The 139920-nt window shown below is 47.9% G+C and overlaps 7 protein-coding genes and 1 long non-coding RNA gene across 11 annotated transcripts in view; 4 read left to right on the forward strand and 4 right to left on the reverse strand.

Annotated features, from left to right (window-relative positions):
- The first annotated feature begins 9256 nt into the window (after positions 1 to 9256).
- On the forward strand, positions 9257 to 10688 carry LOC118239175. The gene is made up of 2 exons (XR_004770841.1): positions 9257 to 10130; positions 10236 to 10688. It is a non-coding gene; the product is annotated as an uncharacterized LOC118239175 (long non-coding RNA).
- A 3648-nt stretch (positions 10689 to 14336) lies between these two features.
- Positions 14337 to 20528, reverse strand: Rsad1 (radical S-adenosyl methionine domain containing 1). Its single transcript, XM_027424370.2, has 9 exons — positions 20394 to 20528; positions 19908 to 20041; positions 19595 to 19799; positions 17001 to 17366; positions 16747 to 16810; positions 16199 to 16346; positions 15945 to 15999; positions 15182 to 15285; positions 14337 to 14959 (listed from the first exon to the last, which is right to left on the reverse strand). Exons 1-9 carry the CDS (start codon positions 20526 to 20528, stop codon positions 14839 to 14841), a joined length of 1332 nt encoding a protein of 443 aa, XP_027280171.1. The 3' UTR covers positions 14337 to 14838.
- Positions 20529 to 27957: 7429 nt separating this feature from the next.
- Positions 27958 to 66519, reverse strand: Acsf2 (acyl-CoA synthetase family member 2). 4 transcript variants are annotated; one of them, XM_027424372.2, is made up of 17 exons: positions 66301 to 66518; positions 43176 to 43371; positions 42700 to 42828; positions 42409 to 42462; positions 41939 to 42057; positions 41647 to 41812; positions 40834 to 40929; positions 40533 to 40690; positions 40181 to 40272; positions 39604 to 39680; positions 33413 to 33520; positions 32187 to 32338; positions 30599 to 30740; positions 29994 to 30104; positions 29764 to 29832; positions 29433 to 29494; positions 27958 to 29393 (listed from the first exon to the last, which is right to left on the reverse strand). In XM_027424372.2, the coding sequence occupies exons 1-16, from the start codon at positions 66426 to 66428 to the stop codon at positions 29444 to 29446; spliced, it is 1848 nt and encodes a 615-aa protein (XP_027280173.1). In that variant the 5' UTR covers positions 66429 to 66518; the 3' UTR covers positions 27958 to 29393; positions 29433 to 29443. The 4 variants fall into 4 exon arrangements, with proteins under 4 accessions (XP_027280173.1, XP_027280172.1, XP_027280174.1 ...); XM_027424371.2 differs by having other exon boundaries at positions 27958 to 29494; XM_027424373.2 differs by lacking the exon at positions 29764 to 29832 and having other exon boundaries at positions 27958 to 29494; positions 66301 to 66519.
- Chad (chondroadherin) lies at positions 35644 to 38647 on the forward strand. Its single transcript, XM_027424374.2, has 3 exons — positions 35644 to 36414; positions 38122 to 38285; positions 38506 to 38647. Exons 1-3 carry the CDS (start codon positions 35644 to 35646, stop codon positions 38645 to 38647), a joined length of 1077 nt encoding a protein of 358 aa, XP_027280175.1.
- Positions 66520 to 94349: 27830 nt separating the features above from the next.
- Lrrc59 (leucine rich repeat containing 59) lies at positions 94350 to 110614 on the forward strand. Its single transcript, XM_027424378.2, has 7 exons — positions 94350 to 94674; positions 96446 to 96505; positions 98949 to 99107; positions 99331 to 99435; positions 104071 to 104143; positions 107224 to 107397; positions 108705 to 110614. The coding sequence occupies exons 1-7, from the start codon at positions 94570 to 94572 to the stop codon at positions 108950 to 108952; spliced, it is 924 nt and encodes a 307-aa protein (XP_027280179.1). The 5' UTR covers positions 94350 to 94569; the 3' UTR covers positions 108953 to 110614.
- On the reverse strand, positions 110400 to 118988 carry Eme1 (essential meiotic structure-specific endonuclease 1). The gene is made up of 9 exons (XM_027424377.2): positions 118845 to 118988; positions 115958 to 116746; positions 115746 to 115873; positions 113461 to 113547; positions 113247 to 113365; positions 112949 to 113069; positions 112622 to 112737; positions 111255 to 111444; positions 110400 to 111039 (listed from the first exon to the last, which is right to left on the reverse strand). Exons 2-9 carry the CDS (start codon positions 116724 to 116726, stop codon positions 110863 to 110865), a joined length of 1707 nt encoding a protein of 568 aa, XP_027280178.1. The 5' UTR covers positions 116727 to 116746; positions 118845 to 118988; the 3' UTR covers positions 110400 to 110862.
- On the forward strand, positions 118900 to 124415 carry Mrpl27 (mitochondrial ribosomal protein L27). Its single transcript, XM_027424379.2, has 4 exons — positions 118900 to 118988; positions 121930 to 122055; positions 122437 to 122504; positions 123983 to 124415. Exons 1-4 carry the CDS (start codon positions 118949 to 118951, stop codon positions 124187 to 124189), a joined length of 441 nt encoding a protein of 146 aa, XP_027280180.1. The 5' UTR covers positions 118900 to 118948; the 3' UTR covers positions 124190 to 124415.
- A 4563-nt stretch (positions 124416 to 128978) lies between these two features.
- Xylt2 (xylosyltransferase 2) overlaps positions 128979 to 139920 on the reverse strand; it is a 13808-nt gene continuing 2866 nt past the window's right edge. Inside the window, exons 2-11 of the mRNA XM_027424375.2 lie at positions 135736 to 136228; positions 135335 to 135507; positions 134857 to 135059; positions 134416 to 134496; positions 134019 to 134235; positions 133755 to 133931; positions 133270 to 133526; positions 132800 to 132995; positions 131897 to 132230; positions 128979 to 130096 (exon numbers count right to left, since the gene is read on the reverse strand). Coding sequence (XP_027280176.1) covers positions 129774 to 130096; positions 131897 to 132230; positions 132800 to 132995; positions 133270 to 133526; positions 133755 to 133931; positions 134019 to 134235; positions 134416 to 134496; positions 134857 to 135059; positions 135335 to 135507; positions 135736 to 136228 — 2454 coding nt within the window. The 3' untranslated portion in view covers positions 128979 to 129773. The remainder of the gene's footprint in view (positions 130097 to 131896; positions 132231 to 132799; positions 132996 to 133269; positions 133527 to 133754; positions 133932 to 134018; positions 134236 to 134415; positions 134497 to 134856; positions 135060 to 135334; positions 135508 to 135735; positions 136229 to 139920) is intronic.

Below are 139920 nucleotides of genomic sequence, written 5' to 3' on the forward strand. Positions count from 1 at the left end.
GGTGAAAGGAGAGAACTGACCACTGTAGGTCGCCCTCTGCTCTCCTGATGTGGAAGCACACATGCAATAAATAAATGAAATTTACAAAAATGTCTATCTTTTAGAAATAAAAAATTACCTGGGCATGGTGCCACAAACCTTTAATCCCCGTACTTGGAAAGTAGAGAGGCGGGAGTTCTGTGACCTACATAGTGAGACCCTGCTTCAAAATAAATAAGTAAATATTTAAAGAAAACAAAATGATGAAAGCTCTGAACCTGACTGAGTCTCTTTGTGTCTGTGTGACCCTGCCCAGTGTGTCCCTGAGTGCTATTCCCTCTCTTACTGTGTAGGCTCAGTACCTCGTTGATTCCTCGGGATCAATTCAAGGAGAAAAAAAGAGTGTCATACGGAAGGGTTCTTAACCCTGCACAGATGAAAAGGATTAGAGTTAAGGCCCAGAACACTCAAAGCCACTAGAACTGTTCTCATTTAAGCAGCTTGTAGACTTCCCAGAGATGTGCCTGTCTTAATTGCAGGAAGCTGTGAAATGTGTTGCCTTATATGGCAAAAGGGACTTGTCAGATGGGATTAAGAAGATTGAGATCTGAAGATTATCCCAGATTATTCACTGACCCTTTAATCCCAAAACTCATTAAAGAAGGAGGGAGAAGAGTCAGGGTCAGAGAGGGTGGTGTGGTGTTACCCGCACGCGGTGGTAGCCCAGGGCCAGGAAAAGGCACAGACTGAAGTTGTAACAGACCAGAATGGAGGATTTTTCCTAGAGCCCCTAGGAGGAACACAGCTCTGTTGACAACTTGAATTAACCACTACTGACCTTTGACCTCTGGTTGTTAGATAAGGCTGTTGTGTTACTTTAAGCCACAGTTTGTGGATATTCGTTGTGGCAGTAGCAAGAACTACTATAGGAAGCCAGGCAAGGTGCTGCCAGCCTGTAATCTTAGCACTTGGGTGGTGGCGGCAGGAGGATCAGGTTTTCAAAGTCATTCTCAACTACACAACCAGCTTGAGGCTGACTTGGACCATGTGAGCCCTTGTCCCAAAATAAATAAGATAAAATAACCTCAGGCCTGGGGAGATGGCTCATGAGTTAAGAGCACTTACTGCTACTGCAGAAGAGCTGCTTCCCAGTATCCTCTGGGCAGCTCACAACAGCGGGCAACTTCCCTTCCAGGGGCTCTGATTCTCGACTCTGGCATCCGCTGGCTGCTGCACACACAGTACACCAATTCAGGCAGGCTCACATGTATACACAAAAATAAAAAGTGAATTTAAAAAATAACAAATCTTTAAGAAATAAAAATCTTGGGCCTGGAGAGATGGCCCAGCAGTTGAGAACACTGTTCTTCCAGAGGACTCAGGTTCAATTCCCAGCACCCATATGGTAGCTCACAACCATCTGTAACTCCAATTCCAGGGGATCTGACACCCTCTTCTAGGCTCCAGGGATACTAGGCACACATGGCACATAGACATACATGCAGGCAAAGCACCCAAACACGTAAAACATAAATAAAAAAGTTTTTTAAATAATAAAATAATCTCTAAAGGCCACAGTCTGTTTGGGTGATGTTTCTTTGTCCAGCCCATAAATCTAGAGGAGTTTATACTGAATGACTAACATTTCCCAAGGCTGGCCATGAATTCAACAGCTTTATAAGCACTTTATATGTATGGATTTTTTAAATGGGTAATTTACAAACATTTTTAAAAAGATTTTATTTATTTATTATGTATACAACATTCTGCTTCCATGTATATCTACATACCATAAGAGGGCACCAGATCTCATGACGGATGGTTGTAAGCCACCATGTGGTTGCTGGGAATTGAACTCAGGACCTCTGGAAGAGCAGTCAGTGCTCTTAACCTCTGAGCCATCTCACCAGCCCAATTTACAAACATTTTATATGACAGAATTCACCATTTTATGTGTATAGTTCAGTGGGGTTTTTTTTTGGGTTTTTTTTTTTTTTTGGTTTTTTTTTTTTTAATTCATTCACGTGGCTGTCACTACTCTCCAATTCCAGAGCACTTCTGTCACCTCCAAAAGAAACCTCACACCCATTAGTCATCCCTTATCCTGTCCCATCCTGCTCTCCCCAAACTACTAGTCTTTCTGTCTCTGTGAGTGTGCCTATTCTAGACATTTGATACACATGAAATCATACAAATGTGACCTTTTATGTCTTTATAATGTGTCGAGGTCCATTCACAATGTATGTACTTCATCTTTTTTCAAATAGTGTGTGTGTGTGTGTGTGTGTGTGTGTGTGTGTGTGTGTGTGTGTGTGCGCGTGCGTGCTTTCCACAGCCACATGTGGAGGTCAAAGGACAACTTGCAGGGGTTCTCTCCTTCTACCGTGTGGGTCCCAGGACTTGAACTCAGGTCATCAGGCTTGGTGGCAAGTGTCTGTCCTGACTGAGCCATCTCAAAGGCCCTATTTTATCTCTTTTTATTGCTGAATGAGATTCCACTATATGAATGAGTGAATACACTACATTTTATTATTTGTCCACTTATCAGTTGATGGCTTGTGGCTATTACAGTAGTACTGCTGTGCACAAGTCTTTGTGTGATCATATGTTTCATTCTCTTGGGTGTACACCCAGAAATAAAATTGCTAGTTCGTATGTTAACTATAAGTTTAACTTTACTCATTCATTCATTCATTCATTCATGAACTCACTCATTCATTCATTTTGAGACAGGGTCTCAAATGTAGCATAGACTGGCCTTGAACACATTATGTGGCCAAGAATGACCAAGAGTGAACTTCTGCCCTGGTTCTGGAGCTCCCTCTGTAGACCAGGCTGGCTTCGAACTCAGAAAGTCCACCTGCCTCTGCCTCCAGAGTGCTTGCATTAAAGGCGGGCTCCACCACCACCTGGCATTTTTCTTGTTTTTGAATGAAATATATGATACCTGTTCTACTGGGTATGCAGTGATGTCTCGCTGTGGTTTTGATTTCCAGTTCCTCCCAGCGATATTGAACATATTTTCATGTGTTTTTTTTTAATTTGGAGAAAAGTCTACTCAAATCTTTTGTCCATTTTTTAAAAATCTGGTTGCCTTTATAGAGAGTTGTGGGAAATCTTTGTGTGTTTAGTAGATATCTTCCCCCTTCTTGTGGTTTCCTCTTCGACCACTGCTGCTGCTTCGTCTTCATCCTGACCTCAAGATCCTACTGCCTCAGCTTCTCAGGGGCCGAGATGGCAGGTAAGTGACACCTTGATCATTTTCCACCTCTGCCTCCCAAGTGCTGGGATTAAAGGTAGGGGATACCAAAGCCAGGCTTGTTTGAACTCTTTGGAGACAACATTTAACTGCTTAGTCCTGGCTGGCATGGTACTCTCCATATAGTCCAGACTGGCCTCAAAAACTCCTACCTGTCTTGGCTTCCTAGCTTTTTTAGAAAGTTATTTTATTTTTAATTATGTGTTGGGGGCAGGGTATGTACATGTGAGTGCAGATGCCTGTGGAGTCCAGAAGAGGGTGCCAGATTTCCCTGGACCTGGAGTTACAGGCAGTTGTGAGTCACCAGATGTGGGTACTGGGAATGAACTCAGGCCCTCTGGAAGAGCAGTATGCACTCTTAACATAGGAGCCATCTCTCCAGCCCCTACTGTTCATTACCATTAATCTGAAGGAGGCTGGAAGAAGGGGCATTTCCATGGCAACTTCCTTAATGACCAAAAGCTGAGATCCCCCTACCTTTAAGCTCTCCACAGTGCTGCCAGGGCTCAGGGTGCTGGCTTCTCCCTGGGGTCTTAATTACAAGAAAGCTCAGCAAAGCATCCAGGCCTGTGTGAGTTGGTCAGGTTCCAGGACTATTCCAGGGCTGTTCTTTCTTGACAGACTTTGGGGACCGCCAGCCCCCAAGTAATGACATAGAGACTTATTATTAATTATGAAAGCTTGACTTTAGCTTAGGCTTGTTCCCAACTAGCTCTTATAGCTTAAATTAACCAGTTTCTATTAATATACATTTTGCCTCATGGCTCTGGACCTCTCCTCCGCCTGTTCTTCCGACTTGCTTCTCCGTGTTGCTGGCCAACTCTGCCCTGAGCTAGATTCTAACCCAGAGTTCCTAGATCTGCCCAGAAGTCCTGCCTAACATCTCCTGCCTACCTATTGGCCATTCCAGCTCTTTATTACACCCATCAGAATAAAAGAGTGACATATTTTCCACATATCATGAGCAAACGTCCTGAAACAGAGGGCAGCCCCAGGCTGAGTCAGAATGACCTGAAGTTTCTAGAAGGGAACCAGAAGAGGCAAAATCCAGAAGTCGGGTAAAGGAAAAGTATGGCCAGGGGCACTTCAGGTATCAGGGCTGAGAGGCAGGGGCAGGATTGGTCCCTTTCTAGATTGATCTGCCACCAGAGAAATGAGGCTGTTCCTGTCAGACCTGTTGGGAGAAGGGAAGAACACAGCCTTCACGTGAGGAGTCTCACAGGCAGGTGCCCTGTGCCTGGAGGCTGCCAGTCACCTGGTGGCACACGCCCTCTCAGCTACCCAAGAGACAACAAGTTCTCCACTGGGCCAGGAAGAAAAATTTTCCAGGAGCCCTGGGTTCCTGGTGACAGGGAAATGACAGATCTGTGTGTCATCAGACGCCAGGAATTCCAGCTGTAGATCTGCATTCCCTAAGGCCGGCATGGCCAAGAACAGTGAGCCAATTATTGACATGCGGCCCCCAAATCTACTACTCTGGTAGTAGACTGGTTTCATTTAAAGGCCTTTGAAAAACAGCAGGCGAAGAAGATCAATTTGACCTTCCTTGTTATCTTTAATTTGGGGAGAGAGAGAGGAGTGGGGTGACACAGGGTTTCTCTGTGTAACCGTTTGGATGTCGTTTGGATGTCCTGGAACTCGCTTTGAGCTCACAGAGATCCTCCTGCCACTGCTTCCCAAATGCTGGGATTAAAGGTGTGCAACCTTCTTGCCCTTAAAAGTAGCAGGTGAGGGATTAGGGGAGATAGCTCAGGGGTAGACTGCTTGTCTAGCATGCAGGAGACCTGAGGCTCATCCTCAGACCTAGGAAGAAAAGAAAAAAACAGTAGATGAAATTCCTGTGTGAGCCAGGCATAGTGCCACACACCTGTAATCCCAGCACTCTAGAGACTGATGAAGGAGAATTGATCATTCAAGGCTACACAGTGAGACCTTCCTTTGAAGGATAATCTTATTTGAAAAATGCCCCCTCTGTCCCAGAAGAACAATGTCATTCTCATCCTCTAGGATGGGGGTGTGAGGCCCAAGGAAACCTGTACAAACCTCCCCCAGCTCACCAGCTCACCCTTACATTCCTGGTTACTTCCCCACCCAGTTCACTCTTCCAGCCCACGTCCTTTAGAAGGCCATATCACATTTTCCTAACGTACTGCTTTTGTTCCATTCAATTCTGCATCTTTAGGCCTTTGGGTTCTTTTTTTGTTTGTTTTTTTTTTTGTTGTTGTTTTTTCGATACAGGGTTTCTCTGTGGTTTTGGAGGCTGTCCCCAAACTAGCTCTTGTAGACTAGGCTAGTCTCGAACTCACAGAGATCTGCTTGCCTCTGCCTCCCGAGTGCTGGGATTAAAAGCGTGTGCCACCGCTGCCTGGCTGCCTTGGGGTTCTTATGCATTGTCCTGTTCTACACTGAGCTGCTGTTACTTTGTGTGCCTTCTCCTATTACTCTGCCTTGTGTCAGTTGAATTCTCAGACCCAGCCCCCAGACCCCAGGACAGTCTTTTTCTCCCCTACAGCTGTAAATGGCAATGAAAACACTTGGCAATGATGTCCTCCACACACGAGCCACTCCCATTTACACAAGGCACAGCTCTAGGCTCTTTCCACCCATGCATCCGTCATTGTCACCCCCTTGCAACAGCTCTGTAGGCAGGTCCCATCTCTGCTTCCATCAGTGAGTACTCACAGGATGAGTGGCTTCGCTAAGGGGACCCAGCTGCTAAATAACTGAACTCCAGTCCAGGAGTGTGGCTGTGGGAGTCCCCGGGATTGCCAAAGAGAGGCAGTGAGTGGATCAGGGGTGCTTCTCAGCCTGGATTCTAAGTAGGGGCTCCAACAAAGAGGAAGAGACAGGACTACCGGCTCCTAGAGCCCAGCAGTCAAGGTTGCTGGCTACTCTCACTCACTGACTACTCCCAGCCTGGGCAGGAAGCCATTGAAGATCTTGGCTTCCTGTGACTCTAAAGGAGGTCTAGCAGAAGCTTGGGGTGGGGGTGGGAGGGCATGGGACGCCGACTACACTATGTTCCTAGGTTGGGGGATCTGGATTCTTGGGATCTGATGGAGCAGGCAAGAAAGTGCATCTTTCCTGGAGCCCCTGATGCATAGACAAATTGGTCCAACTCCTTCACTAGCCAGGAACGCAGAACTCAGAGTGAAGAAACATTCCTAGTCACACAGGTGGGAAATGACAGAAGGAAAATCAGATCCAGTTGGACCTATCCATCAACAGTAGCCTTTCCTGGGAAGAGAGAGCCAACTTAACCTCTGGAGTTAGAATGGACATACGAGCTTGGGACTGGCAGAAAAAGTCACAAGGCAACAACAGATGGACTTAACTATATAAATATAGTTGAAATTTCTAGAAAACTCACTTCCAAAAGTGTAAGAATTTATGAGGGATAAAAACAGTAACATGGAGACAAGCAAGACTATAAATTCCAGCTCCTGGGAGGCAGAGGCGGGAGGATCTTGAGTTTAATGTCAGCCTAAGCAACACAGTGAGACTCTGTCTCCAAACAAACAAACAAAACAATATTGGCAGCATATTGGAAGCAATATTTGCAACAAGAAAGGCAGAGTCAATACATTCTTAATTATCTATCTGCCTGCCTTATCTATCTGCCTGCCATTGTCTACCTAGCTAGACATTCCATCTAGCATTGCTTAGGGCTGGGGGTGGAGTCCAGTTGATGGTGTGCTTTTCATCACACACTCACAAGCCTTGGTGTATATGCCATCAAGCATATACAAAGCTTGGGGTTCAGACGATCTCTAGCACCACATGAACCAGGCATGGTGGCCACTCTTACAATCCAAGCACTGGGGAGGTGGAGACAGAAGAATTAGAAATCCAGGGCCATCTCAGCTACACAGCTAGTTTGATGCTACACTGAGTTACATGAGACCTTGTCTCAAAACCAACCAACCAACTAACCAACAAACCCCCAAACCAAACAGCCCAACCCCAGCAGCAGCTGCAAAAGCTCAGTTCTTCTGCTGTTCTTTGTCTTTCTTTCACTTCCAGAAACACCGCCACTCAGGTGGCTGTCTCTGATGTGCCGCCACCAAAGTGTCCAGTGAAACAATTGCGCAAGCCATCTGCACCAGAGGAAAGAAACACGAGCAGTGTTCTTGGCCTGAGTCAGAACAAGAAGACCCTGGAGGATGGTGTGGAGAGCCTAGCAGGTGACATAGGGCAGACTGTGGATACCCTCCACACACAAACCCAATACCTTTGTCAGGATGCAGTCAGACCAGGACTGCCACCATACTCTCCATGGTGCAGTCTACAAGATAAAAGACAACAAGAGGACTTGGTGTTCACCTTTTGGCCCCCTATAATGTACCTCTTAAGACCAAAATGCTCAACGAAGCTCCAAGGATGCAAAAGAGAAACTGATGGAAGTCTGGAGAGGTGGTACAGTGGCTAAGAGCAGGCACTGTTCTTGCAGAGGACTCAAGCTGGTTCCCAGCCCTCACAGCAGGTGGCTCACAACTGCCTGTAACTCCAGGTCCAGGGGATCCGAAGCCTCTGGCCTCCAGGGGCATCTTCACTCATGTGCACATGTTCACACACCGACACACAGGTGCATATAATTAAAAATAAATAAGAGTGAAAAGGAGAAGGAGGTGATGGGGGAGGAGGAGGTGGGGGGGAGGAGGAGGTGATGAGGGAGGAGGAGGTGATGAGGGAGGAGGAGGTGATGGGGAGGAGGAGGTGATGGGGGAGGAGGAGGTGATGGGGAGGAGGAGGTGATGGGGGAGGAGGAGGTGATGGGGAGGAGGAGGAGGTGGCAGCAGTAGTGTCAGCCTGCAGCAACACACAGAGCTCAAACATGAATTACGAGTGAACTGCATCCAGCCCCTGCCTGGAGCATGTGGCAGCCCCAGACCTGCCCCTTCTGACCAGACTGGAGGCTGAGAGGGAGCCTACAGGGGGTGGAGGGGGCAATCCCTTGATCCTGGTTGACAATCAGTGCCTCCCACCCCTGTACTGTATTGTCCTGCTATTCTAAGTGGCTTTTGTCTTCTAATTCTTCTTGGTTTGGAGCTAAGCATGTCTCCCTCAAGGCGCCCAGCTGGGGGTGGCTGGATTTTTTAAGAATACCCTACTCCCTATCCTCTGTCCTTCCTTGTCCTCTGCTGTCATCTTCTAACCTCAATAGTGACTGTGTGCTTGTCTGATCAGTTCTGTGTCAATACTGTGGAGCCCACCCCTCTTCCCCAGTTCTCCTCTTGGAGGCACTCAGAGGCAGAACCAGCAATGGAGCATCACTTAAAAAAAAAAAAAAGACACAATAAAAGCTAATTAAAAACAAACAAAAACATTCTTAAAATATGCTCTTGTACTACTTTGTATAAGCATCTGTTTTAGAGATTCCAAGAATTTGGCTTGAGGGCCAGCCCACCACCACTCCCTGGCCATGTGACCTTGGGCAATTTCTTTGAGTGTGTTACTTTATGGAAGGGACACAGTGTCTCACTGGATCTTGTTGGGCCTCAACAAACTAAACTCAGGTAAAATCCTTGTCACAGTGTCTGGTTTATAGCAATTCCCCTACTACATCATTCCAGCACCCAGGCACAGCTACTGAAAGAACCAATTAGAAAAATCGAGAACATGTTGAGTTGAAAAAAAAAGAAAAGAAAAGAAAAACACCAGTCTGCAAAACTGGAATAGGAATATGATCCCTTTTGTGAAAAAATTATTTTTATCTCTCCATCTACATCTAAGCATCATGAGCTCTCTGGAATGATCGTCATCCAAATGTTGTAGAAATTTCTGTAGTATAATTTTTTTTTGCTTTTCTTTTAGGTGTGTATTTTTTTTCCTTAGCAGAATCTTTTTTTTTTTTAAGGAAAACCCTTTGGAAAACAATATAGTAATTCATGGCAAGGATCATTAAAGTACACATACCCTTTAACCCTGCTATCTCCTTCTGAGGAAATAATCCAAATGAAGGAAGCAATGATATCCATGAAAACATCCTGTAGCGTTATTCATCACGGGAAAAACTGAGCAAGCATGTAAGTGACTTACATTAGGGTAATGATTACTAAATGATTCACTCACTGGAACACTATTCAACAATTAAGAAGAAAAAGATGACCACTATGGCCCACAATGGAGAATTGCTTGTGAAAATTGAGAAGCCAAAGGGGCACGGTACAAAAATTAGACCCGTGCCCGGATACTCAGCAAACATATGACTTGCCCTGGAAGCACGGGAAGGAAAGATGGGCAAATAAAAACAGTGTGAGTATTACCGTGGTTTTTATTTTCATTTACAATTCTGCCTAATGTTTCCATTGTATTGCTTGTCTATAATAGTTGAAAAGTCAGCCTTAAAGTTCCCCTCAGGGAAAAGGAAGACAGCAGAACTAGAGATCTGGGATCTTCTACTGGGTTCTAGGTAACTAACTATGCATGCCGGTACATATAGTATTTATATGAGGTACAGTGTAAATTCTGTTTAAAGAAATCAAAGAGTTCACTCAATGGAGCAATTGACGCCCAGAGTTTAGGAAGACTCAATATTGTCACCAAGTCAGTTCTGTTTTAGTTAGGGGTTTTGGTCCCATATAGCCCATGCCATCATCCAAAATGCTATGTTGCTGAAGCTGAGCTTGAACTCATGAGGTCCCTGGCTTCATTTCCTTTGAGTGCAAGGACTTCGGGTGTTGGATACCTGCCAGGCTTATTCCACACTGGGGATTACATCAGTGTATTCGAGTCAAGCCTCTAATACCTGAGCTCCATCCTCAGCATATCCACAGAATTGTAACAGTGGTAAATCGTCATTCTCTCAGTGTTGGATATAGAACTCACGGCTGCCACATGCTAGGCAAGCACTCTACCATTGAGCCGCAAGACCACACCCAGCCTAGCAACGGTTAGTATTTGAATTCTGGGACCACAGCCTGAATCTGACAGCTTAGTCTTAATTGTGCTGTACTATCTGCAAATATACTAACTACACAGCAAATTTCTCTTTCAGTTCATCTCCCATGCCTAGCTGCTCCTCTGTCCACCATCAGCTCCACTCTGGGACCAGACTACCATGGCAGTCTTTCTGTGTGCACAGGGCAGGTCCCTGTGCCAGAGGGACACACAGACAATGATCTACCCATTACTTCTTACAACTGGGGCTAGGCTCATCTCATGCTCCTTCTTGGGTTTCTAGGATCTCACCGACTCCAAGCAGTAGTAGCCAACACTGAGCAGTTATACAACTCAGTCCTTTCACTCTGCGGCTTTCTTTGCTGAATCAAGCAAAAGAGAATGCATTTCTGTTCCAGGAAATGGATGGCGCCACAGAAAAGGGCCAGAGTAAAATGGATCTTTATCATTAGAGCTGCTCAAAGATGGGGTGCTTGAGTGTTGTATCTGCAAGTACACTATCTGCAGATTCAATAAATTCCCCATGGAGAATTTCCAGGGGAAAACCGTTTCTGTGCTGAACACCTACATATATTCTTCCTTGTCATTATGCCCTAAACAATGCAGTCTACTATTTAGACATATTTACTTTTAATTAGAAATTACCTTTGAGGGGGAAAAAGGTTTATGAGTGTTTGCTTGCTAGTATGTGCACCACACGCATGCCTGGTGCCTGCAGAGGCCAGGAGAGGGCACCAGATCCCCCTAGAACTTGTCGAGTCAGCCATGACCTGAGTGCTAGGAACCCAACCCAAGTCCTGTGCAAAAGCACCAACTACTCTTACCTGATGAGCTATCACCCCGGCAACACCCACACACCTTTTAAAAAATTACATTTATTTATTTGGGGTGTCTGTGCATACCATGGCTCTTGTGGGGGTTAGAGGACAACTTGCAGAAGACAGCTCTTTCCTACCTTGTAGGTTCTGGGGCTCAAACTAGGATTGTTGGGCTTGATGACAAGTACCTTTACCCACTGAGACATCTCAACAGCCTATTTACAGATTTATACTGCATTAGGTATTACATGCAACCTAGAGATGATTTAAATATAGGAGAAGAGGCCAGGCATGGTGGGACATGCCTGTAAATACTAGCATTTCAAAGGTGGAGGCAACAGAATCCCAAGTTAAAGCTTACTTTCAGCTACAGAGAGCTCAAGGCCAGATTACATGAGACCCTGCCGAGTAACACAAAACAATATTGAGAAGAACAGCCGAAGCCCCAGATGGAAGATTACCCATTCGATGGGCAAGCCATGGAAGGCTCCCACTCCCACATTGCCATGTGGGGACGAAACCAACCTCTTGTCCCCACCCCAGGATGGAAGGTGGGTGAAGACAGTCTTCAGGGTTTTCCCAACTGGACCCATGTTTGGAGCCTTGAGGAAGCATTCACCAGCTAATTCCTGGGCCCCACCTCTAGGAGGTTCTGATTCATGTGGAAAGGGTGGGACCAGGCTGAGTCATGGAAGGTGACTGGGGCCACTCTGATCTGGCCCTGGCTCCCATCCAGTCCCTACACATGCTCCCTGAGGTGCCTCAGTAGGGAGGACCCAGACATCTCAAGTGGCACAAGCCCTGGCAGTTAGGAGAAACCCGAGTGGCCGCAGTTTATCTGATGGAACACCTCCCCTAGTGCTGTGCTAGCTTCTTGAATATCAAGATCAGGGGAAGGCCCGGGCAGGGACCCTTGAGCAGCACAGGCCACCCACCAGCTGCTCTGAGCCTAGGCTGTCCAGGGCCCTAGGGGTACAAGAATTGGTACAAAAAACAAAATGTCCTTCCTTCTTTCCCTCCTTCCTCCCTCCTTCCCTCCTTTCCTCCCTCCCTCCCTTCCTTCTTTCCTTTTCTTCCTTCCTTCCTTTCAGACCCACAAAACCAAGTGCCCCTAGGTTCCCACAGCTGTCTGTAACACCTTAAGCAGCAACCCCAAGGTTTATCTCTCTGAACATCTGTCAACATGGCACCAAGCTCCCTGAGAGCACGGACAGGTCTTATTGCTCTGTTCATGCCCAGTACAGTACTTGGCACACCACTGGTGTCAGACCAATAGTTCATGAATAAAGGAGAGGGAGTAACAGTTACCATGGGGTCAAAGCAGGACTGGCATTCACACCTACCAGCACATGGGAAAAACACGTGCTTACTCCTATGAGGTGGGGGACCCCATTCTTCATCATCCACTAGAGTCCAGCATGCTTCCATCTGCAGGGTTTCTACATCACTTCTGGCATGGGGGTACCCCTTGCCACGATAAGGAATCAGTTAGAGAGAGCCCTGGGCTGAGGAGGACGGAGCTCAGTGAAGGAGGATTGCTTTAAATCTAGAGGGCCTGTCTTACAGCCCCAGCACAGTGAAACAAACCATGACCACACACACACACACACACACACACACACACACACACACACACACACACACACAGACACACACAGACAGACACAGACACACACACATACACACACGCGCACACGCACGCGCACATGCACGAGCACGAGCACGAGCATGGCATACAATTTCCAGGTGTAGAGTTAAAGGCTGGGAGTGGCTCAAGGAGAGACACTTTGGTTTGTCTTTGGGGTAAGAGATTTATTAAGAAAGGAATTAATGCCATGGACACACTATGGGCAGCAGCACAGTGTGGGCTCTCCGAAGCATTCAGGCCCCAGTGCTATGGGCACACAGACGACATGACGGGGACTCTGAAGAGAATTCAAGTTCCCCAAGGAAGAGTTGTGGGGGGTCCCTTCCTATAGGTCTCAGAAGAAGGGGGAGGTTTCATGTAACCAGGCTATCTCTGACTCCCCTGCTGCCTGCAGGGGAAGAGAAGTGTGTGTGGGGGTCTTGCATTGCCAGGAAGGAACATGCCACTTTGAAGAGAAGGTCACGTCTAGTTGAAGCACACCCATTATGACAGTCCTCCCATGTCCAGGGAGTATGACAACCCAAAGTCTACAGGGTGGGGTTGGGGTTCACAGGCTTGTCATTTCTATCATATAACGAGGTTGCTGCAGGGAAGCATGGCCTGAGTAGCAATCTGATCTGGATTCTATCAGCCCACAAAGAAAGAAAGAAAGAAAGGAAGGAAGAAAGAAAGAAAGAAACCGAGGCTTAGTTCAGCAAGTGACCAATTGTCCGGCTTGAGCAAGGCCATACATCTGATTCCCAGCTTTACAACAATAACAAAGGAAAGCTCCTTTTTAAAAAGATTTTTTTTATTATGTATACAACATTTCTGCTTCCATATATATCTGCACACCAGAAGAGGGCACCAGATCTCATAACAGATGGTTGTGAGCCACCATGTGGTTGCTGGGAATTGAACTCAGGACCTCTGGAAGAGCAGCCGGTGCTCTAAACCTCTGAGCCATCTCTCCAGCCCGGAAAGCTCTTTTTTTTTTTTTTTATTGGGGAAATGGCAATCATTGAATTTGGAAGGAATAATAGAATCAGAAACCAATACTTTTCAATCTTCAATTTAAGAAATGATTTGGTAGCTCGACAGTAGTGACACATGCCTTTAATCCCAGCATTCAGGAGGCAGAGACAGGTGGATCTCTGTGAGTTCAAGGCCAGCCTGCTCTATAGAGCAGCCAGGGCCATACAGAGAAACTCTGTCATGAAAATCTAATAAATAAATAAATGAATTAATTAAAGTATTTTTTAAAAAGTTGAACTCGATGCATGACTTTATTTATGGACTAAATAAATGAATGGAAAAAAAAAGAAAGCAGGCTAAGCAAGCCATGGGAAACATGTTAGTAAGCAACACTCTTCCATGGCCTCTGCTGCTTCAGTTCCTTCTTCCAGGTGCCTGCCTTGCTTGAGATTCTGTCTCGGTCTCCCTTGAGGATGACTGTGATCGGAACCTGTAAGCCAAATAAACCCTTTTCTCTCCAAAAAAAAAAAAAAGTTGAACTCGAATTCAACCCTTAGGAAACAATCAGCCATACCCAGAATATAGGATATATTCTGTACAACAAATGGCCTTGACTAAAAATCTCAAATATGATTTTAAAAAAAAGATTTATTTTTTATGAATATGAGTGTTTTGTCTGCTTGAATGTCCATGTACCACATATGTGCCTGGTACCTGCAGAGGTCAGAAGAGGGTTCCAGATCTCCTGGAATGGGAGTTACAGACAGTAGTGAGCTACCACACGGCTACTGGGAATGGAACCTTGGTCCTCTGGAAGAGCAAACACTGCTCTTACCACTGAGCCATCTCTCCAGCATCTTAAATAATTTTGTAAATATCCCATTCCTATGTTTTTTCTTGTTTAAGACAGCTGGAGGGGATTCAGTTCTACTGAATCATACAAACTAACTCCGGGGCTTTACTCCAGAATGAGGGAGGTTTCTCCAACAGACACAATGCCCTACAGAATGATTTCCAAATATTGCCAACAAAAGCCAGAGTGTGATGAGTACATCCCAGTCACATGCTGATCTGTGGTTCCTGGGATGCTGAGTGGGATACCAGTTCCCAGATCAGGGATGTCCTTTCTTCCAATTCACCGTAGCCATCCCCATGGGGTCAGAGTCAAGCAATAAGGACTTAAAGCAGAGAGGCACTTGTAGGCAGAAGAGGGATGCCCACCATGCTGGCCCAGCCTTCCAAGTCCAACTGGTGTTGCCCTACGTTGCAGGAACAGCTGGTCATCCTCCTGACACAGGTGAGGGAGTCCTGTGCTGCTGCCAGGCCTCCTGGAGTTGAGGCAGGAGGATCAGTAACAGTGAGTCCAGCACAGCTAGACCCTCCCAGGAGCACCGGAGACCCCTAGAAAACCAAGAGGCCTGGGTGTGATGCTTCTTTTACTTCTCTAAGGCCCATTCCTGCCCATGCACCCCTGGGACCACACACAGCCTTCTCTACCCGTCTTTCTTGTTTCTGCCACTTTGTAGAGGGGCACATCCAGTTGAGGCACACACATCACGGCAGCCTTCCCATGCCTAAATCTGTAGTCAGGACTCCTGGGTTCCCACAACACCCCCAACACACCTGTGGTCCAGCAGCAACAAACTCCGTGCCAACAACTCCTTCACCTCCCTGCTTGCTCCGAACACGTCCCACAGGGTCAGCTGGGGCTCAAACTGCTGCCAGTGCTAGGAAACCAGAAGACCCAGGGCAATGGGCTGGCTGAGCCAGGTGGCTGGATACAGAGAGGGGTCAGGGGAAGTCCAGTATGGTGTCAGCAATGAACACCAGGTAGGACAGGTCAATGGGCCAGAGGGAAGATGGGAACTTTCATTCTTACTGCGTGTGGAGGATCAAACCCAGCTTCTGGTGGGGACAAGTCTCTTCTACTCTCTCTGGTTGTCCCCTCAAATGGGCAGTGGCAGTGCCAGGGCTTCACAGCCCAAACTTCATCCACAGTAACTCTGAATCTGATTGTCATTATCTATTACACTTCCCATCCGAAGTTTCAGTGTATTCAAGAGTATTCAGGGGACAGGTGTGGTGGCTCATGCTTTTAATGCCAACATTTGAGAGGCAGAGGCAGGTGGATCTCTCTGAGTTCAAGGTCAGCCTGGTCGACAAATCAAGCTCCAGGACAGCCAGGACTACAGAAACCCTGCCTCAAAAAATCAAAACTAAAACAGAACCACGACTCTGCTGTCCTAGCCTATGGTTCTAACCATTATACAACACTGCCTACTGCTTCCGCTATCAACCCAGAGGATGGAGGGAGTGGGGTTTGGGAAGTGACTGGGTCTCTGACTCTTAGGAGGAGCTGATGAATCTAAGAACCCCCATCCCTTACCTGATGAGTGACCCCCACATCAGTGCGCAGCCCCATAGCCAAAACCTCCTCCAGCCTGCAAGAAAAACCATGGGATCTCAGAGATCTCACGTTGTTTAAACCCAATGCTGAGATGTGATGTTACGTTGAGAACTCCCGCGGTTTGGTCAGAGTGGGCGAGGCAAAGCAGGCAATAAAGATGTAAATGCATGGAGGGGCTTCTGGGGTGTAGGAGGAGACCCTGGGTGAGGAGCCCTGTGTACTCAGGCACTCACAGCTCCAGCTTGCTCAGGGCGACACACTTCCGCGTGCCGTGGCCAAACAGCATCACCTCTTTCATCCAGTTGTCTGGCTCCAGTGTCTGTATCCGTGCTTCCCGGGTGTGGCCTCCAGCTCCCCGGGGCACAAATTGTCCATGGGCTCCTAACAATATCAATAAACAACCATCCCCCACACACATTAATAGACATTAACACGGGGAATTAGCAGGTTTAAATCAGGGTCTTGTCAAAGGGTGGTCCCGGAAGCAACCACTATAAATGTAAACCCTCAGGCGCTGCTCCAGCCCTGCCCATGAGAAGTCCTGGAGGGAGGGCACGGATAGCATTCTGGGTTACAACAAGCTCCCAGGGGCTTCTGATCTACACCACACTCAGAACCACAGCACCAGGCTGCAAAGGCCCGAAGACTGCCATTCAGAGAGGTCCTGTATGCTTTGCATGAGGAAATACAGGCTCCGAGTGGTTAAATGAGGAGTTCAAGTTCACACAACCAGAATGTTCCTCTCCTGAATCATGCTTTCGGTTGTTCACAATCGACTCACCAGGCCCAATGCCAAGGTACTGACCGCACTGCCAGTAAGTCCGGTTGTGGGTACTGAGCGCCCCCTGTGGGAAGGGAGGGAATTGTCAGCACAGAAGAAGGCTACTCTGGCTTCTGTTGAGGGCGTTTGATGAGAATATCCCATCTCAGATCTGAGAGCATCCAACCGGAACCCCTCTCTTCGGAAGACCTCTGTCCCCAGGTCACATATCAGCCCCCTAATTCTGTACCTCCAGTCATCGGCCCAGCACTCACGTTCCGGGCAAAGTTGGAGACCTCATACTGGCGAAAGCCAGCATCTCGAAGGATGGTCCTGCCCTGCTGGTACATCTCAGCAGCCAGGTCCGGGTCAGGGGCTGGGAGGGTGCCCTGCTGCACCTGGGCAAAGAGTGAGGTGCCCCGTTCCAGGGTCAGCTGGTAGAGGGAGAGGTGGTCATCACAGTGGTCCAGCAGTTTCTGAAGTTGTTGAAGCCATGGCTCCACCTTTTGTGCCGGCAGCCCTAGCATCAAATCCACGGATACCCTGCCAGGGAAAAGGCGCCTGGCTTCAGCCAGAGTCCGCAAAGCGTCTCGGGCTGAGTGAGTCCGTCCCAGCATCTGCAGCTCCGTGTCATCCAGGGACTGGGGAGAGAGGGTCGGGTGTAAAAAGGGAGGCAGCAACACTCAGCTTTATTTGGGGCACAGATGTGAGGGACACACAGCACACAGAAGAGGGTGAGAACGTAGGGTGGTCAAGACAGAGGTACCCAGCTGCTCCTCAATGAAGGGTGCCTTTAATCCCTGTAACTCTCTCTTGTTTTGTTTCCTTTTGAGGTAGGGTCTCACTAAAGAGCTCAAGCTGGTTTTGAACTCATGGTAATCCTCCTGCCTCAGCCTCTCGCCTAGCGAGATAACAATTGTGTATCACCACACCCAGACCATGAGTCTCTTAATTTGGATTTACCTGATGTTTCTTCATAATTAGAAGCCAGATGTGGTGGTGCATGTCTGTAAACCCAGGACCTGGGAGGGGGAGGCAGGAGGATCAAGAGTTCAAAGCTGGCCTCAGTAGGATCTAAAACCTTGTCTTTATAAAAAAAAAAAAAAGAAGAAGAAGAAGAAGGAGGATGATGATGATGAGGAGGAGGAGGAGGAGGAGGGAGAGGAGGAGGAGGAGGAGGAGGAGGAAGCATTTTGAACAAGAACATCCAGACATGATGAATCTATCCCCCAAACTCCAGGTGAAGTGGTCTAGCCTGTGGTAAGTGGGGATAGTAGGTATGGCAATACTGGACACTGAAACATCAGAGCCCAACCTGACTCATAAACACATCTTCAGAGGCTCCCCGGTGAGAGAAACCCTAAACTCCCACAAGATCTGAAGGCTTTCAGTCCTGTTTGGCAGCCTTGTCTCCGGTCTCTCCAGTTACAGGGAATGACACAGCTTCCCCCCAAACATGCAAAGTTCTTTCGGATCCTGTGCCCTTTCCTCCCACACCCTCTTACCAGGTGCACACCTTATCTGTCTCACTCACACACCAATCACTTCCTCCAGGAAGGCTTCCAGGATTTCATCTGGCTGGGTGCCCCTCAGGCAGTATTTACCACGCCATGATCCGGCTGCTGGCCTGCCTTCATCTCCAATCATATAACAAGCCCATCCCTGTTTTCTTCCTTCCTTTCTTTGATGTCTGTATGTGTGTAGTGTGCCTTTGTGTTCACACGTGTGTGTGTGTGTGTGTGTGTGTGTGTGAGAGAGAGAGAGAGAGAGAGAGAGAGAGAGAGAGAGAGAGAGAGAGAGTGCCTAAGGTTGATATTGGGAGTCTTCCTTAATTTTTTGCTACCTTATTCACTGAATCAAAGCCATAATTAGCTGATACAGTTAAGTCTGGCTAGCCAGCATTAAGCAAGGGGAGAGGAGGACTCCTTTTTTTTTTTTTAAAGATTGTATTTATTTATTATGTATACAACATTCTGCTTCCATGTATATCTGCACACCAGAAGAGGGCACCAGATCTCATAACAGATGGTTGTGAGCCACCATGTGGTTGCTGGGAATTGAACTCAGGACCTCTGGAAGAGCAGCCGGTGCTCTTAACCTCTGAGCCATCTCTCCAGACCGAGGACTCCCTTTATCTGTGTCTCCAAGTGCTGGGACTACAGGCAGGTAGCCACACCCACCCAACACGGGTGTTGGGGATGCAAACTTTGGTCCACATTTGCACAGTAAGCACTCTAACCACTGATCCATGACCCTGTCTAGCACCCACACTCTGCAGCGCCTGCTATGTGGCAGGTACTATATTAAGTGCCCAGAATATAAAAGGGTAAACTAGCTGGGCCCTGTGCCTGTAACCCTAATAGCTGGAAGGGTGGGGCAAAGGGATTGTATGAGTATGAGGCCAACCTGAGCTGCAGTGTGAGTTCTGGTCTCAAAGTAATAATGATATTAATAAGAGCTGGTGGTATAGCTCAGTTTGTAGAATGCTTGCCTAGCATACCCAGGGTTGGATCCCCAGCACCACATAAAGTGGGCATGGTTGCACATGCCTGAAATCCCAATACTAAGAAAATGGAGGAAGAAGAATCAGGAGCTCAAGATCATCCTTGGCTACATATCAAATTTGAGGCTAGCCCGAGCTACAAATGATGGTGTCTCAAAACAACAACAACGACGATGATGATGCCAAAGCCTGCCTCAGGAAGTGCATAGGCCAGTATAGCAACAGACAAAACAGAAGAAAAAAAAAAAAAAGTGTTACTCCATAGTCTACTGTGTACTAGACCTGGTACCCAGAAATGTTTTCCCAATGACTGGATACCACCTAAGGGTCTGGGTGCACCAAGATAGGGTGGGTGAAATAGGTTACCTGCAGACCGATGGACAACCTGTTGATTCCTGCTGCTCCAAAAGCTGCCAGCCTGGAACCTGGGGCTGAAGTGGGGTTAGCCTCCAATGTGACTTCTGAATCTGCAGGCAAATGGGCTTCCTGCGCCACGGCCTCCAAGACAGCAGCCAGAGTGTGAGGACTGGCCAGACTCGGGGTTCCCCCACCAAAGAACACAGAGTCCACCCTGGAGGAAGAGGATGGAGCGGTAAAAACTGGTGAAGCCCCAGAGGACATCCACCTGTCATGTCCTCTCCCCCAACCAAGACCTTTGTCTACTGTCCCGAACACCGACCTTTGCACCCCACTGAGCCGCAGCAGCGTCTGCGCCTCAGTCACCAGGCAGTTCCGCAAGGCGCCCTCCTCCACGCCACGGGGGATGTACTTATTGAAGTTGCAGTAGCTGCAGCGCTTCTCGCAATAGGGCCACTGGGGACAGGGAGAGCGTGTGCGAGCTTAGGGGGGACTCCGGGCTGTCCAAGCCACTTTCAAGATTTATCTCATCCAGTTCCTTTCTGTGCGCCCCTAGGCAGGTGGCGCTGAGATTACTATGCCCACTCCAGTATGACAAAACAGATTCCAAAGGGCCACCCGGCTGGTGAGCACCAGACTCGAGGACTTTGGCCCAAGATTCTTTGCGGTGGATAGGACTTGGGGGACAGACGCTATGCTAGATATGATGTTGGGGCACGCAAAGAGTGCAGTTGGACTAACAACAGTGGGACAAGCGCCTGTCACCGCCACCGCCACCGCCTCCTTCTGCTCGCCCCCGCCCACTCACGTGCACGTAGAGCGCCGCGCGCGTGCTCGCGGACTCAGAACGCCGAGGCTGTCCCAAGCCGTCCACACGAGGGCGCTTCTGGGCCGCCCTGGCCGCGGCCACCCATCTACCGATCCGGACCCGGGAGGGAACCATGGCGAGCAAGGAGTCAGAAGGCAAGGATCCGAGACCTCGACAGCGCGCCAGGGCGCAAGGGTGTGCCCTGGGCTGGGCCGCGTGGGTCGCCCCGGCGGAAGTCAGAGGGGCTGCGTGACCTCGTATTGCCTCTCCCGGAGCGGCTAGAGAGCCCTGGGCCTCTGGTCTGCGGCGCCACCTGCCGGACACTGCCGTACTCACAGCCTATTTTTTCCCAAGGACGCAACCTGTCTGCCCTTTGCCAAGGACAAGGAGAGGGCTGCGGACCTTTTGGCAACCTGTGCTGGGACGACTTTCATGATCTATGCAAGGACTCCCAGTTCTTTCAGTCAGTTACTTATAATGTTGTGTAGCTGGCTCCGATCTGAACGCCGGGAGACATAGGTCTCTGAATTGACTCTTGACTTGGTTTGTCACTCTCATCACACTGTGACCTGATTTTAGGCACCTATGTGTCTGTCATACCTACCCACCCGCCAAGCCACAATCTGTGCTCAGAGCCTGTCTCAAAGAAACAAAAAGAGAGGGGATAGACATCACGGCTCGGCAAGGAACAGACACCTGCCCTGCTGACCTGAATGGTCCCTGGAACACACAAATATGTGTCAGGAGAGAACCTTGCCCACAGAGTGGTCCTTTGACCTCCACAGGTGTGTTGTGTGCACACCGAACTCAGGTGTGCACGCAACACACACACACACACTAAAATAATTATAGCTCGCACAAAGTACACAGACATGCATGCAGGCAAAATACTCAACACATTCTTTTTTTAATTAAGTAAAAACTTTGTTTAAAAAAAAATAAAAAGAAGGGCTGGAGAGATGGCTGAGAGGTTAAGAGCACTGGCTGTTCTTCCAGAGGTCCTGAGTTCAATTCCCAGCAACCACATGGAGGCTCACAACCGTCTATAGTGGGATCTGATGCCCTCTTCTAAAGGCATAAAGGCATACATGCAGATAGAACACTCATACATAAAAATGAATAAATAAATGTTTTTAAAAAAAGAAAGAAAGAAAGAAAGAAAGAAAGCCATGCGTGGTAGGCAGCACAGGCTTATAATCCTAAAACTTAGGAGGTAAAGTCAGGAGAATCAGGAATTCAAGGCCATCTTTGGCTACATAGGGAGCTTGAGCCCAGGCCAGGCCACATGAGATGATGTTTCAAGAAAAGGAAGAGGGCTGGAGAGATGGTGCAGCTGTTAGCTGCTCTTCCTGAGAACCCAGCACCCATATTTCGGCTAACAACCATCTGTAACTCGTCAGATCCAGACTGCCTCGGCGCTTCATACATGTGATGTACAGACATGCAGGCAAAATGCCCATACACATGAAATTTAAAAAAAAATTAAAGGAAGAGAGGGAGAGAAAGACAGAAAAGAGAAAGAGGTAAGGATTCCACAGAGTGGGCTGTGGTCTCTGAGTCAGGCAGATCCCTGTCATCTGATGGAAGAGATGGCAGAGATGCTGTGTGCAGGGGGGGGCAGGACCCATGGCAGAGGCTTGGAGGAACTGTCTGCCACAATGGAAGGACCATGGGCTTTGGAGACACTGATTGCAAAGCAGTTCTTACCCCCCTTTCTAGATCCTCAGGAAGGTAACATTCTGGATGTACAGCATCCAGGAGGGACAGGACAGAACAGGCCAAGCTCTCTGTCCTTTTCCCCTCTAGAACAGGGTATCTTCAGTGCATTAGGCCAACAGTATGTGGTCCTAGCGCATACAACTCAGGGCGGGCCACTTCCCCCTCCTTCAGCTGCAGTGCGAGCGGGGCACACACAAACGAGACTCCATCCACACCAGGCAGCTCTCCTGAGCCTGGGGTACCAGCTTCAGTGAGTCCAGCCCTCTTTTCTCTTTTGCTGTCTCTAAGTGATGCACATACCTCATGTAACATGACTGAATGTTCTGTCTGTAGGATTCAGGCAAGGTGATGGCCAGTGCAAAATGAACCTGCTCAGACAGCTGGGTCTAGAAAATTCACATTTTCTGTCAATGAAACTAATGGCTCAGGAGACACAGTGTTGGGAGAAGAAAGCTGGCTTGAGAAATGGCGGTTCAAAATCTCTTAGCTGTCATCTTTCTATTAACCCTACTTGTGGACATTTATGCATTTTCACTTATTGTGTGTGTGTGTGTGTGTGTGTGTGTGTGTGTGTGTGTGTGTGTGTGTGTGTGTATGTGTATACCCATACTACAGGGCTTATGTGAAGAGTAGAAGGCAACCCAAAGGATTTGTCTCCCTGTCAAAGAAGTCAGATCCATGTCTCTATTTAGTGGGTCCCAGAGATCAAACTCAGCGCATTAGGTTTGGTAACAGGTATCTGGCCCACAGAGCCCTCTCTCACTGGTCCCCTTTTATGCATTTTTGAAAGCAGAAAGGGATGCAAACCACAGATGGGTAGACACTTTGTTTAGCCAATGTTAGTGATCACATCAACTATGTGCATCTAAAACAAAACATACATGTTCATAAATTCTGCTTTTCCATATCCAGATTTCATTTTTGTTGTTGTTTTGGGGTGTTTGTTGTTGCTGTTGTTTTTCTAAAATGGTCTCACTATGTAGCCCTGGCTGGCCTGGAACTCACTATGTAGACCAGGCTGGCCTCAAACTCACAGAGATCTCTAGATAACCTTGGTGTCTTGCTCAACAATATAAAGAACACAACATCTGCCAGGAATAGGGACACACAACTGTAATCTCAGCATTTGGGAGGTTGAGACGGGGGATTACCAAGAATTAAAGGTCAGCCTGGGATTCTGTCTCACAAAAAGGAAGAGAGAGAGAGGAGGAATGGAAAGAAAGGAACCACAAGTCAGGGAGAACTGAAGTTGTGCTGGGGAGATTTTCTTAACCCACCAGGTGGCTTCATGTCCTTGGGCAAGAAAGTGAACCTCCCTGTTTGGGGATCACCTCTGTGAAGTGGATTGATGCTTACTTAGAGGGGCTGCCGGGAAGCTTTCAAGAGAGGATGGATGTGAAAGCATCTGGAAGGGCGGCTAGTCCTTAAGAGGAACTTAAACACAACACTCAGCTCTGCAGCAGTAAGGAGGTGCTGGTGCTAAGGCAGCATGCACGCATCGCAGAGCTGCAGACAGGGCAGTCACTGCAGGCATCTCAGAGCTGCAGACAGGGCAGTCACTGCAGGCATCTCAGAGCTGCAGATGGGGCAGTCCCTGCAGGGAGCTGAGCTGCAGATGGGGCAGTTCCTGCAGAGAGCTGAGCTGCAGATGGGGGCATTTCTGTCTCTTCCAAGTGGGAACTGGAGTTGAGGGAAAAACTGAGTAAAGCTTCACTTGATTTTAGTTGCCCGAATTTGTTCAACTTTAAAATGAATAACCATGGACCAGCAAGATGGTTCAGAGAGTAAAACTGCTTGCTGCCCAATGATGCAAGCCTAGTTTGATCCCCAGATCCACATAAAGAAGGAGAGAATGGATTCCAGAAGGTGCAGCTCGGACCTCTCCATGTGTGCTGTGCTATCTTCACCTACACGCCATTCCATTAAACAATTATTTAAAAGCCAATAAAAATAATAAGTAGATCGTTGGGAGCCCTGTATTGTGGCACACACCTATCCTTGTAGCACTTGGGAAGTGGAGGCAGGAGGATCCAGTGTTTAAGAAGCTATCTTGAGCTCCACAAGGAGACTGAGACAAGCTTACTACATGAGACCCTGCCTCAAACAATCAATGAGACTGAAGATGTAGCCTAAGCATGCTTGAGGTTCTGGGTCCCATCCCACTACAAAAGGAAAAAAATCCCACTAACTTTTGGGTCACACAACCAAGTAATATTTGTCATTTGTTTCCCAATAACTTTGCTATAGATGGCACTCTGAATAGCAGTCACTGTTGTCTACATTACTTTTCTGGGGCTGGAAGTTTGCCTTCACTGAAACCCTTGACTCTTTATTTTGGCCTATTCAAGTATCTAGTGGCTGACCTTTGGGCATCAGAGCATACAACACTACCTTAAGACTATGCTGGTGCCACCATCCTTTTTGGATAAGTGACCTGCCAAGAACCATGAAGATTAGCTATTCACAGGCAGGCCACTGGGCTTCACCCCGAGTCTTGTTCCATGTTCTAAACCATTCTGCTTTTCTATTGCTGTTTTGGTTTATTTGAGGCAGAATCCGTGCATTAGAAAAATCCTGGGGGGAGGGCTAGAGAGATGGCTCAGGGGTTAAGAGCACCGACTGTCCTTCCAGAAGTCCTGAGTTCAATTCCCAGCAACCACATGGTGGCTCACAACCATCCGTTATAAGATCTGGTGCCCTCTTCTGGTGTGCAGATGTACATGGAAGCAGAATGTTGTATACATAATAAATAAATAAAGTCTTTAAAAAAAAAAAAGAAAAATCCTAGGTTCATTAATCACAAATTATAGAATAAAATGTGGGTTAGTTGAAAAGGATAAAGAATGTTTCTCTTCCTTTCTTTCTGTTTTTGAACTTGTTTTGGTTGTTGTTTTGCTTTTTCAGAGGTCACTGTGTATGTAGCCCAGGCTAGCCTTGAACTTGCAGCAACCACCTTGCTTCTGTCTTTCTTTTCTTCTTCTTCTTCTTCTTCTTCTTCTTCTTCTTCTTCTTCTTCTTCTTCTTCTTCTTCTCCTCCTCCTCCTCCTCCTCCTCCTCCTCCTCCTCCTCTCTTTCTCCTCCTCCTTCTCCTCTTCCTCCTCCTCCTCCTCCTCCTTCTCCTTCTTCTTGTATTTGGTACAGGAGAGATGTTCAGTGGTTAAGACCACTTGTTCTTGCAGAGGACCTAAATTCAGTTTCCAGAACCCACATGGAGTTTCATAATCATTTGTAACCCCTGTTCCAGGAGAGCCAACACTTTCTGACCTCCAAGGGCACCAGGAATGTATGAGGTATGCTAACATATGTGCAGGCAAAACACTCATACACATAAAATAAAAGTAAATCAACCAATTTAATGTATACAAGTGTTTTTGCTCCTATGTGTCCGTACATTGTGTGCACACCCTGTAGCCCAGAGTTCAGAAGAGGAACTGGAATTATGGATGGTTGTGAGCCGTCATGTGGGTGCTGGAAAACAAGCCCAGGTCCTCTGCAAGAGCAGCCAGTGCTCTTAATACTGATTCCTCTCTCCAGCCCCTGCAGAATCTCCTTGTGAGGTGATGGCAGTGTTGAAAGTTGGTTTTGGTGATGGTTATACTTATATTCAGATATAAAAATGCTGCAGAAGGGGCCAGAGAGATGGCTCAGCGGTTAAGAGCACTGACTGTTCTTCCAGAGGTCCTGAGTTCAATTTCTGGCAACCACATGGTGGCTCACAACCACCTTGAATGAGATCTGGTGCCCTCTGCTGGCATGCAGACTGAAGACTGTACACATAATAAAATCTTTTTAAAAAATGCTGGAGAAAACCTGCTTTAAAATGGGTGAGCTGAATAGGATGTGAGTTATAGCTCAATAGAGCTGTTAGTTGACAGATTGGTTTTTATTAATTTCCATGTGTCTGTGTAAGTATATATACCATGTGTTGGGGTGTGGGGGTGCCCTCAGAGGCCAAAAGAGGGCATGCAGTCCTGTGGAGCTGGAGGTGAAGGTGGCTGTGAGCTGCCAAGTGTGGGTGATGAGAGTCAAACTCAAATCCCCTGGAAGAGGAGCAAGTCCTCTTAAGCACTGAGCCGTCTCTCCAGCCCTCAAATCTGTTATAAAAAAAAAAAAAAAAACTGAGTCCTTACTGGGCTGGGAGTGTAGGTCTTCAAATAGGGGCTTTAAGATTCCAAGCAAAATGGAAAATACCAATGACAGTTTATGCTGGAGAGAATGCGGAGAAAGAGGAACACTCCTCCACTGCTGGTGGGAGTGCCAACTTGTACAGTCACTGTGGAAATTAGTATGGCGACTCCTCAAGAAAATGGGAATGAGTCTACCACAAGGTACAGCAATTCCACTCCTAGGCATATACCCAAAAGAAGCACATTCATATAACAAGGACATATGTTCAACCATGTTCATAGCAGCATTATTTGTAATAGCCAGAAACTGGAAGCAGCCTAGATGCCCCTCAACCGAAGAATGGATAGAGAAATTGTGGTACATTTACACAATGGAGTACTACTCAGCAGAAAAAAAAAACCAATGGAATCTTCAAATTTGCAGGAAAATGGATGAAACCATTCTGAGCGTGGTAACCCAATCACAAAAAGACAAACATGATATGTACTCACTCATATGTGGACCTGCTTTATGATACACAGTGGTGACCATGCTTTATCAGAGCTGTTTTTAATGATGTTGCTCAGAATGATTTCCTCCCAGATAATGACTGAGAAACTAATTTAAAAAAAAAGAAAAAAATGGTGCCAAGTACCACAAGAGTAACAGAACTGTGCTGTCTTCTGGGATTTTTTTTACTTTTTTGTTGTTGTTTATTTGTTTGTTTGTTTGTTTTTGTTTTCTGTTTTTTAAAAAATGGAGTGTGCTGGATGTCTCTAAAAAAATTTTTTTAAATGACTTACTGAAAAGCTAAATGGTTAATTTATTATAATTTACAAGTTCAAATTTTACTATAAAATACTATAAATCTTTCATATCATAAGATAACATGAGAAAATTTAAAAGATTGTAATAAGCAAAGGAAACAGAAATATTTAATATGCACCACACATCCAATAGCTGATGTTTTTGGTGGCTTTCTAGTGTGCAATTTTGAGTACTTATGAGACATAAAGAATGACATAATGCAATTTTCAGGGATACTAAGAGTCCACAACTAGCCTAAGAGTGTTTGGTTTTTGTTTGTTTTTAGATTTTAAATTTAATTATAAGTTTTCTCCCTTCCATCTCTTCCCTCAAAACCCTCCCATATACCCTTTCCAACTCTCCTTAAAATCTGTGGCTTCTTTTTTCACTAATGATTATTGCATGCATATATGTATTTGTATAGACATTCATATTGCTAAATATAAACTGTTGAGTCAAAAAAAAAAAAAAAAGATTCCAAGCACTGGGGGTGGGAACACAACAACACTTAATCTGTGGACCAGTCTGTGGCAACGATTTGAAAAATGATTAAATGAGTAAAGCTTACCAAAAACAAAAATGGAGGCAGGCACAATGGCACAGGACTTTGATCCCAGCACTCCAAGGGACAGAATGAGATCTCTATGAGTTCAAAACCAGCCTGATTTATGTAGTGAATAACAGTACAACCAGGGCTACGCAGTGAGATCCTGTCTCAAAGAAACACACGTACGTGTGTGCGCGTGCACACAGAGAAAGGAAGAAAAGATAAAGAAAGGTCTTGGGATTTCAAGGGAACAAGGTGAGGCTTAGATTATGTAGATAATGGACAGCAAAGGGCCTGGAGGACAAGAGGTCTGAAGGAGCTGGCTCTCTCCCTGTCTATTCCCTTTTTCACCCCACAGGAACTTCAGAGAGCACACCAATCAGACACTGGCCAAACTGGGAACTCTTTATGCCAAGTCACAAAGATGACAAGGGGCATGAGGAGGGCTCAAGAGAGCCTGAGAGAGCTGGGAGGACCCTCCTTTGTGTGGGAAGGTTGAGGAGGGCCTGGACAGGCTGACAAAAGCCAAGAGGGCTCTCCTTTGTGTGGGCAGGCAGAGGGGCTCTTGAAGGACCCTCCTTTGTGTGGGAGGGCTGGGGGGCTCTGGAAGGACCGTCCTTTGTGCGGGAGGGCTGAGGGGCTCTTGGAGGATCCTCCTTTGTGTGGGAGGGCTGGGGGGCTCTTGGAGGACCCTCCTTTTGTGGGAGGGCTGGGGGGCTCTGGAAGGACCCTCCTTTGTGTGGGAGGGCTGGGGGGCTCTTGGAGGACCTCCTTTGTGTGGGAGGGCTGAGGGGCTCTGGAAGGACCCTCCTTTGTGTGGGAGGGCTGGGGGCTCTTGGAGGATCCTCCTTTGTGTGGGAGGGCTGAGGGGCTCTGGAAGGACCCTCCTTTGTGTGGGAGGGCTGAGGGGCTCTGGAAGGACCCTCCTTTGTGTGAAAGAGCTGGGGGGCTCTGGAAGGACCCTCCTTTGTGTGGGAGGGCTGGGGGGCTCTGGAAGGACCGTCCTTTGTGTGGGAGGGCTGAGGGGCTCTTGGAGGACCCTCCTTTGTGTGGGAGGGCTGGGGGGCTCTGGAAGGACCGTCCTTTGTGTGGGAGGGCTGAGGGGCTCTTGGAGGACCCTCCTTTGTGTGGGAGGGCTGGGGGGCTCTGGAAGGACCCTCCTTTGTGTGGGAGGGCTGGGGGGCTCTGGAAGGACCGTCCTTTGTGTGGGAGGGCTGAGGGGCTCTTGGAGGACCCTCCTTTGTGTGGGAGGGCTGGGGGGCTCTGGAAGGACCGTCCTTTGTGTGGGAGGGCTGAGGGGCTCTTGGAGGACCCTCCTTTGTGTGGGAGGGCTGGGGGGCTCTTGAAGGACCCTCCTTTGTGTGGGAGGGCTGGGGGGCTCTGGAAGGACCATCCTTTGTGTGGGAGGGCTGGGGGGGCTCTTGGAGGACCCTCCTTTGTGTGGTAAGGCTGAGGGGCTCTGGAAGGACCCTACTTTGTGTGAAAGAGCTGAGGGGCTCTTGAAGGACCCTCCTTTGTGTGGGAGGGCTGGGGGGCTCTGGAAGGACCGTCCTTTGTGTGGGAGGGCTGGGGGGCTCCGGAAGGACCCTCCTTTGTGTGGGAGGGCTGAGGGGCTCTAGAAGGACCGTCCTTTGTGTGGTAAGGCTGAGGGGCTCTGGAAGGACCCTACTTTGTGTGAAAGAGCTGAGGGGCTCTGGAAGGACCCTCCTTTGTGTGGGAGGGCTGAGGGGCTCTGGAAGGACCCTCCTTTGTGTGGGAGGGCTGAGGGGCTCTGGAAGGACCCTCCTTTGTGTGGGAGGGCTGAGGGGCTCTGGAAGGACCCTCCTTTGTGTGGGAGGGCTGAGGGGCTCTGGAAGGACCCTCCTTTGCTTCACAGTTTTAGATGTTGTTCCATCTGCTCTCGGAGTCTGAATTTCTGGATCTAGAAGAAAGACAAGAGTGAGAGTCAGCTGCTCCGGTGCCATGGCAACCAACCATACTTGGTTTGCCTGGGAATGACAGTGGGGGAAGGGGACAAGAACTAAACCCAAGAAAGCCCAGGGCAAACCAGGATGAAGTGACTTTTTCACTCTCCTACTGACAGCCTCACCAGCCCACTGTTGAGGGAGGAACAGGTGGGAACACTTGACCTTCTGAAGTGAGGCCCACCAGACCCCACACTGCCCTGCCAGTCTCCTCTACCTTACACACCTTTCCTGAGATGGTGAGAGGATAGTTGTCAACAAACACGATGTATCGGGGAATCTTAAAGTGGGAGATCTGCAGACCAGAGGGGAAATGTGTGAGGCTGGACTAAATCAGAGCACTCCCTTGGCTGGGGAATTGTGTCCATCAGGCAACACCCTCCCCCTCCACCCCTACCAGGGATGATTGACAAGGAGAAGTAGGTGAGTAAGTGAGGGGGGTTGAGGGGGTCCCACCTTCCCTTTGCAGAAAGCTTTGATCTCTTCCTCTGTGGTGGTCTCCCCACTCTTCAGCCGGATGCAAGCACAGATTTCCTCCCCCATCCGCTGGTCCTTCACCCCCACCACCTATCCAAGGTCAAAGACAAGTACCACACTGCAAACCTGGGCTGGCTAATTTTTAATGTCTACTTGACACAGGCTAGTGTCACTTGGAAAGAGAGAATCCTCAAGTAGGAAAATGTCCCCACCAGGTTGACCTTTGGGCAAGCCTATGTTGCGTTTTCTTGGTTGATGATTGACATGGGAGGAGACAGCCTACTGTGGGAGGGGCTAGTGGTTCTGGGGGTTATAAAAAAAGCAGACTGAGCAAGCCATGCAGAGCAAGCCAGTAAGCAGCAGTCCTTCAGTTCCTGCTTCCAGGTTCCTGCCTTGATTGAATTCCAACCCCAACTTCCCTTTGATGATGGACTGTGATACGGAAGTGTAAGATGAAATAAACCCTGTTCCTCCCCAAGTTGCTTTTGGTCATGGGTGTTTCATCACAGCAATAGAAGCCTAAGGCAAACCCCTTCCTATTCATCAGCTAATCCTGGGGTACCACGGGATTCACAGTGCCTCACCTGCACTTCCTGCACCTGAGGGTGTTTGTGGAAGAAGTCCTCCAGCTCTGCAGGGTAGATGTTCTCACCACCCCTGATGATCATGTCCTTAGAACGGCCTACGATCTTGCAGAAGCCCTGCTCATCCATAGTGGCAATGTCTCTGGAAGGAGACACCAGGAGTGACATCTCACCTCTGCTTTAGTGGGCTAGTCCACTCGGTCACAAAACATTTATTGAGCATCTACTGTGTGTCCCCTGCTGCTCTAGACTCTAGGAGTCCCAGCAGGAACAACAACAACAACAACCACACTGTTGAAGCCCATAGCCTAGGCTGAAAGGGGAAAAAAAACAGTACAGCGCCTATCCCACTCTGTCTTCCCGTTTCTAAATTGGCTTGTCCTTATGAATGACTTCTTTTTTAATCAGTTCAAATGTTTCCAGAGGCCTTCTCTGACCCTGGTCTAAGAAAATCCTCTTTCTCTGCCACTGCCACTTCCTCTCCTGTGACCCCATTTGATTTTTTTTGATATCTGAAATTATCTATCTTCTTCCACCAGACATGTGGAAAGAAGCAGGCCCCTTCTCATCTTGCTTCCCACTGTTCCATCAGGTTGAGAATAGCCAGCACTGGCACATAGCAGGTGTGGACCGTGCATGTGCGGATCTGATAAATGACACACCCATGGCTGTGGGATTTAGCTCAGTGGTAGAGCATTTGCCTTGAAAGGGCCTGGGTTCAGGCCTCAGATCCAGGAAGGAAGGAAGGAAGGAAAGAATCAGTCTAGGGGCTGGCGAGATGGCTCAACAGTTACGAGCTCTAGCTGCTGCTCATGTAGAGGTCCCTGTGTTTGATTAGTAAACAACTCACCGAAAACTGGCTCAGATTCTGGGGGTGCAAATGTAGTGTGATGATGTCCTGGTGGTCCCATCACTGTGAGAAGTGGGTTCACCCTGACACGCATTTTGACTTAGGGAAATTTTTTTGGTTGCTTGTTTTGAGACAGGGTCTCATGAGAGTGACCGTGAACTTCTAATGACTCTTGCTTTTACCACCCAAGCACTAAGGTTACAAACATGCACTATCATGCCCAGAGTTAGGTGACACCAGGGGTAGAGCCCAGGGCTCTGTGCATATAAGACAAGCACTCTCCCCCCTGAACTGCATCCACAATCCATTCTTTTTTCCATTATTGGACACAAGGTCTCATGGAACTCAGGTTGGCTCTCAACTCACTGTGCAGCTAAAGATGGCCCTGCTCTCTGCCAAGTGCTGGGATTACAGGCTTGTGCACACTGCCAGTTCAGCCCGGTTCTTTACATGTATTAGGCAAGGACACTAGCAACTAAGATACATCTCCAGCAAGCCCTGGAGGTGTTTCTTGTTCTCCCCCTGCCCTAACATCCCCACACTACTGGGGCTTGTATCTGTGGCCTCACACATGGCATCCAAGAACTCCACCACCAAGACACACCCTCAGACAAATTTTGGAAACCAAGTCTCTAGGACAAGCACATGTCCTCTGTGTGCTAGCTTAGTTTTCCCAGCTCAGCCTCGGAACCCTAGCCCCAATCAGTAGCCGGTGTCCACATCATCTCGCCATCTCACCCTGTCCGATACCACTTGTCTTGTCCAACTGTTTCGAAGGTCTTCTGTGGCTCGCCCCAGTAGCCCTGCATGACGCAGTACCCTCGGATGTACAGCTCCCCTGGCGTGTTCAGCTTGGTCAGCTCCCCTGTCTCCATGTTCACGATCTGGGCCTGAGACAGCAGGTCAGTTTCCGGCTTGAGCCTCCCACTTTCTTGCTTCCCTGAGGATGGGGGGAGCTTTGCTTTCTTTCCCCCCACCCTCCAAGAAATGAAGCTGCTGGCTCTACTCATCCTAGCCCAGAGAAAGGGAAAAGAGGCTAGAATAGACCCTTCGCCATGCAGAGATCCACACAGGGCCTGAACTACGGAGAGGGTATGTGTGTGTGGAGGGGGTGCCACATGCCTTTGAAGTTCCTGCTCTGGCTGTATTTTTACACAGGGTGCTGAGGACGGGGCTGGATAGTGAGCAGCCTCTAAGGAGGCCTGAAGAGTGCCAGGCCAGATGCTGAGCCACTTAGAAGGGAAGGCCATTGTCTCCCCTCACTTCCCACAACGCAGAAAAGAAACTGAAGAGGACAGCATGGCTGTGCCATGTGATCTGGAGTGGGAGAATCCAAAATCCTAGCACACAAAGAGTCACAGCCAATGTGCCAAGGAAAACTGAGTCTGGGTGCTTCCATGTCTGCACTTGGGGATGGGGAGAAAGATGTCTCCCTGTCAAGCCACCGCCGAGTGCATCCCAAAGAGGCCCAGAAACTCGGTGATATCTGAAAAAAGCTACATGGTTGGAGCTAGATAGGAGTCTGAGACTGGGGAGTGTCCTGAGGTCTTTGAAGTGTAAGAAACCTCCAAGGGACAGACAGCTTGGGGAAAAAAGAGTTTATGCTCAGACAAAAGAAAAGCAGGGGTCTGACGGAAGAAAGAGCTGCTTAAGAAAAAAAAATCTCTGTGTTCTGGCTCATTTTTGAGACGGGTCTAGCTGCCCCAAGACAGACAGTGGGCTTGGCAAAAACACACCTCAGACAGGAAGGGTGGCTGAGGAGAGGCTCAGCTGGCGGCTGCTCAGGGCTGCTGTGCCAGTTCTTCCCCTTCCTTGCTTCAACCCACAAAGCCGGGCCAGGTCCAGCAAGCCCCCATTGCTGGGGCCCTCTGTATGCGAGTGAGCTGTTTGGATGTCTGATGGAAAGCCCCAACTGTCCTCAAGTGGTGTGAGGTGGGCTCTGAGGGCATCTGTCAGGGGCTCACCTCTGTGTGAGGCATAATTCTGCCCACACTTTCTGCCTTCTGCTCCAGGGTGTCCTCCGGGTAGTTCATGAAGGTCACGGGACTGTTCTCTGTGGTTCCATAAACAACCTAGAGGGGCCAAAAAGACTGCTTGGAGGGAACTGGGTGACAGCAGAGGGCTGAGATGACCTACCCTGGGTAGCTGAATGGTGAGAACTGGGGTGAGGGGACAAGAGCCAGAGGTCAGGAGCCAGGAGTGCAGATCTCGGCAGGGCCCCTGGTCTGAAACAAACTTGAGAAAAGAAGCCAGTCTCTGGTGGCCAGGGTTCTGTCACTCCCCTGTGGCGCCTGTGGCTCCTGGCATCACCAGTACCCATCCTTCTTTCCTCCCTTCTCCAGGTTGATTCAGCCCTACCTTCTTGATCTCTGGCCACAGCATCCTCTGTCCCTCTCTTCTTAGCCAAAGGCCCCATAAACTTGATGAGAAAGCCAGCCTGCCTTGCTTGATCTAGCTGGGAGTGGTACAGACACACAGATGCGGTTCCCCCCACCCCCAAACCTGGGACAGTGCCTGTTTGTAGGGTGGGTGCCCCGCAAGCTCCGGAGACTTTCCTATGCGTTTCTTTTCATCAAAACAAAAATATAGCCAGAGCAAGAATTTAAAAGGCCTGTGGCACTTCCAGTGGTTAGGACATCCTGTGCAACAGAGAAACTAGCAGCCAGCCTAAATACCATCAGAGAATATTCTAGGCCAAGAATGACTCCCGCCCATTCTAGAAGTAAGGGGTTAGAGGGGCTTGGGGAAGAGCAGGCCTGGAGGCCAAACCTCACAACTATGTGTTGGGTGTAATGAGGTCTAGATACCTTGGACTCTATCAGGTCTCTGTTGGTGGCCTCCACTCCTGTGTATCAGGTAAGTGTGGTTCTGGCATAGTTGGAGTATGGTTTCTCTACCACCTCCCAAAACAGACAGCATCTCTTGCCAGGCATCCCAGAGCTCACCCTGGGCCAAAGCTGTAACCTGCCTGCTCACCCTCCCTTCTCCACAGGCCTCCAGACACTGTGGCGGGCAAGTGAACAGAAGCCTGGTCCACTAGGGCGGGGCTGCCCACAACCTACCATCTGGCCCGGGTTAGTCCCCTGTAGTCAGCACCCCACCTCCCACCGGCTCACACAGTCCTGGGGTCATTGCCCAGGTCTGGCCTCTGCCAAGTACATATTGGCGCCACCAGGCCGCCACTCTGAGACCCCTTTAGGGGTGGGTCCTAACCACGGGGTGGGGGGAGGGGAGGGGAGGATCCCAAGATGGGGATATTTGGGGGAGATTGAGGAGGGGAATGTGGTTGTTTGGTGGCCTGTGGTCTCCAGGTGTGCTGCCAGTCCTGTGGTTCACTCCCCCCACACACACCAGTTCCCACTTTTCTGTTTAGCTTTCAGCCTCAGAAAAGGGGAATGAGGGTGCAAAGGACAGAGTAAGAAGCCCAGAACTAAGAGAGAGGGGTCATGGGAAAGCCCACAACCTGGGCTCCTACAGGCCTGGCGCCACCGCTCAGAGAAGGGGCAGAGGCAAGAGCACCATTGTCAACCAGCATCACCAAACAGCTCTCCCATCTCCTTGGGGTGAACTGAGGAGGGTCTACCCAGAAGTGGGGGCCCCGACCCACAGCGGCTCTCACGCTTCGCCTGCAGGGCACAACAGCCTCATTAAAGCGCCGCAGGCTGGCTGACCGCGGCGAGACGCATCCGGCTGTCGGGCCCCACTTCCTCCCTCCCTGAGTCGAAGGTGACCTGTCTGCCAAGGGTGTATGGGGGAGGGGAATGTGGAGACTCAAACTTGAGCAAATAAATAAGTTCTGGGAACGCCTCCCTCTGCCCAGTGGAAATTCAGAGGTCCTCGACACACCTATTTCCCCACCACCAGGGTGGGGGTCCAGGTAGAGGAGGCTAGAGACAGGTGAAGCATAGAGTTTACGAGCAGAAAGCAACGAGTTGGAGTTCAGGGGAAGGGCCCCCAACACTTTGCATGGTCGCCTGCTGTAGAAAGAGCCCCCAGTCATCAAGGACAGGGGGCGCATTTCTGGGCGGGAGGGGGTTAAATCAGTGGCTTCGATGCTCCACGTAGTAGCTGGCTACGCTGCCAACTGCGGTCAGGGCTGCCCTATAAATGGGCCAGGAGACCCAAGAATCGAGGACTTGCTGCTGCCAGCGCCACGCCGCCGCAGCCCCCTGCCCTGGCTCCAGGCGTCCCAGCCATGGCCCGCGTGCTCTTACTTAGTCTGGGCCTCTTTGCCATCCTCCTGCCGGCGCTGGCCGCCTGCCCCCAGAACTGCCACTGCCATGGAGACCTGCAGCATGTTATCTGTGACAAGGTGGGGCTGCAGAAGATCCCCAAGGTGTCAGAGTCAACCAAATTGCTCAACCTCCAGCGCAACAACTTCCCAGTGCTGGCTGCCAACTCGTTTCGGACCATGCCGAATCTGGTCTCGTTACACTTGCAGCATTGCAACATCCGCGAGGTAGCCACTGGTGCCTTCCGAGGCCTGAAGCAGCTCATCTATCTGTACCTGTCCCACAATGACATTCGGGTGCTGCGAGCTGGAGCCTTTGATGACCTAACTGAACTGACTTACCTCTATCTAGACCACAACAAGGTGTCCGAGCTGCCCCGGGGGCTGCTCTCCCCTCTGGTCAACCTCTTCATCTTGCAGCTCAACAACAACAAAATCCGAGAACTGCGTGCAGGAGCCTTCCAGGGTGCCAAGGACCTGCGTTGGCTCTACCTGTCTGAAAATGCCCTCAGTTCCCTGCAGCCTGGTGCCTTAGATGATGTGGAGAACCTCGCCAAGTTTCACCTGGACAAGAACCAGCTGTCTAGCTACCCCTCTGCTGCCCTGAGCAAACTTCGGGTGGTGGAGGAGCTGAAGCTGTCCCACAACCCTTTGAAGAGTATCCCAGACAACGCCTTCCAGTCCTTTGGCAGATACCTGGAGACCCTGTGGCTAGATAACACCAACCTGGAAAAGGTGAGTGCCCTGACTGCAGTGTTCTTGCTCCTTCTCGGCTGGGATGCCAGCCTAGTCCCTCCTCCTGGACACTTAGCCCACCAATTATTACCAAAGCAAGGTGTCCTGCCACCTTCTCTCAACTTTGACATATCACGACCCCATCCTTCACCTGGTCCCTATGCTTCTCAGCAATGCCCTCTTGGGCCGACTCCTTATAAGAGATGGGCTGTTCTGGTCTCACAAACCGCCTCTGGGGAGGCATCTGCCCCAAACCCCACTGTGAGCAGCAGGCACCTCTTCCTGTTGAGCTTTCCACCCCTCCTCTGGCGTTTTCCCAGTCTCCAGTAAGTCCACCATCCCATAAAGGAAGGTTTGTACACCGAGACACCTTACAGAGAGGCAGATTCAGACTCAGACTCACAAAGGGACCCTGTTCCTGGCAGGGGCCAGCCAGTACGCTAAGGTAAAACAAGGGGCTGGAGGGTGGGGGGGCACATGCCTTTAGGAGACTTCTTCCATACCCTCAGAGCCCCTGATGGATGCCCATCCCCTCTGTGAGTCCAAACACCCAATTTTTCTGCAACCTTAGCTCATTTCAACTGAGTAGGGAAACCGAGGCTTGTAGACCAAAGGTTCTACCAACGTGCAGGTTTGGTGCTCCTGGGGTCGGTGAAGGCATACATGCGATCCTTGACACAAGCCCCAAAGTGTCCCCTCACAGAACAGACTGACTGTCTCACTGTCCCCCAGACAGCTTGTTGAATCTTGTCTTCCCCAGTCACTAGACCCCTGTCCCCTTCCCAGTCCTTCCTGGTGGGGCTATGTAGGAGCAGAATCCCTTTCTTGGAACTAGGAAATCACCCTGGCACAGTTTCAGTCAGGAGGCTTGAGCAGGGACCAGAACAAGATAGAGGACAGTTTTGTTACTAAAAAATGTCACATCCCAACCTAGACTGTGAGAGTGGTCACAGACAGGGAGCTGAGGGCAGAAGCTAACCTGGGCAGAGGCCAACCTTGTCTGGGTAGACAGAGCCTTGTAGGTAGGTTTTCTTCAGCCTGGCCTCACTCCAGCTGAAGGCAGACCACCCTAGTGCCAGATTGGTGGTCACTAGAATAGCATATGGGGGCTGATTTGGAATGGGGAGCCCAGACAGGAACTGTGGCTTCAGGGCTCAGACGAGGGCACCAATACACTTCCTCTCAAGCAGTCCATCCTGGCCAAACTCCCCACCAAGGTAGCTCCACAAATAGCATCTGGCAGAGGGCTGAGGAGCAATGAGGACAGTCCTGGGGGAAATCCTGGGACCCTGGGGATGTGGGGAACCTGGGCTCACTGCCCATCCCACCAAACACTGGCCAGGTTCTCTGTGTGCCAGCCTGGGCTCTCTGAACCAAGCTCTGGCTGCTCCCCAGACCCAGTGTTTGTGCAGGGAGGGTGCTCCCTTGGAGGTGGGGCAGGGCGTGGTCCTGCAGCTACTGTTTACTGGCTAGGTGACCCTGGCCAAAGGCCTGAACATTTTCCATCTGCATATTGAAAGGACACCTTCCATCTCAAAAAGGGTGTTGTGGATTACATCATCTAGACAACTTGGTCGTTCTGCTTGAAAAATTGAAGCTCCTCAACAGACTAATGCTTGTGTCCAGGCTGCTGACCTCTGAGGAGAGTTAGGAGAGCTTGGACACTGGAATTGAGGTTCTCTCACTTCTGCCTTCCTGGCCTCCCAGTTCTCAGATGGTGCCTTCCTGGGTGTAACCACACTGAAACATGTCCATCTGGAGAACAATCGCCTGAACCAATTGCCCTCCACCTTCCCCTTTGACAACCTGGAGACCCTCACTCTCACCAACAACCCGTGGAAATGCACCTGCCAGCTCCGTGGCCTTCGGCGGTGAGCATATTCCTCCATATAACCCCCAGTCTCTCCTTCACATGATGGGTCCCTGCAGCAGGGCAGCCTGAACACACATCCTGGTCGGGGTACCTGGGAGGTCTGGGACTGAGCGGCCGTTTTCTCACTTGTCAAATGAGGATGACAGCTCCAGATTTTTCTAGGACCAAGTCCTGGTCACCAGCCCCTCCCCAAGCATTCCCACTCTTGGTCTCTGCAGGTGGTTGGAAGCCAAGACTTCTCGGCCAGATGCTACCTGCTCCTCACCAGCCAAGGTCAAGGGTCAGCGTATTCGTGACACAGATGCCCTCCGAAGCTGCAAATCCCCCACCAAGAGGTCCAAGAAAGCCGGCCGCCATTAAACAGGTAGGAGTCGGGCAGGGAGGCCACCACTGTCTGCCTTTGGAGATTCCAGCCAGGGTGCTGCTATCTCCGGTGATGCCATTTCTGGAGGGGTGATCAGACCCTCTGTCTTACAGGAAAAGGAGGGGAGAACTGAGTCTCCCTCTCCAAGGGCTTGGCCTAGGATTTCCACCATTCTCTGATGCCATCCGGGTGATTGAAGACCTAACAACCATCCTTCCCTCACTGCAGGTCCTGTCCCAGCTAGTCCTGGTGCCTGCCTTCTGCTGGAGAGACTACTGACATCCCCCCCCCCACCATCCACACTTCTCCCACAGCCCCTGCCAATGCACAGAGCTGCCCACATCTAGACACATCCTGGCAGGGGGCACTGGACTCTGTTACCACCCCAGCTCCACCTAATGGAGGTCCAAGAGAGGACACAGAGCCTCTCCTCAGTCACTATGCCTGGGCCCTGCCATGGCTCCTCTCAGAGAAGCTACTGCAGAACTCCCTACCCTAAGTCCATCAGAGCCAAACTTCAGTGGTCACTGGGATGACCACAGTCCTATAACCACACTCCTCAGTTCCCTCCTTCTCTGCCATTTGGAAGCAAACATCAGGCCTTGGTCCCGCCCTTATTGCCAGAAAGGATTTCAAGCCCATATCCCCAGTCCCTTCCTGCTAGGATGTGTGCTAACAGGGCACCAGTGCTTGGCTGCATATCTTCCATGCTGCATTTCCGCCCCAGGTTTCTATAAACATAAATTTATGTGTGTATAACATTCACTCCCCTCTCACCTTACCAGACGTTAGCTAATAAGCTCACAGTTTTGTCCCACCTCTGCTTCAGGAAGCAGAGAATAACCTGGAGCTTTACCTTTGGGCTTCTAGTCTGGCTTGTCAGTCCCTACTCACTGCAGGTCCAACCTTTCCCGGATGGTACTCTGTCTGGTACTGACAGCCACTCACTCACCACCAGCTCCTTCATGTTCATCTTGTTGATGATGGCTCGGATCAACTCTGGGGGTGCTGGGGACCCGGCAATCACACCTGCATCAGGAAGAGAGGATGATGGGATTAGTGGTCCAGGCCTGTAGTGCCAGCTGCTCGGGAGGCTGAGACAGGAGAATTGCAAGTTCAAAGTCTGACTGGGATACAGAGTGAGTTCAAGACCAGCTTGGGTAGCTTAGTGAGCTCCTGTCTCAAAAACAGTCAGCAAAGGGCTGGGGAGACCGTTCTATCATGGAACATTTGCCTGGCATTCAGGAGGTCCTGGGTTCAATCCTCAGTATCACAGAAAAATAAGAGAGAAAGCCACACATTTTCCTGCTCTTTTAGCCCACTAGACCCCTTTCACCTACTCACATAAGGGGACAGCCCCTGAGGTTGGCCCAGCATCCCGGGACACTTGGGAATTGCACTCCCCCACAACTCACATTCCTACAGCACCTCTTTCTGCACCTTACATAAAAAAGAAAACCTGGCTTCACCAGGGTCCGGGGAAGCAACCTGCCCCAAGCCTTGGTACCTTTGAGCGCACTGCACCTCACCTCCACGTATGGATGAGAAGTCATAACTGGAGAAGTCTGGCTGATTCAGAACATCCACAAACATCGTGGGGGTGCCATACAGGAGGGTGCCTCTGCACAAAGGAAGGCCTCAAGATTAGGCTTAGAAGTGAGAGGGAACCCCTTCCCTCCCCACCGTCAACTCTCAGCGAAGGCCAAAGTTGTGTGGAACAGGAAGAAGCTCAAGGTGGGACCTGGTCCTCTGGTCATAACCCCTCCCATCCCAGGTCTCCTGTCTGGAGGAAGGAAGCATCTCAGAAAAGGGGAGTGGGTCCAGGAGTGAGGATTTGGAGGGTCTCATTAGCCCACAGGTGGCTTGTCCACCAATGCCCACTTCTCTCTGCTGATGGCTTCCAGTGCCTTCTTGCCATTGAAGCTTGGTGAAGACAGGAGGAGGGTAACACCATACATCATAGACACCATTGTGCCCCCCACGGAGCCCAGGCAGTGGTACAGGGGACTGGGCAGGACCAACCGCAACTCTTCTGCAGTCTGGAGATGGAGACAGGAGGCTGGTCTATCATGGAGTCAGTTCTTCCAGCCAGCAGGGGGAGCCCAGCAAGCTGTTCCACTCCTTGCCCCGCTGCTGCTCCCTGCAGCCTGTGTAAACCTCACCAGGCCCATCCCAACCTCACCTTTGTGTGCAACTTCAGCCGCTGGCCTATCAGTTTGGAGTTGTTTACAATGTTGTAGTGGGATAGAGTGGCCCCCTTGGGGCTGCCAGTAGTTCCCTGAGAAGATACGCAAATGACGACAGCTTGACCTTTCCCTCCTTTTCCTTCCCACCTTTGGCCACTGCTCAGTGGAGCTGGGGGGCTAAGAGTCATAAAAGTAGCATCTGGCTGGGCGGTGGTGGTGAATGAGGCAGTGGCAGGCGGATCTCTGTGAGTTCGAGACCAGCCTGGTCTACAAAGAGAGTTCCAGGGCAGGTTGTAAAGCTACACAGAGAAACCCTGACTCGTAAAACCGGGGGGAAAAAAGAAAAAGAAAAAAAGAGTAGGATATGGTTGTCCTGGATCCATCTCGTCCCTCTGTGAGCTGTGCAGGACCAGATGTTAGGGTACAGAAATGCAAAAAAGAACATAACACTGCTGTCTTTGTCCTGTTCACATGTCATATAAGGTAGCTTGGAGGACTCTACCACTAACTAGCTGCACAGGCTCAGAGAAGCTCCCTCTCGGAGCCCGATTCCCTTGAGAGGCTCCATGAGCCCTGCCTCTCTGAGCCCTGGGGACTCTTCTCTATGTTGGAAGCAACAGGACCCAGAAGGGACAAGTAGCAAAAGCACCAGCTGATGATTTTCTGAGGCAGAGAGGAGAGAGAGCAGGAGGCCAGAATCAAGACAGAGTGAGGTTCTCCTGACTTTCTCCACCACCTCCCCATCCCAGGGACCACATGGACAGGGCACAGGTTTCATCTAGGATTGGGACTGGAGACCGCTGTCCTACCGAGGTAAACTGGATATTGATGGAGTCGTGACAGGACAGGAATTGCTGGTGGTACCGCAGCTGGGCCAGATTCTGTTCTTTGCTACCAGCTGCCACCACATCATCCAGAAGCAGGGTCCCGGGCAAAGGGGCATCTACTGAGATGACTGTGGTCAGATCTGGGAGCCTGGGAGATAGAGAGGATGGTGACAAGTGACTAGAAGACAGCCCAGGAAGACATCAGTTCTACTTTGGGTAGGAGTGGGGAGTCTGAGATGTCACTTGATATCCAGCAAACCCAGGACATACCCACCTCTTACTCTTCAAGGCTCCAGGCTGAGCCTTTTCCAGCTCAGGACAGATCTGCTTCAGAATGTTGTAGTACTGCTGGGTTTTGAATTGCTTAGGGAATGCAATGGCTTTGCAGCCTACCTGCGGGAGGAGAAGTCCCCCTACCTATGATCAGCAGGAAGCCTCAGACTTAGGAGCCCTCACTAATCTCTTGCTCTCTTTCTCATATACCTGAATAGCCATCCTGACACATCCATGTAGCAACACACACACACACACACACACACACACACCCCTGATACACTCTACCCCCAACACCCAAATCAGCCCTATGGCTGACCCATACCCTCACTGTGGAGCCAAGACCTCCTCCCAACCATATGCAGCCTGAGGAGAGACACTCTGTAATGTTAGCCACTCTCATCCTCCCATCAGCCTCTCTCTATAAAAACATCATGAGAAATGCCCCTCCCCACCAGGAGCAAGTGGTACCTTTTTGAGGACATATTCCAGTTCTGCGGCCTGGTAGGCTGGGTTCACAGACACCTGGAAGAATAGAGAAGGTATGCCAGTGTCCTGGGCAGATGCTCCGCTCTTTCTCTACTCCCCTCAGAAAGGGCAAGGCAGGATCATACACTCTGCCAGGGCTCTGTGGTGAACCTTGGGTGAAAGCACTTCCAAGCCCAAAGCCAGACAGGTGCAGGATTGGTTCTGTATCTAAGAGGCGTCCCTCAAATGACATTCCTCCACATACCCTGTTGTGCCAGGTAAACCCCTTCTCACCAGTATGATGCCTGCCTGGGCAGTGGCCAACTGTATAAGCACCCATGCATAGGAGTTGGGTCCCCACATGCCCAGCCGGTCGCCCCTGCGGAGGCCAATGCTCAGGAGACCAGAAGCAGCTTTGTCCACCTGGAACAAACAGATGGGGAACAACAGATGAGGTGGGGACAAGCAGGAGGAACCCCTGACTCCTACTCTCTATCTTAGCCCAACGGTCACTAGGAACAAACGGATTGCCAGGCCTCGGTGGACTCAATGCAGTGAAGGTAGGGAGTCGACATAGTAAACAAATATTCCAGAAACCTCTGGAACAGGACACTAGGTCACTTCGGCCTCTGTCTCCTAAGGCTAACAGTGGGGCCCTCAGGAGTTCCCAGTACACTGCCCCACGGGCATGCACCCACTCTCCAGCTCCATTCTACTATAACAGCTAGGGACCAGCAGCTGCTCTTGAAAGGTTCAAGGTCAGTACTTACCTCCTCCTTGAGCTGTGCAAAGTTCAGCCTGATGTTTTCATGGAGGATAACCAAGGCCTCTCTGTTGGGGAACTTCTGTGCTGTGGCATCCAGGCACTCACCCACAGTTGTGTTGACAAGATGGGAGCTGGTGTGGCCCTGGATGTAACTGAGGCCTCCGATGGGCACGGGGTTGGTGCAATTTACTGTTCCAGAACTGTGGAGAGAGAAGCCACCGGTTGGAGTGGTGCCAGGCTGGGCCTCCGTGGCACTAACACTCTGGCACACCTAGCTAATTAGCAGTCCAGCTGTTTACAATAGGTGGGTATATGAGGACCAATAGGTTTTCTCTAGGTTTTTTTTTTTCAGTAGTAAGGTCTAACATGTCCCAGGCTGGCCTCAAATTCACTATGATTTAGCAGAGGATGGCCTGGAGCTTCTGCCTCCACCTCCCGAGTGCTGGGGTTACAGGAATGCACTGGGTCACCCATATTCATTCTCGGCTGGGGTCTGGACTACATCCTTAGGCCCTCTGCAGGTCTTGTACACTTACTATACTCATTTGCTCTCTTTTCTTAACCTCAAGCCTAACCCCAAGCAGCAGGATGGGGACAAGGCCATCTAAGCTGTAGGCAAGGGGCCTCTTGAACCTTCCTGGGAATGATGAAGTGCCCAGGGATGCCTGGGGAACCTGATGCAGAGACAGACAGTTCTCACAAAAAGCTAGCGCACCTGCACCCCAACTCCTTTCTCCTGGAGGGTGATGGTCACTTTGGTTCTTCCTGGGGAACCAATGAAGCCCATGGTGGGACCCAGAGCTGGGAACCAATGCCTTGGGTTTCTTGGCTCCTTAAGGGGCCAGTTTATTTCTTCTGGGTCAGAAGTTCAAAGACAGAATAGGTAAGAGGCTAAGGAACCAGATGGTGGTACTAGGAAAGACGACTGAGAAGCCCGAGTAAGAGGCTGTGTGCTGCTGGTTCTGGTAATGCACACCTGTATGATTTGCCAAAGGAGGAGGAGGCAGGTGGATCATGAGTTCAAGGCCCGCCTGAGCTAGGAGGAAAAAAAAAAAAATGAGGCTGTGTGCCTTGAAATGAAGAGTCCCACACCCCACAGGCAGTGCCCCGAGGCTCCCACTTTCAGATGCTGTGGCAAAACAGAGGCGATTGCATCTAGAAAAGGATGGCAGTGCTTAGACCATATGGTGGCCTCAAGCACCACAGGGCAACAGGCGAAGAGGAGCTGTTGCCCCAATAAGGATGTTCTATGTCAGCCAGGACAGACTGTCCCTAGAAAAGAAACTCCTTCTCCTCCCATCAACCTCAGAAAACAGGTTTCTTTGGCACACACCTGTAATCCTAACACCTGGAAGGATGCTGAGAGGAGGCCAGCCTGAGCTACACATGAGTACCAGGCTAGCCCTGATCATGAAGTATGAGTGAGAATTATGATCATCTGTCCTCAAGGTAAGGCATCTGATAGACAAAGATGTCAAGGGTCACAAAGGATTGGAACAGCTAAGCTGGAAATGGAAGCCAGTGCAACTGCTGAATGTTACTGTCAGGCCTGCTCCGCCTGCCCTTTCTTCTTTGCATTTATCCCAAGTCCAGTTATCAGACAGAATCTAACTTCCGTGTTACTTTTTTCCATACTTCTACCAAGCGACACAGGAGGGTAGGGCAGTATTAAGGGGGAGCTGGCCATTTCTCCAAAGAGTTAAGAGTTCTAGGAACGCAGGGCTGGAGAGATGGCTCAGCAGTTAAAAGCACCTGGCTGCCCTTTCAGAAGTCCTGATTCAATTCCCAGTGCCCACAATTGTCTGGAATCCCAGTTCCAGGGTGTGGTAAGCTGAAAGAAAATCCCCCAAAGAGAGTAACACCATTAGGAGGTGTGACCTTGTTGAATGAAGTGTGTCACTATAGCAGTGGGCCTTGAGGTCCCCTATGCTTAAACTACACCTAGTGTTCGGGTCATTTCCTGTTGCCTTTGGATCAAGATGGAGAACTCTCAGCTCCTTCTCCAGCACCATTTCTGCCTGCACGCTACCATGTCCCACCATGAAGATAATATACAGAACCTCTGGGCTGTAAGAGAGCCACCCCAATTGAATGTTTTCCTAAGAGTTGCTCTGGTCATGGTGTCTCTTCAGAGTAGCAGAAACCCTAAAACACAGGGGATCATTCGCCCTCTTCTGGCCACCACAGACATTGCATGCATGTGGTTTGTAGATAACACAAGCAGGCAAAAACACGCAAAACATAAAAAAACAAAAACATAAAATAATAAATAAATAAAATGTTTTAAAAAAAAAGAGTTCTAGAAACTCATACCAGTATAATTTGCTCATAAACATGGGAACCACCCCAGTCATTTAGCCACTTCAAAGGCCTGAGCATTTTACTTCTCTGCACACACCCTGAACACCTGGCCACAAAGGCAAGCTGCTAAATTTGTGTTTGTTATTGCGGATGGGAAAGGGCCAACAGAGCTGATCAGCCTGTCTCCAATAACTAAAGAAAAGTAACTATGCAGCTTCGCCTGGGATTACAAAACCCCAAGGCCCTCTGTGGCCAGGACCAAAGCCAAGTAGGTGCTGCTGCGACGGGACGAGAGACAAAGCACAACCTAGCCTAAAGGTGCCCTTAGAGAGTTAGCGTGTGGGAACTCAAGTCCAGATCTGTTTTCCTAAGAGAAGCTGCAAAGAAGGAAGTTATAGAAAGAACAACATTCTCTTTACATCTCAATGTTGGCAACTCGTGTGTTCACCCTGCATGCGCAGCCTAAGTGTCTGGAACATATAAAACACCCTAGCAAACAACCAGCTGATCATGGACAGCAGAAGACCCTGCTCCTGAATTCTCAGCACTGAAAAGGAGGAGGAGGACAAAGGGAGGGGGAGGGTGGAGGAGGAGGAAGAGAAGAAGAAGAAGAAGAAGAAGAAGAAGAAGAAGAAGAAGAAGAAGAAGAAGAAGAAGGATTTGCACACGCATCTTTCCAACAAGTATACAACATACAAATTAAAACTGCTACTCTCTCTGAGAGGTTTTGGAGATAATTCAGTCAGGAAATTGCTTACTGTACAAGCATGAAAACCCCAGTTTGATCCTTAGAAACTATGTAAAAAATAAATAAATAAACTGGGTGCACTGGCGGTGGCGCAAGACTTTAATCCCAGCACTTGGGAAGCAGAGGAAGGAGGAGTTCTCTGAGTTCTAGGCCAGCCTGGTCTACAGAGTGAGTTCCAGGACAGCCAGAGCTGTTACACAGAGAAACTTTCTTGGGGGGGGGGGGGGGGGGAGAAAGAAACAAAAACAAACAAAAGGCAGGGTTCCATGGTATATACTTGCAATCCCAACCCTGGAGAGGTAGAGACAAGATGACTCGGGTTCACTGGCCAGCCAGAGAGCAGCAGGCCAATGAAAGGCTGTCTCAAAAAACCAAAGTCGACAGAGCTGAGACAGAGTGATATTTGAGGTCATCTAGCCTCCACACACATGTTCCTGCACACACCCGCCACACAAACATGTGCATCCTTGCACACACAATTATGATGAGGAATGACTCATTTTTACTGAGAAGGTAGAAAGAAAGAAAAAAAAAAAAACCGACCTGGGTAAGTGCTTGGAAGTGGGAGGGGATTGGGCAGAAACTGGGATCCTCGTCCATTGCTGGGGTGTAAATAGGTTCCACTGTGGGAAATAGGGCGCAGTTCTTCCAAAAGTGAAACATAGAATCACCACCTGACCTAACAATTCTACTTGTGGGAATATACCGCACCCCCCCCCCCAAAAAAACTCAAAACAAGTGTCCAAACTGCTCAGTAAAAACAGCAGAAGACTGGAACTGGGGAGCCAACTCTGCCGAGGAAGTTTTTGTTGTGAAAGAATGAGGCCCTGGATCTGATTTCTCAGCACCCACATAAAAAGCTGGCACTGGGGGCTGGAGAGATGGCTCAGAGGTTAAGAGCACTGACTGCTCTTCCAGAGAGCCCGAGTTCAATTCCCAGCAACCAAATGGTGGCTCACAACCATCTGTAATGAGATAATGAGATCTGGTGTGCAAGCATGCATGCAGATAACTGTATACATAATAAATAAATGAAGTAAAAAAAAAAAAACTGGCACTGTGGCTGATGCCTGTAAACCTGGCACTGGGAGAGAGGAGTCAGCCAGGCCACCCAAATCTATGAGCTCCAGATCCAGTGGGAGAGCCAGCCTCAGAAAGATGAGGTGGCTCCGCAGGTAGTCTCTTGCTGCCAAGCCCAATGATCTGAGTTGGATTCCTCGAATCCACATGGTGGAAAGAGAGATCTGACTCCCACAAGCGGTGTTCTGATACATACACACACACACACACACACACACACACACACACACACACACACACTGGGTGACCTTTGGGACAGGCATGGAGCTCCGCAGTAAAGAGCTTTCATGCACAAGGCTTTGAGTTTGATTCCTAAGGGTGGGGGTGGGGTAACCTCAAGTAACCCTTTGTTAACTTATCAGTCATTTTTCCATAGTGCCGTATCTGTCCAGCTTTACGAGGAAAGCGGGTTTGAAACAACGCTCACTGTGCTTTTGTTCTTTGTTTTTGCTTTCCTTAGTGCCCTCCCTCTGTTTACACAGCCAGCCTCCTGCCACTCTTCTCAGCTTTACGGAATGTGGTGTCCTAGAAGGGAAAACAGGCTGTGGAGATGGTTAAGTGACAGGCCTAAGCCTGAGGCCGGCTCTGTGGGTAGAGTACTTCCCTAACATGCATGAAGCCCTGGGTTTTATCACACAAACAAAACCTGGTGGCTCAGACCTGTAGTCCCAACACTGGGGAGATAAAAGTAGAGAATCATGCTAGTCCATCCAGGTCATCCTAGGCTGAACTTGGAGTTCGAGGCCAGGCTGGACTTCATGAGATCCTGTCTCATTTATTTAAAAAAAAGAGTAAAACAACATTGCTATAACTTTGTTATGTTTTTTAGTTTTTTCTTTTTCTTTTTTTCTTTACTTAAGTATATGAGTGTTTTACCTACATGTATGTATGTGCATGCATTCTCAATGTCCAAGGAGGTTAGAAGACGGTGACAGTTCCACTGGAACTGGGTTACAAATGGTTGTTAACCTGCCACGTGGGTGCTGGGAATAGAACCCAAGTTTTCTGCCAGAGCAGCAAGTGCTCTTAACTACTGAGCCATATTCAGTCCCTAATCTGGTTCTTTGATAGAACAAAAACTTGGACATGAATATTTATAGCAGCATTACTCACAATCACTAAAAGGTTTCTCCCAAGTACCCAGCAACAGAGGAACAGACCCCCAAAACGTGGCACTCCATCTATATATACACAATGGAATGTTAGTTGGCCACAAAAGGAAAAGACTCTGGGGCTGAGAAGGGGCTCAGTTGATGGAGAACTTGCTCAGCACACGTAAAACCTCAAGTTCAAGCTCCGGTACTAAATAATCCAGGCATAGTGTGTGAATCCTGGAGGTAGAAGCACGAGGATCCTCAGATACAAAGAGAGTTTGAAGCCAGCCTGAGCTACATGAGATCCTATTAAAAAGAGGGCGTGGGGAGGAGGAAGAAAAGGATGGTTCAGCAGTTAAGAGCACTGGCTGCTCTTCCAGAGTCCCCAGGTTCAATTCCCAGCCATGATATAGTGGCTGACAACTGTCTGTCTTTAACTCCAGTCTCAAGGCATCTAATACCCTCTTCTGGCTTCTGATGATGCAGACATGCAGGCAAAATACCCAAACACATAAAATACAATTAAAATTTTAAAAATCTCAAAAAAAGAAGAGGAAAAATACTAATACAGTAAGTATTCCAACAATTACATAAAGGCTGGGGTGTGGCTTGTTGTAGAGCACTTGCCTGACCTTCATGAAATCTACAGTTAGCTCCTCAGCACCAGAGGGAGGAGAGAGCACTTGCTAAGGAATTAATTTGCAGTTATTTGCTATGTGGGTGACAGGCTTTGGTTAAGAACATAGGCTGTACTTCCTTCTCCTCTGGGTGTTATGCTTCCTTAAAGCCCTCTTTAGTGACTCGTTGGACTTCACAACTGGCCGCAATCTGAGTTTGATAAACACCTTGAGACAGTAAGTGACAGCAGAGTTACTAGACTTGCCAACCCCTTCTCTGAAGATTGACAGCCCAAGTTGAGACAGGACCACACGCATCCATGAGCTAACTTCCAAAGTTGGGATATTTGTGTCACCTCCAACAGAGAAACCATCAGCAGTTAAAAAAATGGTAAACAGTGACTTACTGCTGCTAAGTTCATAGAGGAAGGACAGAAAAGGACCTAATGACGGAACCAGAGAAGTTGCATGAGTCATAAAAATAATAATAAATAAAAGATATCAGAATCAGGTGTGGTGGCATTCCTTAGTCCCAGCACACAGGAGGTAGAAGGAACTGAGGCAGGCTAGGAAGACATGGAAAACAAATGGCCATGGGAAGAAAGGGAACCCTGACATCCAGGAGTGTGGCTGAAATCTCTCCCTTACCGAAGACTGAGGTTTTTTTCAGCACAATTAACAAAATGTATAGTGTTGCCGGGCACTGGTGGGGCACACCTTCAATCCCAGCACTTGGGAGACAGAGGCAGGCAGATCTCTATGAGCTCCAGAGTAGCCTGATCTACTGAGTGAGTTCCAGGATAGCCTCGAAAGCTACAGAGAAACCCTGTCTTGAAAAAATAAAGAATGTATAGTGTAGATGGCCCACATAGAGAAAATATTTTTGGTACAGATATTTGTAATAAGATTGCTAATGCAACAAAATCCATGCATGAAACTGCTGTAGATTGCTCTCAAAGATTCTCATGAACAAAGCTATCAAACTTGTTAGCAGTAAAAAAAAAAAAGTGTCTAATTCTCTTATAATGCAGTATAGTAAGGATGTCATAGGCTTTTGTAACCTACAGAACCACCCTCTGACCTCATTTGACAAAAAGGCTTAAGGAAACACAGTTCTTTGGAAACTGTTGAATTCAGAAGTCACCAAAATCTAGCCAGTGTGGTGGTGCCTGCCTGCACCCCAGAACTGAGGAAGTGGAAGCCAATAGGTCAAGTTCATTCTCAGCCACATAGCAAATCTGAGGCCAGCCTGGGCTACAAGAGACTCGGTCACCAAAACTCTTTAATAAACACCTCTCACTGCCAAGAAAGAGTTCGAGGCCAGACTGGGTTACAAAGAGAGTTCAGGGACAGCCTGGGGTTCATAGTCCAATCCAACCTGGACTCAAGAAACAAACAAACAAAAAGGACTGGGGGTTTAACTTTGCGATAAAGCACTGGCCTATGTGTACAAAGCCCTGGGTTCATCCTCAGGGCCACAAAAATGAACAAACAAATAAATTAATAAATGTTTACCCAGGCATGGTGAAGTTGTAATTCCAGTACTGGAAGGCTGAGGCAGGATTAAGAGTTAGAAGCCACCCTGAAGTATACAGCAAGACTCCCATCTCAAAACACAAAAAAGCAAAATAAAGGCAAATGAAAATAAAATAAAAAGGGTGCTGGAGAGATGTCTCAGGGGTTAAGAGTGTTTAATGTTCTTGAAGAGAGGATGGGTTTGATTCCCCTGAAAGAAAGAGAAGGGAGGGAAAGGAAGGAGGGAGGGAGGCAGGAGCCAGCAGAGTGCAGGGTGTCGTGGCACACATCCTATAATCCTATAAAGTATTTAGACATTGCATTTGCTAAAGACCATTGACTCCAGGCTACAGGAAAGCCTGGCATCTCTGCCTCCATTTTACACCAGTCCCCTTTACTTTGAAGTACCAGCTCACTTCTGCTCTACAGAGACAGCAGTGATAACTATCTTATTTCCCTTTAAGGTTGAAGGCACAAAGGTACTTATCCTTCTAAATTTGCAGTCACCTAGAAATCCAAAAATAACATGGCCTGGAGCAGGACAAACCACGGACAAGACAGTTTCCAAGCTTAAAGGAACAGGGTGTGTGTGTGCCAGGGTGTACATGTGACTTGTGAGAATCAGAGGACAACCTCTGGGTGTTGGCCCTTGTCTTTCCAACTTGTCTTTTTTTTTTTTTTAAGGGCGGTGGTTGGTTTTTTTTTTTCAAGACAGGGTTTCTCTGTGTAGCTTGGGAGCCTATCCTGGCACTCGCTCTGGAGACCAGGCTGGCCTCGAACTCACAGAGACCCGCCTGCCTCTGCCTCCCCAGTGCTGAGATTAAAGGCGTGCGCCACCAACGCCTGGCTTCCACCTTGTCTTAAGGCAAGGCATGCAGTCTGTTCAGTTCTTTGTGTGAACTATCTTAGCTGATTATCTTGTAGGAACAAGATCAGTTCTTTCTTGCTATCAACAATCTATACCTGGGCTGGAGAGATGGCTCAGCAGTTAGGAGCACTGACGGCTCTTCCAGAGGTCTTGAGTTCAATTCCCAGCAACCACATTAGTGGCTCACAACCGTCTATAATGAAATCTGATGCCCTCTTTTGTCATGCAGGCACACATGCAAAGAATGCATTCATATACATAAGTAAATAAATCTTAAAACAAACAAAAAAACAAAACAAAAAACCAGCAACCCAAAGAACAATCTATGCCACTTCCTCCCAGGGCTGGAGATGAAGAGCAGAGCCGCTCTGAAGCCAGGCATGTTTAATTACCAATACCACCTGCCCACTGTCCCAACTCTTTCTTTAAGTGTAACCCTCATATCAGTACCCCAAAGATGGCCACATTGACTAAATCTCCTCTAAATTTAGAGTATTGCGGTGGGTGGGTGAACATAGCCTTTTGGAATGGCTAGTGCTTTTGTCCTCAAGTCCCACTTACTTGGGAGCCCAAGGCATTGCCCCTCCCTCCTTCCTTCCTCCCATCTCTCCCTCTGTCCCTTGCTTGGTCTTTCTTCAAAATTCAGGATGGCTTGAAGCTCCTGTGTATTCCAGGCTGGTCACAGACTCATGCTCTTCCTGTTCCCCCTTCCCCAGTTGCAGGTGTAATACCACCCTCAGCACAACCTGTGTAATTCTGAGACATCCTATCTCAAGACAAAATTAAAAAGGGTTGGGGAAACTGGGCATGATGGTGCAGTCCAGTATTGGGGAGGCAGAGTCAGGGGATTATTACAAGTTCAAGGACAGCCTGGTCAACACAGTAAGTTCTAAGACAGCTGTGGCTACAGACTCTGTCTCAACTCCATCATCCACCAATTAAAAATAAATAACAGGGCTGGGGATATAACTCATTTGGTAGAATACTTTCAAAGCATGCACAAAGCTCTGGAATCCATATGTACTAAGTAAGCATGGCTGTGCTCGCCTGTGATCCTAGCTCTTCAGAGGTTGAGAGAGGAGGGTCAGGAGTTAAAGGCTATCCTGGGCTGCACAGTGAGTTTGGGGCCAGCCAAGACTCCTGTCTCAGGACAATAACAACAAAATAAAATGGAACACAAATTCAAAGGGCCGAGGAAGGAGCGACAGTATAGCACTTGCTTAGATGTGTAAGGCCTTGGGTGGCCCATATTGGTCACCAATAATCACTTAAAATAAGCATAATCTGGGGCTGGAGAGATGGCTCAGCGGTTAAGAGCACTGACTGCTCTTCCAGAGGTCCAGAGTTCAATTCCCAGCAACCACATGGTGGTTCACAACCACCTTGAATGAGATCTGGTGCCCTCTGTTGGCATGCAGGCAGAAGACATAATAAATAGATAAAATCTTTAAAAAATAAATAAATAAGCGTACTCCAGGGCTTTAGAGATGGCATAATGGGCAAGAGCACTTGCCCAGGAGCCTGACAATCTTGAGTTCAATCCCCCAAACCCACTTAAAAGTAGAAGAGGACCAGTTCCACTTCCACAAAGTTGTCCTCTGACGGCCACAAGTGTGACCTGACACTCAGGTGACCCCTCCTCCATACAGAAAGGATAATAAATAAATAAAAATTTAAAAGCATACTTTTCTGGGTCTTTAGTATACTTCAATGTAAAGTTAAAAAAAAACATTGTAGGGATTAATCTAGGATCATAACCAATAAACTAAACAGTGGATTGTTGGATCTGCTTGCCATTCCTTTTTTTTTTAAGCAACACAAGTTAACTTCTGTGCAAAATATGTACATACATCAGTAAATAATGCCAGGCAAGCTAGAAAATGCATCTGTTGGTGGTTTCTAGCTTAGAAATTCCTCTGAAGAAGTCCTTTCCTAAACATATTAGGCTTTTGCTTCTGGGGATTCCAATAAACAAGACAGAAGTTTATGTGCTCTCTGCAGAGTTCACCGTGTACTGTGACTGCACACTGCAACCCGCCTCTGGCATGGATATGCATTCTGCAGGAACAGGGCTGACAGCTTATCACTCATTGCTTATTGACAGGATAAGGTTTCCTGGAGACCAAGCCTTGGTCCAGGGAGAAACAAGAATCCACCCCGAAGACCAGCTTCGAGATGCAATTTCTAAGAAAGCCAATAGAGAGACTTTGATGGCAACCCAAGGAATTAATGATTCTGCTTCATGAAAAATGATAAACAGGAGACTGGGGGAGTAGCTCTGCTGATAGAGTGTTTGCTGCTCTTGCAAATGATGGGAGTTTGGTTCCCAGCATCCCCATCAGGCAGCTCACGACTCAGCTCCAGGGAATCTGACCCCTCTTCTGTCTCTGCAGGCGATCATACGCATGCATGGACTCACACACATAGACATAAATCAAAAAAAAAAAAAACGCAGCAAAATCTTTTTGTGAAAGCATTCTTGTGACAGTGTTCTGCAGCAGTGCCGGCAGCAGCTCATCCTGAACCCTAAGACAGGTGTTCTTGCCGACTGAGTGCAATCAGTATAACGACGGCTCATACTAAAAAAGCCCAGAGATGGGACTGCAGGGCAGAATTCAAAATTGCCTTGGAGAGGCTGGGGGTAGAGCTCAGCTGGTGGAGTGCTTGCCCAGCATGCATGAAACCCTGGGTTTGATTTCCTAGGGCTGCATAAACTGGTTGTGGTGTACACATCTCTAGCCCCAACACTTGGAAAGCAGAGGCAGGAAGAGCAGAAGTTCAAGGTTATCTTTGACCACCTATTGGCTCAAAGCCTACCATAAGTATTCTGTCTCAAAAAAAAAAAAAAAATCCCGCTGGGTGGCTGGGTTGCTGGGTGGTGGTAGCACACATCTTTAATCCCAGCACCGGGGAGGGATGGGCAGATCTCTGTGAATTTGAGGCCAGCCTGGTCTACAAAGGGAGTTCTAGGACAGCCAGAGAGGCTGCAACAAAGAGAAACTCTGTCTTGAGAGAGAGAGAGAGAGAGAGAGAGAGAGAGAGAGAGAGAGAGAGAGAGAACTGAGTTTCGTGTGGTGGTACAGGAAGGCCAGTAATTCTAGCAACCCGAAGGCAGAGGCAAGAGAATGAGGAAGTTTGAGGCCATGCCTGTGCTACATAAAGAAACATGGTTTGGAAATAAAATAAGTGAAGACACCAAGATTAGGAGTTCAAGACTATCCTCAACTACATGAGTCTGAGGTCAGTCTATGCTATCTAAGACACTGTCTCAAACCACAACAAAGTAACTCTTGTTTGAGAAGCCCACCCCACAACTCTGGGGTGTGTTGTTTTCCTTCTGAGCACCTCTGTTTCTCTTAACTCTTGTGCTTAAGTTGGTATTAAAATATCTTGGGGTTTGGAGAGCTGGCTCTGCAATGAAGAACACTGGCTGCTCTTCCAGATGACCCACATGGTGGCTCACAACCATATTTGTAACTCCAGTCCCGGGAGACCTGATGCTCTTCTCTTCTGGCCTCCTGGACACCAGGCAAGCACATGATACATAGACATGCATGCAAGAAAACACCCATGTACATGAAATTTTAAATACATATATAATATTGCAATATAATTATATCAAACTATAATATATATGTATATATAATATGTAATATATTATATATACAGTGAGGTGGTTCAGCAGGTGCTTGTGATGACCTGAGCTTGATTCCCCAGAACCCACATGGTGGGAGGAGAGCAGTGACTTTCACAAAGTGTCCTCTGACCTTCATACAGGTGCTGTGGAATCCATGTGTGAATTGGTAGATGGATAAATGTAATGACAAAATAATACTAAAAACGTCTTTAATGGAACTCTAACTCCATAAACAAGAACAAGAACAACAACAATAAAAAACATAGCAAGAGGTTTGCTTCCTGAAGGTCCAGCACTGGCAGGTAGCAAGCCTAGATTAGGTCCTTTCTGAATACATTGCTCTTTCTGCAGCAGCTCATTCACAGCGTCCCCTAGCGGCCTTGCTAAGGAATCCACTGAAGGGGTACGTCTATGGAAACCTCTCCCAGAAGAATTCTCAGCAGGAGTCCCCCCCCCCCCGTAGTACTCCCCTATAGGGATCCTGCCTACCCTCAAATACAAACACATGGCTCTTTCTATAACTTATTTGTGGCACTTGATTCTTTACCTCAGCTCACTCTCCAGTCCTCAGGGCTCCAGCTCACTTTTCTCCTCCCAGCACCAACCATAAATACCTTTGGAATCTGTCTCCATAGCTCCCAGGTAAGGCAAACCCAGAGGGTCTCATGCTCCCTGCCTGGCCCAGACTCACAAAACGTGGATAGAAAACACAAGTGGCTGTCTCTAGGAACCCCAGGTGGAGTCTGTGGCATTCTGTCTGTGGCATTCCAGGGTATGGCAGGGCTAGGATCATCACCCCCAACACAGAGGATTACTCTATTCTGGGTCAGACACAGCCACAGCAGACCTGGGCTCCAAGGAGCCACCGAGGCAAGGACACGAATAATGCCTGAGCAAACAGGCCCATGAGGAGAGACTGTTTGTTTTGCTTCCTGAAACCATACCTAGTGGCTATGGTTCTTGGAAGTTGAAGCAGAAGTCAGCAGATGCACCCTGCTGGAAGCTTGAAACGCCCTAGGCCCTGGGCAAGGCCTCCTGATCTTTTTCAGACACCACTAGACAAGAAAGATGGGCAGAGCTGATGCCAGGTGCCCAGAACCTCGGAAGCATCTCCAAGCTAGGGCCAGCTAATGAAAGTATTATGCCAGCCACCAGCAAAGCATTTGAAATGAAATTGAAAGCAATTGCCAATTAGACCCAATTCGAGAACTAACAGTGACCTTTGTCCCTTTCCTTCACTGGTATCTGATGCAAGGCCAGCAGACCAGATAGTTCAGCAGGCAGAGGTATTGGCTGCCAGACTTGAAGTCGATCCCTGAACACAGGTAAAACCAACTCCTACAAGTTGTCCTCTGACCTCCACATTCATGACATGGCACTTACATCATAAACATAATTTATTTATTTTTAGTTATTTGTTTTTTTCAAGACAAGGTTTCTTTGTCTAGCTCTGGCTGCCCTGTAACTAGCTCTGTAGACCAGGCTGGCCTCCAATTCACAAACATCCACCTGCCTCTGCCTCTCGAGTGCTGGGACTAAAAGCATGCACCACCACCCAGCAATTTTTAGTTATTAGTTTAATTAATTTACTTATTTTTTGTTTGTTTTTGTTTGTTTTTCTAGACAGGGTTTCTCTGTGCAGCTTTGGAGCCTATCCTGGCACTGGCTCTGGAGACCAGGCTGCCCTCGAACTCACAGAGATCTGCCTGCCTCTGCCTCCCGAGTGCTGGAACTAAAATGAGCCACCAACGCCCAGCCCTTATCTTTTTTTTTTTGTTTGTTTTGAGGTCTTGTTATGTAACTGGCTATCCTGGAATTCTATGTAGACCAGGTTGGCCTTGAACTCAGAGATCCACCTGTCTCTGCTTCCCAAATGCTACGATTAAAGCTACGTGCCACCACACCTAACAGACACATGATTTTTTGGAGGTGGTTGTTAGTTTTCAACAGGGTTTCTCTATGTAGCCTTGACTGTCTTGGAATTCACTCTGTAGACCAGGCTGGCCTTGAACTTAGAGAGCCACATACTCAGAGATCCACCTGTCTCTGTCTCCCAAGTTCTGAGATTGATTTTTTTTTTTAATAAGAAAAACATAGGGTTGGGGAAATGACTCACTGGTTAAGAGCAAGTACTGCTATAACAGGATTTGGTTCCCAACACTTACATCAGGCAGCTCATAACTGCCTGCATTCCTGGCTCCATCAAATCCAGCATCCTCTTGAGGCTGTAAAGAGAACCTGCACTCACATGTCCAGACCTTCCCCTTATGCATAATTAAAAGAAAATGTAAATGATCGATAAGATTAAGACAAGCAAGTGGGTGGGTCATGCCTAGAAATTCAGGACTTAGGAGGTGAAGGCAGGAGGATCTGGAGTTCAAGGTCACCCTTGACTACATAGTGCATTTGAGGTTGGCTTGAGCTGCATGAGAGCCGGTCTCAATGATACAAAATCCAGGACATTATAAGCCCCTAAATAGGCTTCTCAGTAACCATAGACTTGTCCTTTGTGTCACAACTTAGGTCACAACTCTGGTCAATAGTGAGTGCAGAGATTTATGACTGGTCAAAGTACACAGAATAAGTGACTGTTGACTGCCTATCCATAAATGCAACATCTATGGACATCTATACCATCCATTCCAAGGTCCAGGGAACGTCTCAGATGAAGACTCATAAAGAATTAAGAGCTGAGGAAAGATAGAGGAGATGTACCAAATGCTAAGTTCCTGAGCTCACAGATGCTGTGATTACCAGAACACAATTTAGGCGAGATTGGGTTTGTCAACATCCTGTCACACGGCAGGAGAAAGGGCTCATGAGCACCACTCCCCAGGAGATGTACACAAAATAACAGTTGATGTGGGGAGGGACATTCTCTTCAGTGGTGTAGCCACTGGTAAGGTGTCCATGGTTCTGTAAAAGTCACACCTCTGCTCCTGTAAACAAGCCTAATGTAGCACACACACACACACACACACACACACACACACACACACACACACACACACACTGAAATGAGAAAGGGGATTCACTGGGGACAGGAAGAGGTTATGAAAAAGTATGGCATATATATGATTTCTTTTTTAAATAATTTATTTAACTTTACTTTATGTGCATGGTGTAAAGGTGTCAGATCCCCATAACTGCAGTTACAGATAGTTATGAGCTGCCATGTGGGTGCTGGGAATTGAACCCCGGTCCTCTGGAAGAGCAACCAGTGCTCTTAACCACTGAGCCATCTCTCAGTCCCAGGGTGTATATGATTTCATACATTATACATATGTATGAAAACACCACAAAGAAACCCATTATTATGTATAATTAATATGTGCTCAGAAAAATGACCATTTGATGTTCTACATTTTAACATAATAAAAAATATTACAGGAGAAAACAAAAAAGAGGCAAAGCGAAATAAATACACAAACAAGCAGAGCCAGGGATGTGGCTCAACAGAAGAGCACTTTCCTAGCACACTCAAGGCTCCAGGTTCAACCCATAGCACTAGCAATAAACGGCAAACACCTCCTGGGTTTATGAATTTTATTTAATATGGAAGAGACAAAGCATTGATTTCTAGTTTGTTTTTTTTAAAGATTGAATTATTATTATTTTATTATGCCCATGAGTGTTTTGCCTGAATATGTAGGGAGCCGTCCTGCATTCTCCATTACAATGATGGCGCCTGCAGGCACTGAATGTAAACAAGATTATTGCGCAGGCGCTGGGTAATTTTCCATTCCTTGATCTCTGCCTATTCCGTGGCGTCATATGGCCTGATGATCTGCAGCCAATCATAGGGTGACACGTCCCAGGCGGCGGCTGCCAGCCTTTATTAGGGGACGGGATTCTTGGCTCGGGGTCTCCGCTCTGGTAAGCTCATGCTCTCCTCTCAAGATGCATTAAAGCTTTACTGCAGAAGGATCCGAATGTCCTGTGTGGTTCTTGCCGGCGAGACTATCACGCGGGACATGAATATATATGTACTATGTGAGTACCTGGTGCCCATAGGGGCCAAAGGAAGACACTGGACCCTCCTACGACTGGAGTTACATATGGTTGAGAGCTGCCATGTAAGTGTTGTAAAAATAGCAAGTGCTTTTAACCACTGAGCATTTCTCCAGACCTTAACCTGCTTTTTTTTTGGGGGGGGGGGGGTGGCAGGGTTTCTCTGTGTAACAGCCCTGGCTATCCTGAAACTCTCTTTGTAGATCAGGCTGGCCTCTAACTCACAGAGATCTGCCTGCCTCTGCCTCCCGAGTGCTGGGATTAAAGGCATGTGCCACCACTGTCCAGCCCTAGCCTACTTTTAAAAAGAAGTATTTAATTTTAATTATGTGTGTGTCTGCATGTGGGTATGTGCACATGAGTGTAGGTGCCAGGGCTGGAGAGATGGCTCAGCGGCTAAGAGCACTGCCTGCTCTTCCAAAGATCCCAAGTTCAATACCCAGCAACCACATAGTGGCTCACAACCATCTGTAATGAGTGCAGGTGCCATCAGAGACCAAAGGCATCAGATCCCTCCAAAGTTGGTATTACAGGCAATCCCAAACCACCTGAAGTGAGTGTTGGAAACCAAACTGGGGTCCTCTACAAGAGCAATATGGACTCTTAACCACTGAGCCATCTTTTCAATCCCTAGCCTACTTTCAACACTCCCCACAAATTAACAAGGACAAATAATCTACCACAATAAATAAGCAAATAATATGAATGGAAAAGTGTCAGGAGCCGTGGACAGTAAACATTTCAAAAGACAAACACCCTGACAGCCATGGGCATGTAGAGTGGCCCCGGACGTGCTTCAAAGTCTCATCAGTCTACGTATCGGCAGCAATATAGGAAAACAGCAAGATTTGGATGCTATTGGGAGTCACAACAACACAGATCTCCCAGGGCAGTTCCCAGAAAAGCTGCAGCGTCACCTCCCCTGCTCAGCAACCCTACTGTTTGCATGTGACACTCATGCCATGGACTGCTGTGTACCAGGGAAAGCCAAGAGTCATCCCCATGAGCAGACGCCTGTTGTGGAGAGAACTAAACGGTGAGTTTTGTTCACAGCAGTATAATATATAGCCTGTAGGAATACAAAGTGTTCACGTGGTACGGCTGCAAGTGCTTCACCGGTCTAACAAATGGAACCGGTATACACCACATGATACAATGTATCACCTGTCGGCTCAGGATTGTGTCAGAAGTATAAACCAGGTTATGGTGCAGCTCAGTGTCAGAAGGCTTAGGAGGCACAAGGTTCTGCGTTCAATCCCAGTATAAAGAAACAAAGTATAAGACATGCTCTGATATAACATAATTAGATCTGTGACAGGGAAGACATAAAGGAGGTATCAGGGCTGAAGGGATGGCTCAGCAGTTCAAAGCCCTGGTTGCTTTTCCAGAGGACCAAGGTTGGATTCCCAGCACCTACATGGCAACTCACAATCCTTGGCTCAAATCTTCTGTAGTTCCAGTTCCAGGGGATCCGACGCCCTCTTCTGACCTCCATGGGCACTGTATGTATATGTTGTACAGACAGGCATGCAGGCAAAACACCCAAACACAGAAAATAAAAAATTTTAAAATGGGGAGGGGAACTTTAGTTTTATCTGTAAAGGTTTATTTCTTCCATTGATAACCTTTCTGAAATTAAGTATGGCTAAGTTTTATTTTTGAGTGACAGGGACACAGGTGTTTGTTATTCTATCATGTATTATGTTATATCTTGCATATTTCTCATCTGAAATTTTGTTTCAGTTTTTTCTGATAATTAAAAAAATTACATTTATTTGCTTGAGAGAGAGAGGGAAAGAGGGAGAGAAAGGGAGAGAGAGAGAGAGAGAGAGAGAGAGAGAGAGAGAGAGAGAAAGCAAAATCATACCATGGCATATGTGTGAAGGTCAAAGGACAATTGTTTGAAGTTTGTTCTCTCCTACCATGTAGATCCTGAGGATTGATGTGTGTGTGTCAAATGCCTTTCTGCCACTGAGCTATCTTCCTTGATTTATATATATTAGATAGAGTGTCCTGTGTTATGTAGCTCAGGCTAGCCTCAAACCAACTATGTTGTTGAGATTGGCACTAGATAATCTTCCAAGTGCTAAAATTGCAGGTGTATACCACCATGTGTGGCTTTTTGTTATTTTGGTCAAGCCTGAAGAACACCTGAGTTCAATCCCTAGGACCCACAAGGTGTAAGGAGATTGTCAAGCAAGGACAAACACAAATAATTAAGTATTTCTGAAGCTGTTTAAAGGTCCTCAGCAGAGTAACAAAGTAACTTTGACCAAGTTGAACAATATATATAAAGTAAATAAAAGAAAAAAACTTAGATCTGAGGGTGCTGAAACCAACTCAGTGGCTGAGCACTTATGCATGTGCAAGGCCCTAGGTTTGAAATCCAGAGCTCACAAACACACTCACACCTACACTGAATATAGTACAATCGACTGGATTTGGAGTCACAGAGACCAGAGTGTGTCTTCAAGGATGTTCCCAAGGAGGCTTACTTGAGGGAGAAGGAGCTAACCCGGATGTGAGTGGCACCATCCCACAGGCTGGGATTCCAGACTGTACAGAAAGGAGAAAGAGGGCTGAGTGCCAGCATTCATTTCTCTTCGTTTCCTGGCTGTGGACACAATATGACCAGCTGCTTCAGACTCCTGCTACCAGAGGTCCTGCCACAGAGCTCACGCCACTGTGCCTTCCCTGACATGATGAACTTTACCCTCAAACAATGAGGCAACATAAATCCTCCTTAAGTTGTTCTCATCAAGTATTTAAGTAAAGAAAGGGAACCCATATAAATGAGAAGGAAGAACTAAAAAATAGAGATGGGCGTGGTAAGTAGGTCAAGGCTGTAATTCCAGCGTTAGGAGGTTGAGACCAGGGGATTGCCATGAGTCTGAGGCCTCTCTGGGCTACATCATGAGATCCCATCTCAAAAAATAAAACAACAAGGAGCTAAAGAGACATCTCAATAATTAAAAGCAGTAGCTGCTTTTCCAGAGGACTCAGGTTCATTTCCCAACAACCTACACAGTGGCCTACAACCATCTTGGATTCCAGTTCCAAGGGACCTGATGCTCTCTTCTGGCCTCTGAGGACACTAGGCATGCCTGTGGTGCACAGACATACATACAGACAAGACATCCATGTGCATAAAAGTAAAGTTTTAAAAATTATTAAATAAGCTGGGCCGTGGTGGCACACACCTTTGATCCCAGCACTTAGGAGACAGAGGCAGGCAGATCTCAGTGAGTTCGAAGCCAACCTGATCTACAAAGCGAGTTCTAGGACAGCCAGGACTGTTACACAGAGAAACCCTGTCTCAAAAAAATTTATTAAATAAAATAAATAAAACAAGAAAGGAAGGAAGGAAAAGAAGAAAAGGAGGGAGAAAGAAAAAAAACTTCTATACCTTGGGAAGCTGAGTAATGAGTTTTAATGAGTTTAAACACACTATGGTTTGAATGATCTCCAAATTCATATAGTAATGTTTCTTAGAATGTAACAGGCATGGTGGTGCTTGCCTTTAATCCCAGCACTCTGGAGACAGAGGTAGGTGGATTTTTAAGTTCAAGGCCATCCTGGTCTACAAAGTGAGTTCCAGGACAGTCAAGGCTGTTGCACAGAGAAACCCTATCTTGAAAAGAGAGAGAGAGAGAGAGAGAGAGAAAGAGAGAGAGAGAGAGAGACAGAGAGAGAGAGAATGTAACCTTTGGATCATAAGGCCTCTGCATTTAGGAATGGAGTAATCCATCCATGCTTGTGTGGATTAATAGGTTATAGATAGAGTAGCTTTTCTTTGAAAGAACTCTCCCTGGCACGTTTTCTGGGTCTCACCACGTGATGCCCTGGGCCATGTCATGACCCAGCAGGATGGCTCTCACCAGTGCCAAGTAGATTCTGGCACTGTGCTCTTGGACTCCCATCATCCTTCAGAACTCTAAGCTAAATGACCCTCTGAAGGGAGGCTTACAAATTGCTCTGCTCTCTGGCGTTCAGTTATAGCAATAGAAAACAAACCATTAAAATTCACTGAGCAATATGTTTAAGATCTATGCAATTTACCATATGTAATTATACCATAAAGTCCTATGGTCACTCAATATAACTTCCCTGAAGGAACCCACAGCTTATGAAGGAAGCAGACTATAAAGAACTTCTTAGAAGTAAGGACTGCAATAAAGATTTTGAATACAGTACTCTGTTGGTGGAACACTCACTTTCAGCATCCAGAATGAAACCGCTGGTAGATGTGCATTCATGGTTACAAATAGAAAGTACACGGGCAGTTGCTATTTGAGTATAACAAACTCTCCCTACAAAACAAGTGAGCAGAGGATGTCCTTTGCATAACTTGTACCAGATTCTGGGTTTGATTCCTGGTACTGTCAAAGAAAGAAAAAGAGAAGGAAGAAAAAATAATGATGGGAGACATTTCTAAAGCTAGAAACACTTAGTGTTCAGGCACCCATGCTGCAGGCTTCCCCCTTGAGGCCACTGTTCAAAGCCCCAGCTGTCGAGTGAGGGATGGGGGCTGGTTCAATACTCTTGCCCTTTGCTGGGATTGCAAAGATCCGTATCAAGTCTAACTCTTAGCTATCTACCAGCTGGAAGGAAAGGCTGAAAGCAATCTCAAAGCTTCTGCCTCTCTGCCCACAACCAGCCAGCAGGTAAGAATTCATTAGCAACAAACTAACCACACTCAGAAATAAGGTAATATGTTCCTGGGTCATCAGCTTTATGTAGAGGAGCCAGGTTTGTATCTCAAGACAAGCTTGCTTCAAATTCTTGTTCTTTCCCGTTCAGCAAAACCAGAAACCAGAGCTGGGCATGACGATACATGCCTGTAATTTCACAGCTCCGAGGCTGAGACAGGAAGATTGATGGCTTCAAGTTGCAGGTCAACCTGGGTTACACACGAAGACCCTGCCTCCAAAACAGCAGAGAGAGCAGAGGACAACAGTTTCCCACACCATTATGCAGGGAACACCATCAAGCTATTCCTCCCCTGATACCTTTCGTCCTCACACAAGTCCGGGTCTTAGTTCCATGGCCTAGGTGCTCGGCACAGTGAGGGCATGCCCTCAGAGATGTGTGCTGTGTATTTGAGACGCCCGAAGGGAGGCTTCTGCAGAGGAGAGCAGGGACAATCCAGACAAAAGCGCCCACGGACAGCAAGGAAGGATGCAAACAAGAGAGGAAGGGGAAGAAGGTGGGCCAGATGACCAGGGAATCTTTTTTTCTCTGGATAAATAGGTCTTTTCTAGACAGTTTCTCTGAGGCCTGACACTGAAACCCTCAGAGGTCACAGGCCTGAGGCAAGTAAGTAACCTGCTATGTTTACACAAGCAAAGGTCAAAGATCAGGAATGTTGGGGCTGGGTTCAGTCAGTAAAGTGACTGCTGTGCAGGCATAGGGAACTGAGTTAGGATCCCCAGCACTCACACTAAAGCTGTGTACAGTGACTCAGCCATCTGTAACCTCTCAGTGCCTGGGAGAGGGGGACAGAGAGGGAAAGAGCCCTCGAAGTCATTGGCAACCCAGCCTAGCCAAATCAGTGAGCTCCAGGCTCAGTCAAAGACCCTAGTTCAAAACAGTAAGGTAGAGATAGCTCAAGGAGAACACCCAACATTGGGTAGCTGCCTTCACCTGCACTTAAAACACAGGTGCAGGGATACATAGGTATGCACACACGCACACACACATATATCCACATGAACCACACACACAAATCAAAGCACTGTTGTGTAACACTGGGTCTGATTTAGTATCAACAACTGTATGTATTTTGGGGAGTAACTTTTCTCTTCAGAGTCCTCACAGCTTGTAGGGATACTCAAGAGTTCAAAGGTGAGACAGGCCAACTAGGGATAGGGCAGGGTCAAGTTAGCCTAGGGAGGTGTGAGAGCCTCCCTTAAAAAGTGCCCCCCCATTCCCCCAGTGAGCCCCATTTCACTACCCAGCCATGATCCCCTAGGTCCACTCAGGAAATGAGGCAGAGGGTGTTAAAGTTCTTTATAAGGGCTAAGCATGTAGCTCAGTGGTAGAGTGCCTATTCAGCATAACACACACACACACACACACACACACACACACACACACACACACACTGCTTGCTTCCTAGTTTTCAGAAGGCCATAATCTGACTGAGAGTTCTGGACAAAAAGGCATCTTCCAACTTATCTGTCCAACTTCTCAGGAAGTAGAGTCAAGGTTTCTTTGTGTAGCCCTGGCTGTCGTGGAACTCGCTCTGTTAGACCAGGCTAGCCTAGAACTCAGAGATCCTCCTGCCTCTGCCTTATAGATACGCGCTACCTAGTTTGCAGAGACATAGCTGTGTCTCCACTTGTCCTGTCCAAGACCACAGCCAGAGTGGTACAAACAAACAAGGCTTAGTAGCTCAGCAGACTGTGTGGCAGAGCATATTCAACTATGTGCAGGCCTTCCCCCTACTGGATGCTGAAGATACCACCAACCTTGTTGCACGGGCAGGGGCAGCTCTACCAACCTTGGCTTTTCTCAAGGCTGTCTCCTGCAGTCCCTTCAGTGCCTGGCCACTTTAGCTTTATTCAACCAATCCTCTCCTGCCAACCCCCTTCCCACGAGGGCTGATGAAAACAGGCCCAGAAGTAAGTGGCAATGATTTTAAAACATAGGAAAGAAGCCAGGAGGCAGTGATGGTGCACGGCTTTATTCCCAGCATTTGGGAGACAGAGGCAGGCAGACCTCTGTGAGTTCGATGCCAGCCTGGTCTACAGAGTGAGTTCCAGGATAGCCAAGGCTACACAGAGAAACCCTGTCTAGAAAAAGAAAGAAAGAAAGAAAGAAAGAAAGAAAGAAAGAAAGAAAGAAAGAAAGAAAGAAAGAAAGAGAAAGGGACTGTTAAATACTCAGTGCCTGAGGACTCCCAACCCGTCCCAAGTTTTTCACTGAAGTGGGTACAGCTGAGAGAGTGTCCCAGCAGCACTCAGCCCTGTTCCCCGGGTGTACTGTTAAAAGCCTACCTTCTGTCTCTGTGTGCCACCCGGGACGCATACAGAATCCTGATCTAGAATTTGAACTCAGTCTAAGACTACTGCAGCTGCCTGCAGCAGCCCCAAACCCCAGCCAGGCCCGCTCTTCCCTTTGCCTAGGTGGTAAGGGTAGTCTGAGTGAGGGCCACCCAGAGTGGGGTCAGTCCCTGCCAAGCTCTGCAGAACTCCCGAGTTCCCTCCTCCTCGGGACTGCCCAGCCCCCTCTCTTTTCGGGGAGCTGCTCGGGGTACCTGAGTGCGCGGGCACAGTGCAACTTCGAGTTCTGCCAAGGCCGAGAGAGTAGCGTCCGGGGCCCCTGCGCCCCCAGGCTCGCGATACACAACCTCCCAAGGCGCAGCATCCCGAGGTAGACAGCCATGGCTCGTTTCCGCCGCAGATCACGGCCGGGAGTAAACTTTGAAAGTGAACAAGGCGGGGGCTAAAGAAGAAGAAGCGGACTGGGAGGCGGGAGGGTCGCTCTGCCTATGGGGTGAGAAGGACTGGTCCCCGCGGGGCGGGGCGGGGCGAGGCGGGGCGAGGAGAGGCCGGGAAGTGGCGACTCTCGAGTCCTGGGCCACCTTCGCGTGGGAACTACAACCCTCTAAGCTCGCCCTCGAAGAATCGCCCCTATTTTTCTTTGTTTTTGTTTTCGGGGGATCCCAAGACTCTCTCTGCAGCACAATACAGGGCCATCCCCCGGCTAAGATTGGAGGGCCGAGGAGTTTCATAAACGGGAAAACAATCTGAAGTCTATAATGGGCCAGACAGCAAGTTCAGGGCTAGTTGGTTCCAGTGCCCAGTAGATCGTGGGTCACGTGGGAACTTCCCGGGTGGTGGTGAGCTACAGGCCAAAGGAACCCAGCCCGGAGCTCCCGTGAGGCCTGCGGGCTGGAACAGAAAGCCTCTGGGAAGAGAGGCTGTCCGGCCCCAACCGGTCTGATGGGTGAGCCCCTCTGTACTCTGGGACTGGGGTGGGGTGGGGGGGTACTAATGCGGCCCAACGCCAGGAATCAGCTATAATTCGACCCCGCATCTCTCGTGGCATCCTTCCTTCTCTATACCGAGTCACTCCGAGTAGAGTGCCCAGTAGACAAGATCTGGTGGCATCAGGGACTGAAGTCTCTTGTTTCCTATCCTATCCTCTTTTCTGCCCTAGCTGAGGCTTGAAACATATTCCTCAGCTGCTCCCCTAGGCTCCAAAGGACTTTGTGAGAGACTCAAAACCCTGTGCTTCTGGGATATAATCTTTTTTTTTTTTTTTTTAAGATTTTACTTATTTATTATGTATTCAACATTTTGCTTCCATGTATATCTGCACACCAGAAGAGGGCACCAGATCTCATTACAGATGGTTGTGAGCGACCATGTGGCTGCTGGGAATTGAACTCAGGTCCTCTGGAAGAGCATTCAATGCTCTTAACCTCTGAGCCATCTCTCCAGCCCTCTGGGATATATTCTAACAAGTAACCCAAGAAGGATGGGAGAGAAGACCTAGAAGAAATGACTGTTCATTTCTGGGTTTGGGCACTGGGTTAACCAAAGACTGGCACACAACCCCTACACCTTCTAGTCAGTACCATGTTGTCCTGAACGATCATTACTTCAAAGGAAGAAAAGAAAAGTCCTGGCAGGGTGGCTTCCCCTCTCCTGACTTGGAAATGAAGAAAATCAGGCCAGGAGGAGGGGTTGGCTGAGAGCAGAGGTTGGCCTAGTGAACCTTTGCCTTTATCTGGGAATCCTGGTTCAACTGTCATGAGTAATCCAGCTGCTCCTTCTCTTTGATCTCCAGAGTGACCTCAGATCTCCCTGGCAAATTTGGGGAAGAATCTGTGTTCCTATGGAGAACCAGTCAAGACAGAGACTTTGAAGAGTTGGGCTTGAGAGGGCATGCCCTCCAAATTATACACTTGCTTCCAGAGGCCAGGCCCAAGGAATGAGGCGTGCTAATATTCCAAGTTTTGGATCCAAGCCCTTCCTGGAAGGCCTGGTGGATGACCTGGAACCAATCACTGACCTCTTCTGGATAAATAATTGCACTGGCAAAGTGAAGGGTACATTCTGGTCCTTAGGACCCTTTCACTTCCTGACTAGTCCCTGGGGGGGGGGGGTCAGCGGCAGTAAGGAGACGTGTTCTCTATCATTCTGCCTGTGCTATGAGCTAGCCTGCAGAAGCCTTTATTCCCTTCCCCTTGCTAATATCCCTTCCTTCTCTGCTTCAAAAATGGACTCATAGACAAGCATGGTGTCACCACCTGTGATCCCAGCCAGGGAGATAGAGGCAGGAGGATCAGGAACTCAAGGCCATCTTCAGCTACACAGAGGGAGTCTGAGGTCAGCCTGAGGCAAAGAAAAGGGGGTGGAGCAGGGGCTCATAATGTCAACATCAGGGGACATGCAAGAGTTCTCATGAAAGAGTAAGATGTCCACACATCAGTAACCACTGCTATGGCAAGACAGGAGGCAGAGACAGGAGACTCCCCCAAAAGCTCAGCCAGTTAGCCTGGAGTATGGATGGCAATGCCAGAACAAGACCCCACCCTACAAAGTGGAAAGTAAGGACCAACTCCTGAAAGTTGCCCTCTGATTGCCACATGAGTGCAAATGCCCATACTCACAAATCAAACACACACACACACACACACACACACACACACACACACACTAAAAAGTAAGTAGTTCAACTGAAGGCAAGAATGGTAGTTCATATCTATAGTCCTAACACTAAGGTTCCTCACAGAATTACTCACAATAGCAAAGGTGGGAGTTTCTAAAATGTGAAATAGCCATATGCTATTTTATTATTCATATGCTATTTGGTCATATGCAATATTGCTCAGCCTTAAAACAAAAGGACAGGCTGGGTGGGCATAATGGCGCACGCTTTTAATCCTAGCACTCAGGAGGCAGAGGCAGGAGGATCTCTGTGAGTTCCAGGCCAGCTCAGTCTACATAGAAAAGAAAGGACATTCTGACACATTCTAAAGTGCAGGTGAACCCTGAAGAAATGCCAGCTGAAATAAGGCAGACATAAAAGGAGAAATAGTGTATGAAAGCCGAAGATGGGGACCCCCATCACCCATCAGGGTTACCTACTTAAAGACATGAAGATCAAATCCCAGGAGGAAATCCACCTGCTCTTTTTGCCCATCAAGGAGTCTGAGGCTATGGATGGTTTCCTGGTTCTGTCCCTTAAGAATGAGCTTCTAAAGATCATACCACTACAGAAATGGACTTCGACTGTCTAGCTTTTGACACCATCATGGACTACAAAAGTCACATTGTTCCCATGCAAAGGTTACAGGTTGCTGTTGTGGAATACTAGTTTAAGATGAGTCACATTAGTTTGTGCTGTGGAATAATTGTTTAATGATGCAAAGATCTGTCGCATTCTTTTATTTTGCATTTGTTTAACTCTGTAAAGCTGTGTTATATTGCCTGCCTAAAACACCCGATTGGTCTAATAAAGAGATGAATGGTCAATAGCCAGGCAGGAAAGGAATAGGAGGGACTGCCAGGCAGAGAGAAAGAATAGGAGGAGAAATCTAAGCTCCAGAGAAGAGGATTGAGAAAAAGAGGAGAGGAGGACACCAGGGGTCACCTACACAGACACCAAGCTAGCTAGGGAGTAAAAAGGAAAGAAAGATACATAGAATAAAAAAAGTAAAAAGCCCAGAGGCAAAACATAGCTAAAGAGAAGTGGGAAGGGCTGGGCATTCATAAGTAAGAATAAGTCTCTGTGTATTTATTTGGGAGTAGGGTGGTGGGTCCCCAAAAAGTTAAAACAAACAAACAAACAAAAAAACACTACAGGCTCTGTGGCTCCGTGTTGGTGTGCCTCACCCCTGCTCCAGCAGTGAGGTACTGGCATTGTCATTGTCCCTGTGCCCAACCAATCAAGAAGCTGCTGCTGGCTGGTATTGATAAAAGCCACACATTAGCCAGGGCTGCACTGTCACTTTGAGCAACTTCACCAAGGCCATCTTTGATGCTGTCTCCAAGAGTGACAGCTCTCTGACCTCTGGAAAGAGACCATGTTCACCAAGTTTCCATATCCATAATTCACCTACCATGTGTGGAAACCCACACCAGAGTGTAGAGGACCCAGGCTTCAGTTGTGGCCACCATGTAGGATGTCTGTCTGTCTGTCTGTCTGTCTGTCTGTCTGTCTGTCTATCTATCTATCATCTATTGCTTGGTTTTTCGAGATAGGGTTTCTCTGTGTAGCCCTGGCTATTCTGGAACTTACTCTTTAGACTAGGCTGGACTCAAACTCACAGAGATTTCCCCTGCCTCTGCCCCCCAAGTACTGGGATTAAAGGCACACACCACCACTGCCTGGCCCACATAGGATTTTTTTAAATTCCTCTTTCATTAAATACATTCCAACCCCAGCCTCCCATCCCTCCACTATCCCCAAATCCACCTCTCCTCTGTTTCCCTTCAGAAAAGAGCAAGCCTCCTAAGGATCTCAAACAAACAGGGCTTAAAAAGATGCAATAAGACTGGAAATCTTCCTATCAGGGCTGGACAAGTCAACCCAGTAGGAGGAAAAGAGTCTCTGTGAGCCCCTATGAGCTATGCTTAGTTGATTCTTTGGGCCATGTTCTAGTATTCTCCATCCCTCTGGCTCCTACAATCCTTTCTCTCCATCTTTTGTGGGGTTCCCCAAGCTCTTCCTATGTTTGGCTGTGTATCTCTGCCTTTGCTCCCATCAGCTGCTGGAGGAAGCCTCTCTGATGATCCAATCTATTAGTGTAGCACAATACCATTAGCAATCATTTTATTGATTTTTTTTTTTTTGCCGGTCATGTATGGTCTCTGTGCCACCCAGCTTCCAGCCACTCCCACAAACTCTGAACCACCATTGTCCCAGCACAGTTTCCAGGCAGGATAAGGTTGTGGAACAAAGGTTTTATGGCTGAGTTGTTGTCCCAGTTCCACCACTGGAAGCCTTGCCAGGTTACAGAAGATGGCTAGTTCAGGCTCTGTAGCCTTCATTACCACGAGTCCTCCCTAGGGTCACCCTCACAGGTTCCAGGAAATTTCCACTTCGCTAGTTTTCCACATCACCCCTCAAATGCCCCCCCCCCAACTTCTCTCCCTGTACTCTCTCCCTCTGGCTCTCTCTCCTCCACCTGATCTCTCTCTTCCCTATTTCCCCTCCCCAAGGAGACCCATTCATCCCCCTAGAGTCCTCCTTGATACTTAGCCTCTCTGGGTCTGTGGATTGTAGAGTGATTATCCTTTACTTGACAGCTACTATCCATTTAAACCCACACCAGAGACTTTTTGCAGAGAACCCAGGCTCCAGCTGTAGCTACCGTACTGGATTAAAAACAAACAAACAAACAAAAAAATCCAAACGAACAGTTTTTTGAGGCAGGGTTTCTCTGTGTAGGCCTGTCCGGGAACTGACTCGTTAGACCAGGCTGGCCTCAAATTCACAGAGATCCACCTGCCTCTGTCTCCTAAGTGCTGAGGTTAAAGGTATGCACCACTACCACCTGGCCCACATAGGATTTTTCTCTGAGAAAAAAAAAAAAGATGGAATAAAGCCTGTTCCAGAACCTGGAAGAATAAGAGTGCTAGAACCTGATTATATAAAAGCCCCACTCTTACCTCAAGGGAGAGAGTTTATTCTGGGCCAAATGTGAGTGACCATGGCCTGGGAACATGAATTCAAGTTGCACAGAATCACATTTTGCTGACAGTGGTGGTGCTTACCTTTTGAGGCAGAGGCAGGTGTATTTCAGTGAGTTCAAGGCCAGGCTAGGCTACATATCCATCTATATAATATGATCCAAAAAACAAACCAGAATTGATGGGGGTGTCTTCTACATGTTAAGGTCATAAGTTAAGGTTTTGGCCACATATGTTGGTGGGGACAGCAGATAGGTGGGTTACAGCAAAGTAAGGACACTGAACAAAAGAAAATCATAAATTAAGGCATTGCCACATACATTAATGGGAACAGCAGGTGGGTAGGTTACAGCACAGTGGAGTAAACTCTGCTATGGGTTTTAGAAATTCTCTGACAACATTCTTAACAACTTCCAGACTGGTGAAAGGTAGTGCTCAGCAATACATTACAAAGATTTTTTTGGATCATAAAATGATGTTACAGCCAGGTGTTGGTGGCGCATGCCTTTAATCCCAGCACTCTGGAGGCAGAGGCAGGCGGATCTCTGTGAGTTTGAGACCAGCCTGGTCTACAAGAGCTAGTTCCAGGACAGCCTCCAAAAGCCACAGAGAAACACTGTCTCTAAAAACCAATTTATGTTACATAAAAGGTCAGACACAGAGGTAGGCAACAAAATGATTTGGGTTTTTGCTGGTTTTTTTGTTTGTTTGTTTGTTTTTTCCTTTTCACTTGGTTTTTTGGCTTGGTTTTGTTGTGTTTTTAACCTTGTCTGACCTGGAACTCACTATGTAAATCTTGCAGAGATTTACCTGCCTCTTTGTCCCAAGTGCTGAGATTAAAGATGGTTGCTATCATGCCCAGCCACAAATGGTTATTAAAAGAACAAAAGATAGCAAAGCATAGCTCAGCCCTAAACTGGCAATATTCTGACTCTCCATGATGTTGGGCGTGCCTCTAAACCCAGCACTTGGGAGATGAAGGAAAGAGAATCAGTTCAAGGTCATCCTTGACTACATAATGTTGGAGGGTGCCTGGACTATGGAACACCTGTCTCAACAACAAACAAACAAAAAACTACCCAAACTGCAATGGGTTTTACCACTAACCTCCCCACCCCAACTCTCCACAGTCAGTCAGCTAGCCCTGAATAAAATCAATTAGATAATACTTGTGTTTGGTGAGGGGTGAGGTTGGGTGGGATATTGTTGATAAGGCTGTTGATTGCAAAGATGAAAAAGGCTTGGTTTAGTTTGATTTGGGGTGTTCTGGGTTTTTTATTATTATTATTTTATTTTACGTGTGTTGGTGTTTTGCCTGCACACATTATCTGTGTACCACATGAGTGCTTGGTGCTGGAGGAGGCCAGAAGAGGAAAGATAACTTGAAACTGGAGTTACAGAGGGTTTAGAGCCACCTTTGGGTGTTGGAAATCAAACCCAGATCTTCAGTTTAACTACTGAGCCATTGTTCTAGGCCTTGATTTTGTTGTTATTTTGTTCATTTGTTTGTTTTTGGAGCCCTGTGAAGCCTTTACTAGCCTGATGTAGCCTCCACAGTGATGTGGAGCCCAAGCTAGCCCCAAATTCAGTTTACCTCAACCTCCAGGGTACTAAGATTGCAGATGTGAGCCAAGCTATTCATGTTCTATGTCAGCAAATAGACAAGCACATTTGTATTTTTTTACAATCAGAATTGATTGAATCACAGTTTATTTAAAACAAAAAAAAGCAATAAACTCACAAGGTGCATCGGGCATCGGTTTCATTGGGAGCAATTTGCCAAGTCTCCCTCTTGTCAACAGGTTGAAGAAAACACAGGTTCTTGTATTCCAGTCTTTTGCATTTGTATGGTGTGTATGTATTCATATATGTGTGCATGCATGCACACATAGAAATGTGGGAGCCAAAGGTCAATGGCAGGCCTATTTTTTTCTCTCCACCTTTTTATTTCTTTAAAATATATTTTCTTGGGCTGGAGAGATGGCTCAGCGGTTAAGAGCACTGACTGCTCTTCCAGGGGTCCTGAGTTCAATTCCCAGCAACCACATGGTGGTTCACAACCATCTTGAATGAGATCTGGTGCCCTCTGCTGGCAAGCAGGCAGGAGACTTTAAAAAAAAAGATTTGCTTTAAAAAATATATTTCCTTTATCCTTGAATAATTTCATGTATGTATACAGTGTCTCTTTATCCTATCCACCCTGATTTCTCCCTCCCATTTTTCCCTAGCACCCCACAATATATCCTTCTCCTCCTATCTTCATATCTTCTCCTTTGTCTTTTCTTTTTCATAATCCACTGAGCCCAATTTGTGCTGGAATGTTGACATAGCTCACCAGATTTTATGCAGGTAGCCACAGCATCGGTGAGTTTGTGAGTACAATTCTACAAGCATGCCTCCACACTCTCTAGCTTTTTTTTTTAAAGATTTTATTTATTTATTATGTACACAACATTCTGCTTCCATGTATATCTGCACACCAGAACAGGGCACCAGATCTCATAATGGATGGTTGTGGGAATTGAACTCAGGACCTTTGGAAGAACAGTCAGTGTTCTTAACCGCTGAGCCATCTCTCCAGACCCCACTCTCTAGCTTTTACAGCCTTTCATTCCAGGGTGTTCCCTGACCCTCGGGGATTATGGGGGGGAGGGGAGGTGTTGATATAAATGAACCATTTGGGACTAAACACTCAACAGTTAATTATTCTCAGCACTTTGACCAGTTATGAATCCTTTCATTAACTGCTGCTACCCACTGGAGAAAACTACCTCTCTGGCCAAGGTTGAGGGCAATACTGACCTATGTGCATAAACAGAAATATTTACAAGGCAGTTTGATGAGCTAACTATTTAGAAAAACCACAAAAGTAGGTTCAACTTTAAGGCACATGACCACCCAAGCCATAAACTTTTTTTTTTTTTTTTTTTCCGAGACAGGGTTTCTCTGTATTGCTTTGGAAGTTGTCCTGGAACTTGCTCTGTAGACCAGGTTGGCCTCGAACTCACAGAGATCCGCCTGCCTCTGCCTCCCGAGTGCTGGGATTAAAGGTGTGCACCGCCAACGCCCCGGGCTGCCATGAACTTTTAATGATATTTACAGTATCAAGTCTGAATTCCTTTCTGTGAGGCAGGACTCAAATCCAATCCAGAAGCAGTTGGTGACCCCTGTAACTTCCATGTCACTACTGCACCAGTGGGCACATCTTGCCTGGTGGGTTGATATTATAATCTTCAGGGTTCCCAGGTGATGCCAGTTGTTGACTTTTTTCCCCAGAAGCCTACACAGCACCTTCTAGCACCATGGAAAACCAGCTGGCAAAGAGGAAGTTTTCCGGGCAGTTCCAGATTGACTTCTCTATGTCCTGTACCAAAGTACGCTATATCTTCAGCAATAGAGTTTTACCATCTACTTCTGGTGTGCTACCAAGAGCAATGGCAACAAGCTAGTTAACCTTTTTAAAAAGTTATAAAGTATCATTTTAATTTATTTTAATATTTTATGTGTATGGATGTTTGGCTACATGGGTATCTGTGCACCATGTGCGCGTCTGGTTCCCAAGGAGGCCAGAAGAGGGCATCAGATTTCCTGGAACAGGAGTTAGGGATGGTGCTAAAAACCAAACACAGGTCCTCTACAAGAGCAACAGGTGTTCTTAACCACTGAGCCTTCTTCCCACCCCACTCCCACCTTATTCTTGGATGGGCTCGCACACTGAACCTGGAGCTCACCAACTCAGCTAGACTGAATGGCAACAAGCTCCAGGGATCTTCCTGTCTCCTCTCCCAGCACCGTCACACCTGGCTTTTTATATGTGCTGGAGGTCTGAACTCAGATCTTCATTGGCAAATGCTTTATGGGCTAAGTCATCTCTCCAGACCTTGTTTTAATCTTTTTATTTGTTTGTTTGCTTGGTTTTTGTTTTTGTTTTATAATACGGTTTCTCTGTGTAGACCTGGCTGTCCTGGAACTCACTCTGTAGACCAGGCTGGCCTTGAACTCAGAGATCTACCTACCTCTGCCTCCCCAGTGCTGGGACTTAAGGTGTGCACCACCATTGCCAAGTTCTTCATTTCAATCTTAATTACCAATATTGACTTGCAGATCATACATACACATCACAGAAGTAAAAATAAATGGAAGTAGATGTATGACAGAATGGCTGTAAAGATTTGGAGGCCACGGGAAAACTCAAGGACTTTCAAAGATCTTCAGAAGCCAAAGCTTGGGAGCTGATAGGAACACAAGGAGAATCTCTACCTTGACAAGATAATGAGCCTGGGTAGAGGGGCAGTTGAGGATGCTGGTGGAGGTGAGAATCAGGCTGCTGCTAGGCAGGCCATAGATTTGAATAGAGCTACAGAATTGAGTCCAGCTGCAGAGATGAGGTATGGGACCATGGAGGCTTAGGTGCATAGGGCAAGACCTGCTCCAGATAGATGGATGGATGCAGGTTAACACAGGTGAATGGGAGGACTGGAAGGAGGAAGAGGAGTAGGCTTCCTCAACAGTGGGGGCTGAGCAGAGTTGAAGCCCCTGGGACAGTGAGGAGTTCTCTGGTCATCAATATTTCTATATATATGGGTATTTTGCCCATATGTATATCTATGCCCTATGTGCAGTGCCCTTGGAGATCAGAAGAGGGCATTAGATCCATCAGAACTGGTGTTTCATACAGTTATGAGCCACCTTGTGAGTGCAGAGAGTTGAGCCTGGTTGCTCTGAAGAAGCAGCCAGTGTTCCCAACCACTGAGCCATCTGTCCAGACCCCAGGCAATCTTTTAACATACACTGGGTGGCTCAGATAACAGGTCACTGGAGCCATCACCATCCCAGGGTTAGGTGCCTTCTACTTTATGGGTTCTAAGCAAGGGAGTTGCACCACTTCCTCAGTCAGGTATGTTTGGTAAATTCTTGGACCTGGTTTTCCTGATAAGATTTACACTTTTTATGGTATTTTGTGTCTGAGTTGCTTGCCTTTATGTCTGAACACCATGTGCATGAAGTGCCCACAGAGGCCAAAAGAGGTCATAAGATTCCGTGGAACTGAAGTTACAGATGCTTGTGAGTCATCTTGTGGGTGCTGGGAATCAAACATGAGTCCTCAGGAAGAGCAATCAGCACTCTTACCTACCGAGACATCTCTCCAGCCCCCCTTGATATGATTTTAGTATGTTTTTGTATTTCTACAATCTAAAATTATGCCCAATAAATTTATAAGGTGGCTCTCTTCCTATACTTAGGAATGTCATTTATCCATCTATGCCTCCTCGGGAATGGTACCAGACAGGTGATCTCATTTAGTGTCCACTCAGGGGCATAGGGAACATCTTCAAAATGGAGCCAGAAACTGCTGTAAATGAAATGTCTCAGGGCAAGGCACAGCCTGAAAAACTATGGCTTTATACAACACAACGTGGACTAATTCAAAGCAATGCAAGGCCTTATCTCAAAAGTCATGCACTGGCAGGGTGTTGGTGGCGCATACCTTTAATCCCAGCACTCGGGAGGCAGAGGCAGGTGGATCTCTGTGAGTTCGAGGCCAGCCTGATCTCCAGAGCGAGTGCCAGGATAGGCTCCAAAGCAGCACAGAGAAACCCTGTCTCGAAAAACTAAAAAAAAAAGCAAAAAACAAAAACAAACAAACAAACAAAAAAACAAAAACAAAAACAAAAAAACCAAAAAAACCACTAACAATGACAAAAGGCCAGACAAGCATTCTAAAAACAGATGTTTCTGGTTTTCAAAGTGAAAGTGAAAATGAGGAACTTGACTTGCATTGCTGCCTGGAGTAAAATTAATTTGATCACAGCTCAGTGGAGACTGCAACACCCCCCGCCCATGGGCTCCGAGGAGATCACAACAGATCACTATTTTCTGTTTTTCTAACCCCCCCCCCATTGAAAAACTAAATAAACTCCAATTGCCACATGGGCCAAATGTGAAAGCCTCGATTTTGTAAAGAGAAAACACAAACCCTTTTGTCTGAATGATGTAATTTTTATCTTTCCTTGGGTCAAAGTCAAGAACTAAGGTCAACTGTGAAGTCTTAAGTAAAGACTGACAAAAGCAGATCCATCTTCTGGTGTGCATTCATTGGTTCCTCAGACATTCACGGGTAATTTGTGGTACTATGCAAATATCTGGGTCCTGAAGATGGAAGAGATAAGAAGGAGACAGGGTGTTCACTTTTAAGGAATTTGATGTTGATGTTAGTTGGAGACTCAAACTCTAGGGCTGTGTGCTATGGAGTGGTATGTGCTGAGTGAAAGGGACCGGGGATCAGTGACAGTGGCCTTCTTGGAGGTCTGAGCTAATTTCCTTGACCCAAGGAAAGATAAAAATTGCATCATTCAGACAAAGGGGTTTGTGTTTTCTCTTTGCAAAATCGAGGCTTTCTCAACATTTGGCCCATGTGGCAATTGGAGTTTATTTAGTTTTTCAATTTGGGGTGGTAGAAAAACAGAAAATAGTGATCTGTTGTGATCTCCTCGGAGCCCATTGGCCGGGGGTTTGCAGGATGGTTATCCCCTGTCTCTACTGTAACATATTCCACAGGTTCATTGCCTTAAACTGGGGTGGTGTGCACACCTGCAAGTAAGAGCTAGCAGGCGGAGACCAGAAGGACTACATAGCAAGTTAGAGGACCCTGGGCTAATCTCCAGATCTTGCTGTGTAATAATGCTTCAGTACACTGTGAAAGGTGTTGTTCTCATTGTTAATAAAAAGCTGATGGACTGATAGCGAGGCAGGATTTTCAGGGCAGAGAGAACCCTGGGAAGAAGAAGGATGGAGGCTGAGGAGTCTCAAGCCAGATGCAGAAGAAGCAACATGGGAGGTTCATAGAAGAGGTAAATGAGCCTTGGGACAGCACATAGATTAGTAGAAATGGGTTAAATTAAGTTGTGAGAGCTGGCTGGAGACAAGCCTAAGCTATTGGCCAAGCATTTATAATTAATAATAAGTCTCTGTATGGTTAATTGGGAACTGGTTGGTGGGACAGAAAAGTCAGCCTACAAGACCCTACCTCAACACACAGGAGCACACACACAATAAATACATAAATATATAAATAAATTGTGTGTGTGTGTGTGTGTGTGTGTGTGTGTGTGTGTGTTCTGGAGAACAGTAAGTTTAATGGGATTAAAGTCAAGGTGCACTTTTTTTTCTTAAAGATTTATTTACTCTGTATACAGTATTCTGTCTGCAGGTTCATCTGCCCACCAGAAGAGAGCATCAGATCTTATTACAGATGGTTGTAAGCCACCATATGATTGTTGGGAATTGAACTCAGGACCTCTGTCGGGGACCAAAATTATCAGTTAGAAAGTTTCTTGGGGTCCAAACCTCCAGCTCCATCTTTCAGAAACCCGAACCTACACTGTATTGCAGATGCTGGCTAATTGCTGCCGATGGCATGGCCTCAGTGGAGAATGCCTCCTAGTTTGCATGAGTACACGCCTAGACCCTGAATGGGTCGCACCTGTGCTCAGAACTCTGTCTACGTGCCTAGAGACTGTTTAGGTGACTCTTGAATTAAAAGAATTACTTGATATCAGCTCTATACCTGATAATAGATGCCTTCTGGTACTGCCCCTGCCCTTGGAGAACTATTTAAGTGGACTCTTCAATAAACCTTCAGTATCTGCTGGAAGCCCTCCTGAATGATCTGGTGTTTCCGGTCTCATCCTTAACGCCGTTGAGTAGTTAGCTTCCCCAGTCCACGCACCCCCACTCAGAATGGGACCCAGGACTGTACGGCTGGCTCCGTTCCCAGTCCCAAAGATAGCAGTCCAGAATAAATGTCGCCCAACGTGAGGCTGAGAACTGGGTGTGGGGAGCATGGGGGGGCAGATGTGATGGACACTGCAGAGAAATAGGCACCCCAGGTGTATAAGTCTAAGAAGGGCACATGGAAAGAAATAGTTGAGTGCGGTGAGTGAACAGTGTTAAATCAGGAATAAAATTGTATGTAATTGTAAAAATGGGACAAAGTAGAAAGCAGTTGACAGTGCAGTCAGTTAGAGAGATTTTGAAAAATAAGGGAACAGAAGTTGAGCAGCAACAGATACAGAGATTTTTAAAATTTGTAAAGCAAGTATGTCCTGAGTTTCCAATCATGGGTATAGAGTTCCCAACGAAGGGACCTGCTCCCCATTTCGGCAGCCATAACAGCTGAACACATGCTTGTTTGACCTTGTCCTAGTCACTAGAAAGTCAGATCCCTGCCTCATGGCATGGAACCAATCAGAAGTTAGCTGGTGGTGCTATGCTTTACAACTCTGGGTGTACTTTACAGACAAGCGCACAGCAATGACGCAGAGAGCATAGCAACACCCTGGGAGGGCCTATGGGCCATAACAACCAGTGGGCCAATCAACACAGGGCAAGCCCTCCAAGCCTGGAGGCACACCAATCTTGAGCCTGTGTGTATCCCTAGATACTCCCCTTACGCTGCCCTACAAGATCTCTATGCTAACCATCCGCCATGGCGGGTGGGTGAAAGACCCGAGCTAACATGGGGTTAGCTCGTTAAATTACAATAAAACCTCCTGCAATTTGCATCAAGCTCTCGAATCTGCCTGGTGATTGGGGTGACCATTGTCATGGCCTGGGACCCTGGAAGCCTGAGTTTTCCGGGGGTCTAACACCAACATATGGAATGAGGTTGGATTAAAAAGTCTAACAACATTATTATGAGCAGGGGCCTGAAAGCGTATCTACAGATCCTCTTTGGTTATGGACAATTATACAGGAGAGCTTAGAATCAGGCGCCAAGCAGCAGGGAATATCTGCCTCTGAACCGGTTAGCAAGGTGATGGGACCCTCCATCCCTGCAAAGGAGAGACCAGGAAAAGAAGCAAATGCAGAAAAATGTGATTGGGATGAGTATGAGGAGAGAGTTACTGAGTGTCAGGGCGAAGAAGAGTCTTCACCTTCCTCATTTTTTGGTTAGGAATACAGATAGGCAGCAAGAGTTAAAAGGTTTGAAAGACTTAGTGGAATCCCTCTCACAAGAGGTGAGAGAACCTTGCAGGTTTCCTCAGGTCAAAGAAATGTGCTTTTGTAGATGACTGCAGCAAGCACAGATCAGCCCAAGATGCAAGCATCCCTCAAGTCAGGTTGAAGGGACCAGCTCCTCATTTTGGCAGCCTTAATAGCCTAACACGTGCTTGCCTGACCTTTCCTTGGTCACTAGGAAGTCAGATGTCTGCCTTGTGGCAAGGAACCAATCAGAAGTTATCTGGTGGCGCTATGCTTTACAGCTCTGGGTGTGCTTTATGGACAAGCGCACAGCAATTGACATGCAGAGCATAGCAACTGCCCTGGGAGGGCCTATGGGCCATAACAATCAGTTGACTAATCAACACAGGGCAAGTCTGGAGGCTCACCAATCCTGAGCCTGTGCGTACCCCTAGACACTCCCCTTACACTGCCCTGTAAGATCTCTATGTCGTGACTTCACGCCATCTTTCTAGCTCACGCCATCTTTCTAGCCATCCACCATGGTAGATGGATGAAAGGCCTGAGCTAACATAGCAGTTAAACAACTGCAATAAAGCCTCGCGCTATTTGCATCAAGCTTTTGACTCCACCTGGTGATTGGGGTCATTGAGATCCTGGACCGAGATCCTGGGGGCCTAGGCCTCCAGGGGTCTTTCAAGGGCAGGCAGCGGCAGCCGGTCAGGTGTCTCCAGCGTAGGCTACAGATAGAGAAGCAGCAGACAAAGGAGAGGATGTACAGGGTTTTCAGACATTTCCTATATTGGAGCATGCGAATACTCAGGGAAACATAGGCAGAGTGTATATTCCGATACCAGTCAAACAGCTCAAGGAACTAAAGATGGCTTATGTCCAGTATGGACCACAGCAATTTTTACCCAGATGCTGGTAGAGAGTATGGCCGTAGAAGCTCTACCCCCAGGGGATTGGAAGCAGATAAGCCAAGGCCCGCCTGTCTGGGGAGATTATCTGTTATGGAAGACAGAGTTTGCAGAGCAATGTCAGGTCACAGCTGAGAAGAATAGTGCCCAAGGCCTTCCCATTTCTTATGAGATGCTTGCTGGTGAAAGACAGTACAAGAATATAGATCAGCAGTTAAATATTGAGATATTGGTGTATGCACAGATTGGCGCAGCAGCCAAAAGAGCTTGGAATAAACTTCTAGCTGCTGGGGTGGACACGGAGTGTAATGATAAATCTTTCCACCAAAGCCACCTGAGCCCTGCCGCCACGTGGGCACTTTCCGCCAGGCCACCTGAGTTCCACCTGCCATCATGTTAGGGTCACAAGTAACATACAGAGACTTATATTATTAGGTACAACTGCTGCTTGGCCAATTGACTAGGATTTCTTATATGCTAGCTCAGTCTTAATTATCAACCATAAACATAAGACTTATCTTATGAAGGACGTGGGTGATAAGTGCCCTCTCTTCCCAGTGGAGTGTGACTTCCATGGCCACCATCCTGCTGTCTATATCAACCAACACCTTTTCTGGGGTCTGATGAGTATCGGCATCTGGCACCTTAACCCAGCATTCGGTTCATCCCGAAGCACCAGTTCTGCTAACCAAAAGTGGCCCACTAGGCACTCGAATTCCATTCCCCGCCTCCATGCCAGCCAGCTGGGCTTCTTACCCATTTAAAGTTTGATTATAGGTTGAGATGGTTTCAGCCCCAAGACCTCTAATCATTCGCTTTACAGGATAAAACTACATCGTGCTCAACATTCCAGTGCTATCCATTTTCAAGGCTAGTTGATTCAGCAGATGAGTTGTTAATAACCTCCCCCATCACAGGGAGGACTTAACAAAAATCAGACAGGGGCCTGATGTGCTGTTTCAGAGTTTTGTCTCTAGACAAAAAATGGAAATGTCATCTAGAATAATGAGAGATACAGAGGTGATACTTTTGGTCGTAAAGCAGCTGGTTTATGAGAATGCTAACTCGATGTGCCAGGCCTCGCTAAGGCCTCACAGGAAGAAGGGTGACATACACGAGTTCATTAAGATTTGTTCAGATATCTGATGGGCTTACACTCACGGATTAGTGATGGCGGCTGCCTTGCAAGGGACTTCAGTTAAGGATATGTTATTCCTACAGAGAAAACAAGACATAGGGAAAAAGAAAGGCGTGAAGCCTTCTGGAGGCTGCTTTGGATGTGGTCAAAAGGGACACCAAGTTCAGACAATGTCCTAACAGAGGAGAATAGGGAACCGGGTCTGTGCCTGAGGTGTATGAGGGGTAGGCACTGGACATACAAATGTAGATCTAAGAGAGATGCCCCAGGGAAATCCCCTGCAGGGAAACTACACCCGAGACAAGTCTATGGGGCAACTCAGCATCGGTTTCCCACACTAGAAAGTCCGTTCAAGACCTCTACAGAGCCATAGCAGGAAGTGCTGGACTGGACCTCTGTTCAACTGCCTACGTGGTTTTAATGCCAGAAATGGGGATGTCAGTGTTGCCCACTGGTGTTGGTGGTCCTTTGCCGAGTAGAACAGTGTGATTGTTGCTGGGGAGGAGTAGCACAACAACACAGGGAATTTTTGTTGCTTCAGGAGTGACTAATGCTGATTTTGAGGGGGAAATAAAGGTTATGACTCATTCTCCGGATGGAATTTTAATCATAATGTCAGGTCAGAGGCTTGCTCAATTGATTTTGCTCCCCCCTGGTGAAAACAAACAACCAGGTTAAGAGAGATCAGAGAGGAAATCGGGATTTGGCTCATCTGATGCCTATTGGTTGCAGACTATCAGTCCTCAGCACCCAGAGATTACTTTATTATAAATGGCAGGGCCTTTTCTGGCCTTTTAGACACTGGTGTGGACAGGTCAGTTATGACAGCCAGTCAATGGCCTTCAACGTGGCCAAAACCAATGACTATTGTTGACTATTGGAGAGATGATGAAGGTCATAAAGGGACATTTCAGCTGTTCATTGTTCTTCATTTGCCTGTAACCTTGTGGGACCGAGAAGTTATGGCCTGGATGGGAATGTATTTGTATAGCCCAAGTGCAGTTGTTACTAATCAGGTGTCTCATCAAGGATTGTCACCCCATCAAGGATGGGGCCAGGATAATGAGGGGAGTGTTGTTCCCGCTTTACCTAACGGGAGACCTCCCAGAGCAGGGTTAGGGCATTTTTAGCAGAGGTCACTGAGAAGCCTGCACTCCAGGCAGATCCCATCATATGGAAAAGTGATGAGTCAGTATGGGTAGATCAGTGGCCTCTATCACGAGAAAAAACACAGGCTGCTCAGCAGTTAGTGCAGGAACAGCTGGACATGGTCATACTGAGCCTTCTAACTCCCCATGGACTTCTCCTATTTTGTGATTAGAAAGAAATCAGGGAAATGGAGGCTGATACAAGATTTGAGAAAAGTTAACGAAACCATGCAGTTGATGGGAGCATTGAAGCCAGGATTACCCATTCCAGCAGATGTACCAAAAGGTACTTATAAGATTATTATGGACTTGAAAGATTGTTTTCATACTATTCCCCTGGCTCCTTTGGTTAATTTTAAGGAGCCTATGAGGAGGTACCATTGGAAGGTTTTGCCCCAGGCCATGGCCAATAGTGCAACTTTATGTCAGAAGTTTGTGTCTCAGGCTATACAAGTGGTTAGGGACAAATTTCTGCATGTCTATATTGTTCATGATATAGTTGATATCTTGCTTGCCCATAAACATAAAGAGGTTTTGCTCGAGACATATGGACAGCTGCAGCAATCTTGCAAGAGCAGGCTTAGTGATTGTTCCTGAAAAGGTACAGAGACAGTCACCTTTTCAGTATTTGGGTCATGTGTTATATCCTAAAGAGATTAGACCTCAAAAATTAGAAATTAGAAAAAGATAGCTTGCAGTCCTTGAATGATTTTCAAAAATTAATAGGGAATATTCAATGGTTACGTCTTTTCCGATGAGTGCCTACTGGTGATTTGAAACCTCTGAGTGATATTTTAAAGGGATATAATGATCTCAATTCACCTAGACAGTTAACAGAAGAAGGTAAACAAATCTTCTGTAATTAGAGGATGTGATCGATTCAGCATCAACAGATATGTTATATTGACTACGCAAAAACTTGGGAAGCTTATGTGCTCCCCATGAAGCATAGTCCGACTTCTGTTCTGTGGCAGGGGGGCATTACTATGGTTGCAGCTACCTGTCTCTCCAGCCAAAGTATTAAACCCTTATTTTAAAGCAGTAGCCTGCATGGTACAGAAATGCTGTGTGGAATCTAGGAGGTATTTTGGCAGAGAACCAAGTATGATACATGTCCCTTATACCAAGCAACAGCTTGGTTGTTTCAGAACAGTGATTTGTGGGCAATTGCCTTTGCTCAGTTTTCATGGAGAATTGATAATCAGTTTCTAGTTCATAGGCGGTTGCAATTTACACTAATGCATTCTTTCATATTCCCCAAAATTGTAAAAAACAGTCCTGTAAAAAAATGCTATGTTAGTTTTTACTGGTGGCTCCTCTAATGGGAGAGCAGCTTATGTTATTGATGGCTTCAGCTCAAATAGTCAATTACGAGCTGTTGCAATGGTCTTTCAGCTCCTACTAAATGATTCATTTAATTTGTATACTAATAGTCACTACGTCTTTAAGGCTCTTCAGGTGATAGAGACAGTTCCATGCATAGGAACCAGTAATGATCAGGTTAGAATATTATTTGAGCAAATTCAAAATACAATTCACCTAAGAAAATTGCCATGTTTCGTGGGTCATATAACAGCCCACTGGAATCTTCCTGGCTCATTGGCCAAAGGGAACGAATCCACAGATAAATTAACAAAACTGGTCGCTTTGTCCCAGGTAGAGAGTGTGGCAGTCTCATAACTTTCATCATCAGAATAGCAGAAGTTTAAGAAAACAATTTGGCTTAACCAGAGAGACTGCTCACCAAAACGTCAAACATTTTGAAGTATGCTCACGTATCTACCTGGGGCTAATTTAGGAGTGAACCCTTGAGGTCTACTTCTTAATCATCTATGGCAAATGGATGTTAATTCTATTGCAGAGTTTGGCAAGTTAAAATACGTACACGTGGTAATTGACACGTATTCAGGTTTCTTGATGGCCACTCCACAAACCGGAGAAGGCACTGTTATAAGGCACTGTTTAAAATGTTTTGCTTACATGGGAGTTCCAAAAGTAATAACAACAGACAATAGTTCTGGATATACTAGCAAAGCATTCCAACAATTTTGTCCTCAATGGAAAATGGATCACAAAACTGGTATTCCTTATAATTGTGGAGTGTGCTCATGGCTCTTTAAAAACGCAACTGCAAAAGATAAAAAGGGGGAGCTGTACCCCCAGTCTCAACATGATGCATTAAATCATGCACTCTTCATTTTAAATTAAAATTTTTTAAATTTTTTAAATATGGGAGCCAATGAGCAATCTGCTGCAGACAGATTTTAGCATGAGGGAACTCAAGTGAATTTCGCTCAGGTCAAATGGAGAGATCCATACACCAGACAATGGCAGGGACCAGACCCAGTAATAATCTAGGTTGAGGGCAAGTCTGTATTTTCTTGCAGGAGGAGAACGAGGCACATTGGCTGCCAGAACGGTTGGTGAGATGTGTGGAATGGAGAAAAACCAGGCCTGAGACCTCAGAGACTGTCTGAACCAGCTGGAGTGAAACCGGCTGAACGGGTGTTCCTGATCATTGATGACATCCTACCTACAGTTGGAGGAAGAAAAGAGACACCCAGTTTCAAAGTTCCAGCTTTGAGATGGTTTCCAGAGTTCCAGTTTCTCAACAAGCCGGCTACATCCACCTCCCCGAACCCGTGAATGCTCATTTCGGAGCTGACAAAGAACCGGACAACAAACAGCTTGCCTTCTGCCACAACTGTTTTGCCACTTTTTCCCATTGGGGGAAAAGGACCCATTTAGAACAGTTGGACACTGGTATAAACTATGGTGAATGGCAGAAGGCCCCTCTCAATGCTTGGACAAGACATGAACTAAAGGTTTTGCAGTTAACATTCAAAGAGTGTAATATTGCAAACCTGATTTCAGAATCTTACAGACAACAGAGCTTTGGACTTTAAACAAGAAAAAGAAAGCTCACAAGGCATTGAACTCCAGACAGGGAAATAGGGAAAAAAGTTTAAAATTATGGAATTGTTCACACTCCACAGATCGTGAGAACATTTTATTGTCCTTTGATTGCATTGTAACTCATCCTAATGTATGTTCATACTGAAATTGTTAATGTCTGTAACCTTGCTGTATGTGCTATGCAAATGTTTATGGAAAGAAGTCAGAGTTCATTCTAACAAGCCTTAGGGTAAAAGTGTGTTTAGGAGGGCAAACTTAAGTCTTGTCTTTACCAGAGGCACTGGAGACATTCCCACACCGGTTTTAAAAGGCCATTTTAACTCTGTTAATTCCCGCTCCTTTTTCACAGGAGGTCATTTGCATGCGTGACTGCATAAATGCTGCTCCCTGGTGAGCTTCCAGATTCAGGTGCATACGGAGCTGGACCGTGCCCCACCCCCCTTTAACTTTCTCTGGTTTGAACCAGAGATGGGAAAGGTATCTCTGGCCTCCAGGGATCCTAAGACAGAACACATAAGATGGAATGTGTGATTCAATGACGGATAACTCTGGTAGGTTGAAGAGGACCACCTAAGCCAGGCACAGTCATCTGTCCTGTTGCAGAAGCACGGGTTTCTTTTTATTAATTTGAGAGAGGGGAGACCTCTGGAAGAGCAGTTAGTGCTCTTAATCTTTGAGCCATCTCTCAGCCCAGTGTACTGGTTTCTTAGAAATGTGTCCAACATTTGTGTATTACAACACAATGTCACAGGTTAGACACGGCTGTGAGATGCTCCACACTGAACCAGTTCCTTGAGTCTTCCATGTGTGAGGTCCCAAGTACTCTTTGGTTTGTGGTCACATCACTCTAACAGATGCCTTTTCCATTTCAATTTTCCACATTCAGTTTCCCGTGGCCTTTCTTAGAAAGACACATGAGGTTATGTGGAGGGATCCTCATGTAATTAAAGATGTCTTCATCTCAAAATCCTTAATTAGACTGGAGAGATGACTCAGCAGTTAAGAGCACTGGCTGCTCCTCCAGAGGACCCAGGTTCAATTCCCAGTACCCACATGGCAGCGCAAACTGTCTATAACTCCATTTCCAGGGTATCTGATTCTTTCACACCAATGCACATAAAATAAAGTTAAATAATACAAAATCCTTAATTAATTGTATCACTATAATTTTGGCTTTTTGAAACAAGGTCTAGCTATGTGCTTTTTAAAATTTTGAGCCAGGGTCTCATGCAGACCAGAGTGTTTTTGAGCTCACTATACATCTGCCTGCCAAGTGTCCCATGCCCAGCTTCCTTTACATGTTTGTTAAATTAATTAATTTATTTTTGATGTTTTGATGTTTTGCCTGCATTTGTGTCTCTGTGAGGGTGTTGGATCCTCTGGGATTGGAGTTATGGACAGTTCTGACCTGCCATGTGAGTGCTGGGAATTGAACCTGGGTCCTTTGCAAAAGCAGTCTGTGCTCTTAATCACTGAGCCATCTCTCCAGCTCCTTTTAATGATTAGTCTTTGTGAAAGTCAAACCAGTAACTCACACAGTAATTCTAAAAATAATTCTAATAATCTAATGCCATTTAAGTTTGATACACACTCACAAATGACTTTTAAAAATTCAACTTCTTATTGCAGTTATTTTACAGAAGAACACATAGAAACTTGGAGAAGTGCAGTGCAATGTCAAGATGACCTTAGAGCTTGATGTGGTGCTGACTTGAAGTCTTTGGGCTTTGGGGGACATGTCTATGTCCTGTCCCATCCTGATCTTTGGCTTCTAATGTGTCACACTATTCCTGGGGAGCCATGAACAAACATCTCTTTGTTCCAGATAGGCACCCAATGACAGACCAAAATATGGATACCACCAAAGTCCAACTCGGTGAACCATGAGTTCTATTGGGGCTACTTACAGAATCACAGGTGAAGGGATGGTTACAGAAGCAGAAATGAGGCAAAGGATAGCTGCATCCCAAGAGTCCATCCCACTATGGGTGACAGTTCACAAAACCTGAAAACCCACAGCACACTGCACAGCCTGCAGGTAGCTTAATGGTTAGGAGAGTTCTTCCAGGTGGTTCAGTAGGTCTGAGCTACCGTGCCAGCTGCTGGGCTGGTCTCTACTTCTTTCAGTCTGCTCAGTTGGTCTCTGCTTCTTCTAGGCAGCTCAGCTTGTCTGAGAGCATCTTCCAGCTACCATGATTGCTCATAGACCCTTGGGGAGGAAGGGACCTACCAAAACTGGTCAGTTTCCAAGACCTCCTGAAGCCATGGAGGCGTTTACATTCTGAACATAAAGGGTTTCCCTGAAGGATGGGATGTTCCTCCTCACCTTGGAACACTCTGTATCTCCACGCTATTTCCTGTGAAATGAAAGGTTTTAATCTGGAAACTGCTATACAACAGCTTTCTCGAGAGGTTCTGGGACTTGTGGTGTTCCTGGCAGTTCCCCCAAACAACCTGGAACATACATCTTTGTACACAGGAGTGTACAAGATGACATTTGGTTGTGGCAGGGAATACATCTTTTGTTCCCAAGGGACATTCTGCCAAGACACGACAGGCTTATTGTCTCCCACGCTGCCTTTTCCAGTCCTAAGGGATTAAAAACAACCTTCCTTGAAGTGAATTCCTGCTGTCCATCCTTCTCTGCTACCTGATTTCCTGGGTTGAACCTCTGAGGGTTTCAGTCATACACAGTTCTCAACACCCAGCTCACACATCACCCTGCCACTTCCTCCGAGGAGCCTTCCTTGATTTCATCTCTCCCCTGGGTTTTCTCCTCACCAGGCTGCTGTGTCTTACAATGCTTTCACTTCCTTGCTGTGACTGGATTTAAATGGTTGTGTGCTTCTTCAGGTCTTTGAATAAGATGCCAAGAGCCCAAAGCATAAAGCCTAGAAGCCACCAGTAATACTTGGTGAGCCATCCTAGAAGTAATAGAATAAATTATTTTACTTCACACATACAAATTTCTCTCTCTTTTTTTTCCTGGCCCATGAGGTTAGGTAAGGGTACAGAGGCAAATGCAAATGGGACAAGAGATGTCCAGTCCCAGATCCAAGAAAATAGGATGGAGAAGGCGATGAAGGCAGGAAGTGGGTTACAGTTGTCTTCCTTGCCAGACTTGGGACAAACTTACAAGTAACCAAACTCATTCAATGGCGGAAGAGAAACATAACAAAGTAGACTCTGGTGTCCTGTTCCAATGTTGTTTCTGCTTTCTAGGGGAGAACAAGGTTTAACTGCCACTTGAATTTTTTTTTTTAAGATTTTATTTATTTATTTGTTTATTTATTTATTTATTTATTTATTATGTACACAGTCTTCTGCCTGCACGCCAGCAGAGGGCACCAGATCTCATTCAAGGTGGTTGTGAGCCACCATGTGGTTGCTGGGAATTGAACTCAGGACCTCTGGAAGAACAGTCAGTGCTCTTAACCGCTGAGCCATCTCTCTGGCCCACCACTTGAATTTTTAAGGTATTTTTTTCTTCCCTCTTTTTTTTTCCCTTTCCTCCCCCACTCCGTCTGCCCGTCTCTTCTGACTTTTTCTTTGCTCTAGGTCATTACATTGTCATAGTCTTACAGGAGCTGACCAAAGGAAGCCTTGAGGACGCTTTCATCTGGAGAGATAGTCCTGCTAGGTCCTCTTTCTCTTGAAATTCAAAGACTGAGACTAGGCTGGAGATGAAGCCCATCAGCAGAGCTTGCCTAGCATGCAAGAAGCCCTGGCTTCAACCAAACACCACATAAAAACAGCTGTAACAGAACACACCTGTAATCCTAGCACTTGGGAGATGAAGGTTGGAGAATCCTAAGTTCAAGGTCAGCCTAAAAACCAACCTGAGCTTGAGCTACATGAGACGAAGAATGACTTATTTCTGTGCTTTTAGAGTTTGTTGGGTAAATACTGTGCTTGTATGCATGGGTAAGTAAGCACTTAAAAAAAAAAAAGATAAAGAGTCAGGTGGTGGTGGCACACTGCTTTAGTTCCAGCACTCGGGAGGCAGAGGCATGAGGATCTCTGAGTTCGAGGCCAGCCCGGTCTACACAGAGTGAGTTCCAGGACAGCCAGGGCTACACAGAGAGACACTGCCCCTCCAAAAAAAAAAAAAAAAAAAGAAAGAAAGAAAGAAAGAAAGGAAAAGATAAAGAAACAGATAAGGGCTGGAGAGATGGCTCAGAGGTTAAGAGCACTGGCTGTTCTTCCAGAGGACCCGAGTTCAATTACCAGTCAACCACATGGTGTCTCACAACCATCTGTAATGAGATCTGACACCCTCTTCTGGCCTTCGGGCATACAGACAAATGCTGTAATCATAATAAATAAATACATAAATCTAAAAAAAATATAAGAAACAGATAAATCCACCACCCACCTGCTAGGTCACTCTATGGCCACCATGAATGATTTCTACCTTCTTTTTAAAATTTATTTTATGTGTATGAGTATTTTGTCTGTCTGTCTGTGCACCACACACATGCTTGGTACCATCAGAGGTCAGAAGAGGGCATCAGATCCCATGGAACTGGAGTTACAGGCATTTATAAATTAACATGTGGGTGCTGGGAACTGAACTCTGATCCTCTCCAAGAGCAGCCAGTGCTCTTAACCACTGAGCCATCTCTCCAGGCTCTTCTACTCTCCTTTTGATAGACTGACTTCTCACAACTTCTTTAGACACTACGTTGTTACATTGCAAAGAGGTGGCTTCCTCAGGCTAGTACATTCCCTGCATTCTAGGGCTTGATGTCTCTGTGTATTTTTGTAACATAGGTTGATACAATCCTTCTCTGGTTACAGAGAATCTCCTCTAGATTAGATTGAGCATATGAAATATTTTAGGGATTGTGCTGTTCCCACTTCCTACCCAGACTCTAAGGAAGAAGGCTCCGTTACACCATGCTGCTTCCTCGACTTGCTTGCTTGGGTGTGTGGCCTGCCAAGACTCTATTCTTATAGCACTTGGCTTGAGATGAGTCATCACCCAGAGCGGCAGCTATTACTTCTCAGTTCTCTTTCAAGCGGAAAAACAGCACATGTGCCAGTGCCTTTCACAAGGCCGGGCTCTCTAATTGGAGAGTGTCTAAAAGTCACCCAGGAATACTCCACCTAGAGAGAGGACATAGATTGTGGAGGGACTGCTCAAAGACAAAGTGGGACTAAAAAGTGACATCATGATGCTTTTCTAAGGCTAAAGCTGGAGGCATCTAAAGGAGATTATCCTTGGAATCCTCAGCTTCATCTTATTCTTTGCTCTTTGGGGGCAGGGTCTGCCCAATGGTTTTCCATTTTGTCCTGTCCTCTCCATTGCAGGTTATTATGGAGAACTCCCCTGGACTCCCGCTCAATTGTATCCTTAATCAATAACAAAAATTTTACCTAGGAAACCTTAGAAAATGGCACACCATGTTTTTATTTCATTTAATGTATACTGGCGTTTTGCCTGTTATATATTCTGTGTGAGAGTGTCAGATCCCCTGGAACTGGTTTTACAGACAGTTGTGAGCTGCCATATGGGTGCTAGAAACGGAATCCGGGTCTTCTGGAAGAGCAGCCAGTGCTCTTAACCCATGAGCCATCTCTCCAGCCTCGTCATATCATATTTTATTGGAACACCTGCTAGCTCCAATACACAGTGGAGTATGAAGAGAGATGGTCCCCTAAATGGCAGTTTCTGCATATGGTAATTATTTGTGTGGACTGTAAGCTCCTTTGGGGTAGGAGAAAAATAGATTAAGACAAAAGGATTCAGGACTCTAAATCAAAAGAGTCCACCTGTGTGGCTGAAGATAGATGATTTTCTTCTGGGAGCTAGGCACAGGGTCTTCATGAACACCCTCATCTCCTCAAGGCCATCATGAAGAGAACAATGCTAATTTACCTCTTGCCCTTTTCTGCACCATCTTGCTGTGCAGCATCAAGTTTTCCTTAAATGAATATGGAATTGCACAGACTTCTGTTAATCTTCAGCTTTCCTAAGGGACTTTTTTTTGTATTTTTATTATAACATTTTAAATTTTTATTAAAGTTGGGCGGTGGTGGCAGCAAATGCCTTTGATCCCAGCACTAGGGAGGCAGAGGCAGGTGGATCTCTATGAGTTTGAGGCCAGCCTGGTCTAAAGAGTAAGTTCCAGGACAGGCTCCAAAGTTACACAGAGAAACCCTATCTCGAAAAACAAACAAAAAATTATTACATGTATTTATTTATTTGTGTGGGTGTATGTGTGTCATGCTTTGCCAAGACATGTATGTGGAGGCCAGAGAACAACTTGGGGGAGTCAGTTCTTTCTCTCTACCTTGTGGGATCCAGGGATCAAACTCAGGTCACTGGATTGTTGGGGGAGCATCCCAACCCACTGAGGCATCTCACTGGCCCTCATGGGTCTCAGGCTGGCCTCAAATTCCCCATGTTGAGAAGGATGACTTTGAACTGTGGATTCTCCTGCTTCCACTTCTCAAGGACTGGGATTACAAAGCATATGATAGCATGTCTGGTTTATGTGATGCTGGGGATCAAACCCGGGGCTTCATGAAATGCTAGGCAAGTACTTTGCCAGCCTACCCCACCCCCCCTACACACACACACACACACACACACACACACACACACACACACACACACATATACACACACACACCTCCTGAGCAAGTTTAAAATTTCAAGTTCAATATGAGCAAACTGGTCTGGGGAGATGACTCAGTCAAAGGCACGAGGACCAAAGCTTCGGGCCATCAGAAACCAACATAAAAGTCAGAGGTAGGCATGCTTCCAGCCTCTAATTCCAGGATGTGAGAAGCAGAGACAGAAACTTCTGAAGCAAGCTGCCTAGCCAGACTAGCTATCAAGAGAACTCGGGGCTCTGTGAGAGACCCTCCTTCAGTATATTAGGTGAGTGATCAAGAAAAACAACCAGTGTCAACCTTGGGCCTCCACACTTGCACATGTGAGCATGTGAGCATGTGAGCTCCACACCTGTGAGCATGCATACATGCACAGATGCCACACTCGGTAAAAGGTACAAGTGCTTCATTCATCATTCATTCATTCACTAAATAGAAACTTGCTTTTTGTTTTTAAATTATATATTTATTTATTTCGTGTGTGCACATACACTCGTGCTTGCCATGGCACATGAATGTAGGTCAGGGGACAGCTCGAGGGAGTCAGTTCTCTCCTACTATATGGATGCGGTGGGAGGGTGCGGGGGCAGGGAAATTGGGCTGAGATCAGGCTAAAGGCTGAAACAGTGAGAAGAGGAAGTTTATAGCAACCAGATTTAGTAGAACACTGGGGAGAAATTTTGGAGGACACACTCAGATTTGGCTCCTAATCCAGAGGATAGGGGTGATCTGTTGAGGCTAGCTTTGGATGCAAACCCAGGTGCTGTAACGTCTAGTCTGTCCTGTCTGCATCAGATGCCTCTGGAATGCCACGTCTTGCAACTCAACTCCTCTGGGCGGAGGCGGCGCCCTGCAGCTCAGTACAGCAGCCTGGGCGGCAGAGGGCGCGCCGGCACACCCTAGGGCCGCTCTGGCCTGGCCCTTCTCGGTGGCCGCGGAAGGTGACGTGGACACGGAAGTGGTCGTCGTCGCGGCGGCACCGGTGGGAGCAGGGCCCTGGGCTGGGAGTGCGGCGGGCGAGCGGACGGGCGGTGGAGGCCTCGCAGCGGCGGCGGCTTAAGGCGCAGGCGTGGTTCGTTGGGTGTGAATCCGCTGAGCCCCACGAGCCGCTTCTCAGCCCTCTCTCCTGCCCGTCGGACCCCGGGAGCAGGAACCCGCTTAGCCGGCGTCATCATGACCAAGGCCGGTAGCAAGGGCGGGAACCTCCGCGACAAGCTGGACGGCAATGAGCTGGACCTGAGTCTCAGCGACCTGAATGAGGTCCCTGTCAAGGAGCTGGTCAGTACGATCCCACGAGTCCCAGGAGCCCACCTACCCCTGACGCCGGCCCCACACGGGCAGGGCCCTCTCCCAAGCCTCAGTTTCCCGGTCTTTAAAAACCGGGTCTCTGGGGAGGCTGCGGCCGGCCGGCCCCAGTGTTCTTATTGCGGTGTACACGTGTCACTTTGGCATAGTTCCAAGAGACGGGGAAGCTCTTCCTACCCGACCCTGGGCTTTTTAGGGGCCTGGAGTAGATTTACCCCCTTTTTGGAAGTTCTCACGACGTCCAGCTTCCTGCTGGGCCTTAAAGTGGGAACCCGCGAGAGCGGTTACTGGATGTTTTCGAGGATGAATGAATGACCTGGTCCCGGGAAATAGGCCTTCAGATAGACCTGGGTGTGGCGCCAAACCCAGCTTTTCTAAGAAGCCTGCAATCCCAGCTGGCTTTCGCAGCCCTGAGGCTGCCCTCCTTGAAGAAAGTGAAATCTCTCCGAAGGACTGGCAAGGTCTCATCCCAGCTGCTCTGAAACTATCGGGAATCGCGTTTCACTCTCCATCTTCCTCCACTCCCAGCCCCTATTCTGAAGTGTGAGGCCCCGGGGACATCACACACTTAGTTCGTTGGCAATGTAGAGCTGTATCCTCCATCTGTGCGTTTCCAGCTCCGTGCTCCTTAGTCCTAATGTCTTATGTTGGCTTCACTTTGGACGACCTACACTTTCCTTATTGCCATTAAGGGACTACATTTGCCCTTGGCATTTGGCCTAGTCGTCCCTTCACTGTGGCTTTGTAGTATGGTGGTTTGAATGGTACGGCCAGTTCATATCCCAGCTCCATTGCTCAATAATTGAATGTCCTTGGCAAGTTGTCTAACCAACTTTTATGTCTGATTTCTTCATTTATAAAATGGTGTTAACGGTTTCCATCTCATAATTTATGAGTATTTAACTCATAATGTTAAGTACTTGGAAGGTAGCAAATGCCAATAGATTTAGCTGGTGTTTCCCACTCTGTGGTATCCAGAAGTTTTTTATTAGGTGGTCATTTAGACAGTTCAGATTGGCCTAGGATCCTTAGCTGAATGTTCAACTTCTTTCCCACTCCAGGAAGATGGCCAGATAGAGCCTGACCCTAGGACAGCTCTCTGAGCCCATTTCCTCCAGGCATGTGGTCATTATAACATTACCCTTAGGGGGGGAGAAAGGGTCAGTTTTGCAGAGCCTCTCTAGTCCTGGACACTGTTGGAAAGTAGAGACCAGCTGTGAGGGTCTGTTCTCCCTCTGGTGTTCCCTAGCCAGAGCCCTCCCCAGAGAAGGCACTCAGTACCCATTCATGTTGGTGGGTGGATGACTAAAGGGATGAGTAAATAAACCTGGAACTTTATTTGATCCAGTTCCTGCCCTGAAACCTAGTAACGGGGCACTAGAGGAAATTTTCAAGTGCCCTGAGGGTTTTTGAAGAATCAGTTTTCCCTTGGACACTCCGTGGTCAAACCCCCTCCTTTTGCAGTCTTCCCTAGATCTTAGTTGGTTGGCTGTTTAGCCCCAAGAACATTATACTTTCATGCCTTTCCTCCCTCAGGGTCTATGACTCGGAGGCTAGTCTTTGACTTGACAGCCTCTTGCCTTCTGAATACTGAGATTACAGGCATGCGCTGCTCTGCCCCCACCCCCTATATTTTTTAAGGCCTTTGCTAACTGTGGGATTCTCTGGAAAATGCTTCATTAGCAGATGTCACTGAATCATTCCAGTTGTTGGTTTGACATGTTTTTCTCATCTCTCTTTCTAGGCTGCACTCCCAAAGGCCACCGTATTGGATCTGTCCTGCAATAAACTCAGTACTCTTCCGGTAAGACTGACAAACACCAGCAGCTCGCCCTGGAGTGAGCTCTGGACATTTCTCATGTGGGGGTGAGGGGTGGCATAAAGTGTAATTTCAGAATAGGTCTACAGACAGGGTCCAGCTGAATCGTGCTGTCTCAGAAGTACATTCTTTAGAAGTACAGAAGCAGGCATAGAAAGGTAAAGTCAGCAGGATGCTGCCGAGTCACTTGCTGGCCTCATCTTTTTTCTGCTTTCTTGTAGTCTTGACAAAATTAGTTTACCTCCCTTGCATAAATGAAATAGAGACCATTGTATTTGTTTGCTCTGCATTCTGTGGAAAATGTGATCCCTCATCCCTTGCATCTTGTTTTGTGACAGGGTCTTATGTAGCCCAGGCTGGCTTGAAACTCCTGACCTTGCTGCTTCCAACTCCTGAATGTTGGGACTATAGCTATGTACCACCATGCCTGGCTTGTTTTAGGGTTTGTTTTTGTTTTGAGATTACATAAACTGTGTGGCCCAGCCTGGCTTCAAGCCTGTGGCAGTCCTCTCATGTTAGCTTCCCAAGAGCTAGGATTTCAGGCCTGAGTACTACGCTGGGTCCACACATCTTTTGATGAGAAACAAGAAAGACTGTGGTTTGATGGGTCTGTCCTGCCTTTATCCCCCACCTCCAACCTGGACTCGAATTACTTGAGACTCCTGTTATGGAGCATACCCAATGTATATCAAGTCCTTTTGATGCTTTTGGGTTTTGGAATTTTTTTTTTCTTTGCATAGAAAATACTGTGTCATTATAACATTTTGTGCATATATAATTGTATCCTGACATAGGCATGCTTCTCTACTCTTCCCCCATCATTTCTCTTGCTTTGACTTTTCTTGCAGAATTTCTTCCAGTTCTTGTTTTTTTCTGGAGACAGGGTTTTTCTGTGTACCCCAAGCTGGCCTCAGACTCCTGAGTGCTGGGATTACCAGTGTGATAATGCCCAGCTGTTACTTCACCATGTGTGCATTGTCCTTCAGCTTCTCCTCTCCTGAGCAAAGGCCACCTGCCTCTGTAGCAATGCTTCTTTGTCATCAGGCCGCTCCTTGCTATCAGTGTTGCCTCTTGCATCCTATACCATGGCAGCCATACCTTGCTGGATTCCAGGGTAGCTTCTTGTTGGCTCAGTCTCAGAGGTGGGGTTCAGAAATTAGCAGTTTCTTCATTGGCTCATTAGTCCATCCCTCTCAGTGTTCTCTTGGGCTTCTCTTATTGTCAACAGCATCTTCTCTCCACAGCTCATTAAAAGTGGTTTCTGTTCCAGGAGGTATTATGTATCTAATTAAAGAAGGGTAGCAGCTCCTTGCAGCTTCACACCTGCTGTCCACTGCACCCAGTAGTCACTCACACCTCTTAAATGCCCTCTTCAGTCTGAGTCTGTTCCATCGTCTGTCCTAAGAACTTTCACTGTGTAGCATGGACCCACTGTGTTTATGAGTCCCCACAGAGCACAAACAGTGCCTCATTAGCTGAGTTGCATTGTCACTGTCAGATGGATGCTTAGCAAAGGTCAGTGTCAGCTATGTTTGTTTCTGGGCTAAGAATGAGCCTGGTTTGAGTAGGATAGATTCTAGGCATTTAGTTACTTATTCTAACACTTACTGAGCACTTGTGCAAAGTACTATACTAGGTGTCCCAAAAAACAAAGACTAAAACTTAGTACTTAAGTACTGGCCATTTTATAAAAACAGGTATATGTATGTTTCTTTTCTTTTGAAGGGATATTGGGGGTGGGAATTGAACCCAAGGCCTCATGGATAAGCTATGCACAGTTTTTGTGTGTGTGATGCTAGGAATTGAACTTTGGGCTTTGCCTATGCTGGGCAAGGACTCCACCACTGAGCTATCCCTATAGTTCCATTTGTTGTTTGAGGTGGGTTTTTGTTATTCTGCCCAGGCTAGCTTCCACCTGTACCAGCCTCCGAAGTAGCTAGCAGTACAAGTGTATACTACCATTTCCAGGGAGAAATCTTATGAAAGATGAAGATGGTGCCATGAGGGGACAGGAAAGGCCCCATATCACTCCAGCAACAGTGTGGAAGATGAGCTAATTGACAACAAGATGAAAAAAAAATTTTTTTTTTCCCCTTTGGTGTTTTGAGACAGAGTTTTTCTGTTTAACAGCCTTGGCTGTCCTGGAACTCGCTCTGTAGACCAGACTGGCCTCGAACTCACAGAGATCCTCCTGCCTGTGCTTCCTAAGTGGGTTCTATGCATTTCTATGCTGATTTTGTGCAATGCTGTCTTACAAGCTTGTCTAGGTAATTACTGTAACAGCAAGTGTTCTTTCCATTGTCATTTGAAGAGAAGTAGCTAGCAGAAGTTGGGATTTACACAGAGGTACTCTTGATTTGGGGGCTTCTACACTTTTATACCAAAGTGTGTGAGCCCTGGGTCTAAGTCTTCTTTCTCTGGGTCCTAGTCGGATTTCTGTGGTCTCACACACCTGGTGAAGCTGGACCTGAGCAAGAACAAGCTGCAGCAGCTGCCCGCAGACTTTGGCCGCCTGGTCAACCTTCAGCATTTGGATCTCCTCAACAACAAGCTGGTCACCCTGCCTGTCAGCTTTGCTCAGCTCAAGGTAACACACACCAGGGCTGCCCAGCCAAGTGTAGCCAAGGGCTCAGGAACTAGGAGCATAACCCTGAGCAGGGGAGGGGACCAGAAATGCCACCTTGTTGACCCTACCTCAGCTGGCTGTTCTCTTCGGTGGAACATAGAGTTTTCTTCTAGATCCTTTTGTTCCACTTTGAGGGACTGTGTGTAAACTCAGGCTTAGCCAGCCTCTTTTCCCACCTCTGTAGAATCTGAAGTGGCTGGATCTGAAAGACAATCCCCTGGATCCTGTCCTGGCTAAGGTGGCAGGAGATTGCCTGGATGAGAAGCAATGTAAGCAGTGTGCAAACAAGGTAAGCATGAAGCTCCCAGGGGTCTCCCTCATATTCTCCCTTGGGACTTGCCTCTCCCTCTTCTTGTTTATCCTCCCAGGGTGCCAGTAGCTCTGAATTGTTAAAGCACCTGGGTACAAATAAGATAAGCTGACAGAAAGGTCTGTGTTGCTGTAGTACTTAGTATTTATTATTATTTAAAAAGATTTATGCATCATGCCTGCATGAGTTTATGTGTACCATATATGTGCAGGTGCTCACATAGTCTGTTAGGATTTCCCAGCATCCGTATCAGGCTTATAAGCAGTTGTGAGCCTGATACGGATGCTGGGAACTGAACCCAGCTCCTGCAAGAGTAACAAGTGCTCCTCACCACTGAGCCAGCCCTGGTGCATTTATTTTACAAGTAGTGGGGCCATCTTCTCTACTGTGTGTTTTCTTTCTTCAGAAACCACTCATCCTCCAATCTGCCATTATATCGGCAGTTGTTTTATTTCTGTTTATTTTTGAAATGTTACCTTTTTTTTTAAAGGATTTATTTTTGTTTTATGAGTACGTGTCCTCTGCTTGCACATGTGTATGTTCCACATGCAGGCCTGGTGCCTGAAGAGCCAGCAGGTGTTGGATTCCCTGGAATTGGACTTCAAGCCAATTGTAAGCTGCCTGAATTAGATGCTGGGAACCTAACCCAGCTCCTTTGCAAAAGCAGCAAGTGCTCTTAACTGCTGAGCCATCTTGCCAGCCTCTTTATTTTTTAATTTAAAAAATCGTTTTGGTTTTTCAAGACAGGGTTTCTCTGTAGCTTTGAAGCCTGTATGGAACCCACTTTATAGACCAGGATGGCCTCAAACTCACAGAGATTTGCCTGTCTCTGCCTCCCAAGTGCTGGGATTAAAGGCGTGCGCCACCACTGCCCAGGCATTTACTAGGTTTTAAATCTATGCATTTGTATATGGTGGCCAGAGGACAACATTGTTTACATCCTCAAGAATGCTGTTCACATCTTTTGAGAAAGGGTCTATCATTGACCAATTAGGCGAGATGGGCTGGCCAGTGAGACCTAGAGATCCTCTTATTCCTACCTCAGTAGCACTGGGATTACAAGTGTGTGCCACTGTACCCAGTGTTTTTACATGAGTGCTGGGGATTGAACTGAGGTTCACCCACATGCTTTTAGGCAGGCTTTTTTACTAGCTAAACCATCTCTCAACTTCAACAGTTGTTTTACTAGGACATAGTAACCATGTCCTAGTTCTAAACCATAGCTTTACTAGGGTTAAAACTATGACCTTTCTGAGGCAGCAATTTGGCCAGGAAAAGTTTAAGATTGAAAGTCAGCAAGGTCAGGCAGTGGGTAAAAGCACTTAGCATCAAGCGTGATGACCAGTGTGCCATCCCTAGGACGCACCTGGTGGAGGGAAAAAACTGACTCCCCTGAGTTGTCTTCTGACCTCCACATGCACACCCCCTTGGCACATGCCTGGCTCCTCTCCTCTCCTCAAAAAATAAGTAAACCTTTTTTTTTTTTCTTAAAAAAAAAAAGGGGGGGGGTTTAAGAGGTTAGAAAGATGACAGAGACGACTGAGCAGTCAAGAGCACAAGCTGTTCATGCAGAACACTCGTTTGATTTTTAGTGTCCACGCTGGCTGCCCTAGGGGATCTGATACCTCTGGCCTCCCCGGGCACTTTCTTTCTCTCTCTCTCTCTCTCTCTCTCTCTCTCTCTCTCTCTCTCTCTCTCTCTCTCTCACACACACACACACACACACACACAAGTGCTCACATACATAATTTTTTTGCTGCCCCCCCCCCCAGGGGTTTCTCTGTGTGACCTTGGCTGTCCTAGAACTCGATTTGTAGACCAGGCTGCCCTTGAACGCTTCCTCTGCCTCCTGAGTGATGGGATTAAAGGCATGTGCCACTACTGCCTGGGTTTAAATCTTTTGAAAAGGGGGTTAAGGTTTAGAAGTTTATAGCTATTGATAGACATGTTCTGACAAGAGGGTGAGGAACAAGAGGCATTTGTGTAAGACAGACCTTTCTGGTGACCAGTTTCCTTGATGATGCCTTACCTTGCTAACTAAGAGTAGCACTGTGCCCTCAACAATGCTCACTCTGGCACTGGAACAGATTGCTACTGCTTCAACTGAGCAACAAATGACTATGTCTGGGTGCTGTAGGAACAAGACAGACCTAGGTTTACTGCAGTTAATATAAGCTCAATGTATGTGAGAGGTCTCCTCTGTGAACCTCTAAAGCAATGGCCTTTCCCCCCTTATCTACTTAGGGCTTATATAATCTCATCATCTTTGCTATAGGAAACCAAGCTCAAAGGTAACATGACCAACCAAGTAGGGCAACATAGGAAGCCAAGGCTCACATAGTCTGTGAAATCTTGTTGTGAAAACTTGGTGTTAATGAGCAGTCTCAGTTCTGAAAACTCAATGAGTGGCCACTACTCTCTCTGCCATACATGTTGTACACGTGTATCTTAGTCTTTATGACCTTGGCAAGTGGGTGTTTCTGACCTGTGAAATCTCAGTGTACGTGCACTATGCATCACCTTTCAGCAGATAATGTTGGACTGAATGGAATAGATCTATCCAGAGGGGACTGTGGTAGGGTCCTTGCCTAGTGTGCGTGAAGCTTTGTGATCTCTAGGAGAGATCACAATCAAACATGGTAGCACTTGTGATGAGGCAGGAGGATTAGAAATTCAAAGTCATTCTTAGCTCCATAGTGTGTTTGAAGCCAGCCTGGTGGCCAACATTGACATTTCATAGCTTATGACCACAGAAGTAGTTTGTATTCAGTGCAGAGGCCCCTTCTGCTCACATACTTCTTTCAGACATCCTCCAGGTAGCACAGTACATTGTGGCTGTGGTAACTAAAGCCACGGGCCTTGGTAGCATTGGCACGAACAACTACCCCAAGCTGCAGCACCTTCAGGCATTGTAGAGGAGTGACTTGGGTGAGTCAGAATAAAGTCAGAAGTTTCTAGAACAGCATCTTCCCCTAGGAACTTACCTTAAGGCAGTCTCTCTCATTTCTGAGCTGCCTGTGTTTTCCGATAATTTCTAATGGACCCCTGGGAGCCAAGGTAAGAATGGACATGTCACAGCCAGCCACACACCTGCTGCCCAATTGTACATTTGCTTATTTAGTATCCAGCTTGGAGTGAGACAGGAGCTTTGAACTCTCCTCACTATCATGTTCGCCCCTCCTCTAGTGCCTATAGTTCCCTTGTGAGCGGCCATTGTTATAAATTGAATTTCCTTGAGAGGCACTGGCAGGTTCAAGTGCTGGGTTAGCAGTTTGTGGCTTCAAACCAGGCTGTAGGAGAAAGTTTTGCAGGCCGGCTGTCGAACCCCTCTTGTGTTGAGTGTGTGTGTGCTTAGAGTTTCCACAGCCTGAGGTATTTGTGAATACGCAGACCTGTCCTGAGGAGTAGTCCAAGCTTTCCTTCCCCTTATATTCATGCAGCGAAGCTGGCATGAGTCAACAGCAGTGTTTATTGAGTGCCCATCATGCTTCAGATTATGCTGAGTGGCCAGAGCAAGTTACCACAGCAGCCAGAGAAGCATATGTTATCTTTGGCTTCCAGATCAGAAAATTGGCTTAGAAGAGTCCACCGCTTGCTGAGATCACACAGTGTGATAGAGTTTGGATTGTGAGGGGCTCAGAGTTACACCCTAGGAACACCAGCTTCTAGAATTTACAGGACCTAGGGTAGGTCAATTGTAGAACATGTGTTTAATGTGTAGAAGCCTGCAAAAACAAATAAACAAAAAAGATAAAAAGGATTTTGGCTCCTCATCTGTGTCCACAGTGAGAACATTGTTACTCTTTCGCTTAAAGGTCATTGGTGAGTTGAGCCTGAGAATTTGGGGCACTGGGTACTGACTACAACTGGGTAGTGTTGGGCCTTTCTCTTAGAGCCATTTTCTGCTCAGTGGGTCAGTGCTCAGGTCTCAGTTGTACTACTTTCTGCTGTGTACCCTGGGCACATCAGTCTATCTTGATTTTCTTCCTTTTGTAGTAGAAATCCAGTCTGCCAGACATGTGTGTCTAGTGCCTCCAACCAGTCACACCTCACCATTTGTCTATGAACAAAACAGTTCCTGCCAGTGGCTTTGCTAGTGTGCTGCTAGCTCATGCCTGTCAGGACTGCCACAAATTCAGGGCCAGCCTAGGATACTGGTCACTACTGTATCTCAAGAAACCCAAACCAACAAGAAACCAGAGAGAATTACAGGGTATGAACAGGAGTGGAAGGAGAAGGGCCTATGCTAGCCAAAGGACAGGGTCAGAAGAGCAAGTTGGAAGGAATTCTGTCTCCCTGGGGATAACAGGGAGCCATTGGGTGGATTCTGTGAACTTGTCCATGTGAGGGTGATGTGAACAACAGACTTTTCGTAGATTCTAATTGATGTTGTTTTACCGGGAGCTCTTTTCTGACAGTCTTAATGAACTGGACTCACGTGACTCTTCTGCAATGAAGATTGTAATTTAAATACAAAGATCTCCATTGGCTTTGTCCCACCTTCAGGGCCCCTGCTAGTCCAGGACCCTGAAATGAATGGTCTCTTTCCTGAGACCTGAACAAACATGAGCTGTGAAGACTGCTGAGTAGTTCAGAGCCTCTTCTCTCCTGCAGGTGTTACAGCACATGAAGGCCGTGCAGGCGGATCAGGAACGAGAGCGGCAGCGCCGGCTGGAAGTGGAACGAGGTGGGTGGCCATCCTCCTAGTCCTCTTCCCTGTCCTTAATCAGCCAGCAGTCTAGGCTTCAGGAACAGGATTGATAGGATGGTGCTGAAAAGCAGGGTGTGTACTGGGGGACGTGGGCAGTATAATGGCCTCCCTGTTATCTGACGGCTTTCTCCGTCCAGACTTCTCTACAGGGCTCCACAGTCCGCAAGCAACTGCTTATTGTGTCTCTGCTTTGAGGTGGCCATCTTCTGATGGTAAAAAGGTACCTTTGGCATAGCTGGAGCCAGACATGTGGACACATACCTATAATCTCACTATTTGGGAGACTGAGGCAGGAAGATCACTGTGAATTCAAGGACAGCCTGGGCTGCAAAACAAGGCCTTCACCTTAGAAAAAAACCCAAAATAAAGAATCAGTGAAACAAAATCCCAAATAAACTCCCACAAACAAAACAAATCAGTAGAGCAAACCCATGTCCCCTTTCAAATCCCCTAGTATGAAGCCTTCCTTATATTGGGAAACTCCTTGGAGTTTTCAGGCCTGAGCTAGGACAGATATCCATGATTCTTTCTGTTGTTCTTGGTCTGTTAGCTAGTTAGGAGTCTTGGTCTGTTAGGAGTCTTCACCATCCTGTGCAATCACAGTGCCTTCTGCCTTGTCTTCATGGCTTTGCTATCTCCGCTCTACATATCATCTATCTTCTACCTCTCAGCTTGGGATCTTTTTGAAACATAGATCAGATACTGCTGAATCTAGAATGGCATCCCAAGTTAGTGGGGTGGCCAGCAGGCCCACTGTGACCAAGGCCAGCTTCATTCTCCGCACAGAGGCAAGCATGCCATTAAATTAGCCTATACGCACTTTCTTTGGCAGCTCATAGACTACAACTTAGCCATTACTTTGCTTGGATACATTAACTGTAATTCCAGGATAGTCAGGGCTATATAGAGAGACCTGTCTCAAGAAACCAAACCAAACCAAACAAATAAACAAAAAACCCCTAAAGCAACTCTGATAGCAACAAGAAAAAAGAAAATAAAGTTGGGGTGGGAATTAGGCAGTTGGAGGCAGATCTGGGAGGAGTTAAGAGGAGTAGGCTGAATATGATCAAAATAGTTTATATGAGATTGTCAAAGAATTAATAAAAATATGTATTTATTTATTATGGGGTCTTATTATATAGCCTGGTTGGAACTCACTATGTAGACTAGGCTGGCCTCAAACTCAGAGTCTCTGGAATGCTAGGATTAAAGTTATATGCCACTATACCTATCCTAAAATATTATTTTTTTTCCAAAGACAGCAAACAAACTGGAGAGATGGCTCAGTGATTGCAAGCACTGGCTGCCCTTCTAGAGGAACTAAGTTTCATTCCCAGCACCCTGTGGTGGCTCATAACCATCTTTATTCAGTTCCAGGGGATATGATACCCTCTTTGGCTTCCACAGGCATCGTATACACATGGTGTACAGACATGCATGCAGGCAAAACACCTATACATACAAAACTAAAAATAATCTTTAAAGAAAGAAAACAATGCAGCCATTAGAACTTTCTGTTTTCTTTCTGCATCTTGGCACTCAGTAAACCTGACTGGCTGGCTGACTTCTAAGCTGCCTTGGGAGAAAGGACGTGTACAGTATTGACTGCTGGCAGTCCCTGAGCTCACCATGCATGAATTACAACTCTCCTTGCTATATGCTTGGCTGCCATAGCAAGACGACAACTGCTGTGTCCACTCCTTGCCAGTATCAGGTCCCTAGAGGCTGGGTGTGGCCTGTTCTTGGCATTCTCTGTGCCCAACTGGAACACGGGTTGTTGGCAATGGGAAGCTACTGTCCTGATGCTGTTTAGCTTCGTTGTGGATCCTCTAGGTTTTCAAGCCCTAACAGGGCATTTAGCCACCATTTTGTGGTATTCTGACTTTGGAAACATGTATTTCAGGCTTCTAAATGACTAATTTGAGAATGCATTTTTAGAAGCAATAATTTGGAGGTTGTATATTTCATGTCAGCACATGAGCTGTAACGTCAGCCTGAGCAAATCTGTGTTGAGCAGATTCTTTTTGAATTAAGTTGGTGTGACTTTTTAGAAAAAGATTGCACCGACTGTAACCCTGACATGAGCTCACTTCACTGTCCTCCTCCCTGTTCCCCATTCGCCCCACAGTACCTACTAGGAGGCTCCACTGCATCTTCCCTTTATAACTAGGAGGTTCTGCTTTCTGTGCACTTTTGTTCTTTTTGTGGGGAGAGGGGGTGTTCTCCAGGTTGGTCTTAAGCTCCCAGGCTTATGGTCCCCCACCCTCAGCCTTCTGACATTTTAGTTATTTCCTTTGTGTGCCCATAGCACACAGGTGGAGGTAAGAGGACACCTTGTGGGAGTCTTCTCTCCTGTGCAGAACCTAGGGATAAAACTCAGGTCATTGGCTGGCTGGAGAGATGGCTCAGAGGTTAAGATCACTGGCTGTTCTTCCATAGGTCCTGAGTTCAATTCCCAGCAACCACATGGTGGCTCACAACTATCTATAGTGGGATCTGATGCCTTCTTCTGGCATAAAGTTGCATGTGCAGATAGAGCACTCATATACATAAAATAAATAAAAATCTTAAGAAAAACAGACCCCAAACTCCGGTCATCAGGCTTCGTGGCAGTTGCCTCTCCCCCCATACCTTTCTTAGGTCCCACTGTGAATACAACCTAAATTTTCTATTGTTTGTAGTTAGGAGGACTTCGTAAACCCTGGGAGAAACTTCATTTTTTAAGGCTGGTCTTCAACTCATTGTGTAGCCGAGGATGACCTGGACCAGGCGATCCTCTGCATCAGCTTCTTGAGTGCTGGGGATACATTTTTCTAAATAAAGGGGAATATATTCTCCCTTTATAGCCCAATCTAGCCTCAAACTCTTAATCCTCCTCAGCATCTCCCGAACCCTAGGATTACAGACCTGTGCTACTGTACCTGGAGTCTCTTACAGTTTTGGTGTGACCGATGGCATAAGGGAAAGGGCAGATGAGTCCACACTGTACTCACTCGGGCAGACAAGCTGCTGGGGGCATTGTGTGAGAGGAGTCATGTTTTGCATATGTGTTGTAGAGGCGGAAAAGAAGCGAGAGGCCAAGCAGCAAGCTAAGGAAGCAAAGGAACGGGAGCTGCGGAAGCGGGAGAAGGCAGAGGAGAAGGAGCGCCGGCGAAAGGAGTACGATGCCCAGAAAGCTTCGAAGCGAGAGCAGGAGAAGAAGCCCAAGAAGGAAACAAATCAGGCCCCAAGTAGGTTTGCTTTCCGTTGACAACATGCAGCATGGGTGGAGTGGTGGTTTGTGTCCCTGTGCTGGTTTGTTCTTGCCTGGAGCAAGTCACCTAATGTCACCACTGCTTGTTTGCTGAAGATAGGGGCTGTACCTCTTTGCCAACACTGAGTTCTTGCCTACATTGGGCATGGTGGCACTTGGGAGGTAGAGGCAGGGAGATCATTGCATTCAAGGCCAGCTTGGTCTGCATAGCACATTCCAGGACAGCTGGAGTGACGTAGTAAGACCCTGTTTCCAAACCATCAAAACAATTCCCCCACCTTTTTTTTTTTGTCTAAAATTCCCAAGGTTTTTCTCCTTATAAATGTAATGTATGAGGCTCGGTCTGTTGACACATATTCATAACCTTAACTCTAGGGAAATAGAGGCAAGAGGGTTGTAAGTTTCAGCCTAGGCTGGGCTACAGTGAGAACCTAGGAAAAAGGGAAATTAATTCATAATCATGTGTGTGTTGGGGGATCTTAGAACACAGCAGCCACACATGATGGTGCTTGCCCTGGTAGTAGTTGCATTTATAATGTGCATGTGTTTACCTCCTGAGCTTGCTCTTTTTTGCGGGGGAGGGGAGACTTGAGACAGGGTTTCAGGGTTTCTCTGTGTAGCCCTGGCTGTCTTAGAACTCATTTTGTAAACCAGGCTGGCTTTGAACTTAGAAATCCGCCTGCCTCTGCCACCCAAGTGCTGGGATTAAAGCCATGTACCACCATGCCTGGCTCCTGAGCTTGTCTTTTGAGACTTTTCTTGAAGTGTAGCCTCAGTTAGCTTTGAGTTTGTGATCATTCTGCCTCATCCTCCAGAGTTTTTCCTTTGGAGATAGCTGCACTATAGCCCAGACTGTCCTCAGACTTGTAATGCTTCAGGCTCCTGAGTGCTTGGGATTTCAGGCCTGTGCCACCACACCTAATTTATTATGTAATAGTGACATTTGTGATATTAATGATTTATAAGTAGGTGGCAGTCTATCCCTTTTGAGCACCCCTGTTGAGCTTCCTGTGACCCTGAGTGCCCCAATCATCTTCCTGTTACCAAAGAATGGAAGAGCCTGGGGGCTGAGCTACAGAAGGCAACAGAATGAATCTCACTTTCAAATGTAGTATATAGTCCTTAGAGACCTTGAGGAAGACTGCATTTCCGTCTCTGAATAGCAGGGATTTAGCTCTTACTTGGATGTTCCTAAAACACCTGCTCAGGACTTGGGAAGAAGGGAGTGGATCCGCATGGATTACAGAGCTGCTCTTTACAATCTGACTTATTTTGTCCCTCTAGAATCTAAGTCTGGCTCTCGTCCTCGCAAGCCACCACCCCGAAAACATAATCGATCCTGGGTTGTGCTGAAGGTGTTGCTGCTGCTGCTGCTGCTATGTGTGGCAGGAGGGCTGGTTGCATGCCGGATGACAGGGCTGCAGCAGCAGCCCCTCTGCAACAGTGTGAACACCATCTACGACAATGCCGTCCAGGGCCTGCGTCATCACGAGATCCTCCAGTGGGTCCTCCAGACCGACTCCCAGCAGTGAGCTTGTCCTCAGCACCGCTGCCTCCCAGCCTTGGAGCTTGGATTCCTATGGAATTGGGTTCTGCTGGACACAACCTCTTTTTAGCGTCAGACCTACCTGCCATCATCAAATGGCTTCTGATTGGTACTTGAGATCTCCCCTTTGTAGGACTTCTTTGTTCCTTAGTCAGGGTTCCCTGGTGGAATGAGGAGAAATGGAGAGGGGGGAGGAAGAGTTACCTGCATGCCTAAGGAATAGGCTTAGGGGCGGGGAGAGAGAAGACATAGGCTTTTCTAGTTACACAAAGCTATGTAAGGCAAGGTTCCTTTCTACTAAATGGTCAGCTGTCACTACATTTATACTTTTGTATGTCATAAACCCTTTCTTTCATTCCTCCCTGGGTAACCGGGACAGATTAGAGGGCAGTATGTTATTGGGGATAAGCAATACTTGGGTAAATCTAGCCTAAGCTGGGAGGGTGGAGTAATACATTTCCTTAAAGATCTCAGACATTTGAGCATTTTCCTGGCTGTGAAGGTCACTTCACTGCCATTGGTCCAGTGTAACACTGAGGCAGAGCAGGAGAGGCCGTCTATGACTTGTCAACAGTGTTCTAGTCCAAAGCAGAACCCAACTCTCACTCCAGTTTTCTTCCTTTCCTTGATGCCATTTGGCCTCCTTGATAATACCCAAGAGAATGAACTCACACCAGAATTGTCTCGGCCAAAGTGAGTCTTTCATAATAGACAAGTCTTGCCACCCACAAATAGATCTCATATCATCAGGGCCCTGGGAAATGCCTGTGGAATTCTGCTTCAACTTAAATGGCTTCCACAAAGGGGCAGCAGGCCAGTCTCCTTGCCTCAGTTTAGAGCATTAAGTCCCTGATGGCCTGGGAGCACAGAGGCAGAGCTCTACAAAGCTGCCCCGGGACAGGTCCACTAGTACTTGGTGTGATGAAATACCTCAGAGGCAGCCTAGAAACTTGATTTCAAAGCAGGTTTAGAGTTGATTCTGGGCCTGTAACAGAAGGGAAGGAAGAAGTACAAGAGTGGGAGCCAAAGGGAAGCAGTCAGGTGGTGTGGTGGTGCATAGACATGACTAGACATTAGCACAAACAGCAGCGCCACCCACCTTCCTGCTGCACAGGAAGCATGCCTGTCCCCCTTTCCCTTGTCTCTTCACAGCAGCTGGATGATGGGATCAGAAATAACTGTGTCTTGGTGCTTATCTGCTAAAAATTCCCCAATTGCAAGCTCCTCGCCTCTCCACTAAGGGACCAAGTACCTGTCATAGTTCAGAGAGTGTAGCCCTAGTGGCCCATCTGGATAGGTCTGCCACTCAAAACTGTCCTGACACTGGAAGAAAGGCCTTTGTTTTCTCCTCCCCCAGACAGCTCTGCTGTGTAGCTCCACACCCTACTCAGAATCACTACACATTCCTTTAGTCTTCCTCCAAGCTCCAGAGCCATTGGTACAAATGCTTTATTGAGACAAAATACATACTACATATGGTGACATCATGAAAACAGAAGTCAGGCTAGTCATAGTAACCTGGCTGGTTGAGGCAGCTCAGTGGCTGAGCCTAGTCAAGCCAACCTGCAGGCAAGAATTCACTCTGACTTCGAGATTTGATGCTTATTCTTTGGATTTCTACAATTATTAAATCCATGTCCGAGTGGTCTGCCTTTCTCCTTTGTGTTGTGAAGGTTGATTGGGGCAGGGTGGGATGGTTAATTGTGGTCCATGGCATCTGGTTTGCAGGGAGAGGAACGGTAAACGCTGGTGGAGGTAGACTGCAGTGTCTCAGCCTTCTCTGTCACCAGAGATTTGGAGACTCAATCCCTAACTGTACCTGAGAGGTACTTCTGACCCTGTCTCTGCGGTCAGGTACCAAGGATGGGTAATCTTTAATCCTGTTGCTGTGGGACATCAGTCAACACTGTCTAAGATGAGATCTGGTTGCAGTGTGGTCATCTGAAGGTAGATCCGCCTGGATAGTTCTGGCCCAACACGGCGGGAGGTGGATGTCACACCTTCTCCACGGCGTACCTGTATGTTGGCTAGCAAATTCTGGCGTTCTTGCTCCGAAAAACACCGCTGATAAGCCTGGAAGTGGTAAATGACCTCTTAATCCTATACCACCCATCCATGGCCATCTCTTGATTCATGAGCCAGGGCAGGAAGGTAATAAGGTCAATTTGAGGCAGGAGAACCTGTCCTTTCTCAAGCCAGGCAACCCATACAGCTGACCTCCATTCCCGGCCCCTCAATAAAACTTCCCTCTGGAATTTCGGAGAGTGAGGCTACCCATAGCAGTATACCTGTACCAGGAGCTGTGGTGAGGGATAGGCATCCACAATTGCGCTGGCCATTTCCAAACTGACTCGGTTCAGCTGCTGAATCTGCCTCCTCCAGATCAGTGCAAGTCCTCTACCGGTTCTGTCCACTTTCATCCCTCCAGCCCAGTCTTTCTCCAGACAGAAGGAAAAGCTGGTTTGATCCCGGAGCTTCCTGCAAGAGCACCACTGGGGACCTGAGTTCCTCTCTCCTACTTAGTTGTCCCCTCAACTGTGGACTGAAAAGTTCTCCAGTAACTCTGTGTTACATCAGGTCAATTTGAGTCTCTGTTCTCAAGCACAGTGTTGGTTGCAGGTTCCCTTAAAAACTGCATTTAGCCCCACGTAAGGCAGGGCTGGAGAGATGATGACTCAGCAATTAAGAGCCTGACTGCTCTGCCAAAGCAGCGGATTTGATTCCCAGCACTCATGTGGCAGGCACCTCACGACTTCCTGACTCTAATTCCAAAGGCTCTGATGCCTCCTTCTGCCCTCCTTAGGCACTGCACACACCATGCACACATGCAGGCAAAACACCCATACACATAAAGAGAAGAAAAGAAAATTGCATCTGGGGCCTGAGGGAATACCTGAGTTACTGAGTAAAGTGCTTGGTGCATCCATAACCCCAGACCTACAGTGGGTTATGGGATATGGAGACAGAATCCCTGGAATCACAGGCCAGCTATCCCTACACAGGCAGTGGCAAATTAGTTCCTGCATTTTCGGTAAGAACCTGTACCTGAGGCTATTGCCCACACTCTCATACATGTGCATACACACACACTGCCTGTCGAGCTCTTTATTTTATGAGTATTTGAATCCATGTATATATGTGTATCACTTACTTGCCTGTTGCACTCACAGGCCAGCAGAGTGTTAAATCCCTTGGAAGTAGACTTACAGACAGTTGTTAGCTGCCATGCAGGTGTGAGAACTGAGAACAGTCTGGGTCCTGTGTAAGAGCAGCAAGTGTTTTGTTTTTTTTTTTTTTTTTTGGTTTTGCGGAGACAGGGTTTCTCTGTGTAGCTTTGGAGCCTGGTACTCACTCTGGAGACCAGGCTGGCCTCGAACTCACAGAGATCTGCCTGCCTCTGCCTCCGGAGTGCTGGGATTAAAGGTGTGCACGACCAACGCCCGGTGCAGCAAGTGTTCTTACTTAACCTCTGAGCCCTCTCTCCAGCTCCCTAGATTTGAGGATTTGCCAACAGTCTCCAGCATACGATAGGCCTTTGCCTAAAAACAGACACTGGACTGAACTGGCAGTTCAGGAGAAAGGCAAATTTTTCTGGCTATAAGAACCAAGGGAAAAGCAAGGCCTGGCGTGGTGTGGGGCTTGCCAGGTCACTCACTTGAAGGGCGCTTCAGCCACAGCCTTTGTAAACGCACAGGCGAAGTCAGCCAGCTCTTTCCAGCTCTGCACCATCCGAGCCTGGGCTTCTGTATGTAGCTGCAGATCCACCAATGCCTAGGAACCCAAAGGCAACAACAGACTTGAAGAGTGGAGAGACTGGTTGGAAGTCTTCTCAGTGTTCACTGAAGCCTCCTGGCTCCATTTATTCACCTTTCCTACTCATTCCAAGGTAGAAGTGCTAGTGTGCCTTTTATTTGGTCTCAGTTGAAAATCTAGTTAGATTACCCGTGAGTACTCACCTGACCCAGGCAACAGGAGTTCTTACCTCTTCCATGTCTACCCTGGACATCATGAGCCTTGTGCTAGACTCTTGTCTCTTCTGCTGCTTCTCTTTGGCCTGTTTATTTGCCATTCCTGATTTCCTTCTCCTTGGAGGATTCTGAGCCCTGGAAGAGCAGCACCAAACTAAGCCAGGCAGAAGTGTCGCAAGACAATGGCCAGCATAGCCCACAACTTGTCAGGGACACCATCTTCCAGAATGCCTTGTAGCTAGGGTGAAGACTCCCCCTTGATAACCCACGAGCTGCCCCTTTAAGGCCTATATCTATAGGGTATATCCATACCTGAAGCATTTCTCCTGGTCCACTATTACCAGTGACAATGCTTTCCCTGTCCTTGCTGTGACGTCAGTTACAAAGCCCTCAAGTGTCTCCTTCCCTTTCTCGGTACTGCCTGGACTTCCCTGCATAAAGTGGCAAGAAGGGCATTAACATTAGCTCCTTGGGAAGAGGCTAGCACCACTCCATGCCTCAGTTGTACCCCCAAAGCCCCGCACACCTGCTTTAAGTTGTACACCATGGACATGAAGGCCTCTGCCAGGAGCAATACCAGGATGGTTGGTTCTTCCAGCCAGTCTGCTCCATCCTGCCAAAGACCCAAGACCACAGCACCGAGAAGGTTAGCATCTGTGGTTCCTGTGGGTGGGCTGGATCTTCTGGGTGAATGGCCCTATGTAATAGCCTTTCCTTCTTGAATGATGTCATGATGGCAAGAAAAAAATACCTGCAATCCAGTCCCTCCCTCCTCAACTGTTCACTGCTGGTGGTGCACTGCATCTCAGAGACACAATATGAATGGGATGGGTAAGATGTTTCAGTGGCCAAAATGACTTGCCACACAAGCCTGATCACTGGAGTTCGATGCCTAGAATCCATGTAGAGGTGGAAGGAGAGAAATGATGCCACAAAGTTGTCCTCTGACCTCTACACATGCCCCATGGCACACACACATGTACACAACAATAATACATTTTTAAAGCTGGGAGTGTAGCACACCTTTAATCCCAGCTCTCAGGAGACATAGGTGGGTAGATCTCTGTGAATTCAAGGCCAGCCTGGTCAAAATAGAGAGTTCCAGGGCAGTCAAGGTTACACAGAGAGACCCTGTCTCAAAATTAAATTAAAAAACAAGAAAAAGATAGGATTGCCAGGCATGATGATGAACGCCTTTAATCTCAGCACTTGGGATGCAGAGGCAGGTGGATCTGAGTTTAAGGACAGCCTGGGCTACACAGAGCCCCTATCTCAGAAAAAAGGGGTGGGGGTGGGGGAATGGACATTGGTGCTGGGGATGTAGCTCAATGGTAGAGTGTTTGCCTTATACCAGGCAAGCCCTGGGCTCCATCCCCAGCACCACCAGGGAAAAAAGATAAAAAGTAAAAAACTTCATCAGACTAAGGCCTCAGTCAAAGCCAAGGTGCTTTAGGGACAACGGTGCTGAGGAGTGACTGGGAGCAAGACTGGTGCAGTTTTCTCATGGTCCCTAGAACTCAGTGCAAGATTCCTAACACAGCAGGCTGCAGATGGAGGAGCTCTGGGGTTTAGTTCCAGCTGTGACCCTGAACAAGGCATTCAACTTTCCTGACCCCACCATTTCTCTACCTGTGGCATGTGAAGATTTCACCTTCAGGACAGCTATGACAGGAACATGAGAGAATATGCAGAGTGTCTTCAAAGACAGACTTCTCTATGAACATAAGTTTTACTGCCGGGTGTTGGTGGCGCACGCCTTTAATCCCAGCTCTCCAGAGGCAGAGGCAGGTGGATCTCTGTGAGTTCGAGGCCAGCCTGGTCTCCAGAGCGAGTGCCAGGACAGGCTCCAAAGCTACACAGAGAAACCCTGTCTCGCAAAACCAAAAAAAAAAAAAAAAAGAAGAAGAAGAAGTTTTACTGTTAGTTTTTGACACGGGGTCTCAAATATATAGTGGCCTGATTACTATATATAAACCTGGCTGGTTTCAAACTCAGAGATCTACCGGCTTCTGTCTCCTAAGTGCTGGTATTAAAGGTGTGTGCCACTATACCCAGCTGTGAATATAGTTTTGCTAATAGCACAAGTTAAATGTGTAGGTGACTGTCCTAAATTACTGAGAGAGTTATGAGGGCCAAATGCGACAGAAACAAACATCTTAAAAGTTTTGTTTCTAAACTCCTGAAAGGGAGAGTGTCTGGATTCACAGATAGGAGGAATAGTAGGAACAGTAGGTATAGCAATGTGGACACCCCAGGCTGGAGGGTGAGTATGTGTTGTAAGCCTACTAGATGCTAGTGCCAGATTACCTCACTTAGACCCTCAACAGGGGAAAGTGCTGTTACCAGTGTCCTCAGTCTGCAACAGGCAACTGGAGCACAGATGTGCGTGGAGGATCTAGCAGTCAAGCCAGGATCTAAACATAGTTGCTACAATCCCAAAGCCTAGTTAGAGAACTAGAGATTGCACACACACTCTCTTCCCCTGTCCCACTCTGCAAATCACATGATCCTCAGGCCCTTGGGCTCCCAGCTGGGGGGGGAGGGGAGGATGAACTCTGCCTGTTTATTTCCCAGGACCGCCCATAATAGTGTCACCTGGTGTTCACTATACCTACACCTCTATGACAGATCAAGGCTTCTCTGAGTTGGCTCTCTCCTTCCAGATTCTGCTAACCACTTCCTCTCCGCATCCCTTCAGACTTGGAAACAGTACCAGCTATGCCACTCAGTCTCAACCAGGGCCAATGCAGCCGTTTATCCTGCAAGCTAGAGGGTGAAGGGGAAGGAGAACCTCCAGCCAGAAGCTCGTACCTCTGCCAACTCTGTCCTCCTCCTCCAAGTGATACTTTGAGGCACAGCCTGGGCTTCAATCACACAGCTGCACTCCATGGACTGCAGTGCTCCCAGGAGCTGGCCTCCACCTTCCATCTGTAAAAGCACTGCAATAGATTGGAAAGGGTGGTCATCGGAGAGTCTAGGACACAGACAACTGGGCTCAGGGGGAAGCTGGGATCTGGGAGAACCTGGATCCAACACCACCACAATGTGCTTCAGGCATTCCTCAGGCCTCTGGGCTTTCAGTCGGTTGACCACCACTGCCTTCTTTCTCTTTTCGTGCTGCCTTGGGGTGTTTTCCTTCCTGCTTGCTTGTCTCGGCTGCCAGCATCCCTGAGAGCCTCTTCTCTGGACCTTCTGATTGTGCTTGGTTCTCTTCTGAGGCAGAGGGATGTCGGGAATTGTTTTGGTTACTACCAACTCACTGCAAGTGGACTGGTAAGCTGGAAGCTGACGGCCAGGACTGTCTAAGACAGAGTCCCAGTCATTTGCCGGGCTCTTCTCCAAGGCATTGTGGAGAGGAACATCAGGAATCTCTGGACATGGCTGCTTTTTCCAGTCACATGGTCCACTTGTATTGTTTTGATGATCCGAAACAGTTTTAAGTGAGAAGCTAGAGTGCTCTGGGCTCAGTGGCTTATGTGTCAAAAACTTAGACGTGATCCTCTGAGCCAGGGGGACAAATACATCTTCATCCTCACTTTCACTGCTCAGCACTCTGACTGGCCCTGCTTGAGTGGGAGCTTCAGCTGTGTGTGGGACAAACGGTGACTCTTTCAAGCCTGGTGATGGAGGACAAGAGGTCTCAGAATCTGAGGTGACAACTACTACATTCTCCCTCTGAGGCTGATTCCTGTCAGCTGAAGATGGTTCCTTCTTCAGAAAGGTAAATGTAGGCAATTCCTCAGAATCACTCTCCGTGGAAAGCAGCGAGAGGGATGGCTTTCTTACAGCCATCAACACGTGCTATCAATTGCCTAGAGGGAGAGATGAGACACATATGAGACCTCTCAAGCAGGTCTGCTAGAGGTGTGCACGTGGGCAAGCTTTATGAGGATAAATAAGTTAAGAGAATCAGAGAAATAGGACTCCAACACAGTCACTCTGGAACTCAAAATGGCCACACTGGGGTGCCAACAGGATCCTGCTTCAAAACCTCCCTAGGTCTTGGTGAGTTATAATCAAAATACAGTTACTATTACAAAACTTGAATGAGAATACTAACAAAACACAATACTAGCTCCTTGTTGATCTCTGCATTCGACATGGTTTTCTCTTTTGTCTTTTTGAGAGAGTCCTATGTAGCTCAGGTTGGCCTTGAATTCATGTAGCTGAGAATGGCTGTGAACTCCTGATCTCTCTGCCTCTCACTCACAAGTGCTGGGATTGCAAGCATGCACAATAATTGCTGATTTGACATGGAGATATTAAAATTTTTCTAAAAACATGTGTGTATGTGTGTGGGTGTGTGCATACCCCAGCTCATAAATGGCAAGCAGAGGACTTTCAGGAAGTTGGTTTTGTCCTTCCACAATGTGAGCCCTAGGGATTGAACCCATGTCATCAGGCTTGGCAGCAAGCACCTTTACCCTTGTGTCATCTCACTGGCCCCTATCATGGAGATCTTTCAAAAAAAATAAAAATAAATAAAAAAACAGGCTGGTGCTGGAGAGATAGCAGTTAAGAGTTTATACTGCTCTTACAGAGGACCACGTCCAGTTCCCAACACTCATGTTGGACAGCTCTCATGACAGCCTATAATTTCAGCTCCAGGAGATCCAACACCCTCTTCTGGCTTCTACATACACATAAAATGAAAATAAATGAATTTTTTAAAAACATAGGCTAATAATATGGCTCAACAAGCAAAGATGCATGTCACTTAGCCTGAGTTCAATCCTCAGAACCTCTATGGTGGAAGGAGAGAACTGACTCCCAAAAGTTGTCCTCTGATCTCCACAGGCATGCCTGTGTGTGCTTGTGTGCATATACACATACATGTTGAAAAACTAATTACGTTTTATTATAATTCCTATTTGTAAGTCACATAAATAGTTTATATTATTTTAAATATACTTTAGGAGTTGGAATAGAAGTCCAGCGGTAAAGGGCTTTCCTAGTATGCATAGAGCCATGCATAGATTTAATCCCCAGCATTACACTTAGCAGGTAAACAAATAAATCCCTCATACAGATTAATGGAGTTTAGTATTTTTGTATTGTTTAACCATTACCATTATCTAATGTATTCATCACCATAAAAAGAAATCTTATATAAATTGGGCATGCTGGTGCACAACTGCAATCCCACCTCTCAGGAGGTACAGAAGGATATTTTGAGTTCAAGGCCAGCCTATGTGACATAGTGAGGCTGTCTCAAAAGAGAAATTCCATAACCATTAAAAAGTCATTGCCCATTGTTTCTCTCTCCCAGCAGCTAACAACCAAAATCAAGTCTATTGTCTCTATGGACTTCTGTATTCTGTGTATTTCATACAAGCACACAGTATGTGCCTTTTGTGGCTGCTATCTTTCACGTTCATGCTTTCAAGGTCCTTCTGTAGCAGTACTATGCTCCAGTACCGCCTTCCTTTTTATAGCTGAATACTATTCCATCATTTAGTTTAAGCATTTATTGCTCGATGGACACCTTGCTTCCCCTTTTTTTTTTTTTTTTTTGGCTATTATGAATAACGTTCCCACAAACATCGTTCAAATATTTTGAATGGGTATGTTTTCACACTTCTCGAGTGTCTGAAATTGCTGGGTTACATGCAAGAGCCGTTCTCTCAGCAAATAATTAGTGACTGCAGGCGTGGCCCAGGATAATCCTTGAAACCTTCCTGGATCTCAGTTTCTTTAACGCGGTACCAGTAACTTAGGTTTGCAATAAATAAATGAAATTATGCATCGGCAATCAGCTTAGCACAGAATCTGTCAGAGCCTCATCCTGGTCCCTCCCTTGGCTTCGGGTGACTCCAGCAGTGGGACAACCGTCCGTGCCGGCTATGCTCCCTGGCTCTGAGGCCAGTGGTCCATGGTACCGGCCACGAACCCCAGGAGATCGGCGCTCACCTGCTACTGCTCCCGCCACTCTTTGAATTGTAAGCAGGACCCGGAAGTAGAGCTCCCGGGAGCGGAAGCAGATTTCCCAGCCCGGAAGCGGATGCGAAGCAAAGATGGCGTCGGCAGTACTTTCGCTGAGGCCGGGGGCAGCAGGTAGCTCAGTGCTGTGGCTGTTGGGAGGCGAACCAGCAGGGAGGTTGGGAGATGGAAAGTGGATCCCACAGTGAACCCTGGATGCCAAAGGAGAGAGGGGCTCGCGACCTTTGGAGGCCAACTGCCTCCGGTCATGTGACAGGTGGTGGGCGGCGCTGCCGGAGGGTGGGCGTGTAGGTTGAGAGCGTTGTTTCTCTGGATACCTCATCCCTCTGGGTTTGCGCGGATCCCTTTGTGTGTGGAGAAGACTAAGATCAAAAAAGTTAATCGGGTCATTGTTCAGAACTTAGATTTTTTTTTCTCTCTCTCATTGTGTAGTTTGCGTCTTAGTGCTGAGTTTTCAGGCGTATGTGACCATGACTGATGCTCAGGTCTGGTGAGACGCTGTTGAGTTATCAGCATAAACATGATTACAGCGACGGTGGCACACGCCTTTAATCCCAGCACTCGGGAGGCAGAGGCAGGCGGATCTCTGTGAGCTCGAGGCCAGCCTGGTCTACAAGAGCTAGTTCCAGGACAGCCTCCAAAGCCACAGAGAAACCCTGTCTCACAAACGAAAATATGATTACAACCCCTTGTAAATTCTGTAGGTACAGCAAATAAACAGGTAAAGAACTTAATTGCACTTGGTGCTATGAAGACTCTTAAATTAGGCCCTCAAAGATCTCTTCTGAAGGGATAACTATTGAGACTTAAAAGAGACAAATCTAACTCTCTGTAGAGAGAAAGCAAGAAAGTGTCTTGATCCAGTTTTATATTTTGAGTAGCAAGTTAAGAGGAGGCAGACTGAAATGCAAATAAATAAACCGGAGTGAAAGTGAAACCAGGTGGGACCAGAAATGGTGGTGGTGCTTGTAATCCCTGTGCTAGGAGCCTGAGGCAGGAGGATTACCTCAGGCCCAAGGCCAGCCGGGATCAGTCTCAAAAGCTATAAGTAAGTAAAATAACCAATATGACAGACCAGCTGGAAAACTGGAATAGTGACTGAGCTATAGGATAATTGGGCCAATATGTTAGAGGTGCTGGTGGTGAACTTGGAGAGAAGTGGATGAATAAACTGGGCGTTGGTGGCGCAGGTCTTTAATCCCAGCACTTGGGAGGCAGAGGCAGACGGATCGCTGTGAGTTTGAGGCCAGCCTGGTCTCCAGAGCGAGTGCCAGGATAGGCTCCAAAGCTACACAGAGAAACCCTGACTCGAAAAACAAAAACAACAACAACAAAAAGAAGTGGATGAATAAGACATCTGCTTTGAAGATAGACTCCACAGGTCTGACTGGTCTGTAGAATAAGGGAAGAGAAGTAACCTGCATGCTCTCCTTGTTTTCCACAAGAGCAAAGATTAATGAATGAAACAATGTAGATAAAGCAAACTTCAGTCACCCACAAGTCAGTGACTAAAGCCAGGTAGTACATGCCTGTAACTACAGTTTTTATATGATGCAGAGGCCTGAGGATTGCAAGTCCAAGGCCTGCTTGGGCTACAGAAGGAAAAAAAAAAGTGGATGTTTAAACTTAGGAAGAATCCAGTACTGGGCATTGAACATGTGTCTGTGAGTTCTTTTTCCTTTTTTTTTTTGTTGTTGTTGCTTGTTTTGTTTTTGAGACAGGTTCTCATTATGTAGCCCTGGCTATCCTGCTGAAACCCACTCTGTATCCAGGATGACCTTGGACTCACAGAGATCAGCCTGTCTCTGCCTCATGAGTGCTGAAATTAAAGGCGTTCACACACCACTCTGCCCAGCCTGCTCTATAAATTCTTATCTCTAGGCCTGTATCACAGCTAGTTTCTGTTTTTTATGAGATTATGAGAAGCCTAGGTAACTGGCACTATGAGCTTATTCTTCAAACACATAAAGTTTTTCTACAGGTGCTAACATGATCCTATAATTTCCCTTAGAGATCTAAAGATAGACTGCCGACCGCCCACTGTTAGCCTGAATTTTACGTGTGTGTGTGAGTGTTTTGCCTGTGTGTATGTATGTGTGCCATACTGTGTGCCTGGTACCCAGAGAGGTCAGAATGAGTCAGCGGATCCCCGGGAACTGGAGTTACAGGTGGTTGAGAACCACTGCATGAGTGCACGAAATTGAACCGAGGTTCTGAGCAAGAGCAGCCAGTGCTGTTAACCTCTGAGCCGTCTCTCCAGCCCCATTAGTATGCATTTTAGAGACTGTTCTTTTAAAGGTATTTTTAGTCTTCAAAATTTTTATTCATATATACAATGCATTTTGACCAAATCTGTCCCCTTCACCTCCTCCCACATCATTTTCCCTTTTAAAATAAATGTGGCTGAGCATTTTGGAATGACTGAGAGGTCAGATTGGTGCTGATCTTGCTTAAACATCTACTCGTGGGCTCTGGGACGATAGGACCTTTCTGAAATGGCCAGCTGCCTGTCAGAGGTACCCTGACACGCTGCTCTTCTGGTTGCAGTTGACAGGTGTCCAGTAGGTGAGTAGATAACTAAGAAAGTGGTGGGGCAGAAGCAGAAACCTCTTTTCATGTCCCATTGTCTGGCCCTTCCCTAGGGTATAAGACTGAATTTTTGAAGCAGAAGTGGTGTCCACTTCTGTTTCTGTGCTCAGCAGGACTGAATGTGTCAGGAGCCAGAGCACGTGATGTTTTTTTTTTTCCCTCATTTATGCTCATTGCCTTCACACACACACACACACACACACACACACACACACACACACACACACACACACACACACACACACACACCATGCTTACCTCTCAGCTTATTCCAAGAATGAATTGCTCCCTGCCCAGCATTCTCCAAATACCATACACTTAGTATTCCGGTTCTCTTCGCACATCTTGAGTCTTTCTCATCTCCCTTGCTGCTTCTCAGCTTAGCAAATGATCCACAGAGGCAAAGAAAGAGCACCCTGTCTGGGAGCCTCTCTGAGTAATGTTTCTGTTTTCTCTGCACTTATAGCCCTGTTGAGCCCCACGGCAGCTACAGCTCTTGCAGTCAGATATGCATCCAAGAAGACAGGTGGTAGCTCCAAGAATCTTGGTGGGAAATCACGAGGCAAACACTATGGCATCAAGAAAATGGAAGGTGAGGGTGTGCCTTGGTTCCTGGTTTCCAGCTGCATTCTGTGATGCTGCCCTGCTCTTTCTTAGAAGAGCTAACTACCATGCAAGTGCCTCATGCTGTGCTCTCCGAAGTTCACCAAAGCATTGGCTCCACACTGAAGGAGCAGATGAGATCTAGGGAGGGGTGGGAGCCCCATTGATTTCTGGTTTCTTAGCCGTGCAACCAAAAAGAGGCTGCTGGGTGGGGATCAGGGGCTGTTTATGTAAGACTATCTTGGAGGTGTTTTCCAGGAGCAGGCTTGGGGGTTGGTGGTGACCTTGCACTGTCATGATTTCTCAGCATTTTGCTGTGCCTCTGTGAACACCGGTGCAGAGTCAGCTCAACTGTGGACTTCTCTTTTAGGTCACTATGTTTATGCTGGTAACATACTCGGCACTCAGCGTCAGTTTCGATGGCACCCAGGCGCCCATGTGAGTTGCTCTGAGCCTTTCCCCCTTTTCTTTCTTAGGACAACCTTTACATGCTCATGTCTTGTGTCTTCAGCCCATCCCAATGAGGTGGATGTCATCTCTGTTTTATGGTTGAAATGCCAGAGGCTCAGAGAGTGGTGGAACCCTAGTTAAAGCTCAGATTTGCCTAACGTAAGATTATAGCAGGTCCTGGGCCTCATATATAATATGATATATGGGGCATTAGCAGCTGCCTCAGGATCTTAAAATACAGTTATCTTGGGCTGGAGAGATGGCTCAGAGGTTAAGAGCACTGACTGCTCTTCCAGAGGTCCTGAGTTTAATTCCCAGCAACCACATGGTGGCTCACAACCATCTGTAATGAGACCTGGTGCCCTCTTCTGCCTGCAGACATACATGTAACAAAATCTTAAAAAAAAAAAAAAAAAAAAGCCAGGCATTGGTGGCACATGCCTTTAATCCCAGCACTCGGGAGGCAGAGGCAAGAGGGTCTCTGTGAGTCCGAGGCCAGCCTGGTCTCCAGAGAGAGTGCCAGGATAGGCTCCAAAGCTACACAGAGAAACCCTGTCTCGAAAAGAAAAAAAAAAAAAGAAGAACTCACAGAGATCGGCCTGCCTCTGCCTCCCGAGTGCTGGGATTAAAGGCGTGTGCCACCAACGCCCGGCTAAACTTGTTACTTTAAAGGGTCATCGGAAGGATGGAATGAATGGACCATGAAGAACTTGGAGCATACTTAGTTCAAATACATCAGCTTCTATTGTTACTATTTTAGTAAAGAATCCACATCCAATGTCTTTCTTTGGGAGGGGATTGAGAGTGTTGCTAATAGGGTCTCACTCCGTAGTGCAGTTGGCCTTGAACACAGAGATCTGCCTGCCTTTGACTTGAGTGCTGGGTTGAAAGCATACATAACCATCCTGGACTTGATGTTTATTAAAAACATTTAACTTTGTATTACCTCAAAAGGGGGTTGGAAATATATCTATCTAATGCTCTAGGTAAGAAATGAGTTATAATGTAACGGTGTGAAACAATACTTAGTCCTCAGGACTTAACTGTGAGCACTTACTGTGTAAGCACTGTGTGTATTAGCTGATGTCATTATTGTTTTACTAGCATATACAGTATTTCCATGGAACCTAAACTTTATAATGTAAACCAAGCATGCTGTCAGGGGCAGTGATCTGTGGTACCTTTGAGGGCCTGGCTTGGGGACCTGTCCACTGTGGCTTCTGACGAGCTGTGTTAACTTTACTACCATTACCAGTATTGAGGTTATTTTCTTTTCCCTCCTTTCTTACGGAGTTGGTGAAGGAGCAGAGGCAAAGAAGTACCAAGCAGCCGGAAAGAGAAACTGGAGAGGGAGTGCCCCAGAGCCTGCCCTTCTGCTTCAGACTTCACTCTGAAGGAGAAATGTGGCCTGAGGCCGTGGGTGGCCCTCCTGTCTTCTTCCAGCTGACCAGGTCTGTGTGTTACAGGTGGGACTCGGGAAGAACAAGTGCCTCTATGCCCTGGAGGAGGGGACAGTCCGCTACACAAAAGAGGTCTACGTGCCCAATCCCCAAAACAAGGAGGCTGTGGACCTGGTCACCAGCCTGCCCAAGGGCGCTGTGCTCTACAAGACATTTGTCCACGTGGTTCCTGCCAAACCTGAGGGAACCTTCAGACTGGTGGCCATGCTTTGATCCTGTTGAAACCATCGGATGGAGACCCGGAGCCCAGGCCACAGGGGCATGTAATAGTGGAAGTCAAGAGCCCGGGTGAGGACCAGGTCCCCACAGAAGAGACCTGTTGAATGGTGACTCTGCAGGAGCCTTTGTGTGTGACTGCCGGAAACCCTTTGGTAGCTCAGACATGAGCATCAATAAAGCCAGCTGAGTCCTGCATCTGTGCCATTTGGGGACAAGTCCAGATGGAGCTGCTTACTGCTCTGGTTTCTAGCCATGTTTGTTCATGTACTCTGAAGGAAAATAAAGGAGAGAGAGCTACCAGAGCAAGGAAGCAAGGAAGGGAGCTGGTTTTAAGGAGTACTCATTAGCACCGTCCCTTAGAGGGGTAAGGAGGGCCTATGCTCTAGAGTAGCGGTGCTCAACCGGGGGTCCTGACCTCTTTGGAGATTGAACGACTCTTTCACATAGATTGCCTAAGACCATTCTGCATAGCAGACATTTACATGACGATTCATAACAGTAGCAATATTAATTAAGAAGCAGCAACAAAAATAATTTTTTGGTTGGGGGTCACCACAGCATGAGGAACTGTACTAAAGGATCAAAGCATTAGGAAGGTTGAGGACACTATTCTAGAGTGTCACTGCTGCTTCCTTCTTGGGTCCCTTAAAGGTCCAGAAGTTGGACCCTGGAGGTGGGGGAGTAGAGGAAGCCATGTGGTTCACCTGCTGCCATAGGTAGAGGGAGCCAGCTCTAGCCCCCAGAGATGGCTACATGGTAGCTCTTCACATGCTCTGCCTCTGCAACTTCAGAGCAGAAGCTTAGGGGACAGTAGGCTCAGCCATGTGCCCCTGCCCTGAAACAGGAGGACCCTTCCAGTGGTAAGGCGGGTAGGTAGGTGGCAAACAGCGTCTTCTGGCCCACAAACAGTGAGCCGCATTACCTTCTGTTTGCTGACTTATTTCAAACTAGAAACAGCAGCAATGAGTCTGGTTTTCGGGTTGAAGGGCTCGGGCAGGCCTCCACTGTCAGCCCAGCCCAAACCTCAGAGGTCTGGCCTCTAGTAGAGAGACCAGGAAGGAAATCACAGCAGGTAGGATGGTCACTTTGACAGCTAGAGATAAGTGGCTGCAGTCCCAGAGGATGGTGTTTAAAGTCCGGTGACTCCTAAACACCCTCCATGATCGCTCACAGGGCCTCCAGAGATGGGGCACGCAGTCACCTTCCTGTTCTGGAGTTCTGCTTTGAAGTTGTCACCTGATACTTTCAGGGAATGATCCTAGATTCCCCACATCCTGCAGATCGGCCTGGGGTCTGCAGAGATTTACTTTGACATCCTGTGTATGGTTGTGGGTACTGAGGTCAGCTGGGCTAGTGGTGTAGATATGGGAGCCCAGTTAGGCCTGTCTCAAGAGAACCAAAGCTGTCCTTTCCAGACCCTGACAAGATGGAAGGGCAGGCCACATGGCTGCTTCCTGAGGGGTCAGCAAGCCATGTTGGGGTTGGAATGCAGGCAATGTCCTTGAGGCCTCTTGTAGCTTGGTGGCAGTTGAAAGAATTAGAGGACAAGGGTTTTAGCCATCTCCTTGTCTTCCCCAGTGTACACACACACACACCCTTTACACTGCTGTTTCGGGGCCACACATCCCTTTTAAGCCTTCCTGGCCTGGGGTCTATCCACAGAGGCAAAGTGGGGCTTTCAAATACTGGGGGTTTTGTAGCCTTTACCTTGTCCTGCCCAGTGGTCACTGAGCAGACACTGTGTAAGAGTAATATGGGAAAGGCTGAGTTCTCCAGGGCACCCAAGGCTTGGAGCGCTAAATAGTTCAGGGCCCCAAGCACTACGCAGTCTGCTGGTGAAATCTGCCCTGGTCGTTTTGTCAAACAGTTGGGCACTCAGGCTGACTGCCACAGGGTTTACTGATGGGTCCCTGGGCAGCCTCATTCAGAATCTCTCTCAGGAGACACCATTATGACTAAGGAAAGCACAGGGAGCAAGGGAGTCATGCACCAGTTTCCCAGTCTCCCTTACCCTGTCTGACCAGTGAGCCCAAGGCCCAGGGCATGTTCCTGCTTCTCCTAGCATCTGACATCTTTCCCTCCATTGTTCTAGCCACATCAGGCCCCTTGCCTGTGTGTGCATACTTCACTTAGAGACAATGCAAGGATCTTCATCTGCATTTCCCTGGGGGAACCTCTCTAGGTGGCAGAGGTAGGGAGGAGCTAAGCCTCAGGATCCAAGGTAAGCCTGGGGTACTTACTGGTTAGCCTGCAAGAGGGCACAGTCCTGACACTTTATCCATTCCTGTTTCTTCTGCTAAATCCAGGCCCTCAGTGTGTCTGGGAGGCACTCAGGCAAGGAAGACAGTCCACTCCTTTCTGGCTACCAGTTCTGATGGCCTTTGGAAGGTCAGTCAGAACAGCATTTTCTGTTATCACCCCTCCATCCTGGGTCTGCTCCCCAGAGTTGGAAGGTCAGAGCATAGGGCTGTAGCTCAAATTTATTTTGCTTCTTCCATAGCTGCTGGATGGTGTCCTGTCCCTAGGGAGAGGCCTAACAGTGCTAGAGTTGCCCCCTCCTGTGCACAGAAACCTGCTCTGGCTTTCCATCACGGGAGGGGGGAGAGGGGCTAGGCAGAGACCTTTGTCTTCACCGAGGGTTCTCCGCAGTTTGTTTACCAATGGTGAGGGAGGGGCCTGGCCAGGATGTTGTAAACTCTTTTCCTACTGCTGCTCTGAGCTGGAGGGAACCTGGGCTCAGCAGATCTCAAAGGATCCTTCCTAAGGAACAGTTGCTTCTGTTAGGCCAGAAGACGGGGCCGTTTGGTCAGTACCTATGCACAAAACCCAGAGCAGCTTCATGCACCTGTAACCCCAATGCTGGGAGCCGGAGAAAAGGATCCCCAAGGCTTGTGGGCTAGGCAGCCCAGCTGAAAAACCTCCAAGCTCCAGGTTCAATAAGAGATCTTGTCTGAAAAGGGTGAGACAGAAACTTGCAGAGTGGGATACCCGACATTGTCCTCTGGCCTGTGCATGTGTGCACTCCCCCAACATACACACACGCAAACAAAAACAATGCTCTGAGACTATTGTGCTATAGGCTGGTTAATGGGCCTGACTGTGGGCTCTAGTATGACAGCTTGATTTACTGCCTGTGCCTCAGCTACTGAATCCACTTAGTGATTTTTTTGTTCCTGACTTAAGAGTTGATACTGGTATATTAAAACAAACTGTCGGGCAGTGGTGGTAGTGCACACCTTTAATCCCAGCACTGAGGAGGCAGAGACAGGCAGATCTGAGATCGAGGCCTGCATGGTCTATGGAGTCAGTGTCAGGACAGCCAAAGCTACACAGAAAAAACTCAAAAAACCAAAATAATAAATGATAAAAACAAACAAAAACCCACCCTTATCATCTGGAGAGCTAGAATGCAGCGTCAAATATTCATTAAAGTGGAAGTCAGAGAAAGCAACCATCTACTCTGGACCAAAACACCATTCCCTGTGTGCTCCTACCCTTAGCACTTCCTGAGTGGCCAGTCACACCCTGTGAGAATAGCAGAATGCAGTGACAGAGTGGCTGTGGGGCCTCCTCGTCCCCTCCAAAGAGTGCCGTACCATCAGCTTTGACTCATTTCTCAGCTCTGCTTTCTGACTTCCTACCTGAAGATGGGAAGGACCAGCCTCCAAAATTGCAAACAGCCCACTCTGGTCAGTCAGGAGCACCCTCTCTTGGCAACTGGGAAAATGCTACAGTCTGGGCAGCAATAAGCCATTTACTCCCCGAGCTAAGCCAAGCTGAGCTTTGCCCAGTGTGGCAGCTGAAGAAGTGATTTGAGAGGTTCAGAAACCTTCATTCGGACCCCCACATTATGTAAGGCATGAGGGACCAATACTGAGCCTTTAGTGAAAACAGGAGGAGATGGGGGGTTGGGGGGCAGAGTGCTTGAGAAAGGCAAGGAAAGTGAGTAACTTAGACATCATTCACACAGGTGCTAGGGCAGTGGTTCAGTCCCTGCCCCTAGCGGTAAAGGGACAAGCTACAGAACTAACTAGTAGGGCATGACCACAACCACCTCTGTTACTGAGTAGGATACAGAGACAGGGCTTGAGTAGGTAGCATGAAAGATGAAACTTTAGGGGATGGGCCTCAGTAATACTGAAGGCCCCTAGGCCAGCATTTACTGCAGTCTGGCCCAGTGGTCAGGTAGAGTGCCTGGTGGGGCATTTTAGAACTAAATACCACTAAGGCTGGCCTGCTGGTGGCAATGAGGAATCTAGGCCTCCCAGAGCCCATTTTCCCACAGAAAGGCAGCCACACTGGAGAGCTGCCTGGATTCTGGGTGAATTTTCCACTGTTCCTGCTACAGGTACCATTACCATTTCAAGGCTATCAAAGAACCAGCTAAGACTTCTAGAAACCCCAGGGATCAGCCACAGCTCCCTCATACACTGGAGAAAATGTGGAGTGTCAGTATGCTAGTTTGTCACCTTGACACATGCTAGGAGCATCGGGAAGAAGGTATCTCAACTGAGAAAATGCCTCCAGTAATGACTGTTGTCAAGGGTCCACCACTGTGGGTAGTACCAGCCCCTGTTAAGTGGTCCTAGGAGGTATAAAGCTGACATGAGACTGGGGGCAAGCCAATAAGCAGCCTTCCCACGGCCTGTGTTAGTGCTTGCCTCCAAGTTGCCGCCCTGGCTTCCCTTTATAACAGACTATAAGCTGTTAGTTGAAATAAACTCTGCCCTCCCATGCGTCTAGCCATGGTCTTCATCATAGCAATAGAAAGCAAACAAGGACATTCAGCTTGGAGAGATAGAGATATATTTCCTCTGTTGCATATTTCAGGCTTCACACTGAGCTTCAGGCACAACACGACTCCCAAGTTCTTCTGAACGCACTGACAGTCTTCCTATGCTGCCAGTGGGACACCCTCATCCAGGGCACACCTGGGAAGCTGCATGGATCTCAGTAGGCTCTGCCACCCTGCATTTACTAGGTTAGGGTGTGCTGGAAAGCCTAAGAGTCAGCCCCACCCCTGCTCTAGGATCCCCTGGCTACCAGAGGGGTGGCTGTCCCACTAAAGCCCAGCTCCACAGTAGCCCCCAAATCACCTGCTCTCCTGGCCAGCCTCAGAGCCTGGCGGGGCACCTGTGCCTCTCAAGAGCCTCTGCTATGAGCAGCGTTGCTGGGGATGGAGGCTCTGGAGGGTGAGGCAGACAAAACCTCTCCAGAGCAGGAGCAGATGGGCTTGGCGGTGCTCCCCATGGCCACAGCCCACTTCTTAGGTCTGCTTGGAGCCCTATTGCACATCTTCCTCCTCCTGCCACTTGTTTTAAAATTTTAAAAAAGTACAAACTAGAGAGGGGCAGAGGAAGCGCCCCTCATGGTTCCGGTGGACCTCTGATCTCTTGCAGAGCCATTAGCAGTAAGTAGTGAGCACTACACCCACTATTCCTGCCTGGGTGCAGGTTCCTGATGGCTCAAACGGGCACACTGCCTGGGCCTCTGGCTCTTGTCTGTGGGAGAGAAGTCCCTCCACTGTCTGTAAGGTGCAATCCCCCGGCTCCTCCGGGTTGTGCTGGCTGGGGCCCTGCTACCTGAGTCGCCCATCAGCTTTGACAGGTCCCAGCTCTGATTTAGGGTCAGGAGACAGAGAGCTCCAACTGGTCAGTCTGCAGAGTTCCAGGGAGGGACAAGCAGAAGGGCCAGTGGCACACAGTCCTCCCACAGACCAGAAACTGCTCAGCTCCCTGTCTGTCCAGGCCTCAAGTGCAGGACCCGTGAGCTCTGTGTGCCTCCGGGCAGCCTCCTCCACGGTTTCTGGCTGAGGCAGGTTCAGGATGCCACTTAGGCCCTGGAAACTCTGTTCCATGTATTCATTGTGGGGTGGTCCCGCGTGCAGCCAGCTGGCATCATCTGGGGGTACAGAAAAAAACAGTTACACATGCCCCCAGTCCCATGGAGGTCAGACTATAGGAGTCAGGGCTGGACACAGCAGTTCCCCTCCTAACCTTACCATGGGATCTCTCCTACAGAGTGGACTCGGGTTAAGCTAAGGAACTTTCTGTACCTATCATCAGTTGTGCCAGGAGGTGGTGGCCCACACCTTTATTCCCAGCACTCCGGAGGCAGAGGCAGAAGCAGGGGGATCTCTCTGAGTTCAAGGCCAACCTCATCTATAGAGTTAGTTCCAGGACAGCCGAGGCTGTTACATAGTGGAAAAAGTCATCAGTTGTATGAAATTCCAAGTGGTAGTTGAGCCTGGTGACTTATACTTATAAGTCTAAAAAATAAGAGACAGAGGCAGAAGGATTGCAAGAGTTTGAAACCAGAACGGGCTACACAATGAGTTCCAGGTAGCCTGGGCTCTGTTATAAGACAGTGTCTCCATAAATAAATAAGCAAAATTAAAAAGTAATAATTCCTAAATTCCCAACTTTAGGATTTTTTTTTAAACTGAGGTCAGAACCCAGGACCTCACTGAGCTAAATCCCCAGCCCCCAACTTTAGACTCATGTTGAACCAGGCATTTTAGGAGATAAGGCAGCACTCTGGTTTGCGTCATCCACAGTCCTTCCTGGCTACCATAGTAGCTCCCAGACCCCCTGGCAGTCTATTTTTTACACTAGGCTGCCTTGCCTTTCTAGCTTCATTCCCACGACCCTCTGTATCCTCTTCACCTCCACTCTAACTTCTCATGTAGACATGCGCCAACTTTGTCCTTTGAGGTCTAGTCCCAGGCCTGCCTGCAGAGCTGACTGCTCAGCCTGCTTCATCCAGTGGGGAAGTGGCTTGCCTGCCCTGTATCTGCCCCAGGCCCTGGTCCTTATATCTTTGGGTCACTCCTGCTCTTCCTCACCATCTTGTGATAGGGTGCAATACCCAGGGGACAACACTCATCACCACTCTTAGCCAGCACTGATTCCCACATCTTCAGAGGTAACCCCTGCTGGAGTGTGCTCAGCTTCCAGCTGCCAATGACCTGTCTCCTTAGCCTCAGTCAAATCACCAGGGAGCCGTGTGAATCTGGCTCTCACAAGCTATGTGGGACCTGAGGGTACTCCAGGTCCTAATCCAGTGCTGCTGCACTGACAGCATTGTATATGGAGGCACATCAGAGGCAGGACAGCATGAGGGACAAGATGCCTTAGAATACAGCACCCTGGTCACCAGAGAGACCCGAGGCATTTTCTGGGCACTGTGAAGGAAAGCCCCACATTCTTTTCTTGTTTGTTTTTGTTTTTCGAGACAGGGTTTCTCTGTGAAACAGTCCTGGTTATGCTGGAATTCACTTTGTAGACCAGGCTGGTCTCAAACTCATAGAAATTCACCTTCCTCTGCCTCTGCGTCCCTAGTGCTGGGATTAAAGGCGTGTGCCACTACTGCCACCTGGCCCACATTCTTCTAGTAATTTTCCTTTTTTTGCTAAATCTAGCTCGAGTGACTTTTGTCGAAGTCACCCAGGGTCTCCCTTGGTTGTGCCATCCGTACTTGACAAATTAAAATGCTGAGTAACTCCCAAAGCTCAGGGCCCAGTTAAACGGGCAGAGCCACATTTCCAACTGCAGTCTGCCTGACTCTCAGGCTTCCCTTTCCCCACTACCACAATGCAGGGATGGAAGACCATTCTCCCCTACCAGTCAGCCATAGGTCAGTTACCCTGGAAAATTCTGTTCTATGTGGGATCCAGGCATCACTTGGGCACTACATCCTTACCTTTCCTGAGAGGTAGTTTGCGGTTGAAGGTCAATGGCAGCACAAGGAAGCGAATCTCGCCCAGAGGTTCCCAGAACTGAAGCAATCGAACAGTCCAGGCTCCTGGCCGCAGTGGCCGGCTCAGGGGGGGCTTGTACTGCGTGACTTCAGTGTCCTCATCTACCGTGATGTCATATGATGTGGCCACAACATAGGTTGGATCAATCCAGACCACAGTGGCTGTGAGGTTGGGGCCCCGGGCCCAGCGCTGCATGGCTACTGGCTCATCCAGTGGTCCCAGCAGGCCCCCAAAGTTCCGGAAGATTCGTTCTTTGGGGTCCCATTCAGTGCCAACCTGTAGGGAGGGAGGCGGCTGGACAGAAGCCTAGGAGAAGTTCTTCTATCTGCTCTCATGCCGCCTCTCATGGTGTAACCCTAGGTCAGTCACTGTCTCTTTCAGGCCTCAGTTTCCCTATCTTCAAATTGAAGGGCTAAGTCTGGAACTGAAATATCTCTCCCAGCTCTGAGATTTATTCCAGGCTGCCATGCAATTGTTCTGCAATGGTGGGGCCCATAAAAGCAGACCACCCCCCACAAAGTCAGAACCTCTAGGAAAGGACACCCAAAGCTCATCTGGACTGTCCAAGCCCCAGGAATCCTTGCACTTTAGATTAGACTGACAGTTCCGTCCCTACTCCCTGTGTCATTTGGGAGGGCCCCTTAGTGTATGCCTCAGGGGGTGGCATAGGTGTGTCTGTGTGCAGAATTACCAAGGTTGCCGTTATTGGGAAAGTAGAGCCCAGAGAGCCCAGCCCATAAAGGTCTGATGGAGTCCTTACCCCTCCCTTGGTGTCTGTCCCTCTCTTCCCACTCCCTGCGTCTTGCTGGGGGTCAGGAGAAAGCAAGGGGGAGGACCTGTCCCACCTCCAGACTCTGGAGCCGGCTGGCCTGGTCACCGCGCCCCAACAGTTTCAGCGACCCCTGGGGCATCAGCCACATCTCAAGCGTCTCTGCTGGCCCCTGGGCTGAGGGCTGTACCGCCTGCGTCACCAGGTAGCCCTGGAAATGGTCGTCATAGAAATACAGGTGCACGCTGGACGGCAACCCCCTGGGCTCAAACCTAAGACGGTTTCAGCAAGGAGAAAGGGAGATGCCATGAGCACACCTGATACCACCTGGAGTCTCAGGGAGGGATACTGGGGCCCAGCCCTAGGCATTTCTATGGCCCCAGATCTCATACCCCACATGGTACTGGCTCTTCTTCATCCTGCTTAATTTTTTTTTTCCTGCCCAGACTCACTCTGGGCAGGGGCTGTCTGTGGCTTGTCCCCCACCCCCGTTAAGGCACCATACTCTAAGGGCCTGCTATCTGTCAGAAGAAGGGGGGTTCTTACCTGCAGAGTGCCAGTGGGGGTATAGCAGTGGCTGCATGACGCAGGCTGAGACGGGCAAAGGCTGTGTAAGCGGTGAGTAAGACATCACTGAGTCCACTAGGGCCATCAGCCACGTCATAGGTGTTCTCCCAGTAGGCCTTGAGGGCTGGCGTGCTGGGTGGGTAGCTGCCGTACAGGTGGAAGTCCAAAATTTCCAGGACTTCCTGATTCACAGTTGACTCAAACTTCCGGGCAAAGAAGGTGGGTCTGGAGACTTGCTGGGGTAGAAGAAACAAAGAGATTGAAGGGCTCTGCAGGCCCCAGAACACAGCAGGGGCTGCCCCTCTCATCACTTTCTACTTGAGTCTCTTTGACTTTGCCACCTGCTGCTGCTGCCGCCGAGATCCAGGGAACTAGCTGCTCCAGGTAGAAACCCACCCTGCCTTTCTGACCCAGCTTGTGGAGAAAAGCTGGGGCGCAGGCTTCTTGGGATCAAGGGAGAGCACCTGAAGTCGCAGGAAGTCCTGTGGCTTGAAGTCGTTGGGGGAACAGCCACACCAGTCCACGATGTGTTTGTACTGGCACTTGCAGCCCAGCTTACGGTTCCAGTTGGTGACACGCAAGTTGTTGTCCACAAGGCTCTCACAGGCCGGGCTATTCTCCAGCACTGTGTGGAAGAAGGACTGCAAATGGCAGGAGAGGGTGAAGGGTGAACCACGGGCCACTCAACCAGTGCCCTCCCTAGTCTCCCTGCCTACCTGGTCACCCACCTCGGCTGGAAGCAGTGTGTATGTATAGAACTGGCGAAGCTGGGCCACAAGGGGGTCATCTGTATACACCACATATTCCACAAAGCTGCGTGTCAGCACGAACCAGTCAGAACCACCATCCACCACAATGCCTGCTGGGATCTGTCGTTCACCCAGGCGCCACATGTGGGAATCACACTCATGGAAAAGCCGGTCCAGGCCTTGCTTCTTGATGAACCTGAGGGAGGCCAAGACTTATGGTCCCACAGAAAGGAGCCCAAGCACCGTCTTTCTACTTGACCCCAGCATGCCTTCACCTGTGGACTGGTTTAGGGGCTTTACAACCCAGAGCTGGGCCGTCAGGTGCCCTTGTGTGGGAGGCACTGTGGAAGACATCACTCCTTCCCACCTGTCTCACCTGGAGTTGTCTCGGCCATGTGACTTGAGGAAATTCTTGTCACGGTTCTTGGATAAGAATGCCACCAGCTCCTCATTTGTCCTGGTAAGGAAAGAGAATTTGTGCAGCAGGGGCTCAGTCCCTGACCCAGAACAGATGCTATTATACCATGTGCCTGCCCCCTTGTCTGATGTTCTGGGGTGATGGCACCTGAGGGATCCAAAGAAGATCCCTCGCCCACCTCTGCTATCTGACCCAGTGCTCCAGGTCCAAGCCTTTGGCTGCTTCTCCCCATTTCTTATTATTCCCAATCATCAGACCACCTTTTACTACCTCTCACACCCCAGTCTTGCCTGGGGCCAAGGGACCGTGTCTGGGCTGTGGAGACTTTAGATGGCAGACAGAATGGACCCTCCAACCCTGACATCACAGATGGAACTTTATTCCCCCTCATCCTCACACCTGGTTGGATAATCCGTGGCACTCAGGTTGATGAAGAAGTCCCAGGCCCAGCCAGGAATTTCCAGCAGGTCCTTCATGCTCCGTAGGTACATTCTCAGAAGACTGGCCCCTCCCCAGATGGTGACCATGCGCCAAGGTGTCACCCGCACGTTATCATAGTGCCGGGCCAGCTCCACCACTTCCTGGTACAGGTAGTTGGAACGCTGAGGGAGAAGGGATGTTCAGTAGATAGATATGGGTGCCAAGGTTGTAGCCCCCACCCATCTGGGGACAGAGCACAAGAGACACAGAAGGGACAGAGCAAGTGGCAGGACTCCAGCTCCTAATAGGCCATACCATTCTATGCTTGACCAGTCTGGACCTCAACTTGCCATCCTCTAGGTATCTGAGCCAACCTTTCTCTAGGCTACCTGTCTACAACCTTCAGAGTCTCTGTTCTGTTCAACCAGATCCCCTGGGTCTTCCCAGTCCACAGTACCTTGTCCACATGGATATAAAAGAAGTGCTGCTCGTGGTAGACAGCCTTGAGAAGGCGCTTCAGCTGGCGGACAGCACGACCATGAACCACCAGCATGTAGGCAATGCGTATTGGTGGACCAACAGGCTGTTGGGCCTGAATCTCTTCCCATTGGATGCCAGGGCTCATCTTGCCTGAGTGAAAAATAGACAGGGACATTAGTGAGATGGGGAAAAAGTCACCTGCCTGCCTCCCAATAGAAGAAGCTAGACTCGGAAGCCTGGTCCCAGCTTCCGCTCTACCAACTGGTATATTTAACACAACTTAAGACAAGAGGGCCATCTGAGAAATGAGCAGGAAGATCTGGGCCACATCACTTCCTGTCCATTTCTGGGAAGGATCAGAGTACCCTAGTCCCTCACCAGCCAGCTGGCAGTGCCGGGGCACAGACTTGGGCATGAGGCTCCCAGCTTGGTGCAGGCACACTACGTTGGCGATCTCCTGCTGGCATTGCTTGGTGCTGGCCCGGGCCAATGCTGACAGTGCATCTTTGCCCACAATCTCGCACTTTGGAGTGAAGCTGTTGTCCGTGGGCTGGGGGGCACCTTCCACGCTTCCTGTGTCTCCATGTGGTGGGAAGCCAGCAGCGCCCATTAGTGCCTCCCCAGCTGCTGCTCCACTCAGGTTCTGGCGACCTGGTGCCTCCGGAGGTGGGGCAGGTGGGACCCGTCGGCTGGCTCTTTGGCGGCTGGTTACTGCCCGCACCACCTTGGCCACAGGCACACCTGGACTCTCGGCACGGCCCCGCCAGCGCCCATGCCTTTTACCAGCACTGCCCCTACGCCCTGCAGAGCTGTCTGTGTCCTTAGAGCCCTCTCCAGGGTCTAGTGGCCGTGGCTTCCTCTGCCTTCCTTTCTGTAAAAGACATACAGATCACAGATAAGTCACTCACCTCTTCCCCTGCCTCAGGTTTCATCTTGGCCAAGGTTACCTTGAATTCTAGAAGGTCCTTGCTACCCTTTACCTAGAAAAGTCCCACTCACTCAATAACTCTGCACAAACAGCGACATTCCAGGGCCAGCTGGCTGAGGCGGCTTCTGTGCTCTCACCTCAGCCATCACACCTCAATGCCCCTCCAGAATGCAGATCACACAGCACTGTACTTTGCCTGCTCTGGGCTCATGCCATTTTCTCTTGCAGCCTATTTTAAGATACATGCCCATGCCTTCTTCAAGAGAAGAGTGTACACACCCTACAGGTGACCCGGGAGTGTCCTCCCACACAGCTGAGACCCATGCTTCCTATTGGGGGCTGACTGGGAAGACAGGATTAACCTCCTCCTGCATCCAAAGCATCGATTGCACTAAAGCTTTTCATGTGGGAAGACTGAGGCTACAACAGGGGAGTAGCTCAGGAGGGAGGAGTAGTCATGAAGCTTGAGACCCTAACATTGGATGGGTCTCACAGGAAACTGAGGCAAGGTGCTTTGCTGAAGGTACCCGATGAGTAACGGGGGGGAGGATCTGGCAGGGGAAGGATTCAGGCACAAAGCAAGTCTGTTGAACAAGTCTTGTTGAACAAGCCAGAAGAGGGGCAGGTGGCTCCAGGGTCCCCAGATGCAGCTCTGAGGTGTGGTCGGCTCAATGGGCTCTCCTGTATCAGGACTGCCTGTGGCAGCGAGCTCTTGGCTATCGTGGCAATCAATCCTTGGCTGGAAACTGAGGTCCAGCTAGCTGGAGGTCCGCAGCTAGAGGCCACCAACCTCTGCACTTGTGACAGGATCTCTCAAGGGTACACAGAAGCCATCCATGCTGCCTGCTACCCCAAATGGCCTGGTTCAGCTCAACTTACCCTCCACGTCCCTTCCTCGCTTAGTCCACCTATCCTTTAAGATCAGCTCGAGTCCCCCAGTGGACAGCCATTTCATTTGCCCCAGAGTGGGGGGGGGGCACACTGAGCTCTGAGACCCCGGATGGTCCTCTAGCAGACAGTTAAGTGAGAAGCCACGTCAGGCCAGGACTTCTCCCCTGGGTCCAAGAGAATAGCGGCACATGAAAGACATTTGGCTCCTGGCTGTGAGAGGGAAGGGACAGAGGCACTGGGCGGGCGTCCTGTGAGTGCTCTGACCTGTTCCGCTACCTCACCATCAGCCAATGAACTTGACTGAGCATAGTCCCTCAGCTGTGAGAGTGGGGATGAAGTGAATCAATGACTGTGAAACTAGCCAGAGAGGCCCTCTCTTGGCTGTGCCTCTCCTCCTGCGCTCTGTGCTCTTCTTCATGCTGAGCCCTACAGACACATGCCTTGCTCAAGCACCACTCTGTAATCACCCTTCTTGCGTGGCTTACAGGAGGCACCTGGGTCCTTCCCATCGGCTGCCCCTCATCAGTCTCCTGGCTCCCTAGGCAGACCCTGGGCCCTGTCCTTAGACTCCAGACTGCTTCCTGTTGAGCTCATCCAGTCCCTCACTTTCTACATGCCATCCTTATACCATCCATATCCCAGATTTACCTCTTTGGACTGGAAAGCTCCCTTGAACCTGCAGACCTGCAACTAGAAGTCTCCTTGCCATCTCCCTTGGGAACTTAAAGACCTCAGAACCCCAAGTCCACGCACAAATGCTTACTGTTCTTCTCTCCCCACCACTCCCTCAGTCTTTACATCTCGGAAAGTGACAACCTTTTGTGGCTCAAACCAAATATGCTGGGAGTCTGATTTTTCCCCCCCTTTGGAAGGGGTGGCATTGAGGATGAGGTAAAGACCCCCCATAATGCTAAAAAATTGCTCTACAAGTAAGCTACAGCCCCCAGCCCTGACCTCAACTTTGATCCTTCTCTTCCCCTTATACCCCACATCCAATCTATCGTAAACGCATGAGAACACATCCAGACTCTCCCTGCCTCCCCACTGCCCTCAGCCTGGTCTCAGGATGCCCTGGCTCATGTGCTTGTCCTTTCCTGTCTCTCCTCATCACAGCCACCAGTGTTTCTTTTAGAACTTTTTGACATTTATTTATTTGTTATTTTTATGTATAGGGGTGTTTTGCCTGCATGTATGTCTGTGCACCACATGTGTGAAATGCACAGTGGAGGCCAGAAGAGGTCATTGGATTCCCTTGGGACTGGAAACACAAACAGTTGTGAGCTGCCATGTGGGTGCTGAGAATTGAACTTGGGTCCTCTGGAAGAGCAGCCAGGTGCTCTTAACTGCTAAGCCTCTCTCCAGCCCTTCCTTTTAGAACTTAGGTCACCATAATTAGGCCTAGCCAGTGGCCTCTCCTCTCAGGTGCTATATTAGCTAGCCCCCCCTCCTGCCACCCTTGTCCCCTTCTATGGATCCCTATGCCTCATTCTCACCCGGCCCCGATGGCCTAGGCAGTGTCCCTCCACCCTCTGTGGCATGCCTGGCCCAAGGTCTGTATTGGCTGTACCTCCGTCTAGGTGCCCTCCATAGACACCCCCCACACAGCTCATCCCTTGCCTCTTCAATTCTTTGCTCAGATAGTGTTTCTCAGCAAGGCCTGCCTGGACTGAAAACTCTAGCCTCCCTCATCCCCTGTTTTATGTTCCCCCCAGAAATATGATAGTCTTGGACCAACAAGATGGCTCGGCAGGTAAAGGCACCTACTACCAGGTCTGACAACCTGAGTTCGATCACTCAGACTCACATGGTGGAAGGAGAAAAATGATTCCCACAATTGCCCTTTGACCTCCATAGGCAATGCCAAGGTACAAGTGCACTCACCCACCCACGTCCACATACCATATATAATACATACAATAAGACAGTTTCTTAAGGAACATGCTGATCTCTTCCACCATCCTACATGACTTTATTTATTTCATGCCCTTCTGTTTGTCTCTCACTTGGCTGTAAACACTGCTAGGGGGAGTTTAGCTTGTTTGTTCACTGGCATATTCAGAGTCCAGAAGAAGAGTGTGTCACAGCCATAAACACTCAGTTAAGAAATTTCACATGAATGACTGTAAAGGTAGGTCTTGGTGTGGGTAAGGCGTTCACAAAGGTTGCTATCCTTTTCCATATTACTGGGAACCGAGACACAAATAGTCCACATAAGGCTAAGGCTCACGCTATCAGACATGGTGGACTCAGGGTGGAGTCCAGTGTCAGGTTCCCCTGCCCTTTTCCATAGGAACATAGAGGAATCTGGGAGCCACCTTCAGGTGACAGTCCTATCCCTACTCCACAGTACCTCGGCTCCCTGTTCAGCACCTAGATGGCTCTCTGATGTCTTCAGAGGTACCCAATAAGTATAGGGTGTTCATCCTTATCTGAGACACTGGGGGAGTCAGGAGACCCTGTTCTGTGCTCATGTTGGGGAGGGCACCCTGGGCTGGCCAGGGTAGAGAGCAGTGGTGACATCTGACCCAGCCACACAGCAAGCCCAGGAAGACATTCCCAAGATTAGGTGGGTAGTGATGGCAAAGAGGCATGTGTTCCAGGGGTCAAAGCCTGTGTCAGCACATCAGGAGGCTGGTCAGGAGAGTAGGGCAAGATGGCACAGAGCCAGGCTGGCCGTGGTGGGGGACAGGATGTGGCAGGAAATAGGCATGTTGGTGCCCCGCACTGCAGCAGGGAGCTAGTTG

This window comes from Cricetulus griseus, chromosome 7 (assembly GCF_003668045.3).
Source record: "Cricetulus griseus strain 17A/GY chromosome 7, alternate assembly CriGri-PICRH-1.0, whole genome shotgun sequence".
Taxonomy (NCBI): domain Eukaryota; kingdom Metazoa; phylum Chordata; class Mammalia; order Rodentia; family Cricetidae; genus Cricetulus; species Cricetulus griseus.

Excerpts from the sequence above, each read along its gene's own strand:
- Lrrc59 (XM_027424378.2), top strand. The coding sequence starts at position 94,570 with ATGACCAAGGCCGGTAGCAAGGGCGGGAACCTCCGCGACAAGCTGGAC. Across the intron at positions 96,506-98,948 it reads ATAAACTCAGTACTCTTCCG|TCGGATTTCTGTGGTCTCAC; the intron begins GTAAGACTGACA and ends TCTGGGTCCTAG. Across the intron at positions 99,108-99,330 it reads TCAGCTTTGCTCAGCTCAAG|AATCTGAAGTGGCTGGATCT; the intron begins GTAACACACACC and ends CCACCTCTGTAG.
- Acsf2 (XM_027424372.2), bottom strand. The coding sequence starts at position 66,428 with ATGGCTGTCTACCTCGGGATGCTGCGCCTTGGGAGGTTGTGTATCGCG. Across the intron at positions 42,463-42,699 it reads CCCAGGCAGGCATCATACTG|GTGTCTGTGAACCCAGCCTA; the intron begins GTGAGAAGGGGT and ends CTATTCTTCCAG. Across the intron at positions 39,681-40,180 it reads CTTCTCATCCATACGTGGAG|GTGTGATTGCCGGGTCCCCA; the intron begins GTGAGGTGCAGT and ends TTCCTGATGCAG.
- Rsad1 (XM_027424370.2), bottom strand. The coding sequence starts at position 20,528 with ATGGTTCCCTCCCGGGTCCGGATCGGTAGATGGGTGGCCGCGGCCAGG. Across the intron at positions 19,800-19,907 it reads CGGCTCAGTGGGGTGCAAAG|GGTGGACTCTGTGTTCTTTG; the intron begins GTCGGTGTTCGG and ends CTCTTCCTCCAG. Across the intron at positions 16,347-16,746 it reads GTACCTTGGCATTGGGCCTG|GAGCCCATGGACAATTTGTG; the intron begins GTGAGTCGATTG and ends TGATATTGTTAG.
- Mrpl27 (XM_027424379.2), top strand. The coding sequence starts at position 118,949 with ATGGCGTCGGCAGTACTTTCGCTGAGGCCGGGGGCAGCAG. Across the intron at positions 118,989-121,929 it reads GCTGAGGCCGGGGGCAGCAG|CCCTGTTGAGCCCCACGGCA; the intron begins GTAGCTCAGTGC and ends CTGCACTTATAG. Across the intron at positions 122,056-122,436 it reads TGGCATCAAGAAAATGGAAG|GTCACTATGTTTATGCTGGT; the intron begins GTGAGGGTGTGC and ends CTTCTCTTTTAG.
- Eme1 (XM_027424377.2), bottom strand. The coding sequence starts at position 116,726 with ATGGCTGTAAGAAAGCCATCCCTCTCGCTGCTTTCCACGGAGAGTGAT. Across the intron at positions 115,874-115,957 it reads TGTGGTGGTGTTGGATCCAG|TGCTTTTACAGATGGAAGGT; the intron begins GTTCTCCCAGAT and ends AATCTATTGCAG. Across the intron at positions 111,445-112,621 it reads GTGGCTGAAGCGCCCTTCAA|GAAGCTCCGGGATCAAACCA; the intron begins GTGAGTGACCTG and ends GTGCTCTTGCAG.
- Chad (XM_027424374.2), top strand. The coding sequence starts at position 35,644 with ATGGCCCGCGTGCTCTTACTTAGTCTGGGCCTCTTTGCCATCCTCCTG. Across the intron at positions 36,415-38,121 it reads ATAACACCAACCTGGAAAAG|TTCTCAGATGGTGCCTTCCT; the intron begins GTGAGTGCCCTG and ends CTGGCCTCCCAG. Across the intron at positions 38,286-38,505 it reads CAGCTCCGTGGCCTTCGGCG|GTGGTTGGAAGCCAAGACTT; the intron begins GTGAGCATATTC and ends TGGTCTCTGCAG.